A 144,179-nucleotide genomic window follows, 5' to 3' on the forward strand; every position below is an offset into this window, starting at 1 on the left:
CATGGGCTCCTTCCTGCACACAATACATGGACCAGGTGGTCATTTAGCACATCCTGCCACGTGGCTTCCTCCCCTTTCCTCTCTTCCTTTCTCCTCCTTCTCCTTCTTCTCCTCTCTCTTCCCTTATTTATTTATTTATTTATTTATTTATTTATTTATTTACTTAGGTTTTAAATAATTATAGATTGCAGGTAACTATAAAATGTATAGAGAGGTTTCACATGCCCTTTATCTCACATAACGATAGTGTGACATTAAAACCAGGAAATTGACATCAGTATCATCCATAAGGCTTTTTCAGATTTCATCAGTTATACCTTTATTCGTGTGTGTGTGTGTGTGTGTGTGTGTGCGTAGTTCTCTGCCATCGTGTCTATGTGTAGACTCATGTAACCAGCCATCACCACAGTCAGAATGAAGAACTGTTCGGGCTCCCTGGGTGCCCCCCTCTTATAGCTACATCCTTTGCCCCAATCTCTAATCCTGGCAAGCACTGCTCTCTTCTCCATCTCCATTATTTTGTTATTTCAGGAATGTTACATGAATTGAAGCATACTTTCTGTGATGACCTGAGATTGACTTCCTTGAGATACATCAAGTTGTTGTGTGCATCGATACTTGATTCTTTCTTCTTGCTGAGTAGCATTCCATATACATACTTTGTTTAAGCATTCACCTATTTAAAGACAACTGGATCATTTCCAGTTTTGTGCCTTTACAAGTAGATCTGCTATAAATATTTGTGCACAGGTTTTTGTGTAAATGTAAATTCCTCATTTCTCTGTGACAATGGCCAATGAGTCCAATTGCTGGATTTTTTGATAATTGCTAGCCCACTTTTTAAGAAATTGCCAAAATGTTTCTCAGAGTGGCTGCACCATTTTATATCATGTGCAATGAATGAGTGATCCAGTGGTTCATTGTTTGTGCCAGGGTTTGATGTCATCACTATCTTTTTATTTAGACGTTCTGATAGGTGATAGGTATGTAGTGATGCCTCATTGTGGTTTTAATTTGCATCACCCTCATAGCTAATAATGTTGAATCCAGCTGTTTCTCTTTAACTTTATCAAATAATTGAGTCTGTTTATAAATTGTGATAACCTCAGTCAGCCGCTCTGACCCTTCCCTCCCCAAGAACCTTTATTTTATGTAGGACCCTTTGCCTATGGGATGAGGGAGGCGGGATGTTCCCAAATTCCTCCTCAGTGTGTGGACGTGAGTCCCTCTCTGAGTCAGGCTCTCAGATGAGCCCAGCCAGGGAGGAAGAAGGACACAGCCAAGGCAACTTGGCAAGTGTGTGAGTGTTCACAGCTGAGCCTCGAGTGAGCAAAGGATCCGTCTGTGAATGTGAAGTGACCCCAGGCATGGAGATGACAGCTGGGACATGAGCGCCATGCTTCACAAGATCATGGATGTTGATCTGTTTCTCGTCCTGTATCTTTACATCTCTCCCTCTCTTCTTTCCTCTTTTTCAGTCTCTCTGATGTCCCTGTCCCATTTTTTCCTTCTATTCTTGGTAAATGGCAAACATTTACAACCCAACTAAAACACCACCAGGATAAGCCTTGTGTTTGCTCTTTGGACAATATTCAATAAATTATAGTGAGCTGCAAATGTCACTGGATTGGGAACTGTAAGTGCTTTGCCTATAAGTATTTAAGCAAAGACCCACAGCTGATGCAGTGGCGAGGTAAGCCCCAAGGATAAGCCCCTTTTAATGTAGGGTGAGCTGGTTTTCCACAGATATCGCTGCATTAAGTTGGTAACGGACACTGTGCATGGTGACAGGGCTGGGCTTCCTTGCTTGTCCAAAACCGTTTCTTCCGAATGCGCCTGTCTCCTGCTTTCTCTAAAAATAGATCAGTTCAAGCCCATTATTAAATAAAATAAAATAAAACCTGCCAAAAGATTGAACTGTAAAACTATCATGCTCATCTCTGGAGACCAAACTTGGACTATGAAATTCACTTCATTTGTGATTTTGGGAACCTGAACCACCCACTGAGATTCTTTTATGTAAAATGTGGGGACGAGAATCAATTGCACCTACTGGCTCCCTTTAAAACGTTATCACGAACATGCAGTGTCTATCCTCCAGGAAGGGTGACAATCACCTCTTCTTACACAGCCAGCTTAGCATCATCCTTCTGGTGGGATTGTGGAGTATGCCCGTCCTCCAAGACCTTAACCCAGAGGTGAAAAGGAGACATTCGTTTGCATTTCTTATTCTCAGTAGAAGAGCTCCTGCTCTCCAAGTGGCATAGGAAATATTGTTTATGCTCTTTAGGAAAGAGGCAAAATGCACAATGGATCAGGATTCCTTGAGCGTTTGGAGGTAGCGCCTTTATGAGCACACCTGCCTCAGCACAGAGCCCCTCTTAGGAGCAGGGCCAGCTCCTGAACACACCCTATTTCCAGCAGACCCCCCTTCAGACAACTTACTGCTTCTCCATTGTAATTCAGTTCAGTTTTTTTGGTTGTTGTTCACTTTTGCAGATGTTTTTCCTGCCCAATGGCCCTTCTTAAGGCTCTGCATAGCTCCTCCTGTTAACCAATTTGTTAAAAAAAAAAAAAAAGAAACAAACAAAAAACATAGGCCAACAACTGATTGGTACACAGCAAACATATTTACAATTAACGGAATTGTGGCAACGAACAAACACGCATAGTTTGGAATCTTTTTCCTTATGCCCCACACACCCCAGTGTCTACTTGTCCAAGTGCTCTAGAGCTCCCTCTCTGCTTCGGTGGTTGTCCAGAGCCACATCTGGAACGTGGTGGAAGGAAGGCCGTCCGGCGTTGGGCTTGGAGGCGGAACCAAGAGTGTAGACACGGGGAGCTCAGAAATAGGCCTCCCTAATTCAAGATACACTTTTCCTCTTAATTATTTTACTTTTCACCAAGGCAGGATTTGAAGATAGGTTTTGTTGTTTTTAATGATCCCAATTATTCCCTCCGTGCGGGCACCCAGGACTCCCACGGCCCTGCACTGGGAGAGCATTTTTTTTTTTTTTTTTTTTTTTAGATTTTATTTATTTATTTGACAGAGAGAGACATAGCGAGAGCAGGAACACAAGCAGGGGGAGTGGAAGAGGGAGAAGCAGGCTTCCTGCGGAGCAGGGAGCCCGATGTGGGACTCGATCCCAGGACCCTGGGATCATGACCTGAGCCGAAGGCAGACGCTTAACGACTGAGCCACCCAGGCAACCTGGGAGAGCATTTTTGTTTCCAGTGCAGAAGTGGGGTTTTTTGGCACTTATGTGACAGAAGGCCGCCTGGCCACCCAGGCCACAGGGCAGGGATCTGATGACATCCACTGCAAGGCAGAAGTTTTGGTGATAACCCAGATGGGGCATCAATGTAAATGTTAACATATGCAATCAGCAATTGAAAAAGAAAATGATTCAATGAATGTACCAGCCTGGAGAGAAGAAAGGGCAGGCAGGGGCGCATGAGTCATTCTGTGGGTGGCCCAGGTCCTGGAGACAAATTCTGGCAAAGGAGGGTGTGACAGTTGGCTTTCATTCTGGATGGAAGAGAAGGGGCGTTATCGGCTTTGTTACGTGAGAGTGATGGGGACTCTATGCATCCAAGTGATGTCGCGGGGAGCTGTATCTCAGATTGGGGACCAGGAAGCAGGCAGTCAGGCCTTTATGTCCTCTTGGGTCGGCCAAGGAGGCCGGCTGCCTGCGAGGGACCGGGACGCCAGAGGGGGATTATGTATGCCGGCTTCCCTCTCCCCTGTAAGTCTTGTTGGAATGTTGTCTTTCTGTGCCGGGTTCTAGTTTGAAATGGAGACTCCGATATTCTGGAAGCGACTGGTGGGACCCTGGTGAGCCCGTGTCAAGTCAAGAGTCCCCTGTGCTTGGGAAGGGCTCCTGGAAGGACCTGCCTGAGGGACTAGCTTGGTGAGGCCTGAATGTTTTCCTGGGGCAGCTGTTGGTTTCTTAAAATTCCTCATGGAAGAGAGGAGCCATTTTATTATTTTTATTTTTTATTTTATTTTGTTTTAAGATTTTATTTATTTATTTGAGAGAGAATGAGATAGAGAGAGCATGAGAGGGAAGAGGGTCAGAGGGAGAAGCAGACTCCCTGCTGAGCAGGGAGCCCGATGCGGGACTCGATCCCGGGACTCCAGGATCATGACCTGAGCCGAAGGCAGTCGCTTAACCAACTGAGCCACCCAGGCGCCCGAGAGGAGCCATTTTAAAAGATAGAGACAGAACCTGTTTTCTTAGACTCTCCTCTACCTTCCACAGTCGAGTCCCCGTCCCAAGCGAGGGCGTGGCTTCCGGCTCCTCCCCTTCTGGCCGGTCACCTGGGACGTGCCAAGCATCCTCTTGGATTTCAGCAGGAAAACACATTGGTGTGTCCTCCTGGTCCAGATGTTTTAGGCCTAAACGCACGAACACCCCAGGGGAGGGGTTTTGTAAATTAAAAGCACATCTGGTAGATGATATTGTTATTATTACAGGCCTCAGGAACTGGAGAGTCAGCTTGCACTCCGAAGAAAACCTCGTGGACACACGATTCTGCTTCTATCTCGGTTCTCAAAGCTCGCCAATGGATTTCCTAGGGAAGGGAGACAGTCAGGTTTCTCTTAGTGATGGCACATGGCATCACAGTGATTTGTCACCAAATTCCAAGTGTAAGTGCAGACACAGGATTCACCTTCCCTCACCCACAAGTGGTAGCAGGGGGATGGCCATTTAAAAAGTCAAAGATAACGGGTGTGGTTTAGGTCGAGGGGGAGCCCCACTGCTCCACTCAGAGGGCCGGCACTTTATGTGCAAAAACGCATACTGGGGATTTCATTGACTTCTATCTGTCACTGGTGGCAGGTTGTTGGCTACCTCCAACAATAGTGAGCTTTCAGATGGGGGGGAAGAACAGTCATCTTCAGCTCTCAGACAACCCACTGAAAATGCTACCCACCCAGTAAGGAAGTATGGGGACATGGCCTGAAGATCAGTGCACATCAATGGGTCAGTATTTCCTGTGCCAGGATGCAGTTGGGAAGAAGGCAGACAAGCCCAGGTGGTCAATGAACAAGTAGGGTCAAGGAGATCAGGGAACATCCAGGAGAGACCTGGAGGTGGGGGCCTGTGATGCATGTTTATTCACTCAACAGTTACTGAGAGTCTGTGATGGGCCATATTAAGCCCTAGGGTTACAGCAATGAACAAGATCCAAATGCCCTCTGCATCATAAGAGCATATATACTACTATGTATTCAGATATTAATCATGTAATGTCATGAGCCATTCTATAATTTTGGTAAATTATACTATAAATGTCAGTGAAAGTTCACCGTGGTCCTTCACTGTGTCCTGATCTACAGCTTTAGGGGAGTTTTCACCACTGATGGGCACTTCTTCCTGGCTGAGCAGTCAAATCTTGCCCAAATATAGTCAGGGTAGGCTAATTTCTGATCATCGATAACCCCAGATCTCAGCAGCTTCAAACAATACATGTTTGTTGCAATTGAATATTGGCTGGTAGAGTGGAGAAGGCTGCTCAGTGCCAGCTTCAGGTTCCAGAACATTCTATCCTGCGGCTCTGCATACTCCACTAGCTGCATGGAGAAGGCAAAACATGGAGATGCTGCATAGAGGTGGGTGCCACTCACCACCATCACCCCACCCATTCCATTGGCCCATCTAGTGACATGTCTCCACTGAGAAGTAACTGGAATTGGAAAATGGGGCTAGTGTGTGCCTAAGAGGATGAAGGAACATGGCCATTGGTGAGCTTTCTGGCCACCCTGTGCCCTTGGCACCTCTCTTTTCTTTCTTTTTTTTTTTTTTTTTTTTGTTAAGATTTTGTTTATTTGAGAGAGAGAAAGAGAGCACAAGCAGGGGAGGGGCAGAGGGAGAGGGGAAAGCAGACTCCCCTCTGAGCAGGGAGCCTGATGGAGGACTCGAACCCAGGACCCTGGGATCATGACCTGAGCTGAAATCAAAGAGTCCGATGCTTAACCAACCGAACCACCCAGATGCCCCAGGCACCTCTCTTTTTAATAGTGTGTGTTGCTAGGATGGCCTAGTTGACAACTGTGCCATTTATTGTTGGTTTGTTAACCCAGAAACACTCATACCTGTGTCTAAAAGTCAACTATACTCTACTTTGTCTCCTTCAAAAAATTAGCAGGTTATTATTTTCTAAGGAGTAGCCTTACCCTTATAGTTTACTGGAGTTATAAGTTAGATAGCATTATTTTTTTTTATTTTAATTTTTTGGTCAATGGCTAAAGCATGCTCAGAGGAAAAATAGTAAGAGTTTCTAAACAAAAATATCATGTGCCATGGTGCTGGGATGCCTGCCTATAGGGTTATTTTGAGACTCAAATGAAGTAACACAGGTGAAATAAGATAGGATGTACATTGTAGGTGCTCTGTAAACATTACGTATATATATATTTTTTAAAGATTTTATTTATTCATTTGAGAGAGAATGAGATAGAGCATGAGATGGGGGAGGGACAGAGGGAGAAGCAGACTCCCTGCCGAGCAGGGAGCCCGATGCGGGACTCGATCCTGGAACTCCAGGATCATGACCTGAGCCGAAGGCAGTCACTTAACCAACTGAGCCACCCAGGCGCCCATCATTACGTATATTTTTGATAATTTCGTAGGAACTTTCACAGACGGGTGCTTAAGGAAAACACATCAGCAAGCCAACCTAACTGGAATCGAAAATCGTCCACGTTCTTCTATTTCATTAGCGGCAGGGGCTAAAAGAGATGTTCTGAGTTATAGGATGCTGATACAAGCCTGACAATTGACAATTACCCAGCACGTGTTTTCCTGACTCTGCTGTAGGATTTGCTGGGGCCCTGCGTGCGGAGATGAGAAGACACCATCTTAGCCCACTCCGGGGTTTTGCGAGGGCAGGTGCTTCTGAGGGGCTTTCCCCGAGGCCCCTGAAGTGGCCCGTGAGAACAGTGGTGCCTGGGCATCTCTCCCCACGCGCTGTCCAACTGCACTGTGCAATGCTAATTTTTTCATTCACTCAGTATTGGTGGAGACATCATCCTGAGCACAGCAGTGCTTCTGGAATTTCCCGGTTTGTTTTGGAATTTTAAATCTCTTCCTCTGTGGACAAGAGCAAGCTTAGAGATACTAATAATGAGACCTCCCAGGGCTGGTGCGAGGTCAAACTTGACATGGTGGGTAGAAGTCCTCCCGTGAACAGCAGAGCAGCCTACGTAAGCCGTGACTGTCAGCGTTGTAGAACAAGTCATTCTGAGGCATCCTTTTCATTAATGTCATCTTCAGTCAAAACACAAACAAATAAATATAAAATGTTTTCCCACAGTCAAATGGGTGGTGGTGCTGGGGGGCAAACATTCCTGCTGTTACGATGTTAAGACACTTGCCAGTCTTTTTCCAGTCCTTTCTAGAACTTTCTAATATCTAGATGTTTTTGCTGCTTTGGGGCTTAAAAAATTGATGTCCCTGTTGATCCTGACCACACATACTGCCTGATGGATGACTTTAATTATTAATGAATTGTTTGTGTCCGCTGATTAGACCCTGAACTATTTATTTTTAAACTCTGCAATTGTTTTAGTTAGAAAATCAGGGGAAGGGAGTATTTGGAAATGAAGTACAGAGTTATGACAATTATAAGGCTATATCTCAGAAAGACAGATGAAACAAGAAAGAGAGAAGTATAAAAATAGTTAAGAACAAAGCTTACTGAATTCCAAACACCTAAGGCAAGTCTGTCTTTAATTTTTGAACCATCTAATTAATGTTTTTCTACTCTCCACCTTGAGCTTTTTACAAGCAGAGCAGGATTCCATATCTAAGGAGGTGGTAATCCAATGAGTATTTTGCAGAGTGCAATGCATTGTTTAAGGGAGTAAACAGGATGGTGGTGCATACATCAGAGTGCCAAATTTCTTCTCCATTCCAGAGGGAAAGATAGTTTTTCCTTACCCATTTGCCCTTAAATTTTTGATTGAGTGATATTTGCTTCAATTCAGGATACCTTATGGACAACGAAGGCAGAGGCAGATTATTCCACAGGCTTCTTAGGATCAATACATTCTGCTAATACCAACCATTATTCGGCTATCCCTTAGGGACATGATGCCCTGCCTCCTGAAAACGGTCCCTCATCCTGATGGTCATCTGCTAAGGCCAGAAGCAGATACCCTGCACCAGCAGCCCTTGACCTCTCCTTGGGGGGAGAGCTGCTGATGACCTTGAGGGAGAAGGGCTGCTGCAGAAGGCTAGACTAGCTCACAAGCCACAAATGCCTCATGGGTGCGTTCTTGGTGTGTATTTCCTTTGACATATTTGTGTTTTCCTAACCCTCATTAACAGCAATGCTCCTGAGCTCTCCCTTGCAAGCTCTAAATTTAGAAAGGAAAGAAGGAAGGAAGGAAGGAAGGAAGGAAGGAAGGAAGGAAGGAAGGAAGGAAGGAAGGAAAGAAATGAAAGAAAAGAAAAGAAAAAAAGAAAGGAAGAAAGAAAGAAAAGAAAAAAAGAAAGAAAGAAAGAAAGAAAGAAAGAAAGAAAGAAAGAAAGAAAGAAAGAAAGAAAGAAAAAGAAAAAGAAGAAAGAAATGGAGAAAGAAAGGAGGAAAAGAAAGAAAGAGAAGCAGAAAATGTTAACTCCGAATACTGAGTGACTCACCTATCCTCCCACCCACCCTCCCATGGAAAGATCTGGGGCCTGGATCCTGAGAGTGGCAGCCCTGAAGCCCATCCCAGCCGTGCCCAAAGTGACAGCAGCATCTTCAAGGCAAGTGGCAGATCTGGGCAGGGGGTGGGGAGAGGAAGCTGCCAGCCTTCTTTGCAATTCAGATGGTAATGTTCTCCTGGGCTTGTTTACCATCTGCTGGGCACTCAGACATTTCTCTATTTGGTCATTAATTAATGTCCTAACTATCAAGCCACACCAAACGTGCAGAACTGCATTTTCTGAGGCACTTGTTTACAAAGTCGGTGCAACTGCATTTCCCTCAAACAGCTAAGCCTTTTTACTATTTGAGAATGGCCTGTTCTGCTGCAGGTTTGATTTTCCTAAGACAAATTTTTACGTCATAAACTCACTTCATTTAATTGCTCAGAGGTTAGTCAAAGGAATAACATCTGAATGTTTATTTTCAGTGTTTTCCCTAAAAAGTGACATTCGATCTAGAGGAGCACAATGGTCTCTTTATTTCTTTAACAACCTGGTGATTATAGTTGAGGCTTAGGGCATAAAGACACATGCCCTTAGGCTTTCTCCTGTCTTTCCAAGTCAGAGACTGAGTTGCCATCTTGGTCTCATCCCCTGAAAAGTTGGTTGGTCAAGACTTGCATGTGCTCTGTTTAAACTCACCATGTGATGAGTCTCAAAGCATCTCTGTATTTCAATTTCTCTCTTTGAAATGGAATTGGGGTAAGTGGCCTCTGAGGATCCTTCCTGCCAAAGATCATCAAGATTATCAATGAGATGATGATGCTGGGGAGTAGTGGGGAGCTTTAGCAGGAAATGGGATGAAATGAGGTTATGAGGGTGGGGCCCTCATGGATGGGATTAGTGCCCTTTTAAGAGTCAGGAGAGAGTTTGCTTCCTCTCTTTTTCTCTTTGCCACGTGAAAACACAGCAAGAAGATAGTGGTCTGCAAACCAGGAAGAGGCTCTCACCAGACACCGACCATGCTGTACCCTGATCTTGGACTTCCAACTTCTAGAACTGTAAGAAGTTCTGTGGTTTACAGCCACCCAGTCTGTGGTTCTTTGTTATGGAAGCCTGAACGGACTAAGACTGCATGAATCAATGAAATCAAAGATGTCCGAGAGGCTGGGCCTTGCGCTGGCCAGAGAAGAGACAGGAGGCTGGTCTCTGTAGATGCCTGCAAGACCACTCTGCTCTCTTGGTGGGACTGTCTAGCCTACCAATGAGCAGAGTCAAATGATCAGCCCATAATATGATTACGGAATGAGCCGGTAGCTTCCCAGGCCATTTGGGTGCTATCCCAGGAAACTATCCAGTGGAATCTTTTGGCCAATGGGACTAGAAGTACCCAGGCATTCTTGTTTCATTAAGCTTAAAACCACCAGGCTCTTTGTGAGGGCATTTGTGTAGGGTGCTGGCCCAAAAGGAAGCAACTACTTCAAAGAGTGTTTCCTGTAATTCAGGAGGTAACATTTTCCTGCCTCCATTTCTTTGATTTGGAAAAGTTAGACAATCCAGTGAATTGTGTTATTGTGGATTCAGTGTTTTTACATTCCACAGAGGAACGGGCTTTCTTATACTAGTGGACAACCTTCAAATCAGAAAGGGCAGCCAGCTAGGAGTTTGGGTGAGAAAGTATGGAGTGACTTTTCCAGGTCCCTACCATCCTGGGACTGGATGACCCGATGTCCTATTGCTGTGGGAGGGGTGCTGGGTCCTCCTGGTCCTCCAAGCTCTGTGCTTTCAGAAATGCCTCCGGGAGGGCCTAGACTGCCATTGTCCTTGATGTCACAGTGAGCATGGGCAGGGATGTCATGGGACCCCACAGGTGGGTGTCCTCACCAAGTGGGAGGAGGAAGGGCAGCCGGAGTTCCAAAGAAGAGACCCAGTTGTGACCGGGCCCTCTTCCAATGGGAAGGCTGGTTTCTGAGGGGTCTTCTCAGACGGTAGCTGCAGGACATGAGGCTAAGTGGCCTGACAGGTGGAGAGGACACAGGCAGACCAGGCTTCTGGAGCAGCAGTGAGCCTGACACCTGGCAGGTTCAATCCCATGTGGGGATGGCAGGGTGATGGTGAGCCTGGGACTGGGGCCGGGCCCAGAGGAGATGGGGCTTGACTTTAGCAGGCAGAAAAGCCACCAGATAAAATGTCAGTTTGCTTTTCCATTCTTCCCCTTACGACTTTTCATCACTTCACGCACCATTCTGTCAATCTATCACCTTAAAACATGGGCCAAGTCACTCCTTTGGGAGAACATCCCCAGGGGAGCCCAGCTGCAGCTACTGTTGGGGTGAGCTCCCCACATCCCTCATGAGGGCTCAGCAAGGGAAGAACAACCCAGGGCCCCATGCATGGCATCCTTGCACGCAGCCCAGGGAATGCTTTAGGATTCTCACTACCCGTTGAGACAGCAGATGAGAGTGACATGCCGAGGTGTAGAACAACAATCCGCCTAAACTGTTCTGAGCAGGAACACCTGTATTCACCCTTTTGGGAAATTCTGTGCTCTAGGCAGCGCTTTCTACAGGGTGTCACCCTCCGTGTGTGTGTGTACCCTACCCCCCAACTCCCTCCAAGCTGGCAGTCAGGCAGAAACATGAACTCCTCTATTGTCACTGACTCCACTAATTAAACCTGACACACACGTGCAAACAACAACCCCGCCCCCACCGCAAGCAAATGCTAAAAAGAAAACAATACCTCAAAATATTTCCTCCTGGACAGCCTTTGACCTCCATGTAGGCAAACCTTGGGGAGAAGTACCTATCATTAATGGCTTAAATCTATCAAAACACCTTCTTGATTGATAAACATGCCGGGTTTATATTATGATTACTGCCTACAATTTTCTGTCACTGTTAATTTATTTGAAAGTCTTAACCTGGTAGGGTATGACACCAGCAGTATTTTATAATGAGAACTGTGGAAATAAATCATCCCCTCCAAATAGTACAAAGAAAGCAATACCCAACCATTCAGCACCCAGGTGCCGGGATCCAAAAAGGCTCAACGAGCAAACAGACAGACAGATGCACCCACTGGGATGAACATCCCTGGATCTGAGCCCTTTTGAAAAGCTGTAAGTGTAACTGGGACTCCTGTAGGTTTTCAACCGAGTTGGGTGGCAGAGTGCGAACTTCTCTCTTCATTTGGGCAAAACCAAACCAAACCAAACTAAACCAAACACCTAAGCAGTGAGGTGCGGTCTCTGGTCTGCATGTGGCGTTGCCAGCACCTGAACTTGGAGCCCAAACCCCAGAAGAAACGCTGGGAGGTCACTGTGCTTCTCCCAGACAGAGGCGGAGGCGGGCGGGCGGGTGGATCTGGAGGGCGACGCGCTGCTGGGCGGCTGGGGGAGCGCCCCTGGGCGGTGGGACGCGGAGGTGGCTGGGAGCTGCAGGTCCCCTGTCCCCCAGCCCGCTGGCGCCCCTGAGCGGATCCCCTGCAGGGCAGGTGCAGCCGCCCTGTCTGGGCGCCACACCGCCTCCAGTAGGTCCCTCTTCAGTAGTTGGGGGACATCCAGACAATATTGAAACCTTCCCAAATGAACTTCGCATAGAGACATTTTCATTCGCTGCCTCCCTCCTCATGCATATTAACGAATGGTATGCGCGGCCTCATTTAATTCACTGATTTTACATTCGGATCACTTTCTCTTTTACAGCTATTTTTACCGGGCTTCATTAATCTTTGTTGAATACAATGGCATACATCTTTAATGCGGCCACTGTCAAGTCATATTTCAGCAAGAGCTGCAAACTGAATGACAGGGAGCAATATTAATAAATTTAACATAGACTGTATCAATTTTTAACAGAACGAATGTGGAAAGCTAAATGTATTATTTTTCGTTTAAATCATAGGGTTTATCAGCGGTTAAGTAGCAATGATTTCGCGGAAACTTGTGACGCGCCATACAAATAGATTTACATCTCATTAATAAGTAAATTAGGCAAATGCCTTTCAAGTTCAGACAAGTACATAAGTGTGATCTCCATATTAAAGGAGTAGTCTTTGATAAACCACGGAGGAATTGTGGCGGCCAAGGATGTGCCATGTTGCCAGGCCTGGCTCCTGGTCTGCAGGCCCACCTTTAATTACGCTCCTTCATTACTAAAGAGCTAAGTGTCTCTCCAGTTAAGATTCTATAAATGAACAGCATGCTGGCACCTCCCAAATCATTTCTGCAGGCACCATGAAAAGGTGGGAACAGTTAGGAACAAAAACGAATTATCACCTGTTCTTTCTCTTTCCCTGCCCTGTAATAACGTGGATATATTGACACTGATTCACCTGAAATCTCTAAAAGAAATGATCCATTAAGGATGCTATTTTGTTTAAGGAAGTCAAGGGGAGGGAGCATAGGAAGAGGAGGGAAAAAAAAAAAAAACCCAAACAAACAACTCTGATTTTTTTTTTTAATTTCTCTTCATAAATCCCCACAGAGATAATTTGCTGTAAAATGTAAACCCAGTGAGAACTTGCCTGTCTGTGTTAAATAAAAAGTTACGGTTGGCAGGAGGCATGTTTTTGCAGTAGCTTTAGCGATTATAGGAAATTACATGCAAAGCCAGAGTTCTGATCCTAAGTTAATTTATAATTGGAAAAAACTTATTAATTAGCTATGTCGCTCTAATTAAGAATTAGAAGAGTGTGTGCTAGGACATCAGTCAGTAGCCAACTGACAGGAGTTTCTGAAAGCCCAGAAGAGACAGCTGCTCAGCCTTGCCCACCATCTCCTGCCTCTTCCGGGAGCCTGGCATGCACAGATGCACGCCTGTCCTGTGTCGCGGAGCTCCAGGAAAGGGCCAGAGCATCCTGAAGCCTGGCCACCCGACAGCCAAGGGTCTGGTGGGGCACGGCGCCCTGCCCAGCGTCCACGTGGCACCAGAAACTTCTAGACACACACACACACACACACACACACACACACACACCCCCCTACCTCTGAGCCTGTCCCATCATTTTTTTCACCTTGTTTCTATTTTTGTCTCCAAACTGGCTTTTCTTCCTCTGCATTTTCTTTTAAAGCACCTTTTTTATTGTTTTCTCTCTACCCAACGGTAGATACAAAAAAGGATTAAAATATTTAAGTACTTGTAAAGGTCAGACATTTTCTAAAAATACACATTTAATTAAAACCGAAATTTTAGAATCTTTAATCCCGGGGCCTCCCCGTGTTGCCTGGCGCTTCTTCCCGTGGATTTTGCATCTTAAGTTGCAAACCCGGGACTGTAAAATGACTTTCTGTTCTGATTAGTTATTAAGACAGAAAATGAAATAAGAGCATACACAACAGGATGAAAGCTACTGTCTAAGTTAATTGTTCTCTGCAAAAAAACGAAACAAAACAAAAATACGTGATTAATTTTTTTTTTTTTTTTTTACCCAACCTAAGCCTTTCCCATCTGTAAGGGTCATTTTCCACGCGCAGGTTTGCTTTCAATTAGGACAGAACAAAAGCTCAAGTGGGCATTGGAGGGAATTCCGTTTTCTTATTTGAATACCCAAAAAGATGTCCCCCAGATAATGATGTTAAAAAAAAAATCTCTGCATTAGCACATTTCTACCATTCTAATGCATTTGCTGGCAAAATACAAGATTCCTGATACACTGATCTTATGAGGTTAATGATCTTTTGTTGTCTGCTCTAAGCCTATTATTCATTTTAAATTAGAGGCAAAGTGGTGTGTTTAAAAGTAATTCAAATGGGAAGTAGTCTTTCTTTAAAATAAGGGGCTTTAATCCCTTTTCACAATCATTAGCCTGTACTTAGTTAAAAGAACTAGGTTGTGTAGGATAAGGAACAGCTTGCTAGATATTTTGGGTGTTGCTTCTAATGAAACTCCAGGGGCAAAGTCGAAGGAGCCCCCTGCTTCCTGAGTCCCTCCTAGCACTCCGTTAACTCCGTGGGTGTTCAACAGAACTGGGAAGTTACCCATGAGGCTGTGTGCTGAGGATGAAGTCTGGGACCGATCTTGCAGAATTTGCTACCAGTTTCAGTAAAGATCACCCAATTTTAGAAGGGGCTGGAAATCTAAAGTTAAGCTCAAAGATTGTGGAGTTTATCAGGAGAAGATTAAAATCTATGAGACGTCTGGCTTTTCTAGTTTACACCCAGGTGAGGAGGGTTCAAGAAAGCACATGTAAGCAGGTGGTCACCTGCATGAGAAACTGCATGCTCTCCGGGAACTTGGCACACGGTCTGCGGTTAGGAGGACAACTGCCCGAGGCGGGCCTCTCCTGAGGCTCATCCTCCACCCATCACCTGGGACCTCTCCTCTGACACCTCAGCAGACTTCCCGGTCTGGATCTGCTAGGTGAACTTGCAATCGCACCATAAAGTGCAGCTCAGCATGTCAGTCCGCAGAGACGCAGGCCTCCGACACCTGCCAGTCACACTGCTCTGGGCACCAAGCAAGCATTTGGAGAGGCCCATCCTCCACTGTGCCAGGGAGAACTTGGTTTCTACATCCTAAGGATCTAGCATGAGGCCTGGCACATAGTAGGTGTTTTATGTATCAGTGAATGAACGATGGGAGAGCAGAAGGCGATGGGACAGCTGACACAGAATTTGAACTACGTCTTTCTATACCTACCCAGCCCCTCTGAATCACCTCCTGCCTCCCCATTCTGCCTTCTCTGGAGAGGGAGAGGCCCCCCTGCTTCCCTTAACTGCTAGCTGTTTGGGCAGGGCCTCCCACGTACGTTCGAGGAACTCGATTTCTTTTGAGTAGATGGGGATCTTTTAGCTCAGATGGCTCTGAGGAAGGAGCTGACTCTTTGGGGGTTCTCATGACCTCATCTGCATGCAGAGGAAGCTTCCGGGGGCCCTTCGCCACCCACAGCCTGCCAGGGCTCCCCACTAGAGCCCGACTGTTTGCCGTCACGACTATTTCCTTACATTGGGTAGGATGTGTTAACCCAGTACAACAAGTTCAGAAAAGGAAAAATAAAACAAAACATGTAACTGTTAGGAGAGGGGGAGCACATTTTTCATTATTTGCCAAAAAAAAAAAACCAACAAAAAAGACAGTTCACTTGGAAAATTTAAGAATTTAAAAGAAGTACTATATTTATATTAGATAATATATAAATTAGATAATCATATATAAAAATATAAATATATAAATTAGATAATATATAAATTAGTATATAACTTAGATAATATTACATAATGTATATTAGAAATAATGTTTCCAGAAGGTCTCAATATTGTAAAGATGACAATTCTCTTCAGATTATTTTTATGCTAAACATCATCCTCATAAAATTCCAGCCGGACTTTTTTGTGGGGTAGGTTTTAAACATGGATAAAATGAGTTCTAAGTTTAATGTAAAAGATAAACATGCAAAATAGTCAGAATGCTTCTGAAAAACCAACATAAAGTGTGAGGAAGAGGGGCTCCTGGGTGGCTCAGTCGTTAAGCGTCTGCCTTCGGCTCAGGTCATGATCTCAGGGTCCTGGGATCAAGCCCCACATCGGGCTCCCTGCTCAGTGGCGAGTCTGCTTCTCCCTCTCCCACTCCCCCCTGCTTGTGTTCCCTCTCTCGCTGTGTCTCTCTCTGTCAATAAATAAAATCTAAAAAAAAAAAAAAAAAAAAAGAGTGAGGAAGAGCCAATTGCACCATATAGCAGACAAACCGTGGAATTAACACAGTACGGTAATGGTGCAGATACAAAGAGATCAGAGAAGCAGAAGAAAGAATAAAAAAATTACCCAAGTATGCATGGCACTTCAGTATGTGCTTTAAGGTGGCACTTTAAATCTATGTGAAAAATAAATTGTTTTGTAAATGCTGATGGGACCTCTAAGTAGGCACTTGCAGGGTGGGGATAGGGGGACACAGACTGAGGTCCAAATATGGCTTTCAAAAGGATGAGAGGCTCCCTTTTACAGAATCATCATTTTATTATTTTGAAAGTTTCTCACACTTGTGCTATGACTGTTGATTCCAAAGATGGTGCTTGTAAATTTGCGTTTGTGAATTTTCAAGCAGATGGCAGTAAAGAGTCCTGGTTGAAACACAAGCTATTGTATTATGACGATTTTCCAGGATATGAAATTCAAGCGCCTAGCTCTGACGTGTTATGATACGTATCTACATTCTGCTTAAGACTTAGGGAGTAAGATCAGGCTCAGTTACTGAACTACCTAGAGACATCGAGCATGACCAGAGCCTCTACCCAACCAGGGCCTTGTCTCTGATGTACGCATCCACGGGCATCTTTTCAAAAAGTAAATACAATAAATAAATGAAATAAAACTTACGGTAAAAAACAGCGACAACAAACCTATTATCCTCAGTGTCCTGGCTAAGAATTTGAGCATTTCATGCTATAGTTTATATCCTTTGCTGGTTATTTAATTTATCAGAGTAATATTGCTGAGTTTCCAACTTAAACTACAAGTGTTTCAGTATGTCATGAATCGGTATATAATTACTAATATTTATTTCTATTAATAATTTATTTTGTAAAAAATTAATTTGTGCTGGGCGCCTGGGTGGCTCAGTTGGTTAAGCGACTGCTTTCGGCTCAGGTCATGATCCCAGGGTCCTGGGATCGAGTCCCGCATCGGGCTCCCTGCTCTGTGGGGAGCCTGCTTCTCCCTCTCCCACTCCCCCTGCTTGTGTTCCCTCTCTCGCTGTGTCTCTCTCTGTCAAATAAATAAATAAAATCTTTAAAAAAAATTAATTTGTGCTGATGATTACTATTAAGAAATAATAGTATATTAACTTATTTTTGTCCTTTATATTATTTGCACAAGGGCACCCTATTGACTAGAAGCATCCTATTCCTCATAATATACACCAAAACTAAGTCCAGACATATTATAGCTTTAACATAAAAAAATAAGGAAATAGAGGATATAAGTATATGACCTTGAGAAGGGAGGGTCTTCTAACCTTAATTCAAAGGGTAAAATAATTAAAAAAAAAAAGATGGACAGATGTAATGAGGAAAAATAATGTATTTTTATAAATACTTTTTATAACTATAAGATTTAAGTATGCAAGCAAAAATTAAAGCAAAAATAAAGTAAAAACAAAACGAAACAACAAAAAACAGAAGCAAAGATCTATGAAGACAATGCAAACCCAGGACAGGCTAGGAAATGCGTGTTCCAGAGAGTGCAGAGCTGGGGCAGCATCCTCACCAAGTGAAAGCTTCCTGCAAATCAGTTCAAGAAGCCTAACACTTGGGTACAAAATGGTCAAAGAAATGCGCGTGGAATTAAGCAAATGGGAAGATGATGACAGTCACTTGTCATCAGAAAATGGAAATTAACGTGAGATGTCATTTTGGCTATTAGGATGAAAGATATAGTCAAAATATGCACAACTGAAATATGCAAAACCGAGAAGAAGCAAACTAAATCCAAATAAAATGCAATGTTGAATATAGGAGGAAATGGGTCTGGTCAACGGTCAGGAAGAAAGAAACTCATACAAATCCTGTGAAGGAAATCATCACAAAGAAAGTGATACAAACTTTGATATTGTTAATGCTCTTTACTTTTGTTTTTCAGTGACCAAAATAAGGACGTTAATGGAAGATAAAAGCAGTTTTTTTCTGAGTTGTTTATAAAAGGAAAACTATTTTAAACAACTGAGACTTCATATTGTGGAGAACTGGTTGATGCAGGTATTGAAATGAGGATTTGATCCATAGTTAATAGTATACAACCTCATCTTGTACTATTTTGTATTTTCATACACACGCAAACGTATAAACACCGCAGTCTCTCACACCAAAAATTAACAGTGGGTTTCTGCATCTCTGAATGGTTTAATAAGGAGCGTGCCTTTCTTTTATGACCAGGATAAGCATGAAGCTGTCTTTGAAGAAAACATTTTTGTTCAGATTAAAATAACTTATCATTCTGAGCAACGGAAAAGTAGTGGTGCTCAGCAGCCCTGTTAGAGGTCCGGGCAACAAATCAGGATCAAGACGCGAGGATGTCTCTGTGCATCCACGAAGCAAGTGTGTGTTTGGTTTGGTCAGGATCTTGTGTAGCAGCCATGCAAGGCACAGCGACCGTGGAGGGGGAGAAGGGTGCTCAGTCCAAGGGAGAGGCCCCCCTGCCCCGGCTGATGGTGAGTATGTGGGAGCCCTTCCTGTGTGCATTCCTCCAGGTCTGCCCTTGCTGCATCTGCACACGGAGATTGCCAGTTCAGAAACCCCCTCCCTCCCATGCCTTCACCACCACGAGCCCATGCTGACAAGTCCATCCCCGCTCTCTGTGCTGTGTTTCTGGCTGGCTTGTGAGCAGACAAGGGACAAAGCTGTCGAGAAGTGGGAACTTGGAGGCTGATGACAGGAAAGGAGTTAGTCTCCCCAGGACAGTTTCAGGTCTGCTTGGCTGAGCTTGTTTTAAATGCAGGTCCCTGGACCCTACCTCAGTGTGCTGAATCTGGCTCTATGCGGAAGCTGGGCCATCTCCCTTCTCTTGAAAATTCCCAGGTGGTTCATGTCCAGGGGTGAGCAGACAAGGCAGTGGCTGCTGTTGGATCTGCACGATGACAGTCTTCTCACTAAAAGCATATCATGGCGGGGGGGGGGGGGGGTCCAACATGCAGGAGGGACTAGAGCAGATCCCAGGCCCTTGGGCTTCCCTTGAACCCACACCACCTTGAACCCCTGCACATTGGAGCTCATGTTTTGTAGCCATTTAAAGCCCTACACACCTGGAAGCCAGGCAAGGGCCAGTCGGCATAGACCACCTGAAAAGGCTGAGAAACCTGAAAACAGATATATAGATATACATGATTTTCTTTCTGCATCTTTTCATTATTTCACTGGCTGTGGTGATAACTTCTTTTTACTATTTATGTATTTTATTTACTTATTTATTTTAGAAAGAGAGAGCGAGCAAACGGGGAGGGGCAGAAGCAGAGGGAGAGAAAGAATCTCAAGCAGGATCCACGCTCATGTGGAGCCTGACTCAGGGCTCGATCCCACGGCCCTAAGACCATGACCCCAGCGGAAATCAGGAGTCCGATGCTCAACCTACAGAGCCACCCATGTGCCCCAATAACTTTTTTTTTTAATTTGAAAGAAAAATTTAAATAAGAATGTATAAATTAACCTTGATGGATATTGCAGACTGTGATAACACAGAAAATGCTTACAGTCTATGTGGTGAAAAACTTTGAATTAAAATGTGTTTCTGTAGCTTGAGTGTGGCCGTTTAAACAAGGCATCTGATTTGGGGCATGTACAGAATAGACAGGTGCAGTGATGAAGAGAGTGTGAGTCCAGTGTAGGAGCTCAGGGCAGCCCCACTATGAGAGTGCATTCTAAGTGGCTACACTGAGGGCTTATGTCTTGGTTTCTGGGTGAGAAAATGAGAAAGCTCTGGAACAGCAGGAGCCCTCGGGGATGACATACTGAAGGAAGAGTATCCAAGGGGTGTGAATCCTGAGTAGAGCTTAGAGGTAAAGTCTGTTGGTGGGCGGCCACCAGAAGATTCCTTCAGGGGCTAGAATGGAACCCAGGCTGGGGAGTCCTGTGTGGTCACAGGAGTGTGAGCCTGACCCCAAAGACAAGGGAGCCATTGGCCTTTGTTCCTGTGGATATCCCTGGAAGTTGAGCCTGGAGAACCATGAGTCCCACCACTGGAGAAGCCTGGTAGGTTTTTGAGTCAGGTTTAAACTCAATCCTGCCCACGCCTGAAGACAAAATAAGGGTTGAAAACAAAGGCAGGAAGTGCCATTTTCGGTTGTCTTGGTGGTCAAGGTGAGGGTGAGAGTTCCTTGAAGGAAGGGTGTCTTTTAAGTGATGCATTCTCAAATTTCTACAGCCAAGCACATGCTCAGGAAGTTTTGTTGGGGTAAATCCTTGGTGAGCTTAAGGCTGTAGCCCCCACTGCCCCCACCTAGACATTTTAACTGATATTTATAAGGGCTGTCTGGAATTCTTCTTCCACTCTGATGATTTAAATCTGCATTCCTTGCAGTGGAGAGAACTTGATTATGAAGGACAGAGGCCATGCCTTCAATACTCCCATTTCTCAAGGGCCTGATTCCCTGATGCAATCTCTGCTGCAGAGCTGAAACACAGCAAATATTTTTTGAGGCCATAATTAATGAAAGCTCTTCCCAAGATGCGGGTTCCCCCGTCCACAACGCGGCTCAGAGAATGGACATAGAAACCCCGGCATTCTAGCTACTTGGCGTGGATTGAACCAATCTACAAAGTTCTATAAATGCTCTCTGAATTGTACACCAAATCTTTGTCAAAGTCCTTCAGAAGAGATATTAGTACTGCTAACTCATTTCTTTTCTTTAACGTAGGGCCAACAAAATCTTTGTAAAGGGCCAGCGAGTAAATATTTTAGGTCCTGGGAAATCTCTGTTGGAACAACTCAACACTGCCATCCTAACGGGAAAACCACCACAGACAATACATAAATGGACATGGTATTCCAGTCAACCTTGATTTATGGGCACTGAAATTTCAATTTTGTAGGATTTTCACAGAACACAAAAATATTCTTCCTTTTTGGCTTTATATTTTTAACCATTTAAAAATGTGAAGCCCGCTCTTAGCTCATGGCCTGCAAAAAAAAGAGGTGGCAGGACCAGATCTGGTCCGCGGGCCATAACCTTGTCAACCCCTGCTTTAAAAGATGAACCCGAGAGACCCACATCAACAGCCACGGTACAAGCTCGCTCGTCTGAGAGATTTTCTCTTCTCCAAGTGGCGCAGTCACTGGGCTCTTGTTGCAGGAATTAAACGAGTGAGTTTTCCCAAACCAAACCCATTGTCTCCACATCGAAGTCCACCCCTGCATGATACCAGCGTGTTTGGGATTTTGTCCCCTCGGCGACACTTTCCCTTCCTACATTCCCGGGTCACCCTTGGCTCCTCCAGACACACACAGGTGGCCAGGCTGTGGGAGAGGCCCGCTCACACCTGTGACCGTGGGGCACACGCAGAGCCCGAGCCCCGGAAAATGGCTTCCCTCTTTTAATTCCTGAGAAAGAGCAAACTTTCTCTGCGCTTCTTTTTAAAAATGCAACAATGTAAAGGTCACAGAGGAGGAGATGAAACTCGGAGTTGTAATAAGGGAGGAGAAATAAAAAATAATGACAGAAATAAATTGTCATAAGAGGGGATACAGTTATGATTTATTGTGATATTCTACAAATTTGGAGGTGATTAAAAGCCACCTAAAATTCACATTAACAAGTCACATAAAAATGGAATTAAACTAGTGGGCATAATGTGGCAGGATATAAAGAAAAATCATGACAGAAATAAATTGACAGAAGAATGATACTATTCAAGTTTTGCTCTGTCGGGCCGCCCTGACAGGAGCCTAGTATTTTAATTTCAGAGTTGTGGTTGAGTTTTTGGAGTTCATTAAAGGCCCACATTAAGAATCTCATAAAAGTGAGAAGAAATTAGTGACCATAATGTGGCAGAGGAAATAAAGAAACAATAATGACAGAAATAAATTGACAGAAGAATGATACACTTAATGTTTCGCTCTGACACCCTCTATTAATAGGCCTCTGCAAGCTGGAACAAATGTCATTCATATTTTAGCCAAAGTATACCACTAATTAGGCCAGCTCTCTGCACTGGAATTAGACTTGAGATCCCTCACCTTTAGAGTGGAATCATTTGAATTCTAAAGAAAAGAGCTGGTGACAGAAAAAAAAACTTTCTACTTGGGCTTTTCTAATGAGATAAAATTCCCCCTTCTCCCCATTTCGCGGCTATAATTGCTGATTATGTTGTTACATAGCGGCGGCTCCCGGCTCTCTCCTCCCATCATTATGATATAGTCTGGCAGATCAGGAGGCTTCACACGCGGACTGGAGTGGTTTGAGTCTAATTTAGCGCTCATTTAGGCCGCAGGTACCACACAAGGTAAACACTGTATTGTTATAATTAATTACCCCTTAGGCCTCGCCAGGCCATCTCTGTTTCAGCTGACCCTTATAATAATAAGGCTTCCGGGCATATTGTATTTCTTTTGACAGATTAATTAGAAATTCAGCTGTGGAGGTACAAAGCAACGCGGTCATGAATATTTAAATGGCCTGACACAAAAAATCATGAAAGGCTGCTGAACTACATGACGGACAGGGGATATTAGGCAAGTGACTCTAATCAATAATCTCTTGATCTCTTACATATTAATACACTGCCTGCTGTTATTAAGCTCCGTAATAAGGAAGGGGAGAGAAAGTTAGTGTAGCTCTGCTGTAGGCCTCGGCGAGGCCCCCAGTGATTACGCTAACTGACTGAGAAAATGCACAGAGGACCGGGGCCTCAGCCTCTTCAATCTAATCCAATCTTAAGGAATGGCAGCTCTGAGTAGCACCGACTGGATAATTATTGGCGCTGACAAGGTGAGGGCGTCTGCAGGCAAATGAGCTCGGAAGCAGGCGAAGTCCCCAGACCACCCAGCGCAGGGCACGCGGAACACCAGCCCGCGTGCCATGCGCCTTGTAGGGGCTCCAGCCGGGGGCCTGCGGGGACCCGAGCCCTGCCAAGGCCCGGGCGAGGGGCAGCGGCCGTCCAGGGCCGGGGCTCGCTGTGCCTGTTGTCGGGGCCACTCCAACACCAAGTCACGAGACTCACTCGGGCTCCCTTTGCTGTCTCTTCCGCCACCAGGGCCGCTGAGTGAATTAAGTAGCAGAGGCAGCCGAATATCATCTAAATTCATTAACGGGAGCCAGTCCTCCCAGCCCACGGCGGCTGCTCGCTCGGCCACTCAGGATGCCCCCGACGGCCCACGTGGGCCCGACGCCATCGCCCCGAGTCCCCAGCCCCGCTGCTAACGAACCCACAGACCCAGGCGACCCGCCCAGACGTTCTTGCAAAGAACAGGGACCGCAGAAGCCAAGGTCATCGGAAGCGGCCTGCCCTGGGCCCTCCCTGCCCAGGTCTGCAGACGGGGGCTCGTTGGCGAGGGGCCCCGTCTGCATCTCAGCAAAGGGCCAAGCACGGCTTTTCTCATTTAGGTTCTTTGCAGACATGAAACACTTCTTTCCCACCTGGAAGGGCAGCCCCCACCTGCCTAGACCAAGCCCAGTGATGGCAGACTTGGCGAGGAGCTTGAGTCCTAGGCTTCCTCCCAGGGAGGCCTGGGGCTGGCTGTGGTGGTGGGAGCTGGGGAAGGCGGGCTGGACCAGGATGAGAGCGTGGGGGACTGGGTGGGTGGCCGCCAGTGGGGGGAGAGTGGGGAGAGGCGGAGGAAGGGGACGTTAGTGGCCTGTGTCACCACGGTTTGGGAGGCCAGGTTCTGAGCTGTGGAAGTAGCCTAGAAATATGTTTCAAAGAATAGGGGCAGCTCAGACTCCTGTTGGTTCCTTCCTGGTGAAGTCAGTCTTTCCAGAAAGCCCAACTCTCCTGAGAGTGACTTTTGTTTGCATGATTTTTTGTTTCGTTTAACTGTTTTTAGTGGAAATAAAACAAAATAAAAAAAAAAACGTTCATGCCTGTGTCAACACGGTGCAGAACAAAAAGGGCAAGAAAAAAACCAACCAGTGAAATTCAGCTGAAACGGTAATCCTGAGCTGTCCTGGGGCCCTCAGGCCTTGGAGTCTGTGGACACCTGGAGAGAGCATTTGCCCAGCGCTAACACCCACCCAGGATCGTGCTGGCCCAGGTGACAGGAGCGTCCTTCCCTGACTGTGGCCTCCTGTATCTAGAGTCGCCTCCTCTTCTCCTGCCTCTGTCCTCTGGTGGCTCCCGGGCCAGCAGGGAATGGACGCTATCAGGAAGTGCTCTGGAATCGGGGACCAGGGTCCCCCAGCGCACGTTGTCTAGGTTCTGGTCAGGGGTCCAATTCTAATCTCTCAGAAGACACAACACACAAGGAGGGACACGAGAACTGCCTGAGTCGCAGCGTGGCTAAGTGACTCCTCCGCACCGCACCAGATTCCGCACAACTCTTGACCTCGATGGGCCTGCATTTCCCCGCCTGCATCTGCCATCAAAGTGTGCCATGGACACAAAAGGATACAACCCATTTCCAGGCGCCTTGTCACGTAAAACGCTGCTGCTTGCTCCCTTACCAGCTATTCTGGCTGAGGACCCGCATCCATCCCGGAGGCATGCTCAGAGTTTCCATGTAGCCACTTACTCCGCTGGACCTCATCCGTTCTTAGCTGGCCTTGTGTTTGATCTCCCCCCTACCCTGCTCCACTGCGCATTCTGTGCCCTCACCCTGTCTGCATCACCCCCAGGGGGCCCGGAACTCCTCCAGGCCAAGGGTTCGGGGCTGCGCACGGCACGGCAGGTAGGGGCTGCTGCCCATGCACGGATAGGGGCAAGTCTCACAATCTTCACCTTCATCGAGGGACTTGCTAGAACAGCCTAGCTCTGGGCTGGAGCTCAAAAAGGGAGTAGATAATTAAGAGTAAAGAAAAACAACCCCAGGGTGACTGCCAAACTAACCACTTAAGTACAAAACTTAGAAGTATTGTACTACGGCTAATGATTGTAATAATAATTATGGCAATGATGACAGCGATCATTTTGACCCTAGCTGTTTGGTTTATGAAAACATCTCTAAGAGGTCTAGTTCTGGGAACGAATTCCTGCACCTCCATCTCTTAATTGCCAAATCATAATGAATTGCAAGCCAAGAAGCAGATTCATTGCAAATTGTATAAAAGATTTGGGGCCAAAATGAAGCTGTTAAAAACCACATCTGTAAAAATGGTGTAATTATTATGGGTGGGTAAAAGTCTGGCAAGGATTATTTTCTTAAATAAGGCGTAAAGGAGAACAGATGTGCTGTAACTGACACTTTCTTTTTTTTTTTGCAGTTTCATGATTTATGAGAAAAGAACAAAAATGGATCTGATTTATCAGGTTATCCTATTTATTACAGTGCAGCTAGGGCTATAGAAAACCCTTTTGTCTCATTTCCATCCCCTGGAAAAGGAAAGCAGTCCGAGGGAACCAGGTGAATTTGCTTTCTGGCAAAGTTGGCCCTGCCAGGGAAAGAGAAAGGCCAGTGGGATGGGGAGGGAAGGAGCCACAGTGGACTGGGGAGGTCTGCAGGAGATGCACTGACGGGAGGGAGGTGATAACAAACGGAGTAGAAAACCCCACAGGCTAAGGAACACCGGCAAGGTCCAGATGGAATGGGAGAAGTGGCCAAAAGAAAAAGACAGGCAGTTTAAGTCTGGAAATAATTACGGTTCAGTGAAGACAATTGAATTCCGTATTACCTTGGTCAGTGTCTGCAGTTGTGGAGGTATTTGGGTTGAGTTTACGTTTTGGAGCTTAGCAACATAAATTTGTTGTCACTGAACTATTAAATACAACGGACGCATGTTGGCAAAGAGGTTCTGGAGAGGCATGGAAGTTATTAAAGGAAATAATTGCCTAAATGGGCCCACTGCACGATTTTAATATCCCATGACAACACTCAATTGTCAAATTCAGCTAGAGTGTCCGGGATGCTACTAACATTAAGCCAGAAATTCCTAGATTTATTTATTTATTTATTTTTTCCAGCCAGGAATAGGAAATGCCAGTAAGCTCTGAAAATCTAAGCAAGAAATAAGCTGGGAAGAAGAAAGGATGGTCCACCATTTTATGAGACTTCTGCCATTAAATCGATAACAAATGTCTTTCACCTACCCTCGATAAAGAGGCAATGTGGGATTTTAATTGGACTTTTGGCTTTTCTTCATTTGATTTAAACCAAGGTAGAATTTCAAACAATAACACTAGAACACCTGGTTAACACGTTAGATGATATGCACAGTTGTAAATTGTGGTTTTAATAGTTGCTCACTGGGGGATTTAAAAGGGTCTCATTGTTCTGTTTGGCAGATATTAAAAAAAAAAAATCACCAACTACGGGGATTTAAAAGCCACACACGTGATTTCAATGCAACTCAGGTCATGAAATTTAATCATTTGACCCGGCTTGTGGCCAGTTTGCACAGGGCGACTCGTGGCCACATGACAGACTTCTCCAGTTTTTCCAAAGTTGTATCCCACTGGAAGATTAAAGAAATGCGGTAATTTCGTATTTCTAAGATGACTGGCAGAGGCTTAGGAACAAGCATCGAGATGCAGCGGGGTGCATAGGTACTCACACCGGTTGAGCCTACGCACCCCCTTTGCACGCTGCTGGATGCTCCGGCCGGGGAGGTCTCTTCTCCCTCTTTGTTGAAAAATACATGAAAGTTGCCCCAAGGCATGATGGGGTCCACTCGGGTTGCCTGTGGGTTTCCCTTTCCGCCAGCCCCTTTCCTCATCAGCAGGGGGCTGGCCCTGCCTGGAAGCCTAAGTGGGGTTACCCATATTTTAAAGTGATAGTTTCCCAAATGCCTGCAGGACTTCTGCCCTTCCTCCCAGCTGTGGCTCCCACCTTGCCGCCGGCTCCAGAGACCCGACCCTCAGAGGCCACAGATACAAAACAAAGACGAGGGTCTCCTTGCTTCCCTCTGGCTGCCACCAGGGACTTGGAGGGAACCGCTCACAGAGATGCCCTGGCGGAGGTGGCCGCCCACCGCCTCCCCTCAGCAGCTCGGTCCACCACAGGCTGTCAAGGCCCAGCTCGGGGGTGGGGGTTTGGATGGGTCCTGTGCCCGGTCCCTGTGTCCCAGGCCCAAAAGGACATCCCAAGGAGGGGTGGATAAAGGGACAGAGAGGGCCTTCAAAGAGGTGGGGCACCTGGACACCACTTCCTTCAAACCTGTTATTTTAGGACAAGCAAGATGAAGCCCGGGACACTGAAGTGTAATCCAGCAGGGGCGGGGTGGGTGGGTTCTGGGGCAGAGCCCTGGTGTCTTGCACTCTCCCTGCCCTGCATCCTGCGCACGGAGGCCACAACCTGCCACCTAGTCCCTGCTGCTGTCCTGCAGGCCACAGGCAGTCAGGCCCAGGGACAGGTTCTGACTTCCAGGCTTTCCTTCTGGAAGCTTCTCTGGACCCGCCCCTGTCTTCTAGAAAAAGGCCTGGGTGAACAAGGAAAGTGTCCTACTAAACAGGGGGGCATTAAGAGGTGAGCCTCATACACAGTAGGTGCCCCATTTCTCATATAAAGTAGGTGCCCATTCCTCACACGCAGTGGGTGCTTGTTCCTCACACACAGTAGGTGTCTTATTTTTTTACACATGGTAGGTGCCCTATTCCTCACACACAGTAGGTTTCCTATTTCTCACACACAGTAGGTGCCCTATTTCTCATACACAGTGGGTGCCCATTTCTCATATCCAATAGGTGCCTGTTCTTTACACACAGTGGGTGCCTATTCCGCACACACAGTAGGTGCCCATTTCTCATACACAGTGGGTACCCATTCCTCACGCATCATGAGTGCTTGTTCCTCACACACAGTGGGTGTCCCATTTCTCACACACAGTGGGTGCCTGTTCCTCACACACGGTGAGTGCCCATTCCTCACACACAGTGGGTGCCCTATTTCTCACACACAGTGGGTGCCTGTTCCTTACACACGGTGAGTGCCCATTCCTCATACACAGTGGGTGTCCCATTGCTCACACACAGTGGGTGCCCGTTCCTCACACACGGTGGGTGCCCTATTTCTCACACACAGTGGGTGCCTGTCTCTCACAACAGCAGTGCCTGACGCTTGCTGAACCAATCTCTCTGAGCTCTCTGTCCTGTGCCCTGTCGGAGTCTGTGTTTGTGGCGTCTTTCTGCTTCACAGGAGAACATGACCAGTGAGCTTGCCAGAAGGTCAACACATTCTGTCATATCCTGCTCATATCTTTCGGCATGAAAGAGCAAGGCAGTCAGACTAGAAGGGCAACTCGTTGTGTGAGAAGTATTTTCGGGGTGAGGCTTTCTCAAGAAAGCCCTAATTGTTGATGAACTGGTGGCCAAAATCGACGTGACTTCCATAATCCCAGCAGGGAAGGTGAGCACACCGTGTGGCCTCTGTTTGCTATTCTTCATGGGTTCCAGGGAGTCACGTGTCTGCCACTATGTGTCCCCATCTGGGCTCTCTTGTACGGGGAGATGTTGAGGCTCTTCAATCCTGTCAGCTCAAACCAAAGGGAGCCATGGCTGGTCATTTCACCTCCAGAGAGTGAAATACGTATTTTGTGGATTGGGTTTTTAAATCCTTACTGTTTTTACCTTAGATTCGACTATGGGGATCTGAAGTTTTAATAGTGGCATTGGATGGACAAGGTTTCCCTTTGTTTAGTGAGTGGCAGTCTTAAGAAATTCCTTGAAAATACCAATGCCCAAAGTCAAGACTCCCCCATTACCAAGTTGGGTGGCCTCAGACACTTTCTTTGCTCTGAGCCTCAGTTTCCTTATCTGCAAAATGGGATAATAATATACCTTTCACATGGTTGGTGAAGATCCCATGAGATTCATCTGGGAAGGAGCCCGGCATGGTTCTTCCCAGCCTGAGAGCCCAGTACATCCTCCCCTGCCCTCGGGCACAACCTGTGGGCAGATAGCAAATAGACAACAAAGATGGTACGCAGCAATGGCAAGGATTTTCTAGCCTCTCTTTTGGGCAGATGGATTTCTCAGAGTCATTCAGAACTAAACTTAGCACCTAAATATCCTTTAGGTTCAAAAGACATCTAATGGATGAGGCATTAGCAGCCTTGATTTCTTCCAAGACCCAGTTTCTGGTTGGTGTTAGCTACAATGAGCCATGTTCCTGGCTGAAGGGTTTCGAAAACCAATGTCTCGTTGTTTTTCTCCATAAAGTAGAACATCTGGTTGTTTGGGGAAAGTCCATCTGGGAGACGTACTGGTGGACGTTTTCAGTGTTCACCCAGCTGTTGGGTGTAATGCTGACATTGGCCCAGCCACTGGTCCCAGAGATCCAGGCTCAGTAGCTGTCTTCAGCATAGGGTTTGTGAGTCAACAAAAGTCACTGGATGTTTGTGGTAACGAGGGACCAGCCAGAGCCAAGGCCTGTGGGGTGGAAAACGGGGAGCATTTATGGAGTAGTTGGGAGCTCAACTTGGCCAAACCCCACAGTCAGAAACGTCCCTGTGGAGGAGGGCAGGCAGGAGCAGGAGACACGGTGGGCATGAGGGGGAGCTCAGCCACGGAGATTTTATCTGGCAGACAGGAGTGCTCCAGTGAAGGCTTAGTAGGGTGGCATGCTGCAAAGAAAGCCGTGACGCAGAGGAACACGGTGGCATCTCTTCAGAGATGGCCCACGCAGCCCATGGCTGGGCCTGTGGTGACTCAGGCTGTACGTGGCGTGGCAGGCAGCCAACTGCCCTGGAAGGGAACTGGGCCCTCGTCGCTGAGTCTCTAGGCCAGAGCACAGCAAACCAGCAGAGTGGGTCACCCACTGTGTCCCCGTTCCTGACTGGAAAGAGGATTCTGGTTTTCCTAGGACAGTCCCTTGGCAAAGTCCTGTCTTATCTCAGGAAAGGAACAGGAAAGCACTCCGGTGGATTCCGGGTGTCTGGGAGTGAGCTGCAGCCAACGCCCCGGGGGTTAACTTGGTCAAAATTCCTTAGGGCAGCACTTCATGAGGGTCACATGAAGCAGGTCAGGGAGAAAATACAGGTCAGCGCCAGGCAGGAAAAAGCCCACACACATCTGAGTAAGACCCTTGCCGAGTTTCGTGCAGAAGAAACTGTGGACACCACACACTGTGAACCAAAGGACCTCAGGGGGCCCTGAGAGTCTGTGCATGTGTGTGCCCTGGCTTGTGCACATGTGTGTGCATCTGTATGTGTGCAGTCACACGTGCCCATGTGTACGTGCACATGTGTATCTGCTCATACATGTGCGCACACGTGTGTGTACGTTTACTTATTTTACAGCTTTCATTGACATGTCGTGTGAGACGTGTTGCTCAGCTCCAGGCCAGATTAACAGTGACAGAGGAATCACGAATGTCACTCAGAATAATTCGTGGCTCTGCTATTTTCATTCCAACCTTAAATTTTCTATGTTAACATTCACTAAGAGCGTCTGCATTCTCTCGCTACTCCCTCCTAACTGCCCACTTGTCTGGTAGGCATCCAGGTATCCCGTAGACATCCGGCTGTCTAGTAGGCACCCAGCTGCCCAGTAGGCAACCAGGTGTCCAGTAGGCACCCAGCTGTCCAGTAGGCATCCAGATGTCCAGTAGGCATCCAGATGTCCAGTAGGCAACCAGGTGTCCAGTAGGCATCCAAATGTACAGTAGGCAACCAGGTTTCCATTAGGCATCCAGGTGTCCAGTAGGCACCCAGGTGCCCAGTAGACACCCAGGTGTCCAGTAGGCAACCAGGTGTCCAGTAGGCATCCAGGTGTCCAGTAGGCAACCAGGTGTCCAGTAGGCATCCAGGTGTCCAGTAGGTACTCAGGTGTCCAGTAGGCATCCAGGTGTCCAGTAGGCAACCAGGTGTCCAGTAGGCATCCAGGTGTCCAGTAGGCAACCAGGTGTCCAGTAGGCATCCAGATGTCCAGTAGGCATCCAGATGTCCAGTAGGCACCCAGGTGCCCAGTAGGCATCCAGGTGTCCAGTAGGCAACCAGGTGTCCAGTAGGCACCCAGGTGCCCAGTAGGCAACCAGGTGTCCAGTAGGCCCCCAGGTGTCCAGTAGGCATCCAGGTGTCCAGTAGGCATCCAGGTGTCCAGTAGGCACCCGGCTGTCCAGTAAGCACCCAGGTGTCCAGTAGGCACCTGGCTGTCCAGTAAGCACCCAGGCGTCCAGTAGGCACCCAGGCGTCCAGTAGGCACCCAGCTGTCCAGTAAGCACCCAGGTATCTAGTAGGCATCCAGGTGCCAGTAGGTTTCCAGATGTCCAGTAGGCACCCGGCTGTCCAGTATGCACCCAGCTGTCTAGTAGGCACCCAGCTGTCTAGTAGGCATCCAGGTGTCCAGGAAGCACCCAGGTGTCCCGTAGGCATCTAGGTGCCAGTGGGCCACCAGGTATCCAGTAGCATCCAGATGTCTAGTAGGCCTCTAGCTGAATTCTGATACCTCCAACCTGCTCCCCTGGTCTCCTTCTCTCCAAACCCCATGGCCCAGGACGCAGTCTTGGAGTGGTCCTCACATTCCCGTGGAGCCACATCTCAGTTCTCCATCCCCCAAATGTCCCAGACCTGGCCCTGTCTCTCCGTTCTGCAGCTGCAGCCCTTGGTCAGGTCACCACTACCTCTGGGCGGTCCTCCTGCTTCTGCTCTGCCCCCAGCACCAGGCTCCTCCCAAGGTGATTTTCTAATGATGATCGCTTCCCAGGGAGCACATGAGCATGGTCCTTAATTCATGAATTTCCAGAGTTTCTCTCCACTGTCAGAATCAGATGCCCATCTCACCATGACCAGCCCCTGCCTGCCACCCTTCCCGGCCTCACCTGCAAGCCAAGGTCACTTCTGCTCCAGCTCTTTGTCCTGAGTTTTCCTGCCCCTGAATTACCCTTCTGTCACCTTTGCCAGCCTGGTTCCTTCAGCTCAGGGAAGATGGGCCCTTCCAGACAGCCATGCATGCCCATCCTCATCTGTAGGTAATATGTTCTTCCACAGGACTCAGCTGTCGGACACTGCATTGTTGGTCTGGTTTTGCACCCACAGGTAGAACGCAAGCTCCATTCAGGCAAGCCATGGTTGGGTTACCTCCCTAGTGCACAGAGCAGCGTAGGCATGGCCGATACTCAGCGAGTAGTTGATGAAGGGATATAGGAGAGAATGAGCCATCCTGTGGGGTCAGTGGGACCAGGTAACTGAGGCCCAGGGAGGGCCAGCACCTTGCCCATGGCCACCTGGCTTCCCTGTGGCAGAGCCCAGACATCAGTCAGTTCTTTGACTTCTGAGCCAGCATTTCATTTGACAGTACTATGCACAGTGTGGGCACCGAGGATTCTAGATTGTTCCTCCTACCGGCAGCGTTCAACTCTTAGGGCAGGAAGCCAGTTGGCTTCAGAGGCTGTGCGAGAGTGTCTCCCTGCCTCCGCCTCCCCCCACCCCTGCTGTATTTCTGGCCACCCCTCCAGAGTCCTACTCCTTCCAGTAGCTGCAAAATTCACCTCAACTCTCCACAGGGAAGCACACAAGGCAGTGTCTTTAGTTTGGAGTTTCAAAATACTTGTTTTTCACATCATGTTGTAAACCTGCATACAACCAAATATCATACTGTTTTCTGGACAATTCAGCAGAGATTCTGTCTTTATCTATCCCGTGGTTATTTCCATGCAGATCTTTTGGACAAGAGCACTACACCTCACCTGCCCTGTTTTATTCCTCTCGTCTCCCTTGTAGCAGAAGAATGGCTTTTAGCCCTGCAAGGAAAATCTGCAATTTCCCCAACGCAGCACAATGGGGCGGCTGCGAGAGGATCGCCCGAGGTGCTAGTTCTCGGTGCATCTGTTCTAGAACTGAGCGAGGTGTGTCGGCACAACTCACTTCAAGGCAGTTAATGAATTACAGCCGCATCATTACCTCTGCATGTTGGTTTTAAACACATATTTATTCTTCTCTGGCTCAACGGTTACTCTCCAGAGCAGATCGGGGCTGCTGACTGCGTCTCTGCTCTTTCTCCTTCTCTCTCCTTCTTCTCCTACCTTACACCCCCTCCTTCTCTCGTTTTATCTTCTTCGCCTGCTTGTCCTCGTCCTCCTTCTCCCCCTCCTTCCATCCTTTGAATAATATCTTTATTTTCATGTGGCTGTGCCTTCTCACCGGGACAGAGAAAGCAGGGCGGTTCCTAACGGGCAGGAAGGGCTTCTTTAGCATCCGAACGCTCCAGGTCTGTGTAGACACAGATGCCCATCGTAGCTGGGGCACCACCTGTGAGTTGCGTTTTCCCTCCTTTTCTTTCCAGTCTTCTCCAGGGTGGGCAGGGTGAGAAAGCAGGAGAGTGTGATTTCCTCGGACACCTGCCTCCCCTTCCTCCCTGGTTGCTGCCTTTGGATGCAGTGAGTGCGAGAGGAAACGGAAGGCACCCGAGTTACTGTACTGTACAAGGGAATTTAATTAAGAATATACACATTAGAATTTCAGTGGGATTGCCTATTTAATGTTACTTTATTAAGCCTTCTATCAAACCCTTTTTTATGTATATCAGTTGATATACAATTAATCTGTTCTCTTGTGAGAAAAAAAATAGCACCTCAGGTGGATGAACAGTGTCAGATGATCGTAATTATAAGCAGCTGTTCACCTGCAGCACCTCTGGCCTACATGGGGGATGCTGTGAGCTATCACCCCTCGCAACGGTCCACCTCATTAGACTTGACCTTCCCAGCTGGGGATTCCATTTGTGTTTTTTTAATGGGTTTGTATACCGCAAACCACAACACCTTGTGAAGACGGAGTCTTTGTAGCTGTAACAAAAGAGAGCATGCGAGTTTACAAAAAAGCCGCCGCCGCTGCCGACTGGCAGGGTACCGCCGCAATGCAGGTAACTTTTCAGCCACTGGCTGGGGAAAGGCCTGCCACCCCGTGTCCCAGCTGAGATAAATGCCTTTCCTTGGCTTTGAAGCGCTCTGCCCGGCGCAGCCACCGGCAGTAAAAAGTAATTGCTGAGTCCGGATTGCGCCATGGAGCACGGTGACAGTCTGCTCGCAGCCCGAGCGCCCCAGCCCTGGCAGCGGAGGCCCTAGACTCGGGGCTCCGCGCCCCTGGCAGGTGCCCGCGCGAGCTCGTCGCCGCAGATCCACCGCAGGGCATGTGCGCGCAGGCCCTGGATGCGGGTGCAGGCGCCGAGGCGAGGTGGGGGAGTCTTGGAGGGAACATCTCTGGTTTTCTTTTTTCCTTTCCATTGATGTTTGTAATAAACTCACTCTCATACAATTAGCCTCGATTGTTTTTATATCTTCGGAGGCAATAATATAGGCAGCCTGGGGAATACGGCAGTAATCCGTATACCTGTGTTCATTTACCCAAATCACTATGGTTACAGCGAGGGCAAACTGTTTACTGTGAGGATCCGCGCGCCTCTTTCCAGCTACTAATGACCTTTCTGTTCCTCCAATAACATCAACAAACCGGGAGGCTGCCCACACCATTAAAGCCAATTGCCTCTCAAGTTACTGAGGGACTGGAAGGCTCTCTCATTTATTTTCTCTCATCTGATGTAACTCACATGCCACTTTCTTGTCTTTAAAGAAGGGGAAAAACTGTGGATTATTGATTTGCTTCTGAACAGAAGACCAACCTAAAAGCCCCGATGAATTGTCACTCATTATTGAAATTACTGAACACTAATTAAACTGGCAGCTCAAATCCCAGCAGGCCACACTCATCTGAAGCTGAAATTCAGACACTTGGGCAGTGGAAGAGACACAGCGTTAGCAACCACCGGGATTGTAATAAGCTTTGCATTAATTTTTGCTTCTTAAAGGCGCATGGTCCTGTTTGCAACGGCCCAATTGTGTGGCCGAAGCCCCTTTCCTGTTTTTACATTTTTTTTTTTTTTAACAGGAACTGGTGATTCAGGTCTGTCTTAGAATTTCATAGGACAACTCGTCTCTGTTCCCTGGTGAGGAGAGAGCATGTGGCCTGAGACGCCTTCGGAGAGAGCAACCTGACGCAACAGGAAGACGAGTCTAGCTAGCACAGGGCAGGCTGGAAATTCAGATGGCTCCAGGAGAAGAAACTGAGTCACACTGGCTAGAGAGCGACAAAGCAGGCTTCCCGGGAAATGAATAATGCCAAACAGCATTTCCAATTCATCAAGTCTGATTTACTTTCTAAAATATGCCTTGGCCTATTTTCAGGGCTGCACAAACTCCACATAAATTATGCATGTTCATGGCTAATCCACCTCCTTTGGCTGTGCCTAAGTAGTAGCCCCTCGTTTGCTCAGCGTCAGAGGGGGCTGGTTCTGGGGAAGGGGCTGGTCCAAGGCTGAAACGGAGAGCTAATGTCTTAGAGTCACGGGAAAAAGCAGAGCTAATGCGCCTCCAGAAGCCTCCTGTGCAAGGCCACAGCTTGCTCGAGAAAGAGATGGTGGATGATGGTCTCTTGGCCAGGCGTACTCAGACAAGGTTGTCTTGTTTGGACTGTTTCTTTCTTAAGAGATTTTTTTTTTTTTTTTTTTTTTTTTTTTTTTTTGAGGAGCAGAACTATGCGAAGTACACGGCGGTTTTATTTGTAAGGGCCAACAGTTGGAAACAACCCAACTGTCCATCAACAGGTGCATGGAAAACAGACTGGTATGCACACAAGGGAACACCACTTAGCAATAAAAGGGAGTGAACTATTGAAATATACAATAGAACGGTTGGAGCCTGCATTCACACTATAGTATGAATTCATGTTATCAGATTGCTTTCCTCCAAAGTCATGAAGGAATGTGGATTTTAATAAGTATGCAGAACACAGAGCTGAAGAAGCTTTGGGAGGCAGACAGGGGCATGTCCAGAGAGGGCCCTGGCCGGGGGGGTGGGGGTCCCTAAGGGAGGAGGTGACCCAGGCCGTGTAAGCCTTAGGTGACAACTGTAAGTACAGAACCATTTTAAAAACATGTGCTGCTTGGGAAACTTAAAACTGAATTCCCTACTCTTTGTCTAAAGCTGTTAGCACCAGTCCCCACGGTTCTCATGGTATATAGTGTAGGCCCGGGACTCACACGGGTCCATATCCATGATGAGAAAGGAGCTCATCGGGCGCCTGGGTGGCTCAGTTGGTTAAGCGACTGCCTTCGGCTCAGGTCATGATCCTGGAGTCCAGGGATCGAGTCCCGCGTCGGGCTCCCTGCTCAACAGGGAGTCTGCTTCTCCCTCTCCCGCTCCTCCCTCTTGTGCTCTCTCTCTCTCTCTCAAATAAATAAATAAAATCTTAAAAAAAAAAAAAGAAAGAAAGGAGCTCATCATGGGGGCTGATCATCGGCCCAGGAGCCTAAGGTGGAATACTCTGTGATCTTGGAGGCACCGTGTTGTCAGGCAGCCGACCACCTGCTCCCTCTGAGCTTCAGTGTCTCTGACACCAATAAACCACGCAGGGGCAAGTCTCCGCAAACCCTCAGGTGGAGTGCCTACTCCCAGTGCTGTGGAAAACAGTCCTTTGGCAGGGTTGATGTTTTACTCCCACTGGGGCAAACTGCTCAGAGAATGAAGAAATCAGGCCGTGGTTCCAGGCTGGGACCCTGGGGGCCATACTTTGGGAGTCCGCTGTCCAACCTTGAGAATGTCACATAAACCCTTTACTCCTCTGTGTCCTCGTCTATAGATTTCTGATAATTATGTCACCCTAAGGATTAAATGACATAATCTATATAAAACCATTAGCATAGTACCGGGCATGTGAGGAGTGCTCAGTAAAAACTCTGGGTTTTGACCCCTGACCCTGGGATTTTTCTCTGTGGTGCTGATGGCTTGCACCAATTATATGTATGTTTTGCTCAGCACCTTGGCAGTACTCTCTCCAGGCTACCTGGCAAGAGTCACAAGAGTCAGTCAAGTTGCTGCATATGCCCCACGCACTTTCTACCAGTGAGCGATGGGATCCCTGTGTCTCCTCACAAAACCTCTACATCCTTATCTCTTTACTCATCTGTTCCATTAGGAGCATGCTAGAGACTAAGGCATGTCTCTTTTAAGAACCTCCATGCCCAGCTCTGTGCATTCCATTCCTGTTCAACATTTTTCAAATAAGTGTCATTGTTAGTTCACAGGCCATCCCATCCCATTGCCTGAGACAGCTTGCAAAATTCTGCTGCCGAAATGATGTTGATAATGAATCCGCATCTCCAGAGCTGCCCTGGCCACCCTGAGTACCACTCACCTGTTGTGAGCGACACACACACAGCTCATTTAATCCTCAAACATCGGCTCTATTAATTATTATAATTTCATTGACATGCAGCACAAGGAAGCCAAGTTATTTGACCAAGGTCACACGTCAGTGGTTGGGGAAGCAAAACAAACAAGACAATAGGTCAAAGAGGAAACAAATTTTGAACAGCAGAATGGAGCCAAACGAAAGTAAGGTAAACAGATCTTGTCCTTCACGGCCACCAGAGTTAGCTCATGACTAAAAGTCTGTTTTTCCTGAGTCCAAAGCAATAAGGAGAATATGATCAATTACGATATTCACCTTGACCGTAAAATGCAGAGATACTGGTTTTTTGGGAGAAGGGCAGATTTTTGTTGTGATGAATGTCAGGATCCCCAACCACATCCATACTGATTTCCAGTGTAATAGGCTGATGCTCTAATAGGGACAGTATGGGCTTGTGGGTGTCTCAGAGCCAAAGAATAAACAAAGCAAAGAAGAATACCCAGTTATACTTAATGCTATTTCTCTTCTTTATTTAAAGAATATTACATCTTTCAAGTCAGACATTTTGTCTTCACATCCACTATTACTTCCAAGTGACAGTAATATTTTATATGGGTCTCCCACAAAGCATGTTCAAAATGGATCACATTGTTGCTTGTTCACTCAGTCTGCATGTATTCTGAATCATTTTCCCCTTACTGGATATAGAGTAGTATCTTTTGGTCCAGTATCTTAGTGATAAACCTTAAAATTTAAATACACATTCCAGCAAAGATTAAATTTGAATGGAAAAGAACCTTAACACCCCCCCCTTTTTTTTTCTCCCAAACCTTCCCCTAACTTCCGCAGCATTGCCTCGAAGTTTGTTTTGAGCCTATTGATATATATTGGTCTTAGTCATCTGTGGCCACCATAACAAAATAACACATACTGGGCATCTTAAACCAGCCCAGTTTCTTTTCTCAGCGTTCTAGAGGCTAGATGTCCAGGGAGAGCTCTTTTCCTGACTTGCAGACAGCCACTTTCTCACTGTGTTCTCATTTGGGGAGAGAGAGAGGGAGAGATGGGGTTTGAGAGAAGGAGAGAGACGGTGAGAGAGAGAAGGAGAAAGGGAAGGAGAAAGGGGGCTCTCTGGTGTCTCTTCTTAAAAGAACACTAATGGTATCAGATGAGGTCTCTGCCCTTACGACCTCCTTTAAGCTAATTACTTCCTTAGAGGACTCATCTCCAAATATAGGTACACTGGGGGTTCTGGCTTCAATGTATAGATTGGGGGAGCGGCACATGAACATTCATTCCACAGCATGTGCCTGGAAGTTGATACCTTTATTATTGTGTCATTATTATTATTCTTTTATAATGTTCGTTTCTGTCTTTTTTCCCAAAATTTATTTACCTACTTATTTTTTGCTGTTTGCCAAATTTCATTACTTGTTAGGTATTCCTAAATTTCATTACTTGCTCTGTGATGTTTTGTTCTGTTCTGTTTTGATCTTCTCTTGCAATGCATCCCTAAGTATTTTTCATCAGGGACCTGCCTTTCTGATTTCTTGTCTGTCTGAAAAATATCCCTATTTGAGCTTCAATATTGAATGGTAAGTGGAATGAATACAGAATTTTAGGTCCACAATTATTTTCCTTCAGTATCTTGAAGATGTTCTTTTATTGTCTCCTGATCTGTTGAAGCTGATGAGAAGTCAGCTCTAAGTTGGACTATTTTGTACCTACTCTGCTTTCCGTGACTCATGGTTAATTAGTTGTTTTTCTTTGGTGACTCATTAACTATGTAGTCATCTCTTGAGTTCTTCCATAATTCTACTTTTCATCCCCACAATTTTTAATTGTTCTTATTTTCCATAACCGTCTTCTTGTTTTATAACCACCTAGTCTTTTTTAGTCACTACTTGTTATCATTTCATATATATTAATCTGCTCTTTATATCATAGAGGCTTTCATAATGGCTTATATTGAAATTCCTCTACATTTGCTCTCTTCTCTCTCGTTAGTGGAGTCTGTTGACTCAGTCATGACACTGGATTCATGCACTTGTAGCTCAGGTTGGGGAAATCATCTTCCAGGTGTTTTTCTTTCCAGCTCTGAGCTATGACAACATCCCTATAGAATGGATCGGGCACCTTTTTACCCACATCCTGTCCCCTTGATTCCCCTGCTACTCCAGTCACTGTTGAAGCAGCCAGCCATCCTCAACTTCTGCAGGGCCATGTCTTGCTTTCTGTCCCCTTGCATGGAGCACCTGTGCAAACTCACCTGTCTTTCCTGACACAGGAACCAAGCAGCAAGTGTGAGGGGGTTAACACTCCATGGGGCAAAGCCTGACTAACTGGGCGTGAGAGGCAATGCATAAATGCTACCTTCTTCTTTTCCACAGGCAACAAATTCTAAGGTATGTTTTTTCATGACTCCTCGTGTCCAGGATTGAGCCCCTTTTGTTCACATCAGGGACGAGCTCAATGACACATCTTGGTGACGACTTTCTGAGCTCAGTAAGCAGATTTTTGTCCTGGGAAAGCAGATCACCTATCCCAGGTGCAAGGGGTGGGGCCTGGTGTGGCCACCTCCTTGGTGTTCAGAACCCCTTCAGCTGTGTTTCTGGACATTACCTGCAGATCCCGAAATCCTAACCTCCCATTCAGTCCAGTTCTGAAGCACAGGGTGGCAAGAATCTGATCCGCTAATACATCCTGAGAACAGTTTATTGGGAAACACCTTCCAAGAGGCAGAACAATCTTCCAGCATATGATTACGGTAAAGAATTGTGGCTCTGATTTTCCTTTGAGTGTCCGTTACTGCTAAGGCTCAGTTTAAATTTTATAATTTACACATTTTGTTAGATTTTATCATTTACACATTTCTTCTCATACCCAATACCATTTCACCCTCAAAGCTTCCCTGGAATGTAGACATTCTAGTGATGATTCCCACTGTAGAGAAGAGACTCCGAGGCTCAGAGACATTCCCAGGTTCCCCTGCTGGTGGCGGGTCATCCTGGCCATCTCCCTTCCCTGGAGGTGTTTTCCTCTCTCACTCTCCGGTGAGAACGTGTCTGATCTCTGCATCCAGACCTCCACTGGGGCAGGCACGTGATGTGGGTCCTGCCACAGGGAGGACACAGTCTGGCTGGGAAGAAGGGACTTACCTGGATAGAAAGTACTACAAGTCTACTGGAACTACAAGGCAAGCGTGAATGACCTCCTGTGATCTACATCCCAGAGAACTCTCCGAATGTCTGGGGGCTCACAGCAGAGGTGGCCTTGGGAAGTGTCTATGGTCTGTCTTCGGAGTCGGTTCCAACAGGTCCCTAAGCCCTCAAAGGGATTTTATGGCATTGCCTCTTCTTACTTCTTAAATGAGAGAGATCGTGTGGGAACAAACATGCTGAACGGGGGGCAAGACCATAGGGCAGGGCTTGCTGTTAAGTGAGCAGAGATGGGCACAGAACAGACCCAGAAAGAGATTTTTAAAGACAGAGTTTAAGAATTAAGATAAAATGCAGCTCCAGCGGCTGTTCTGAGCAGCGTTGTTGGGAGCCTGGAGAGGCAGTTATTTAAGGACTTGAGAGAGACTAAAGGCTTAGGTCTAATCTCGGAGCTGCGCTCAGACTCCCAGCACGCTCAGCTCTGTGGGCCATGGACGTGAGCTGGGGCGCAGGGCAGGCCGCCATCCAGGCTGCAAGCTCGGGACTGGTGGGGATCCAGCTGTGCTGAACCTCACAGCCCTGCTGACGGGCTGCCCCCTTCTCAGAGTAGGACTGGGTGATTGAAAAGAGCCTTGGGGACACTCAGTTATCCCCACTGGTTGCCACTTGGAGCCTCTGCCCAGGACTGGGGCTGGGTGAGATTTAAGAAACCAAATATAAGGCAGGAGTAATCCCTTGAGCCCAAAGTCCCTTGCATGGCATCTGCTTGTTCTAAAACACCTCATGGCCACCCTCTCTTTAGTGTGAGTGCAAAGCGTGGGCTTGAAAGATGGAATAGCCTTTCAGAGAGAGAATCTGCGAACCATTCTGGAAAAAAGAGAGGAAATAGATTCTTACAGGTCCCAAGAGAACTGAAGATTATAAAAAGGAGCACTAAAGTTTTCCCAGGGCTCCTTAGTGAGTGGGGCACCCTGACCCTACAGATGGCAGAGAAAAATACCCAGAGGCTTGGTCAGATTATGGGCTTTCACTGGTGTTGCTGAATTGCTAAAGGGAGGACCATTCTTCACGCATCTGCCACCTCCAGGCCAGGGTTCTTCAACCTTCTGCTGGAGGAGGTTGAAGGGGAATGGGTAAGGGGACTCTGGAGCCCACAAAAGAATAATAACAGACAATTCCAACCTGCGTGGTCCTTAGGCAGCCCAGGTGTGGGCTGTCTGTAACCTGTGTGCCCTGCAAACGCAGCGGCAGGGAGGGCCCCATCCAGCCGGCTTGGTCCTCATGGCACCTCGGCTGGGGGCACAGGTGGCCTCTCACTCATCGAGACGATGACTTATGCCCCCACTTCCAGGAGAGGCTGAGGGACGGGCCTAACTACCTGCCCCTTTACATCATAGGAGCCTCCCTGGCATCTTCACCCTTGTGCCATTCTCTAGCAAATTCTAACTTCTGCTCCTATCTGCACCTGTTCTCACCCTGATCTTTATTAGGACAAAAGTCTGAATTGGGGAGAAAATCAATTACTTTTCCATTAGGACATGCATATGCACCAGATATCTTGGCAATGTCTGCGGGATATGTTTAAATAATTAGAACTACAGATTTTGACTCTGAAAGCTTTGTTCTCTAAGACATGGACAGATGGGGATTTTAAAAGAACCTTGGCTACCCAGGAGGGGAAGGATGAAAGGGGGGCAATCGGAGGGGTAGACGAACCATGAGAGACGATGGACTCTGAAAAACAAACAGGGTTCTAGAGGGGAGGGGGGTGAGAGGATGGGTTAGCCTGGTGGTGGGTATTGAGGAGGGCACGTTCTGCATGGAGCACTGGGTGTTATGCACAAACAATGAATCATGGAACACTACATCTAAAACTAATGATGTAATGTATGGGGATTAACATAAGAATAAAAAAAAAAAAGAACCTTGGCTACCAGGCACCCAGGTGGATTTGGGGCCCATTCTTTATTATGGATGATGCTCCTTTGCTCTGGCTACCGCCTCCTGGAAGGCAGGGTGCTGGAGTCTCCCATGAAAGACCTTGGGACAGCTGGGAGACTGGTCACTTGTGAGGAGCTCCTCAGGGGGCTGGAGCCTCCAGGGGGCAAATTCAGATGAGGACCTAGGGGAACTCTAGTTCTGTTCTTTCACTTCTACCTATAACAGCAAGAGAGAAGCCACCACATTTCCCGGCAGCTGGGCCTGGGGAGGCCTGAGGACTTTGGGCCTGAGCCCTTCTTTTTACCCATCCTTCAGGTCAGTGCTGAGTGAGGTGCAGATTGAACCAGAAAACAGACAGCTCATGACCAGCACTGTCCAGTGAAAAGGGGATGTGAGTCCATCTATGCAATTTTACATTTTTTAGTGGCAACAGTGTAAAAGCAAAAAGAAAAAGGTAGAATTGATTTATTTTACTTAATTCAATGTGGACTAAATATTATGTCAACAGCTAATCAATATAAAATCATAAATGAGATATTTTAATTTTTTTTCACAACTGAAGTCTCTGGAATCTGGTGTGCATTTTATTTATTCTTATTTTTTTAAAGATTTTATTTATTTATTTGAGAGAAAGAGAATGAGAGAGCGAGCACAAGCAGGGGGAGCAGTGGAGGGAAAGGGAGCTGCAGGATCCCCACTGAGCAGGGAGCCCGATGCGGGACTCGATCCCAGGACCTGGGGATCATGACCCGAGCCAGAGGCAGACACTTCACTGACTGAGCCCCCCAGGTGCCCCTGGTGCGCATTTTATATGGAGAGCACATCTCAGTACGACTAGCTTCAGCTCTGGTGTCCTGTAGAATCTAGGGCTAGGGGCTGCCACCTTGGGCTGGACAGCTCCAGATGATGCTCTTGTTATAATGCTCCACGCATGGCAGCATTCTCCCTGGGGCTTCCCCTGGACTCGACTCTTCCAGACAGTCCTGCTCATGGTTGTTGTCTGGCCAAATACACTGGAGAAAGCACATCCATCCCCCACAGATCACTGATGCACACTTGCATGTTGTAGCCAAATGCTTTCTGAGTTTATTAGGCTACAAAATCCTTTTATCACAAAACACCTGATCATGTACTGCACAGAATGAATGCTCTGGAGCGCACTTTAGGACTCTGGGCTTGCGGGGAGGAAAGCAAGTAGACTCTGAGTGAATGTGCTGTTGTTTGTGTCAGGGTTTTACTCTCCACTCCCGCAACAGAGCCCTGACTTACTCATTCCTTCAACAAGGGTTAACTGGGAATTCCCAACGGGCCACGTGCTGGGACAAAGAGATGGTCCCCAGACAGAGTCCCTGCCCTCAGGGAGCCTCTGGTCTGGTCAGGGAGAAGGCAGCCATGAGTATGTGGTAAAATAATAATATGTGCATGAAGAAGGATTTAGAGATTTCCGGAGGTGGGTGGGGTTGCTTAATTATACGGGGGATCAGGACCGGCCCTCCTGTGCAAGCATCACTGAGATAGCTTGAAGAAAGGTGTGAGGATGGGAGGGAGGGCGCAGTCTGGGGAAAAGGCACTTGGGAAGAAAGCATAGCAGGTGTAAAGGCCCAGAGGTGGGAGCGTGCTTAGTGGGTGGACACGTTTGGCAAGGCTCATGGACCATTCCTGATGCCACAAATCACTACCCCCAGGAGCACCTTAGGCTCTGGGCCCCCTCTACGCATCTCCGGGTCTCCAATTTCCCAGAGAAAGCAATCTAAGTACTTCAAATCCAAACCAGAACCCCAGGACTATTAGAAACTCCGCACTGAAGAGAACCCGGGTGTACCATCTCCTCTGTTGCATGTTCTCGTGCTTCTGCCTATGATTTTGGTTCCCTCTCTGCAGCATTCTGTTTTGCACTGGAAAATATCTTTTGTTGTCCTCATTTTTGTGTTTTCCTGATTACATATTATATAGTTATTGTATAAATTAATGTATGTAATTTATTTCAGATATAAATGATCTATGTTCACACTTGGAATTTACTTTGTGTCAAGCCCCGCCAGTCTTGACTTTATAGACGATTTTGATTTTTTAATCAAATTTTTATTTTGATATTTTTATTTATTTTTGCATGAATTTTGATTTCTTAAAGAATTGCATGAAATATCATTTACCTTGACTCCTGTTTGGGCTGCCTCCTTCAACTGTGCAAGCAAGGTGAGTGTCTCACCCCTCTCACTCTGAGTCTGGCTCACTTCTAAGAGTTTTTCTGATTTTGATTCACTTAATCAGGTTGGGCACCAGCCCCTGGGGAGGATTTGGTTAAGGCACAAAGTGGGGCCTGGGCACTCTGCCCCCAACTTACTGTGCCATCTGTGTGCCCATCCCTGCCCCTCTCCATGCCCCACATTTCTCATTTGCACCAGGAGTGTGGCCACAAGCAATTATTTCTAATTGTCCCTGGGGATTCTGCTGGGGTTGTCTTTCCAAGGTCACCTTGAGTCAGGGATGCTGAGGCCGGTACCCCAACTGCACTCCTACCAGAGAAGACCTACCCTTGTCTGGGTTTCATATTGACTTTCTACCTAAGATGTTGGGTTTTAAGTAAAGGTTCTGCTGGCAATCATGATGATGATGATGGTGGTGATGTTGATGATGGTGGTGATGATGTTGGTGGTGATGGTGGTGGTGATGTTGATGATGTTGATGATGACGGTGGGAGATGGTGGTGGTGATGATGGTGATGTTGATGATGGTGGTCATGCTGAAAGGGATATAGGAAACATCGTGTCCTGTGGGTTTTCATCTGTCTCTTATAAATACATGGCTTTGTCGTCAAGTAGGATATGCAGGTGTACTTACAATCTCAACAATTTTACTACTTCACAATAAGAAATATGCAATGCCCTTTAAGAGAGTGACTATCAGAAGAGACAATATAAATAAATATAACATCAGTTATAAATCAGGGTGAATTTAGAATTTAATCTTTCTTTCCTTCCTTCCTTCCTTCCTTCCTTCCTTCCTTCCTTCCTTCCTTCCTTCCTTCCTTCCTTCCTTCCTTCCTTCCTTCCCTCCTCTCTCTCTCTGAAATCTCAGTGTCTAACAGCACCGAAGTTGGAAACCGGGGGCTGAATGACCGGGGGGGCAGGAGGACGTGTCCCCAAGGAGACAGGCGTCTGTAGCAAAGGCCGAGCAGTGACTGTGAAGGGCTCAGTGCGCCCGAAGCGGGGACTGTGCCAACCAGGGAACAAGCAGTGTTTCACCTCTGGCCACACTCGGCACCCGGGCTCCCTCTGATTAGAGGTGTCAGGCTACCTCCTATGCACCCTCGTGCCTCATCGGGCACATTTAAATGAAACCAAATGTTGATGGGGGTTCCCTTCTCCCAATGATTGATGGAGAGCCTGTACCCAGAGGGTAACAGCAAGCTGACAGGATACAGTGGTGGCCCTTGGGTACGAGCAGGGGGGAGTGTGGCGTGGGGACCCCAGCCCTCCGGGAAGAGCTGACAAGTGCTGGTTCCGAGATGCTCATGTGTGGAGGAGGCCTGATCGGCACTTTGCAGAGAAGGTTGGCCCTCGGGGAGCGCCGGGGCTTGTCAGCGGCTGGGGAACAGGCAGAGGGGCAGGCTAGAAAGCGGGCCCCCGAGTCAGGGCCTTTCAGGGCTCGCATGAACAATCCCACACATGGCAGGGAGTCTTGTGTTCCTCTCCCGCAGAGAAAGCTCAGGCCCTAAAACCTCATCCTACCCCCCACCCTCCCCTCATGCAAAATATCCCCCTGAGGAAGGGCAAGGATATGCTGCTCACTGTCTTGGGAGGAAGCACGTTAACTCTTTGTCATGTTTCCAGCCAGTGACAGGACTGCAAGGTTATGGGGGAAGAAGTGAGCTCCAGAATCAGACCCCTGGCTCCCTTGGTCGTTTGCTGTGTGACTCTGAGCTAGTCACTGAACCTCTCTGGAGATGAGCAGAATGTCCACCTCAGCAGGTGTGCCCCGTGTTCAAAGCAGAGCTGGCTTCACGGGCATCAGGCCTGCACGCTCGCCCAGGGCTGTGCACTTACAAAGCTTGATTCTCTGCTCTCAGGCTCTTAAACTCTTAGTAATTTTTGAACCAGAGGCCCTGCGTTGTTACCTTGCACCAGGCCCCACACGTTAGAGAGCTGGTCCCAGTTAAAAGAGGGAATGAATGCAAATGCGGTGCATGCGCCTGGGCTGGCGTGGGCGGCCACAGTCCCTCACGGAACGTTCCTGTGATTATCTCGTGGTGAGGCGCCCAGCTGTCAGGGGCCAGTACCCTTGTGTGTGCAGGAGAGCTCAGGCACTGAGGCCGTTCTGGGAGAGGTCAGTGGGTCCCGCCTCTGTCACCGAATGGGGAACAGCGCCCTTCATCCTAACAAGCCAGAATGGCATCCAGCCATACTTCTGAGAACTGGAAAGAGTCTTAGGAGATTGGCAGAGTGTGTTTGCATGGTTTTTAAATATAGATGCTCTTGGGGCGCCTGGGTGGCTCAGTTGGTTAAGCGACTGCCTTCGGCTCAGGTCATGATCCTGGAGTCCCTGGATCGAGTCCCGCATCGGGCTTCCTGCTTGGCAGGGAGTCTGCTTCTCCCTCTGACCCTCCCCCCTCTCATGTGTTTTCTCTCAAATAAATAAATAAAAATCTTTAAAAAAAAAGGGGGGGGGGCGCCTGAGTGGCTCAGTCGGTTAAGCGACTGCCTTCGGCTCAGGTCATGATCCTGGAGTCCCTGGATCGAGTCCCGCATCGGGCTTCCTGCTTGGCAGGGAGTCTGCTTCTCCCTCTGACCCTCCCCCCTCTCATGTGTTTTCTCTCAAATAAATAAATAAAAATCTTTAAAAAAAAAGGGGGGGGGCGCCTGAGTGGCTCAGTCGGTTAAGCGACTGCCTTCGGCTCAGGTCATGATCCTGGAGTCCCGGGATCGAGTCCCGCATCGGACTCCCTGCTCAGCAGGGAGTCTGCTTCTCCCTCTGACCCTCCCCCTTCTCTTGATCTCTCTCTCTCTCTCATTCTCTCTCTCAAATAAATAAATAAAATCTTAAAAAAATATATATAGATGCTCTTAGCAGGAGCGTGGGAGTAATCAACTGCTGTTCTTGTCTAGTGGAGGCCGAACAAGAGTATATCGCTTCTATCAAACATTCTAAAAACAGGACCAGGGCAAGTGCTGATGCAGACTCCCCAAGAAAGCCATCTTTTCCGGGAGGTCCTGCCATCACCGCCTGTGGGCCACAGCTGTCTGCAGGGTGCTTTCATGCACTTTGGGAAAGGCACTCTCTCCGGGTAGTGCTCCCCTGCACCAGCCACTCAACTGGGGAGCAGGTGCAGGACAGATTTCAACCTGCAGCATCCCAGTGTCCACACCCTGAGTGGAGCCTCCTCGGGCCAGCTCCCCACCTCTGAGCAGGGCAGCGGGGAGGCTGAACCAGGACAAATTGCCATTTGCAGTGACAGAGAGCCCCAGGCCCTCAGGACCCAGAGTTGGCCCTGGGCTTCCCTGCTCCCAGGTGGAGGATGTGGTGGCCCTGCTCTAGCTGGGACACTGCTGGCCTGGTAGCTGCTTCGGGGCATGGAACGCAAGCCCCATGCATGAGTGAGCAGTGGGAGGCTGCCCATCACCAGGCCCAGGTAAATATGCTGGTGCCTTCTTGGCTCCTGGTTGGAGAATTTGGATGCACCCCAGCCAGACCCTTTTGGTCACACCAGATAAGTGGGTGTCACTTCGAACACCTGCCACAGTGCAAGTTCTCTCCTTGTCTCGGTGGGTGGGGGTGGGTGGGACTTCCCCAGTTCCAAGCCTACCTCTCAGGGCAAGCGCGTACGGTGCCAGAAGGTGCCCATCCAGTCACCACGGTCAGGGCGCAAGATGCAGTATTAACCAGTCTTGCTTATAATGCATCACAGGCGCCGAGAGAGGGGAGCACCAGCTCCGCCGGACTCGGCTCCAGCTGGTCGCTCACCTGGCCTTACTTTAAGGCACCGCTCAGGATTCTAATTTGCACCTCTCGGGTTTAGAGAGTTGCTTGTGGGGAGAAGTGTTGGCTCTGGTGTCCAGGCCCGAACACCAAGTAGCATTTCACTTCTGACTGGAAAGAAATCTTAGGGATTTCTAAGCTGTGCTTTCTGAATTTGCACCTGGGAGGTTTGCAGTGGGTGCTTTCTCTCGGCTGGGATGTGGATTTTTCCACCTCATCTTTTGCAAACAGAGCAGGATCTGTGAGCTGAATCCCAAGAAAGCGAGGCTGGGGTCAGGGACGGCGGCCCCAGCAGCAGCCTCAGGTCCCTGCAGCTATTACGCCTGCCCGGCTGTCAGCTCTCTCTGCCCCTCCTGAGCTTCTGTTTTTCATAATAACGTGGAGTGAAGAGCCTGCCGAAGTCACCGGGGGTTTTGCTAGAGGAGCTGGACCTTCTGTGACCATTAAGCCTCGGTTGGCAGCCTGATTGGGTGATCCTCTCGAACCCGGAGACTTCGGGGGAATTAGGTGACCGATGGGGGCAGGCCAGCTTCTAGCAGGTAACAAGGGGACTGAAAGATAAGATGCTTTCTCCGGGAAAAGTCCCCACAAACAACAGATAAAGGTTTAAATTGTGCTGAGGGTCCAATAAGGGTTCCGAGAGCATAAATGAAGATGGAGCCCTTCATCCTAACAAGAAGATAGTGTTGATGGGCAGGAGAAGGCTCTGGCAGCTGGGCCGTGGCGGGCAGCATGGAGCGGGGCACCTCTCTCAGCTCCCCGTGCCCACTTCTCCCCACCCAGCCGGAGGAGGGAGGACCGGCGGCCAGGGGACCAGGGTTGTGCGGTCGGGGGAGGCATTTCTGCACACCCCAGAGCCCTCCCTGCTTCTTCCTCTTGTGTCTGGCCCTTGACAAAGAAAACCCAGGAAAGAAAGGCTGCAGAGTCTGGAAATTTGGGAAAGGGCTCCAGGGACCGGCCAAACGAGGGTTCAGACTCTGAAAAGTGAGATTAGCACTAAGGGAATACGAGTCTATTTCAAGCCTAGAAAAAATAAACCATTAGAGAGAGAGAAAAAAATATCCCAGAATGGGGAGAGAACAGGACCCTTCAGAGGAGACGTGGTGAAGGGTGGATGAGACAAAGCAGGGAGAGACAGGGACTGGGAGGAGCAATGGGACCTGGAGCGCCCACCTCACCTCTATCACCTCCCTACATGGAGGCGTTCCCCCCACTTCTGGTGAGGCTTCCCTTCACTCTTCTGCACTCAATAGACTCCTCTTCAAGAGGAGAACACACAAACCAGAAAACATTTCCTTTTTTCCTTACCAGGGGACCCAGTGTTGTGATATATGGGTTTTGATAACATGTATGAACTGAGCCTCTAGAAAAAGGTGTAATCTACCTTTCATGTTAAATTTGACAAAAAGCCGATGTCCTACATCCCCCCGAAATCAGGAACCACGGCCTGCGGAGAGAGCACAGTTCTAAGAAATGCAAAAGGTACCCTCTTAAAAGTGTTTCTTCCAGCAAAATGGAACCACCAAAGTATCCGCTTTGCCACGCCAGAGAGTGTCCCTCTGGCTCGCTTTGGCAGAAGTCCACTTTTATTCCAGTTGTTGACTTTCAGGCTTTGCTGTGTTCTGAAAATCAACAAACACCACGCCAGGAAGCATGCGCCTCATTTTATCAAATGGTACCCGGCTTGGTAATGGCCTCCCCAGATAATTCGAGCTGATCTGTGGTGATGACCAGGGGGACGGCAATGATTGTCATGTTAGTAAAAAAAATCAAAACAATCATGTTACGTCAGTTCTACCATTAAAAGACTTGCTTCTCTGCAAATTTTTGCGCTCAGTAATTAATACTCTGGGGCTTGTGGTTTCCAAGTCGGTTCTCGAGGCACAGAGATGCCACTCACCTGATAATTATTTCAGGAAACCATGCACGAATGAATGTGATTGACAAATGCAGCATTGCTGTAATTGCCTCAAGCAGAGTCGGTGAGAAAAGGAGAAAGAAAGAGGAGAGTTAACTAGTTGTGTGCTTACCTATCAGATGGGAAGTGCCACGGCAGAGAGAACCTGGTTGTTGCAAGACACCTGACTGTTGTACTAATCACACAGCAAGATCGGGGCTGGCAGATTGCATCAGGCAAGGTCCTGCCTCATGTCCTAAATGTAACAGTGGCCGGGGCGGGGTGTCTTCGAGGAGATGCAAATCTCCCAAGGCTGCTACAGCAGGTGCTGCAAAAGAGCCCCCTCCTCTCCGATCACAGCCAGTGACTAGCTTATGCCCCCAAACCGAGAGCTTCTGGAAACCCTTTCAATGCTTCATTCTAAAGAACCCTAATTATAGAAGTTGGTTCTGTTCTGTAGGTCGCAAGTATCTTTAATGCTTGGGCAGGATTTTGCTCCTCTGTGGGCTTTTGTCTCTTCCTTGTTCGGCAAGCATTCGGCACTGATAACGTATCTCTTTTCTGTTCCACTTGCTGCCCCTCTCACTGGGGGGGACGGGTGCTGCACCCACAGCTCTGCATTTGGGGTTGAAAGAATGGATTCAGCACAGGCGTAGACCTCTGTTTGTTGCTGCAGGTTTCACGACTATGCAAGCCCAGACGCTGCATCTTTACGATACGGCATTGCCCAGAATGGTGTTACACTGGATAATCTCTCACACTTCACATTCATTCTCTTCTGTGGATTCCCAGTTTTCAACACAATGCCAGGCATGTAGGAGACGTTCAGTGAAAAGTCATTGGGGTGATCCAAATCTTAGTGTGGGCAAATCCTACTCTTGAGAGGCTCAGAGTGAGAGTGGCATTGAAGGGACCATTCCACAATGGAGGAGCAACATGTCCGGGGGTTAAGAACATGGCCTTCAGGTCGAGCAAGCCCACCTGGGACCCTGGCTGCCAGCCAGTAGAGATGAGGCATTGCCCGGCTCCAGAGTCGCCGCCAGAGAACCGAGGGTTGTGCAAAGAGACAGCCTTGCCAGGGGACCTCTCAACCTCAGCATTCACATCCATAAAATAGGGATGATCTTGTCTTGTACATGTGACTAAATGCGATAATGTTTTTTATAGTATTCAGCAGGGTACTTGACATTCAAGAGCCGTGTCCTAAATGGGAGCAAAAAGGAAAAGCAAGCTTTGGTATATACAGTATATATACAGTGAGATAAAATAACCAAGCTCAGCTTCTGACTTGGTCTATGACTTGGCCTGTGACTTTGCTAACAGCTTAATCCCTCTGAGTCATAGTACATTGTTCTGCATATGGTTTAGCATGCTTTGGAAAGTAGAAAATAAAAGCAGTAGAGTTGATGGTGGAATTGATTTTCCTCAGTGCCAAAGTGTCCCTGCTCCTGATTCTCATGGAGAAGGAAACGAGTCTCATCTGTAAATTGACCACAAGACATACCCACTGTTACTATGTCAGTCTGTTTCCTTCTATTTTTTTTTACCCAGATGTAACTTTTAGCCTGTGTTTTCACTTAGTATTTTAATTAATTAATTAATTAATTTATTTATTTATTTATTTTTAGAAAGGGAGAGTGGAGAGATGGGCGGGGGCAGAGGGAGAGAGAGAATCTCCAAGCAGATTCCAAGCTGAGCACGGATCACAACACAGGCTCAACCTCACGACCCCAGGATCATGGCCTGAGCAGAAATCAGGAGTTGGAAGCTTAACCAACTAAGCCATCCAGGCGCCCCTTCACTTAAATACCCAACTAATATTGCCTTGTCTGGACCACATTCACTCTCAATGAAAATAGAGGTAATTTCCTTTGTCCTGATGAGCATCTTGCTGCATAAAGCATGTTCTGTACTTGAAGTTTTTTCCCTTACGTCCTTATATCTTTCCTTATGTCCTGAGTTGAGCAGTGTAAATACTTCAAGGCTCTTGGAACTCACTGCCAAGCCGCACCCCCAAAGGTTGTGGAATTTTGCACCTTTACCAGCCACCTTCGAAGGGGGCTCGCCTCACGGTCCCCACACCAGCACTGCATATCATCACTAGGATGTTGCTAACATCATGGGTGGAAGATTATATCTTAGAATTTGTTTACATTTTTTTTGATATCTAGTTGAAGCTGAGCATTTTTTTTCTCCTGCTTATTAGTTATCTGAGTTTTCTCTTTAGTGAATTATTTATGTTCTTTGCCCATTTATCTAGTGGAATATTCAGGTTTTCTTACTGATTTGTAAGAGCCTTTTGCATATTAAGGTTAACCCTTGGTCATATTTACTGCAATTATTTTCATCCAATTTGTTATTGGACTTTTAATTAAAGATAATTTTATGTATTTATTTTTCAAACTAGCCCAGGGTAGCACGCATCTCCACAACAGGGATAGGAATTTTCCAGCGGAAAAGTGAGACTCAGTGCAGGGGGCTCACCCCGTTGGAGGCTGGTGGCTGTGGGTTTTGAGAGCAGGGTATCTCCAGATAATTCCTTCAGTCCTCCGCCTGCCTTTGGCCTCTGCGTATGCAAACATCATGAGTGCTTCCTCCTGTTGGAACTGGTGTGGGGTTGCCAAGTGACTGTTTTGTTTGTTTTTCCCTCCTAACATAAATAATTTGGCATGGTTTCCATACAAACATTTATCGTTTCTTCCAAGTTATTAGCATACAAACTCAGGGGCATTTCTGACTATGTCAGGGGTGTGAGGAATCGACCGCAAAATAATTAGGAGCCTCGCACGCCGACGGCGGCCTATGCTCGCTCAGGAAAGCAGGTTCTGCCCTGGCCGTGCTTTGGTGGCTGTGGCCACGGGAAAAGCTGAATTATATATTCCTATTAGTTGCTGGGCTCTTTTCGTCTCTCACTCATCTACAGCTCTCAGATGAATACCATCTGGCCTCAGTCATTTATTACAATTTAATTTCTCAATTTGTTTCATCACTCCTTTCTTGATATTTCTATCAGCAAAAAAGAGGCCTCTTCCGCTGGCCCCTGTCACCTCGATGGGGGTACGCTGGACAGAGGGACAACCAAGAGCAGGGACAGAGGCTCCTTGCTGTCTGGGGTGCGACAGAGCACTGGGCCCCCAACCGGGGGTTCTCCTTCTGCAGAAAGCCCTGACCAGTGCCACGGTGCTGGCGGGCAGCTGGGTCTGTGCAGAATGGCAGGAAAGAGTGGGCAGGATATGTTAGATATGTTGCGAGCACAACTATCTTTCCTGTAGATAGTGTTTCTTGGAGTTTTCCTCTCTGGGCCCTTCTTGTTTCTGTGATATATTTAAGGAAGTCGTGAATCTGGGTCTAACCATGCACAAAGCCAACATACCTCACTAAAAAGTGAAAATTCTCATCACTCCTCTTGATGTTTCCTTTTCCCTGCAATGACAAAACTAGACTCTCTTTGGATGATGGAAGGTGGCATGTTCCTATAAACATCCAGGGAAGAAGCATCACGGAGAGAAACGATGAGACAGGCCATCTGGGTGTTTTGACAAGCCATTCTCTGCCAATGAGTGACATCTTGGGCCCTTTGGTGTCCAGACTCATCTTGACGAGCACATGGCTGACCAGCCTTGAGATCCACCTCCCAGCTGGGCATGGGTCTCTTCTGTTCTGCCATCGCAGACAAATTCATCACTAAAGCTTAAAATGACCAAAAACCAGCAGTGAATTTTGTCCTTCGATACACCAAAAAGTTATTTTAAAGGCACATGTATGCTCACTGGGTGGTTTAAAACATTTGCAGGATGGTCTCATGGACAGTGGTTGCAGCTCGGACCTTGCCACATTCTACTCTTCCAAGGATCAAGACACCTGGCGGCCGTCCCCTGGCTCAGCTCACTGATCTGCTGAGGGCAGTGGCAGTATGTGCCCTTGTGGGTTGACGGGGTCCAGTTGCGTGAGGAAGGTACATAGCAGGGGAAGTGCAGGCCGGATCAGAGACAAAAGGTAGAGGGACACACCTGACACTCTGGAGGTAAAGCTCAGGTAAGATGGAGGTCCTGACCCCACCACCTCCCAGGGCCTGCAGGGCATTGCCGGCCGGCGGATTGCCGGTCCTCTGATTCTCCCACTGCCCAGAGCAGGTGACCGGGGCCAGAGTTCCTCCCCCACAGAACGGGACATGGGGCCCAGGGTGTCCCGGCTCCTTTTCCATCCTGCTAGGCTGAATTAGGCACTGTCCCAAGGGTGTGCATTCTAAGTCTCAGGCATTCTTCCTCCTCCGGACTGCTGACCAGTCCTCAGAAACAGGAGCCGTGGAGGCCTCTGGGAAGACCTTTCCATCCCAGAAGTGGGAGGCAGGTGTGAGGGCTGACACAGGGTGAGGATGGGTCCTGCAAACGGGGCTTTCCCTCTTCTGCTTAGCACCTGGGAGCAGGGGGTGTGTGCATGCACGTGTGTGCGTGCATGCTCATGTCGGAGGAGGGCGGAAAGCTCCGGGTGGCTTTGTGTTTCTCCTCTTCCTCATCCCCATACTTTCCTCCCCTGTTCCTCCCAGAGAGAAGGTGACAACCAGGCAGGGAGAGAGTGAACTGAAGGCCAGAGCCGGGCTGGAAGGGCCCAGAAAGCTCTAGCCTCAGTAGCTGGCATTGATAGGCTCTTACCCGTGCCCAGCCACATAGCCCTCAAAGCCTTCAGGTAGGATAAGGCCCAGAAGGGTGTCAACGGGGTCTCTGTGGCCTCACCTCGACTCAGGTGTCCAGGGCCAAGAACATCTATGATTCACTCACACCCTCAATAAATAGGGCTTGATCCCTCTCTAGGCACCTCACTCTGCTCCCTGCCTCTGCACTTGGGTGGGGTGGAGAGAGAGGCATGAAAGAAGGGACCCAGCATGGGTGGGAGAGTGTGTGCACGTGTGTGAGCACGCAAGCTTATTGCACGGCGGTAGGAGCATATGCGTGTGTATACGCATGTGTGAAATGTGAGTTTGTATGCATGATGGTAGGGATGTGTGGGCGTATGAGTGTGAACATGCAAGTTGTATGCATGACGGTGTGAGCACGTGCGTGTGGCCGTGTGCGGGGACATGAGTGTGCGCATGTGTGGGACCCAATGTGCATGTCCGTGTACAGACAGAAGTTTTGAGCTTCAAGGGTGTTTTCAGGAAACAAGGTCCGAGGATGAAGAAGGGCCACAGGGGAGGTAAACAGCCCTCGAGACACGGGCCACTCCAGGGCCAGGGAGGGGGCAGTGAGTGAGGAGGATTCGCCAGGAGAAGGCTACTCGGAGGATCACAGAGACTCATTTGGGGTGTTGGGGGCCCTGCTCTCTGCCTGCACATGGCTCAGCAAAAGCTGGGGTTCAGGGGCAGCTGGAAAGAACAGCCTTTCTGGTCGCCAGCCACGCTGCTGGATCCTTGCCCTTCCGCACGTCTGTCCGTCTGTCCGTCTGTCCCCAGAGCTGGCCACTGCAGCTTGCCTACCCGCTGTGCCTCCAGAAAAAAAGCTTGTGACATTCTGGAAGATCTAGGCCAGGAGATGAACTGTATTTAAACACAATGCACATTGTTTTCAGTTGTTTGTGTTGTTTTTTTTTCCTGCTGGGGATGATAATTTTGTTTTAAATGTGAGAGCCATTCTCTTTGTGGAATTCAGCAGAGGTTTATGACGAGGCTTCTCCAGAGAGTGCAACCAAGGAGCCCAGCTCAAAGGGAGGCATGAGCTTGATGCAGAATGCAGATCCTATCTGTGGGATTCTCTGGTCAAAGAGAGGAAAATGACTATCTAAACAGTATGAGAAACACATCTGCACATATTCCTCTTAACTTTGTCCATGACGCACTTGTTTATGAAATGAGAATCTTTCTCCAAATTAAGTCACGGTGTATACTCCGTAAGTGTGAGTTTCCTTGCTTTGCAGAATCACTCATTCCTTAAATGTCCATTTAAACCCAGCTGGAAAGCAGGGGGCAGAAGTTTTTATCTAGAAGCAAATTTCTGGGTTCTCAGTAATTCCTGAGAGAATTACTAAGAAAAGGAGTTTCCAGCTAGAAGCATCAACCTCCACTCCCCCTGGGGGGGTGGGGGCTGTGTGGAGTGCTGGAAGGGGTGGGGCTCTGGACCCTGACCTCTGACCTGACCTCAAACCTGGAGTCTGGCACTGAGTCTACACTGCAGAACCATGGAGGCATGGCTGCCTTGTCGGCCCGAGGTCCTCAGGATTTGAGGGATCACAGGCCCATTTATGATTCTGATCAAAGCAAGCTGCCTTCCTCAGGGGAAATTCGTATCCACACAAAGCATCACACACAGAACCGTGGTGACTGGGCCAGACTTGGCTGAGTTCTGCAGAGGGCACGGAGTCCCTTATGGAGACCCCACCCCGGATGCCAGCGGGAAGAGTCCGCTCACCCAGGGTGGGAAGGCGGGCGTGGATGGCACCTTCGCTGAGCCGGTTCTAGCCAGTCTCTCTCTCATTTCTGCTGTACCTCAAGCCAGACAAAACCACTGGAGCCCAAGTGTGCTGGCAGAGGTGTGCATACTTGCTCGCGCAGACACACGCACCCCACGCGCACACACGCACCCCACGCCCTACACGTGGGGCCACAGGCGCCTGGAAACTACCCTTGGCTTTAGATGTAATCACCCGAGTTTAGAGAGTGACAGCTTTATTGTTCAATAAAACAAGTTAATTGATGCAACTGTCTTCACTAGTGGACAGGAGGTTTGCTATATTTATCTGAGAAACAGGAGGAGATTGCACACTAATGGGAGAGGAAGGGGTCCGTGGAAGCAGATCCGAAGCTGCTGTGTGCGTGGGGCAGGGAAGGCCGCCTTTGACGTTTTTTCCTTGCGAGTCTTCCGCTCTGGCAACTAAAGGGCAAAAAAGACATTTAAGATAATCGCGTCAGAAGGGGATGTTTCACGGAGGCTCTTTAAAAATCCTTATGTGGAGGAGAGCCCGACTGTCTCTTTCTGCTCCCCCCACCTTCTCTGTCTCCCCACCCTGTACCCTTTGCAAACAGACAGGCTGCATGCAGCCTCTGGGGTGGAGGGAGAGGTGCCCAGAGCATTGTGATGAGGCAGAGGGTGGAGTGATTTAATTGTCTGGTTCCTTCTGTGCTGGAGAATATCAAACAGATGAGGAGGATAAAACAGGGAGCTCAATAATTAATTTTCATGTTCCTCGCTAGTGGGGCTGTGGCAGGCCATGTGCCGTGATTACAGGGATATGCTGGATTGTGAAGTTTCACTCATTAGCTACGTGTTGTATGAAAATACCTGTGTTTTCAAAAGGCAGAGTGACAAGAATGGAAAACTCCAGCTATTAAAAATATCCTGGTGTCAGGGACTTTTGTGAGAGAACAAAAACTCTCTGATTCCCTCAGATAAATAATGAAACGCGTGGTTGTTGAGAGGTGAACGGTCAAAACTTCCCTGTTGACTAAAACACAAGGTTGACTTAAAAGATTTTCAGAAGTTGTTCAAGGAGCCGGGCAGCAGGCTGGGGTGTTTTGCCTTCTAATGGAGCATAGGGGTCTCCCCGGATTCCCGCCGCCGCTGCCTGCCAAGTCCACAGCTCCAAGGGTGGACGCGGGGTGGGCATGGGCCCTGTCGGCCCCACGTGGGACACAGAGCGCTCGTGAGTTGTCGGGGGATGCAGTCCCAGGCTCTGAGTTTATCCAAGGGTGGGTATTAAGATTTAAATTGATTCCGAATTAACTGTGCGGTTCTCCATCCCAGTCGGTGGACGGCGGGCCATCAGCAGCCTCGCGGCCCCGGGGAAAACCTGCTGGGGGCACTGCCACCCAGGCTTCGGATCCAAACCTGGGTAACATGATTTTTAGCACAAATTGTTCAATCATTCAAACACAAAAACATTTCAAGGTAATTTCTGTAAATCCCCATTGTGATCTAATTTCTTATTAAGCAGAATAAAGCTGTTTGGCATTGCAATTAATCAGTTTGGGGCTCCACGGAGCATTTGCTGCAGGGAGCTTCCTTTTTACTTATTTATTTATTTTTTTATTTTTAAAGGAGCATGGGAGTGATGCTCCTTGGGTTTATGGCCTGTGTGTCTTGTCTGCACACAGACCTATGCACTCGCCTGTCCACACACGCACGTGGGCAGGCCGCTCGGCCGGGCCCGGCAAAGATGATCTCAGAAAGTTTTATTGCCACCACATTCTTTTCTGTATGTGTACAGTAACCACTGCCAGGAAAATTAGTAAATTTGCATGTTACTGAAAAAAAAAATCAGAGGTTAAAACATTGTGCCAATGATAGAATTACCCAGTGTCTAGATATTAGACAGATCATAAATCATGTTTGTGCATGTTTTTTTTCACTTTGTAAATCTCTCCTCCAAAAAAACAAGTCCCTCGTGAAAGTGGGGGGAGCCATGCCTGAGAAAGGGACATGGGGACAGAGGAGGGGTGCGCGGGATCTGGCGTTCTTACTTCCGAGAGCCTCGCACGAACAATGGCCATTCATCAGGAGCCCCGCAGTTGTGAGAGGCGTGCACTCGGACCCCTGAACGTTCCCCGGCAAATGTTACTCCTTTCAAAGATTTGGATCTAATTTCTAGTTGCGACTGATCAATAGGCAATTTATGAATGACCGATATCATTCTCGGGGGCTTCGACCGACAGCACTGGGTAAATACTCATTCACCGGTAATCACAGCTGCGGGAGACAGCCCACAGTTAGTAATTTAAGAGGCAAAGCAAAGCATGTGTTTTTATTTAACAAGAAAGATCTCAGGGCAGGAGGGTTATTATTTTAGAAGCAGAAATGACTGTCTTTTGAGCAGAATAAATGGGGGGGGGTCATAATTCTCTAATCTGACCTAATTTTAACAAAGGAAAATGATCAGTTAAAACGTCCCAGAGATAATACAAATTAGACTGGGTCAACAGTAGGTCAAATAGATAGGGTGCTAAAACATCCTTTTTACTACTTTGTAGCATTTTATGCTAATTCAGTTCTCTCCTCTGTGATAAACAAAGCAAGTGGAAAGTGGCTAGCATCACGCAGTGATGGGTCCCTGAGCTACAATTTAATACAAATCTAGTAATTCCATTGTACAACATATCTAGTTCATTTAGGAACCACATATACTAAAGGCGTGCAGGATTAGATTGCTCGCCCCACATACAGGTGCTTTTCCTTTAAAGCTCCAAAAACAAATACGGTTTTAGTGGATAAGCCTTACGTGGAATTGCGCGGGACCTACGTTTTAATAGGCATTGTGTTGTCATGAGAGAGAAGTCCTAAACTCCTAAGTGCTGGGGGGATTGCAGGCACGGACCACAGCATGCGGAGCTGCGGAGGGCACAGAGCACTGACATCTAACGCGGGAGGATCTGCGGTCACTGCCATTCCATATATTCTCCCTGGGACTCTGCAGGAAGGAAGCGGAGGGTGGAGGGGAGCTCTGCATCCCTCCTGACTCAGGGTGAGCGTCATAAAAAGACTCAGCCAGGAGAAGTAACTTCACTCCTTCCATGCTCCATCAACCCATTAGGAAAATTTCCTCTCCTCCACACTGAAAATGAAACCCCATGCCCTGCAAAAGTTGAATTACCTATGTATATGATTTCTCTCCTCCTAAGAGAGGGTTTTGCTCACTGCCATTCATCACTGGGTCAGACAGAAGGAAAGGGGGCTGGGGAGTGGGAGAATTAAGTGAGCCCGTTAAAGCTATGGTGCACCCACCAGCTTCACTGGGATTAACCCACCTGCCTTGCACCTGATTGACAGGCCCGGGGTGACTTAGGCCCTGGGGGAAGCAGAGTCCTTTGTTCATGTGACCTGTTAGTGTCTTTTGGTGGGGAGACTTGGCTCCTTGGCTATGAAGAAAAGGAAGATAAACTGGCAAAAGCCTCCAGATGAAAAAAAAAAAATGCATTCAGGCCTGGAATAGGAAGTAAAGATAAAATTGGTGGTGGTTTGAATCCCTAAAGGTGTGACATTCGCATCTGATTAAACTCGCCATCAGAGACCATATCTACATGCACAACTGCTTCTTCAATTTTGATGAAATTGACTCAATCCCATCCAAAGAAAACGGCCTATTCGCAGGCCTGATGAAAACTCTGGCAGACTCTCTGAAGCCCCTTGGGATCGCCGAGTAGGCTTCTGCACGGGAAAGGTATAGTATCTTTAATTCCACATTTTGGCAAATGCAGTAATGATTTTTGCAGACTTACCGGTTCTCATCCTATCCAGACATGGCTTTGTTCTAACCACCCGGTGAGAGTTCTTTCTGGATGCGAGGAGATCTGTCTCCTTTACTCTACTTCACACTTACTCTGTGAAAATCACCTGAGATCAAGCAGCGTTATTGTTGAGGAACATTAACTGTGCCCTATGTGTTCCCTACTGGACATATAAAAAGGTGCTATGTGTGTCGTCTGCCCTCAGGAGTATACGGTCTGGGTGGAGTGATGGGGCCAAGGGCCGGTTCCAATGTCGGGTGCTGAGGGCATCTTCTGAGAACGGACTAAGTGAGAGATGCGGAGGGATGGCCAGGGTGCCCAGCTGAGTAGACAGACAAGCCTTATGGACTAAGAACTGCTTAGGCCTTTATCAGGCACATTAATCAGGGGCTTGCCCTGTGCCAGACCTGCCCCAAGCACTGGGTAGTCCTAACCCACAGCCACACAGAAGGTAAAGCTGTTGTTACTTGGAGAAGAGGAGACTGTGCCTCAGTTTCCTTACATGTCTGTAAGGGTCAGTGAATTTCTCCAGGTGATGAGACAAGCAGCATGGGTCTAAGCCCCAGCTGTCTGGCTCCAGAGCCCACACCTCTGCCCCTGCTCCCTACTCGATTAGTGGAAACAGCAATAGAAGGTGCAAGAGGGGGAGGGAGAGGGGTTCCCTAGAGAGGAGGTAAAGCATTATAAGGGAGGTAAGAAGAGGCTTCTCACCACTGGAGGTGGTTCTTGTAGGGCATCATGGGACATAATGTACGAGTCAGTAGAGAGGTCGGGGTTAAAAGTTAGAGCGTGGAGAAGCTTGGACCTTACTTGTAGGCGGTAGAGAGACGTTGAACATTTTCATCAGGCTGAGGTATTTGAGTGGTGTCTGAGGCCAGGTATCCCAGAGACAGTGCGGACGGTAGGAATGAATGGAGCCACGGGCAATGTGAAATCAACAGCACAGCCCAGGAGGGGCTGAGGGGCTGGCTGGGACCGGCGAGGACTCAGCTAAAGGCAGAGTTTCCCTGGGCAGGAGGCCAGGCCACAGGGGGAGCCCGGATGCACCTGCGGGGAGGGTAGGGCGGGAGGAGCCACCTGGAAATGTGCCCCGTAGTGCTGGACAGGGGGTCCCTGGAAAGACAAGTTGCCTTGGAGTCCCGCTGATGCTGAGACGGGGCCTCCAAGGGAGCCTGTCCTATCCTCCATCTCCACATGGGAGACACCGTCTGTGTCTCTCATAACAGATGCACTTTGGCTCCTTCGGGAAACCAGCAGGCATTTGAACTGCTACTTTTTTCAGTTATCCCACTAGACTAGGAGAAGATCTTTTAAGGGTGGTATAACCTTGCCTGTTCTCATCAGGATTATTTCTTTATTTCATTAAAACTCATGAATTCCACTTAAGAATTCCATGAAATCTTCTACTAAAATTATCTATAATTTTAATCACAAAATAATTCTTCTGTAACTTTAACTTCTGAGAGAAAGGGGGGAAAAAGCATATAACATCATTTTTTTGTCAAGTGTTCCCAGAATAACTGCACTGGGGTTTTCATTAGTTTACTAACTAGGAAAATCTTTGTCAGATTACCCTCCTTACCACCCTGCCTGTGGGACCTCTGTCTAAAAATCCCTATTACTTTTCATGGTTTTATAGCTTTTTGGTATAAATGGTCACCTGATTAATTAGCTATAAAACTACACAGGAAAGTATAAAACAGACGCCCAAGTACACCTTGTATGTAATGTATTATTCATCCCACCCAATGCAACAGTGTATTTGCGGGAGTCTTTGTGCTGAATATCTCCGGCAAAGTGTTGCTTAGCGATGCATTTGGTTGCAATATGGACAACACAAAATAGATACTGAACGCTGTTTTTCAATATTTCTTTTTGGCTAAATGAAGAAATAAAGACAATATGATGAAGCCAGATGTCCCTGACTGGAGAGCTCTCGAGTGAGCTTCCAGCATCCCATCCTGGGAAAGGACAAAGCGATCAGCTGATGATTTGAGAAGGGGCTGACATCATGTTCTTTTGCTTCTGCCAGCAAAGCCCAGGATTCTCTCTGTGCATTGTCTAATTCAGTGGCATGTTCACAGAATTAAGAAAGATGCTCGAGTCTGAGAAAATCCAGAAGTATTCAGCAGGTACCTCTCAAGTGTCAGGACTTTGGCAAAATTCTAGGTGTTAAGCAAAGGACGAGGTGACGCAGGCAGTCCTATTCCCGAGGGCCCACAGCGGGGGTGGGTTGGAAGGATAACGGGTACAACAGGGACTGGATTTGTCCCCTGTGATGCCTCATCAGGCTTTGGGAACACGGCAGGGTGGCAAGCCCATTCTCCACTGTGTCCCTGGGACATGGCGGGAGCAAGAAGCCCACTCTCCCAGAGTCCTACAGCCTACAAGCGTGCTTTTCTAGCTGAGAAGCACCCGCCAGGCACCAGCAGGGTAGGAATTCAGAGGCACAAAGGCCTCACTTCGGGGAAATATGAGCATCTTTCAGGTCTGCTCGTGACTGAAGAAAGGCATGAATGGATTGAGCAAATACCGTTTCTGCTCCAGTCTCTCTCCGTGGTCCCCTGTCCCCCTTCCCTGCCATAGGGGATGGCTTCGCCTTGAAGGCCATCTTGCCTCCAGAAATAATCTTCAGAAGTTTGCTTTAATGGAAGGATTTTTTAAAAGGCAACTCGCACATTTTCTTCCACTGACACTCTGGGGAAAATGGAGCCTGCCCGGCCACCTGTTGGAATGCAGCCCAGAAAGACGGCTGAGAGTCGATATCAAATCAATGGTGTCACATAGTGATGCATGGGAAGGGACTGTATCTCTCTCCTGAAAATCCATTTTGAGAGAAGGGCAACATGGAGTCGTTTATGACACCAAGATGATGGGCTAGCTGGTTAGTGAGTCGGCTTGCAACCTGCCTTCCTGCTTGACGCGGAGGGAGCAGCCCGGGTGGATCCTTAGTGAGAGAGCAGCTCGGATGTGCACCGACAACCGGATGCTCCAGCCACATTAACACATCAACCAAAGGCTTGGCCATTTTCAGGTAGGAGTGACTGCTCGCTCAGGCCCCTGTGAGGAAACTCAATTCCTGGTCTGACTGTGACTTTGTTCTTCTGCTGCAGGGGCTTGTGATGGTCTCCACCACGGAACCCTGCTAACTCCTCCTGTAATCTGTCCCATCTATACAGGAAGGCTGGTCACAGTCTGGTTCTCTGTCCAAGTCCCCAGGCGCTAAATCTTGTAGTTAGCTCACAAATGCAGTTCAAAAGCTCTACTTAATGATACACCCAAGAGGAGTAGCTTCATAAATGCCTAAAACCTGGAAGGTATGTACTTCTCAAAACAGAATGGAAACAAAGACATCATTTACTTTAGATTGGCCATTTAGCTAGGATCTCAGCATCTCTCAGATGCATTTGCATGAATGTGATGATAGTGCACTGTGGTTTTGTGTTTTGCCCCACAAATTTGCTAGTTTTATTGTAAAACACCCCATGCAGCCCTCCAAGGCTACATGGGAACAGCCAAGGGCTGGCGCCATGGTTTCTCCTCGGAGCCCTCTGAGGGCTGAGACCAAGACCACGCTTCTCCATAAATATTAGATGAATGAATGATGATACAGTTCTGTCACGGTTGAGTAATAGTTGAGTAAATCTGTAAATCTTGCAGTTTACGAAGTGCCTCGGAAATATCTCATTTAATCTTGTCACAAAACCTATGGTGCTAGTATTCCTAGGATATTTGACCCAGAGAGGTTAAATGACTTCTCCAAGGCTACACAGCAAGCAATATTGTCAGAACACAGGCATTCCTTGTGATTCTTTGGGTCACAGAGCACTACCTGTCTCCTGCTCCTGCCGAAATAGTTTTACTCTTAGAAATGCAAAGCTCTGCATGGTATTTAGGTTCTAGAATTCATTTCTTTGATGAGAGTTATTTCCAAATTATAAAGTTCGCATATAAAATAATTTACACGGTGGATTTGGGTTCCTCAGATGCAAGTACTGAGTTCTATATTCCTGCTGATCATTCACAGTCCACCAAGTCCTCTCCCTGGTCCTCAGGCAGTGTTGGGACCAGCATCAGGTGACCTCCATCTGGTGGACAGAGGCACGTGCATGGAGGCGCGTGCATGGAGGCGCATGCATGGAGGTGCGTGCATGGAGGCGGCATGCTGCCTCCCCCTCTCTGGGCTCTGGGGATCTCTGGCTGACCACTGAACTGCCTGGGGAGCCAAATTCAGGGTGAGCCAGGCTAGTGAAATAGAATCTTCTAATCACACAGTCTCTGGTGGCGTCTAATTCAGGTGGATAGCTTATAGTGTGATACAATATGCCTGCCATTGACCCTGCCCCAGACCTCTCCATGAGCCAGTTCATGTGCGTGCAACGCTTCTGAAGTTTGCATGGCTTCCTACATTTTATTGCCTTCACCTGTTCTAGGCCAAACAAGGTGTGGTGTAGAACTCAGGCTCCTAGAAAAATTTCCCCTGAGGGACACCAGCCACCTCCCTGGGCATCCTCTCTTCCTCCCAAACGCTGATACCCACCCCTGCTCCCGGCCCTGCAGGAGCCAATGAGACGGACCAGAGGACTTTTGAGCAGGACTCCCTGCCAGCGTGCCTCTGCCTTGGTGGCCCTGTCTAACACAGCTGAAGACACCTGCTCGCATGAGCTGACACTCCAAATTAGGGAGCTCTGCTAACGTGAAGCGGAGACACCACGGACACTGACAAAGGAGAAAGGCGAGCAGGAGATCCACGGACGCAGCCCCTCCTCCTCCCTTCAGCTTTGTGGGTTCCCAATTTGGGGTTCCAGCAGCAGAACTGCTCTTGTCATGTGACAGTTGAGGACCTGAGACAGACTCTGGCACTTCTCATTTCAGTGCTAAAAGCTCAGAGAAGAAACAGCTGCTCCTGTCGCGACAAATAATGTATAATAATGGCTCTTTGCACTCATAGAGAGCTTTTATTTCCAAAGCATTTAAGAAACATTAACTAATTAACAAGTTTCTTGAAGTCTCTGGGTCTCTGTCTCTCTATAGAAACTCCATGTACACAGAGCAGTTTCTTCAACTGTGGAGAAAGGGAGCATCCCTAGTACAATCATTTGTTGGGTCCATAAAATTAAATTAATGTGCATTTGAAATTGCAAAATCTGAGAGATAGGAAACCAGTTCTCCTTTTTTTTTTTTTAAATCAAACTTACTGGATTAGTGAATGAAACCTAAGTGAGCGACCAATATGGTGTGTAGTGGGACAAGAAAAGGCAGAGAGCCCCTGAAGATTCCCTCTTAGAATTATAATAACCAAATCAAAATCTCCTTCCTTCTCCTTCTCCCCCTCCTCTTCCTCCTCCTCCTCCTTCTCCTTCTTTCTCCTTCTCCTTCTCCTTCTCCTCCTCCTCCTCCTCCGCCTTCTTCTTCTTTTTCTTTAACAGAGATGGTAGACTCTGGAATTATAGCAGCAAGTTGCAAAATGGTGTGCAAAACAGAAGCCCCATGCCAGTGCACCAGGAGAAACTTTATGTAAGTCGCAGCGTATGTGGTCCGTATGCTCGCTTAAGATTCACTGTCTTCTGTTCAAAAACATTCGGAACAAAATCCATTGAGCCAAACATTTCCAGATAAAAAAAAAGATAATGAAAATGTTTGTTGACAGTTTTCAAGTCTTCTGATTTTCCCGCTTCCTGCCTACCCAGTACACTTTGCATGAGGAGCTTCAAGGAGCAGAATGCTTCCTCTCTTCTACTTTTGCTTTGAAGAAAAGCCCTCACTAACTCTCAAACTATCTCAAAAAAAAAAAAAAAGTTTTCCCACTTTACTGTGTTTTGATGAAGTGAATTCCACCTCTGTGACACAGGTAACAAGAGGTCTTAGGGGAAGTTGCAGGAAAAGGGCCCCATCTTGGGCTCTTTGTGAGTCAGAAACTACTTCATTGGTGATAGGTCTTCTTCCAGGGAAAGGGATGATCCTGAAGCATAAACACCAGGCAGGATGTCAGGCCTGCCAGTGAAGACACTGAGCATCCTGCTGGATGTGCCTCCAGCCCCATCAGGCCTTGCCCCAGGGATACAGCTTTGATACTGGTGGGGGAGGCCAGCATGCTGTCATTCCCTCTACTCAGCAGAGTTTGCACTTCCAGCCTCCCAACAGCAACCATGAGTGGGTGAGCTAAATTGCAGTGGACATTTCTGAATCCCCATCACCACCTTCCAGTGCCCCAGAGAGAAGAGAGTGATTTGCTAATGGAAAAAAGCATGGCAAAATCCATCACTTGCTTTAACTTCTTCATTCACCTCATCACCTTAAAAGCACTCAGAATTTGTTCTGCAAGCCTGGGGACCTCGCAATGACTGCAGAGAATGTTCATGGCTGGAAATGACCACCTCTTTAGGACTGAGGCCCCAAGTCACCCTAGATGCTGGTGGACTTTAAAACCATGGGAGGGAAGGGGCTGTATCTTCAGTGATCAAGTTCAATGCAATGTTTCGCAAAGTCAATAGAAAAGCTACATAAGGATCCAGACTATATCCCTTCTTGTGCTTGTAGTCTCATGGGAAAAAGTAGATGAGACAGAGCTGGAAGTAAGTTGGAACAAAAACCAAGTGCCTGGACTCCAGCTTCCATTATGGCAACTACTAAACATGTGATCTTGGGTAAGTCCTTGAACATTCTAAATAAAATTGTTTCATTTATTAAAAAATGAAAGAAACAAAACAAATAAAATGAAGTCTTAGCTAGTGTAATAAAGCAAGAAAAAGAATTAAAAGGCTTATAGTTTGGAAAAAAGGAAATAAAACTGTCCTTATTTTAGGATAACATGGTCTATGTAGAAAACCCTGTAAAATCCACAGAGAAACAGCTTTTTTAAAATTTTTATTTATTTTTTTTAAGATTTTATTTATTTATTTGACAGTGACACAGCAAGAGAGGGAACGCAAGCAGTGGGAGTAGGAGGGGGAGAAGCAGGTCTCCCACCGAGCAAGGAGCCCGATGTGGGGCTCCATCCCAGGAACCTGGGATCATGACCTGAGCCGAAGGCAGATGCTTAACGACTGAGCCACAGAGGTGCCCCAGAAAAACAGCTTTTAAAACTAATTGGTAAGTTTAGCAAGGTCACAGGATTCAAGGTTAATGCTTAAAAATTAATTATATTTCTTGGGTGCCTGGGTGGCTCAGTCGGTTAAGTGTCTGACTTCTGGTTCTGGCTCAGGTCATGATCTCATGGATCATGAGATTGAGCCCTGCATTGGGCTTCATGCTCAGTGGGGAGTCTGCTTGAAGAATCTCTCCCTCTGTCCCTTCCTCCCTTTCTCTCTCTCAAATAAATAAATTAATCTTTAAAAAAATTAATTATATTTCTATATACTAGCAATCAATCATTGGAGACCAATATTTAAAAAAAAAGTTTACAATAAGCTCCAAAAAGTGAAATATTTAGGTGTAAATTTAACAAAACATGTAGAGAGGTTCTAGTGTCAAAAACTATAAAACACTGATGAATGAAATTAATAAGTGGACAGAAACACAACATTCATGGCGAGAGACTCAGGATAGTTAATATCTCAATTTTTCACAAACTGATCTGTAGATTTAGCACACTTCCAAGAACACCCTGATAGGATCTTTTGTAGATATTGGCAAGATGGTTATAAAATGCACAAGGAGAGACAAAGGAACTAGAGAAGCCAAAACAATTTTGAAAAAGAAAAAAATAAAATTAAAGGGCTCACACTGCCTTATTTTAAGACTTGATATAAAACTATGGTACTCAAAACAGTGATACTTGTGAAATCACACATACATTGATCAATGGAACTGAATAGAGAGTCCAGAAATAAAGCCACCAAAATATAGACAATTGATTTTGTAAAGACTTTATTGTCTTAAGGGAGTTTTAGGTTTACAACAAAATTGAAAGAGAAGTACAGAGATTTCCTATGGGCTCCCTGCCCCCCACCCGACATGCATAGCTTTTCCCATTATCCGTGTTACTCATTCAAGTGGTACAGTTTTTACCAAGGATGAATCTGCAATAATACATTATAATCACCCAAGTCCAAAGTTTGCCTTGGGATTCATTTTCAGTGTCATATATTCTATGGGTTTGGACATTTGTAGTGACATATATGTATATGGACATGTAGTGACATATACTCATCATTGCAGTCATTATAATATTATACATTATAACATCATGCATTCACTGTCTTAAAAATCCTCTGTGCTCTACCTATTATTCATCCCTTCCTCTCCCCAAATTCTTGGCAACCACTGATCTTTCTACTGACTCCATAGTTTTGCCTTTTCCAGAATGTCATATAGTTGGAATCATACAGGAAGTAGCTTTTACAAATTGACTTCCTTAACTTAGTAATATGCATTTCAGTTTCCTTCATGTCTTTTCATGGCTTGATAGTTCATTTATTTTTAGCATTGAATAATATTCCATTGTCTGGAGGTACAGTTTGTATATCCATTCACCTACTGAAGGACATCTTGGTTTCTTTCAAGTTTGGACAATTTTGAATAAAGCAGCGATAAACATCCACATGCAGTCTTTTGTATGATTGAAATTTTCAACCTGTGGGTAAATATCTAGGAGTGTGATTGCTGAATTATGTGGTCAAAAATATATATATTACTAGGAAACCACCAAACTGTCTTCCAAAGTAGCTATAACAGTTTTAATTGCCACCAGCGATGAATGAGAGTTCCTGTTGCTCCTCATCCTCATCAACATTTGGAGTTCTTCATGTTCTGGATTTTGACCATTCTAATAGGTGTGCTAGTGATATCTCAGTGTTGTTTTAATGTTCATTTCCCTAATGACAGATGATGTGGAGCATATTTTCACATTCTTATTTGTCATTTGTGTATCTTCTTTGGTGAGGTATATGTTAAGGGCTTTTGCCCATTTTTGTATTGGTTGTTTTCTTATTGCTCGGTTTTAAGACTTATTTGTGTATTTTGGATAACTTCTTTATCAGATGTGTCTTTAGCAAATACCTTCTCCCAGTCTGTAGCTTGTCTTCTTATTCTCTTGACATTGTGTTTCATAGAGCAGAAGCTTTGCACTTTAGTGAAGTCCAGCTTATCAATTATTTCTTCCATGGAATGTGTCTTTGGTGTTGTATCTAAAAAGACATCACCATGCCCAAGGTCATCTAGGTTTTCTCCTGTGTTATATTCTAAGATATTTATGGTTTTGCATTCTACATTTAGGCCTTTGATCCATTTTGAGTTAATTTTTGTGAAGGGCATAAAGTCTACATTCTTTTTTTTTTTTTTTTTTGCATGTGAATGTCCAGTTGTTCCAGCAGCATCTGTTGAAAAGACTTTCTCCATTGTATTGCCTCTTGTCCTTTGTCAAAGATAAGTTGACTATATTTGTGTTGGCCTGTTTTGGGCTCTCTGTTTTGTTCCATTGACCTATTTGTCTATTCTTTTGCCAATGCCACACTGTTTTGATTACCATAGATTTACAGTAAGTCTTCAAGTAGAGTAGTGTCAGTTCTCAACTGTGCTCTTCTTCAATATTGTATCGGCCATTCTGGGTCTTTTGCCTCACCCTATACACTTGAAAATCAGTTTGCCGATATTTACAAAATAACTTGCTGTGATTTTGATTGGGATTGTACTGGATCTTTACATCAAGTTGGGAAGAACTGACATCTTGACAATATTGAGTCTTTCTACCCATGAATGTGGAATATATATCCATTTATTTAGCTCTTCTTTGATTTCATTCATCAGTTTTGTGGATTCACTTACGTTGTTCTTGTACATGTTTTGTTAGATTTATCTGTAAATATTTTAGTTTTGGTGTGCCAGTGTAAATGGTATTGTGTTTTTAATTTCAATTCTACTTGTGCATTGATAATATATAGAAGAGTAACTGCCTTTTTTATATTAACTTTATATCTAGTAGCTTTTCTCTAATTGCTTATTAGTTCCATTTTAAATCAGTTCTTTCAAATTTTCTACATAGATGACCATGTCATTTGCAAACAAAGGTGGTTTTCTTTTCCTTCCTTCCTTCCTTCCTTCCTTCCTTCCTTCCTTCCTTCCTTCCTTCCTTCCTTCCTTCCTTCCCTTCTTTCCTCCCTCCCTCCCCCTCTTTCTTTCCTTTCTTTCTTTCCTTTCTTTCTTTCTTTCTTTCTTTCTTTCTTTCTTTCTTTCTTTCTTTCTTTCTTTCTTTCTCTTTCTTTCTTCTTTCTTTCATATCTGTGTACATTTTATTTCCTTCTCTTACTGATTGCATTAAGTAAAGACATCTAGTCTGGTGTTGAAAAGGAGTGGCGAGGGGCATCTGGGTGCTTAGTTGGTTAAGCGTCTGACTCTTGAATTCAGCTCAAGTCATGATCTCAGGGTCATGAGGTCGAGCCCTGTATTGGGCTCGGTGCTCAACAGGGTGTTTTTTTGAGGATTCTCTCTCCCTCTGCCCCTCTCCTCACTCTCTCTCTCTTAAAAAAAAAATAAATGAATCTTAAAAAAAAAAAAAGAAAAGAAAGAAAGAGTAGTGAGAGTGGACATTCTTGCATTGTACCTGACCTTAGTGGGAAAGCTTTGAGTTTCTCAACATTAAGTACTATGTTAGCTGTAGAGTTTTGTTGAGAGTCTTTATCAAATTGAGAAAGTTCCCCTCTATTCCTAGTTTACCAGAATTTTTATATGAATAGGTGTGAATTTTGTCAAATGCTTTTTCTGCATCTATTGATATGACCATGCAATTTTTCTTTTTTAGTTTGTTGATGTGTTGGATTACATTGATTTTGATTGCTGAACCAGCCTTGCATACCTGGGAAAATCCCAATAATTGATGGTGTTTAATTTTTATATACTTTTTTGATTGTGATTTGTCAGTATTTTGTTGAGATGTTTTGCATCAATATTCATGAGAGAAATTGGCCTGTAGTTTTTTTTTTTTTTCTTATACTATCTTTATCTGGTTTTGGTATTAAGGTAATGCTGGCTTCACAGAATGAGTTAGGAAATATTCCCTCTGCTTCTATCCTCTAGAAGAGATTGTAGAGAATTGGTATAATTTCTTCCTTAACTGTGTTATGGAGTTCACCAGTGAACCCATCTGGGAAGTCAATTGATTTTTGACCAAGGTACAATGGCAATTCAATGAAAAAAAAAAAAAAGGTAGTTTTTCTGTAGCTGTGCATTCATATGCAAAAATATTAATTTTAACACATATCCTATACATTATACAAAAGCTAACTCAAAATAGATCACAGCTCTAAATATAAAGCGTGAAACCATAAGACTTTTAGAGTAAAACATTGGGAAAATATTCATGACTTTAGGTTAGGCAAAGAATTTTCAGATACAACTCAAAGAAGAGAGTTAAAAGACAAGACACAGGCTGGAGAAAATACTTGCAAATTAGATATCTGAAAAAGGAGTTGTATGAGAATACATAAAGAATGCTCAAAGCTTAATGGTAAGGAAACAAGCTACCCAATTTTACAAAAGGGCACACGATTTGAAAAGACACTTTACCAAGGAAGAGATAAATGACAAATGAGCCCATGAAAAGATATTCAACATCACTAGACAACAGAAATATGCAAATAAAACTCACAATACCTATTAGAATGGCAAAAATAAATAAACAAAAACACAAAAACTTTGACAATGCCAAGTGCTGGTGTGATAATAGAACAACCAGCACTCTCATGCATTGCTGGTACAAATGCACAACATTGAGCCCCTCTGGAAAGGTCTGACAGTTTCTTATAAACATGTACTTACCATATGACCCAGCGATCCCAATCTTGATGTTTATGCAAGAGAAAGGAAAACATATGTTTACTTGTAAACCTATATGTGAACGTCTGCAGTGGTTTTATTCCTAATCATTGAAACTGGAACCAGCACAAATATCTTCCAAGGGATGAATGCTCGAAGGCACTCTGGTACATCCACTCCATGGAATACTACTCAGCAATAAAAAGCCATCAACTATGGATGCATCCCACATGGATGAATCTCAAAGGCATTGTGCTGGCTCTAAGAGATACCTCTCCAAAGGTTGATATTGTATGATTCCACTTATATGACATTCTCACAAAAGCTGGAATACATGGGTAGAGAGCATATTGATGGGCTTTTGGAGGATTTGATTACAAAGGGGCAACACAAACGGGTTTTGGGAGGTGATGGAGTTTTTGTGCATCCTGATTGTGTTGGTGGATACATTAACCTGCATATATGTTAAAACTCATGAAGTCATACACTAACGCCTCTCCGTTAACTTTGCTCTATGTTAATTTAAATATTTTTAGGTGAAATAAATAATGATTATATGCTTTACCTATCTTATTCATGGATTTATTAATATTTTAAAGCCCCAATAAAGGGAAAATGTTGGTATAAAATTAAGCATCTTTGTAAGTTCCAATATTTAAGGTGTTCAAGAAACTGTTCAGAATCTAAGCCCCCTGCTTCAGTATAAGTAGGAACACAATTTCTTCAGACTCGGAGCCAGCATTTGTCTCGTGTAGTTCGATGCACCAGAAGCGGAGACGTCCACGATCTGACTTTCCTGTCCGGACTCTTGCTCACTTTAGAGGGTAGTAGAACATTTTTATGGGCTGGACTATGTCCCCCCAAATTCATATGTTAAATTCTTAACCCTCAATGCCCCAGAACGTGACTGTATTTGGTCTTTAAAATGGTAACAAAGTTACATGAGTGTGGGTCCTCATCCAATATGACTGAGGTCCTCATAAGAAGTATGGACACAGATGTATATGGGGAAGACCATGTGAAGACATGGCCAGAGGACGGCCATCCACCAGCCCAGCACAGAGGCCTCAGACCCTGCTGATACCTTGATATTGGGCTTATAGCCATGAGGATTGTGTTGTTTGAGCTCTCAGTCTGTGGGATTTTGTTGCAGCAGCGGATCATTCCAGGCGGCCAGGTGAGTGACGCTCCAGTTCCCCACAGAGTCCCACACCTCATGTGAGGCACAAACGGGTTAATTAAAACATCGATTGTAAAATCAGATCAGGCCTCCACTGTCTGCTTAAAAGTTGCATCTCTAGATTTTACATGAATTTTTAATTTTAGGTGACTAGAAGTGACAGTGGAGGAGATCATTTGTGTAATTACAGCAACAATCACCGAGGAAGGAGCACCTCTCAAAAGAACGGAAAACATGAACTGGATTTGGTGGCGAGGGAGGCTGGTGGTGGAGTTGCAGGAGCCCCCGGAGCCCCTGGGGTCATTGGGGGACCTGCCGCCTTGCAGAGCAGGAGGGCATTGACTTCCCCTGTTTGAGGGAAAGGGTGCTGTTCATTCTGGGGTACATGCAGCATTTGCTTCAGAAGCACATTTTGCTGGGATTAGAAAAAGAGAAAGAAAGCGCCAGCATGCAGGTATCAGATAACCAGAAGTCAGACAATGAAGGAAGCTAGATCTCAGCCATTGTTCACTCCTCTGAGCTTCCCGTTCAAAGTGATTGTGTCCTCTGCAGCCCGCGCCGCTCCGTTTGGCTCTCCCCGATCAGATATGATATCCAAGGCATTTTGGTGACTATCAGCAGAGTAATTAAGCTGGCAATCTGTCCGTGCAGCAGAAGCCAGGATAAAAAGCTCTACAGTGACTATGTCTGGAAAAGGCAGGAGTGGAAATGTTCGATTTCCACCGCAGAAGGTCGCCTGATGAAGGAGAAGCCACAGAGCCAGAAGGGGTGAGGCAGGCAGATACATTGGGGGGGAAACAGTCCAAGGGCAGGATTCTCCTTACTTCCCCAAAGCTCAAGTGTAGACCTGCCTCCAATTCAAACCACTGCAGAGAAAGGGAAGAAATAATCTGCTGGGGGCTTTTAACACAGAGATAACACCACTGTCGGATACTGATTCCTGGAAAACCGATTCCTGTTAAATATCTAGTTCAAGTTTAAGAGCAAATGTAATGTTTTTATCGTTTATGGGAAGATCACAGCTAATTAGTCTAAGTTAAATAAAGCATAGCCCTTGAAAGTTAAAGACAGTTTTCTTTGCCCTCTGAACGGTTGTCCCCTGCGGGCCCTGAATTGTGCCTCCACGCTGTCATCCGAGAGAAGCGGGTAGCAAGCAGCCCCCAAGCTCCACTTAAAACAATGATTTTTTTTTTTTTTTTTGGAGGGAAAAATAATTCAACAGGTGGAAATAACTAGTGATTTCCTTTGCCAGGTTTTGATGGCTGTAACTTAAATTCAGTTTCGGATGGGAAGGCTTGGGAATCGTCATTCAGATCTTTCTTTCATGTTCTGAATGCTGTTACTAGGACTGACGCTGCCATTTTCAAGGACCCGGATGATTGATTTGGGAACGTGGCCAGGATATCAAGTTTGTTATGGAGATGAGCCCACAGACAAGCAGGACTGCCGGGGCCTGCGGATCTTCCATTTATGAAGGATCGTCCTGAGAACAAAGGGAAGGTTCCCACCTATGCCAAGTGCCTGGAGATTTTCTTTCTTATGATTGCATTTAATTCAAATCTTTCCCTCTGATTTCTCTGATTTACTACCCCTTGAGGGGAAAAGAGAAACACCTTGATGGCTTCTAGAAATGGATGCTCTGCTCGAGAAGTCAAGGCGACAGTGGCAAACAATCAATGGCACCTAAAATAATGTCCCCTCTAACTGAAAGGTCCCTACCTGGGCATGGAGGTTATTGGCTTATTCAAATCCCACTTCCCCTTTGCAAAGAGCCCCTCAGGGCATGACTCTTCTGCATTAAATATTCATTTAAATTGCACATATTTTGGTAATAAGGAGTACTCTAGTATCGAAGTTCTAGACTTGTGCATCCGTGTCCCATGGAGATTCGCAGCTATAGCGTTATCCAGGCAGCATCTGCACACACAGGAGCTGACCTGCACTTGCTCTCCGGACAACCATTTCCGGGAAGAACGACTTATGCAAAAAAGAGCCTTTCTCTTGTGGACTCCCAAGAGAAGGACTCCTGGTGGATGAAACACAGTCACATCAAGAGGAAAAAGAGCCCTGATCATAATTCCAGCCAGACCAACAGCCCAAATGCAAGCTCATTGTGGGCAAGCGCACTTCGGCTCCTTTGCTCTTCTGCCAGGAGTTCAAGAGACCATGAGAGGAAAGCAGCAACTAAGTCTAGATCCTGCTCTAGGGCTGGGCAAGCGCCCTTTGCTGATTCATCCGGGACTTCAGCTGTCCGTCGCTGGCTTGCTAGATCCAGAGACATTTTCTTAAGAAGGGAGACAAAACATTTCGCACAAGGTAGACAAAATGAGGGTTTGAGTGTTAGAGCAGAGAGGAAGACAATGTTGGATGTGAGATACTATGGCATGGGGGTCGGGGGAGAAATTAAGGTGCCATAGGACCAACTGTGACATTGAAGTATTAGAAAGGAAAACAGGATTCTTAGTTAATTATGCTCTGCCCATAATCATTCATAAGGTGAGTGAAGGGATTGCTCTTTTGATAAGAGAGTTTTTAAAGGGTTCTTCTGGAATGAGAGATGCTGACAGATTGAAGGATAGCAAACCCCAGTCTCTAAGAAGGGGGCTAGGGCAATAACCAGCACAGAGACAGCACGTCTGACCCTGGTGTAGGCAAAATCCTAGAGACATTAATAAGAGATGAGATCACAAAACATCTGGAGAAATAAACCAGGACGGCTCGTGAGGGCAAGGGCTGTCCAGGAAATGTGAGGGAGTCCGAGCCAGGAGATGTTGCGGAAGGCAGAGCCCTGAGGGCCCGGCCACATTCTGATCAGCTCTAGTCACCGACACCCTGACACCTCTCCCAAGTGAGACACAGGACAGGCCGGTGAGTGAGACCATCTCATAGGGTCGAAGACTACGTCTGAAAGCAGTTTGCTAGTGATGGCAGGAAGCCCGGCACTCACATGCCCTTCCCCAGAAGGGCTGAGGACAGGATACTGGGCTCGGCCACATGCTTGGGACCCCTGCCCCACAGAAAGATCCAGGCTTTAATAAAACATGTAGAACACTTGCTGAGGAGAGTCGGGGCTCTTCTCCTTTCAGGTGACAGACATCTGAGTCAAATAACTTCTACAAAACATGAACTTCTTAGTTCACGTGGCAGAAAAAGAAACTGGGAGATTGGACAAACTGTGGCAACCAGTGACCCCATGGTGGGGAGAAGAGAGAACGGGTTCCTCTGCACCTCCCTCCATCTCTCTCCTCTCTCCCATCTCCCCCCGCCCACATCTGTTTTTCATCTCTTTTTTGGCTTCCATTTGGCTTGATTCTGCAGACAGACAGACAGACGGACTCCACACAACAGGAAAGCCCGCCAAGAACAGCCTTGAATTCATAGCCTCAGAGCTCAGGCGAGAGACATTCTTCCTGGAGTGCACGTGTATCAGCTGCCACGTGGGCTCTTCACGGTCCCATCTAGTCACATGCCCGCTGCTTAGTCCAACGGCTTTACTCAGAGGTTGGGTCTGTAGTCAGTGGTCCCAAGAGAGCACATGGTTGAGGGGCGAACAACCCATAGAGTGAGGGGGGTGGGCTGAATGTTGAGCCGACACAAAGCTGTCTCTTTCTACAGATGCTGGAGGCATATCAACATTTTGAAAGTGGTTTAGAGTCTTGAATGCTCCACTTTCCCCCATTCATTACTCTCAGTATGAAACAAATCCTGGCTGTATGAATTTAGAGTTTGCTTGGATACTGGCTAAAGGGAAATTCAGTGCAATATCTTTCTTGTTATTTTGAATCACAGTGACATCGCCTATGAATGTGAAGCCCTTTGGGGGTACTGCGGTCCTTAGCGCAAGAGCTGGACTGACGTGGGCATCATCTTAGTTTGTTGTTGAGAAAAAATGGTGCACACTGCACAGAAAGTAAGCTTGTCTACACACTTGGGAGCCCAGAGCCCCGGCAGCCTGAGCTCTATGCCCACCCTCCACTCATTGCTGAAGAAGCACCATTGGCTGACCACACCACCAGCTTTCACAGCTACCGAAGCCAGATGTTCTGAGCTAAGAATAGATGGGGACATTCAGAAAGCAGAGGACGTCATTAAGGACTAAGTATGAAGGTCAGTAGGAAATTTAAGGCAGACACATAGCTGACTCTTCTTGAGTCTTCCTGCTCGCATTCTTGCCACACTCCCCCGCCCCCCAATTCACATTCTCTACTGTAAACTTTTCCCTTGATCCATATGATGTGATCCCGCATCACTGCCACGATAAAATTTTTACAACACCCAGCCTCCTACCAAGTTGCAGTCTCTGCTTTTTCTGCTCTTCCTTTGCAGGCCGTTCTATTGCTTATCATCTCTTCCTTATTCATTGGATGCTCTTCCCTAAGTTTCTACAAAGCCGGTTCTTTGTCCTCATTTGGTTTTAGCTTGAAAGTCGCACCTGTAAGAGAGAACCTTTGGATCCTCCAAACAAAAGGCGCCCCCCACTGAATTCCCTTCAGAGAGTTTTGTATATTTCTCTGTCTCTGCAAATGGCATGGAATGAGAGGCGGGGCTTTGTCTCCTTCATACTCCTCAGCGGTGCCTGAAGAATGGATGTCCTGCAATTAAATGTGGTTGAGGAAATGAATGATGGGTGGGGCCTGTATCCCACAGGACGTGGAGCACAGTGTTGCTACTGAGCACCTGGGAAGCATGGTCTGAACATTCACTGGCTGGGCAATTAGCAAGTCCCACGTGAGGGCTAAAAGATATTTATCCTTTGGGGAAGCAAAAATTGGCATCCACCCCACATCTGGTGAGTGTCACTTAGCTGGAGAACGTGCTCTGCTGGTTCCTCAGATATGCATTTTATTGTTGTTGTTGTTGGCACCTTGTAAGCAGCAGTATACTCTTTCAGAGTTGGGAAGGACATACTTTTTCTTCTTCTTGTTCTTCTTGTTCTTCTTTCTTCTTGTTCTTGTTCTTGTTCTTGTTCTTCTTCTTCTTCTTCTTCCTTCTTCTTCTTGTTCTTCTTGTTCTTGTTCTTCTTTTTCTTGTTGTTGTTGTTGTTGTTGTTGTTGTTGTTGTTGTTGTTCTTCTTCTTCTTCTTCTTCTTCTTCTTCTTCTTCTTCTTCTTCTTCTTCTTCTTCTTCTTCTTCTTCCCCTTCTTCTTCTTCTTCTTCTTCTTCTTCTTCTTCTTCTTCTTCTTCTTCTTCCTTCTTCTCCTAAGGGGTTCTTGAAGCCCTCTAGACACAACCCTTGGACTATTGGTTGAATGAATGGATGAATGAATGAACGAATGAATGAGTGAATGGATGAATGAGTGAATGAATAAGTACTAAGGGTATTGTTCAGAGTAGATGCTCAATAAATTATTTTAACCAAATAAACAACTAACTAAAGATATAAATAGATAATCTTCTTAGATTAGCAGTTAAAAATGCAGTGACCTAAATCAAACATAAGACAGGGAAGACATAACAAAACCTCACATGTTGTTTCTACTTCTTCCACCCACACAAGTAAGCCAGTCTCCCCCACCCCCCTGAGTGCTGGGAGGCTGCAGGAAGCAAGTGGGGAGGCAGGAGCTCCTGTGTTGACAATCGGCATGGATAGTGACAAACAGGCTGGAGTCACCATTGCCCAATGTTCACACAAATAAACCAATCAGACCAAATTTGATTTTTACATAAATTAAATTTAAACAATGGACTTCCCTTGCTTTTCTAATGAAAAGTCTTCAGCCCGAGTGAATTTCTTTCCCCGTTTATTTAGAAGTTATATGGACACAGCCACGGACATAGATAGAATTATGTCATTAAGTCCACTTGATAGGCCAGAGTCAACAGTGTGACCAGGTACGTGGATGCTCACCAAGGTCAGGGTGGTTCTCAACCAGAAATGCTCAGCACGCAGGCATGCGCATGCATGTACCCAGGCTAGCACTCAAGATCTATGGGTCCGGCAGCAAATAACCAGCGTCTGGTGTCTGAGATGGCACCAAAGTCGATGGGGAATGCCCTGGTGGGATCAACACGCAGACTGCAATTAGACCAGCACGGAACTATTAATCACACAGCATACCATGAGGAGGCTGGCTGGCTGAGGTCAAGGTCCCGTAAGTGAGGGTATTAGCCATGGATGTGACACGGGGTGCTTTTCCAACCTGCTCATTAAAGAAGTAATTGGTAGGTCAGGAAATTGCAGACACTCATCTGAATGAGCTAGGAAAGAAGCATGAGGAAAGGGCAAAGTTTTGTCATGTATATAGGAATTCTTTTGCTTTAAATGCCATATTCTTTGTTGCTTGACATATTCACATTATCCCAGAGGCCATTTTAGCTGGTCTCCAGCTGTGAAAAAGACAACATCACATCTGTGGTGTCAGGTGGAGGCAAACACAACAGGAAAAAATTAATTGAAAAATCTTGTTCAGATATTTTGTGAAGAAATTAATAATGCACTTGCTTTGTAGAGAGATGGCCCGTTTTTGTGTCCTGTGAAGATGCTCAATACATATTTGAATACCTTTTAGTTTGAACGTGCTGATAATGCAAGGGCAATTCATAAAGATATAAAAATATAGATATTATTCAGTGGCTTTACTAAAAGGTAAATACACTAGATTTATCAAGGTTTATGTACTAAAATATCTGTACTAACCATACAATGGATTTCTGTTGTTGGTGGTTTTGTATTTTTAATTAATTTAAGTGAAATATTTTCTGACAAACGTTCACGTGACTTGGGCGAGGATGGGTGAATTGGATCCCGGAATCTTATCCTGGGAACTGCGTGCACATCAGATCTTCCCGTGCCTACTGATCTCCATGCACAAATATGCAGGCGCCTTCATTGCCTAACACTCGGCTGGTGTGGGGGAGCCAGAAAAGGCCAGCAGAGGATTCCCCTTGACACAATTAATCGATTTTGCCATCAGATCACGTGAGTATCACATCAATTACTATCAATTTTTTTGTTAACATGACTCAAAACCACTTGTAAGATGCTATTTGCCAGTCTTTTAATTGTATCAGTAAAAATGAATTTCCACCCGATATGGTAATTAAACTAAATATGTGATAATGTATTTGATTAGCAACAGGAAAACATAAGAGATCGGAATGAGAGGACATCAACGAATGCCTTCCCATAGGTCTCTCCCCAGAGGTCCTCCCTTACCCTGCTTTCTGATCTGAGTTTCCTACACTGTCGAGCCCAGAAGCTCAACTCCTGAAATAGGTCCCAAGGGTTGTATTTATGCCCCAGGATGTGATTCCCGTGATGCCCAGGAAAGAAACCCAGCTTCCGACCTTCCCCGAGGTGACTGTGGGGGCTTGGGCAGCCCACTTCTCCATGCCCCTCACCTGCCATGAGGGAAAAATTCCCTTTTCATTCTGCCCTGGCTCAGTCTCCACAATGCTTCTCCTGACTCATGGGGTTGGTCACCCCCTCCATGATGAACCATAGCATTTGCCTTTGAACAAAATGATCCCCCTCTTCCCGGGGAACAGGTGAAGCTGATTCAGCAGGTGGCCAGCGTCAGGAGGAGGTCCGTGTGCCAGCTCTGCTGCAATCCCTGCAAGGCCCTTGGCTTTCCCCAGCCTCACCTGTGCCGTCCAGGAAGTGGAGAAGGTACTCGCCTCTGTCAGTGCTCTGGAGCACGTGATCTGCTACCAGGGTGGAGAAGCACACTGGAAGGCCACACACGAGAAGATACAAGGCTGCTCCATTCCTCATCTCACTGATGATAAATACACTGGCCTGGTTCCATTTCAGATTTCTAGGATGAAGTAAGCACTGATCATATTTGTCATTAAGCTCATAAGGACTCATCTCTATGAGGTATTAACATGAATTGAGGACTAGCCTCCTGCTTGGTAGATTCTTACTGAAGACAAACAGCTGAGGCCATAGGGAAAAAAGGGAACTGAGACTTGCTTTGGTTTCCTTGTCTTAAACTGGATGCAGCTTGGGCATGCTCAGATCAGGGAGTCCTTGGTATCTATTCAAATGCTCCACAATTCCCTCCATATTTAGGGAGAGGATGGCGTGCAGTCAGCCAAGCTGGGTGTGCTTCAGAGAGAAGCCAGAGGGACCAGGAACGTCAAGGGGTTTTTCACGATGGGGTGTAGGTATGAATCTGACAAGGTGCAAGCTGACCCGAGCGTTATCTGGAGCACCTATGCTGGGCTGCAGACAAAGCCCCTGTGACATGGAAGAAATCACCTTCTGGAGGTTGCAAAATCAGATCAGATGAAATAGTTGGTGTCATAAAAAGGCATGTAGCCAAAGGAGGGCTGCATTACAATAGTGTCTTTATGGAAGTGCATGTGACAACCACATGAATATCAAATGAATTCATTATGATCACTGCTATTTCCATGAATACCAAATGAATGTATAATGACTGGACTCTTAAAGTGTTACCAATTTAAAAAAAAATCCTAGAAATAATGGGGAAATTAATCTCATTCCATGCTGAAGAAATCGTATTTTAGAAAAAGTCTTGGAAATACTTAGATGGTTGGCAACCAGGAGTTTCCAGACGTTGCCACAGCTCATTTATTCTCCCAGCTCTGTCCAGAATCTATTTCAATTGCAAAGCATTCTCAGCCGTGCCCCAGCAGAGAAGGTGCCCGAATGTGTTATCTGAATGAGCACACGTTTCCTTCCTTTGGGGAGTTCTTCCCTACTCTGAGGATGCTTGACATTGGAAAGTTTGTCCCACCCCGAAAGCAGAACCCTGATGGAGGCTCCTTCCCAACACACAGAATTGGAGATGCTTTGCCCAGCTCTCCAGGAGAGGGAAAGGTTGGCATGGGTGCCAGGCCTCAACACAGCACAGAGCTGTACCCAGCTACATGACTGTTTTTCTATAAGTCATATTCCCAACAGATTTTAGGAGAAGCTGGCCTGTGCAGAACCAGGGGAGGAGCCCAAGTGGCCCAGGGTAGGACACTGACAAGTGAGTTTGGAGACAGGGCTTCCCCATTTTTGTGGTCCCTGAACACATCCCTTCTCTGGACACTGGGGATGACAGGACCAGCTAGCCGCCCCCTTGGCCCTGTTCACGTCTTTCTGGACCTCCAGGTCAATGAGTAATGGTGACTGAATCCTCAAGAGGGGGCCATTTGGTCTGTGTCTTTGCCAGGGCCCCAGACAGAAGACCTACACTGCCAACCCAGGCCAGAGGAGAAGGCAAACCCAATGTGTATGACTCAAAATCAAATGGATTTCAGGCTAGGGCTGCTTGCTACCTGCTGGGCAGGAAGATATGGCGTCCACTCTAGGCAGGTTGATTGACTTGTTGGAGTGCCTTCCTCAGCTAATTCATTAGCATTCTGCAAATGGCACCGGCAGGGGATGAGGAGAGTGGGGGCGGTTAAACCTGGCACCCCCAGCTTCAGATTCCTCAGTCTGAGATTCGAGGAAAAATACCATCCAACTCCTCAGGGCCATGATGGTAAAGCACGGTCTGTCATGTCCTCTGCTCCTCCTGGCCTCCCAGGCAGGAATGGTCTAGAAAATTTATCACCAGGTCCTGCCCTGGAAAACCAACCTAAAGCAACTTGTCCTAAAATAGTTTTTCAGTTGAAACAAAATAGGGGCTTTCTCTCTTCTCTTCCTTCATTGCTTGTCTGGGTGACCAAGTCAGATATTTCTAGGTCCATGCCAAAGAGTGGGGATGCTGATGGGAGAGGCGGCCATGAGATGGCATCCCAGCCCCTTCCAGTGTGGCAGCTTAATAAAAGGACTTGGGTCCCAGAGCCCAAGAAGGTAGCTGGATGCTGAGTGACTCTAAGCCTTTTTCCTGGCCATTGGGCAGTTGGTACCAACATGTCGGTGTTTGGAAGAAGCTGGAACCTGTAATTGATTTGTACACTATATAGAATGTACAGGGTCATGACGAAGAGAAAGAGTTTGAATGTCCGAGTTCAAATCTGAGTCTCTGACTCCCAATGTGCCTGTGCCTCAGTTTCTCCAGATGTGCCATGAGATGGCTGTCCTGTGTCCCTCAGAGCTCAGTACCTCTAGTAAATGTAGCATCTGGCATCAAGCAAGTGCTCAATAAAATGTATGTAAATTTACCTGTTTATCCCTTTCACAGGTGTGTCTGTATGTGTTTATGTCCATCTTAAAGTATATGTATGTATGTAATTTTAAATGCATGCATGCACATATACATACAGTGTCAATTTTTAATAGCCTTAGGGGTCTGCCTTATCCTCCCATGCAATGCAGCAGCTAAATAGTGTTTCTATTCCATGTAAGGATTTGTAGTGGAGTTGTTTTCTTTGAACCAAAAAATCTTGCACAAGTTTTGTGCTGATGATTCTACTTATATTCCAGTTTGAGTCTCCCCATCCCTGACTCTGATACCTGAATGATTCAGAAGTTCTCAAATGTTTGGCCAGGGCCAGGCAGGATTCACACAAGCGGCATTTTATTTTATTTTATTTTATTTTATTTTATTTTATTTTATTTTATTTTATTTTATTTTATTTTATTTTATTTTATTTTATTTTAAATTCATTTATTTATTTTATGGAGAGAGAAAGAGAGAGAGAGTGAGTGCGTGAGATTGGGGAAGGGGCAAAGGGAGAGGGAGAGAGAGTCTCAAGCAGACTCCCTGCTGAGCACAGCGCCCAATCCCATGACCCCTTGATAATGACCTGAGCTGAAAGCATAAGTCAGATGCTCAACTGACTGAGCCACCGAGGCACTCCACACAAGTGGCATTTTAAACACATGTTGCAGAGCCTTCCCTGGGGGCTTCTGATGCAGGAGGTACAGGCTGGAGCCCAGAGAGGAGCTTTAAAACACCCCAGAAACTGTCAGGTGTGTTCACAGCAGAAGCACTGACTGAGAACCTTTCCTCACCACTGAACTCACCAGGTAGGTGTCAGTCAACTCATTCTCTTGCCCTGTTCCATCTCCACCTGGTAATAATGGGAAATGGGGAGGCCGTGTGGGAGGAGCTGAAAAGACTGGGTCTAGAATTCAAAAGAAGAGAATGTGTCATCATTTTCTACATCTAAACTCATCAGAAGGAAGGAGTAAAATGTAGGCCAACCTACCAGCAACACCAGGGAACAATGCGGGGTTCAGGGACCTCAAGGCACAGCTTGGGACAACTTGGGACACTTTGGATCCTAGGAACCTAACCAGGCACACACCACCCCACTGGGCATTTCCTGGGAAACCTCAGGTCGTGCACACAGCGAACATGTCACTGCAGCCACTGGGGCCTCCCCAGGGCCTCCTGTCCCTGCTCTCCCCCTTGTTGGGTCTGCCTCTCCCAGACCACTCCATGCAGCATATTGTGGTCATGACCCATCACCTCACAACTTTCTTGTCTCCAGAATGCAAAATCCAAAGGAATGGTTCTGCTTTCTCAGGCTGGAGGCACCCGTCCAAGGCTGCAGGTGAGGGCCTGGGAGGTGGATGGGCCCATAAGTCCCTCCAGAATCCCATGGAATGAAGTGGTGGTGGGAGTGAGATGCCAAGTCTCACTTGATACCCATGGACATCAGAGCTCCTGGTTCGGGGACCTTGGACCTCAAACTGAGTCTCACACCATCAGTTGCCCTGCTTCTCAGACCTTCGCGTTCACTGAGTCACACCACCAGCTTTCCTGGAGCTCCAGCTTGCTGACGGCAGATTTGGGACTTGGCCTCCATAACCATGTGAGCCAAGTCCTGTCATAAATCCCCTCTTAGATCTATCTGTGTGTACATGATCTCCTATTGGTTCTGTTTCTCTGGAGAACCCTGACCAATACAAGTAATTCAAAATAAAATGTTTAAAATAAGGGAAGGATCCTGGAGGTTCTCATTTAGTATTTTCAGAATGGTTGCATTTTACCTACTGAAGGGGATGATGTCCATTGACTGATCACAACAGACCTTGAATGGGGCACCCTCAGTCAAAAGCGGTTATTCCATCAGCGGTCAGCATAGGGTCAAGTCAGCTCCTTACGAAGACATGGACACTCTTTCCCCCTCCTGAGGCCCCTGGCTCCTAAACTTATGGCAGAACGGTCCATCATTCCCTGTGAGTCTCGGATGCACCACGGTCTCCCCGGGCCCCAGGCCAGCACACGTTGTTCCTGATATCTGTTCCCACCCTCTTGATCCGGCCAACACTCACTGGGCCTCACTCAGTTTAGACATCATTTCTTCTGAGGAGTCATTCCTGATGCCCCTAATACTGGATGTAGAGCCTGTCACCTGCAGGAGCTGTCATAACGTTTACTTGGTGATCCCCAACTGGATTAATGGCCCAGTGCTGTGCTGGTTCATGCTCTGTGTTGGGTAAATATTTGTTGAGTAAATGAATGAACACCAATAGTGTTTCTTCAGGTCATGGACAAGTAACCTCCTCAAGAGTAATGGTCTTGAGTTCTGCACCTTCTCAAAGTCCCCCAACATGATGTTAAGCACAAACTTGGTTGCTATAGAGTTAATTGCTTGATGGAAGAGCAAGAAAAGAAACTCAAGAAAAAGGTACTTGTATGAAATGCAACCAGCAGATGAGTAAGACAAAGGTAAATCATCACCTTCCCTAAGACAGGAAAACCTGGCAGTGAACTTGGCATTGTTCCATTTATATGCCTAGGGTCAACCACAGGCCTTGCAATGGGCAGGACAGGGCTGGAAGCTGGCTTATATTCTCATGCTCACCCTGGGAGGCCCAAACCTCCGAGGTAATCAAGTTGATATGCATGCCCCTGACTTCACAATGGATCCTTTATCCTTTATCCTTTTACTATTTAACTCTGACACATTTTCCTTCTCCCATAAAATAGATTCCTTTTGATCTGAATGACACCCACCCTGTTACTCAAGGGACAGATGATACCACAAGAATCATACTTGTCCCTGCCTTCAACGAGATCACAGTGTCTGGAGAAAGCAGATTTGTAATAAGAAGTTTCCACAATCAGGCAAGCCAGAGGGAGGTTCATGAGGAGGCTTGGGCAGGACCCGGGGAGCAGGGATGAGCAGTCAGGAGCAGCTCTGCATCAGGATCCAGAAATCCTGAGTTTCTGGGGATGCTCTGTGTCTTGTGTTAATGAAATGTTGTCTTGCACTGAAAGTAAAATATCTAACAGAAGGGTTTGAGGATGTGTTGTAGAATGGTAAAGGCAATCGATAGTCACAGCTGCAGGTCAGAGACCCGCTCTGTGCACCTCATCAGCAGGACCAGCTGAGTAATTTGCAGGGCCCAGGGCAAAATAAGAATGTGGCCCCTTTTTAAAAGAAATTATAAGAATTTCAAGATGGTGACAACAGAGCCTTAGATTTTCCTTCTTAACATGGAACCCAATAAAAGAAACCTCACAGATTGCTTGCCCATGAAGCCAGCCCTGCCCATCAGTCAAAAACTGGACCGGAACCTCACTCCTACTTTGCTGATGGGAGAACCATTCAGCTCACCAGCAGGAAGCGAAAGCACAGGAGGGTACTAGGTTAAAACTCTGCTTGTCTTTTTGACTAGATCCTATCCCCAAAGCCTTTCATCAAAGGATCATTGTCTATTTATGTAGACATGTTCTAGTCAAGTTCCCTTCCAAGAATGAACCATTGGATCCCATGATCTTCATTGGCCACCAAAAGGATTGTCTCTTCTTGGTCTCCTCCCTTAATTGTGGGAGAAAATTAGTGAATTTCCTGAGTAAATTCAATACTTATTCAGGAAAAATCTAAATAAAGGAAAAATTAAAACCCAGAGCAATTAAAAAGATGTAAGATAACCCTCCAACAGGACAATTTGAAAGAGCAATTTTCAAAGTCTGGGAAGGCAGAAACATCTCATTTTTAATATCAGTTATATGTGGGTTTAAATTAAGCCAACATGTAAGGACATTATTTTAGCAATAGCCATCATGAGATGTATAATCAGTAACACAGAATCGAATGCAAAGTCCATCCAGAAAAAGTAATTTAAGTATACATTTTTGAGATGTTTAGAGCAAGTTATAATATTAAAATACTGATTATCTTATTGACAATACTGACCAAAATATGATTTATGCATGGATGGGAATGTTTGTAAACCTGGCTAAATGTCTTATTTGACAACTTTTAATATGAAATGAGAATAAGACAAATCTTTCTAGAAAAAAAAGCCAATGCTGTTTCAATTAAATCATGGAAAAATCTCAGGAGAAGAATCCACATTAACACAACATTATCTCACTTTTGGGGAAAATAAATGGTTAGCGCCAATGCCTATGCATCTGAAATACAAAGCAGGTCAGCGGAAGAGCTCACAGCGCTTCTGTCCCTCACTGGGAGGTGGAGGGGGGGGTTGGTGGAGAGAAGCTGGTGTCTGCCATCTCTTTCAGGAGCATTTCTGAGTTAACTTTTAGGTGAAACCACCAGGCTCGGCGCCCACTTCCCGGCTTTCTGGGCTGAGAGTGGAGGTACCACTGAGGGCTCTATGGGTCTCTAAGAGTTTAGCCTGCCTTCTGGATGATTCCAGAAAAAGTTGTGGGTTCTTCTACTTTGTATTAAGTATGTTCACCTTGTTTTCCATTTCTAGAAAAATGATACATGCTTGGTCCAGTGGAGCAGAAATGACACATTCTAAATTTCATAGGGCAGCCCTGATTTCAGATGGTATCCATGTGATCCCTTAAATCCCTCCTTCACATTTCTTGGCTACAAGCTGCCACCATCGCCTTCTTCTTCTCCTTCTCACCCCTCCTTCTCCTCTCTACCTCCTCTGCTGTTGCAACTGCTTCTCTTTCTTTTCCTCTTCCTCTTCTCCTCCTCCTCCTCCTTCTTCTTCCTCTTCTACTTCTTCCTCCTCTTTTTCTTCTTCCTCTTCCTCTTCTCCTTCTCCTCCTCCTTCTTCTTCTTCTTCCTCCTCTTCTTCTTCTTCTTCGTCCTCCTTTTCTTCTTCCTCTTCCTCTTCTCCTTCTCCTCCTTCTTCTTTTTATTTCATTTTACTTTTATTTCTGGCCCTTTGTGGGGTAGAAGAATTGTGACTGTATCAGAATCTTCAGTTAACCAAAAGTACGTTTTCCTCAACCCCTGAGAAGGGTCACGATGATTGTTGGCTCCTATTGTCTACCTCAAATATCTTGAGGTTTATTAAGTGCACCTTGAATTTTTGTTATTGGACACTGTCCTTAACCAAGATAGCCAGCCCCATGGTGGACTGGGCATGTCCCGGCTGTCCAAACCAGCCATCACCTCTTTTCCTCCTGGCAACATGGAACCTCCTTCCAATGGGTTAACTAGGCCCTGCTTTTGTTGCCTGTCATGACAATAGTCCTACAGGGGCTGTTTCCAGCTCCCATCTCAAGTGACTTCTTATTCACATTATATTAAATTAATATGCACATTATACCAATGAACATTTTATATTTCTTCAATTATAATTCCCTACCCAAATATACTGCTTTAATTGCTGGGAACACCAGTATTAAGTCCAAATCTCTGTTTAACACAGGCTTAGATTTGTTTCCTCTCATCATATAGCCACACCTTTTCACATGTCCTTCCTCAGTGATGGCTGGTGGGACAAGCCACCTGAGACAGCAGAACTAGTCGTTCCTGAGAGAGAAGCCAGAGACCCCTATCCTCAGACCGTGCAGGCTTTAGGGACGAGGGCGGTAGATCGCTGGCTGTTGGTTGTCTTCAGAGAGAAAATAAAGAAACAAAAAATCTCCCTGTAACTGGGAATGAGAAACTGAAGAGACAGACTCCACATGAGACGTGCTGTAGCCCAAACAGTGTGGCCAGAGGCGGCCCGGTGACTGGTGGCCATAGCCAGCTGACCTTTCTCTCTTCCCAGCACCTGGCTCCTTACAGTGAACGGCTTTCTGTTGCTGCCTCCACTACCTGGGATACCTTCGGCCCCTTTTCCACTGGGAAGCTCTTGCTGAACCTTCACGGACCATGCCTGGTGAGCCACCTCCTGCATTCACTCAACATTCCAGTTTGTTCTGCATAGGAGGAACTCAAGGTGACTGATCTATGGCCAAGAGGCTTTACTAAGGCACCAAGAGCCCATGTGGGTGGGCTTTGCCTGGGGAACAAGCCCAGCTTCCCTCAATTGAATGAAGGCAGGAAGAAACAAACAAAAGTAAGAAGGAACAAAAATTAGACCCCTGGACTCCGTCCGGTACCACTCCGAAGCCTCAGGCGACAAACGAGTATACATTTAATGAACGCAGTGAAATCCATAAGGTCGAAGTGTAAACAATAGTTGACTAGTGTCCTATTTTCTTCAATAGCTGAACCCACACTGATGCTCTCCCATGGTACATGCGTTCAACTCTTCTCTATGCACGATTTAAACATTTTCTCACAACTTTCCACATTTTTCCACAGTACCAGAAAGTTGATATAAGGCAAAATCCTACTTTCCCACCACATCTGCAAAGTAGAAAGTGAACACTTACCAGCCAATGAGGCAGAGTTCCAGTTTGAAAAGTGAATTCTGTGCTGCCGAATAGTGTGGGCCTGCACTGCCCATGGGGAGAACACCACTTTTATTACATTTAGGGTCCCACAGAGAGTGGGGCAGATGGTCTGGAAGGGGCAGCTCGGGGAGGGCTGGGGCCCTGGTCTCTGAGGCCGTGTCCCCTTCCTGTAAGACACATGACACCCTCCCCACCACAATCTACCTGAGTTCAGATGTAACAGATTCACTCTGGCCTCCCAACTCATCAGAGTACCTCACGATTTCCTCTTTATTCCCGTCCCATGGACCCACTCCTACACTGCTCACTTTGTTGGAACTTACAGCAAAGACAAATGCTGTCCTTCTTATCTACCCCTGCAGCCCATCAGCCACCAAAAGATGCTTTCGCCTAGTGGAGTAATGACCACAAACCCACCCACAGGCTGCCACTCAGCCACCATCCGAGGGCCTGGCTACCACCCGCACAGCCCACAGGGACAGTGGCCAACCTTTCCAGGGAAGGGTTCACCTGAGAAGTCAGGCCATGGTCCACACAGCTGCGGGGAACAGCTGAGCCCTTAACCTTCACAGCTTCACAGATGCGGGGCTGGTGGCGATGAAAGGCAAGGGGGCAAGTGAATTGGGGAGATCGTCACTCTTGGCCCAATAGCTCAGCATAGGGTTGGGCCAGAAGGACTTGGATGGTTGGCCCTAGGTGACCATGGGGCCATCCAGGATGGGCTTGAGGTGGGAAGCTGGACAGAGGCAGAAAAGCAAAGAAGAAGTCAACGCAAAAACCAGGAGTCTGAGAACTGGGGACAGCCCAGAGGAGGTGTGGTAGAGGATGTGACAGGTCAGAGGTCACGGCCCAGGTGGGTCTCGGGGACAAGGCTGCACCAACGTCCCCTGGGACAGGATTGGTGCCATGCCTTCACTGTAAGACTGCATCTGGCTGCCACTGCTGAGGGCCTGCCCTTGGCCAGGCTCGGTGCTTGGCTCCAGCACTAACAGAGGTGATGACTATACAATCCCCAGGCTCTCCTGCTGGCTGGGTGGACAGTCCTGTGCACAGGTAACCTACTGTAACCTCCTGAGCCATGCGTGCAACCAACAGTTGTCCCGGCCCCGGGGACGTCCGGCCGGAGCTCACACAGCACAGACATGAACACGGGCTTACGAACCAAGTCCAACGAGTAGGTGCCTTAGCTCAGACTGCCCTGACCGAACAGCACAGACAGGCGGCGGAGGCGACTGACGCCTGCCTCTCACCGTTCTGGAAGCTGCAAGTCCAAGACCAGGGTGCCGGCAGACCTGGTGTCTGGGGAGGGCCCTTTCTCTGGCATACAGGAGGTGCCTTCTCGAGGTATGCACACAAGTGCAGAAGAGACGGGGCACCCGGACTTCCTCTGCTCCCGGCGATGCCGACCCCTGCATGGGGCCCCCCTTCATGACCCGATCACCTCCCAAAGGCCCCAGCTCCTCATGTCATCCTATTGGAAACTCGGCTTCAGTACGTGAGTTTTGAAGGGACCCCAACATGTGGTCTATCACAGTGAGCGAATGAATGATACAGGTGAGTTGTGGCGGAGCGAGGAGCAGATCATACGAGGAAGGCGGTGACCCCCCGCGGCCGCCCAGGGTCCGCGTGTCGCAAAATACAGTCCACGTGTGGTTTGCTGCAAGCCAATTACAAACAATTACTACCGAGTGGCGCATTTGACCACATCCTCGTGTTTCTGATCGGTTGCGAGTGAGAGCCGTTTGCTATTATTTTCCCAAGACCCTACAGCCACGTTCACAACAGCCTGAACACCTGACAGGCCTGGAACACGGGGGCGGTCAATGTGATCGGGAACGTGGGAGGGAGAAGAGGAGGCCCCTGCTTGCAACCCCTGGGGCCCGGGCCTGGCTGCGAGGCTGTGGCTAATAGATGTTGCAGTGAGTGAGTGTGTGTGTGTGTGCTGGTCGTGTACATATGAGCATCCATGCGTGTGCACTGGTGTATATATATGGACGTGTATTGGCGTGTATATGTGAGTGAGTACTAGTATGCATGTATGAGTGTGTGCTGGTGTGTAGATATGCGTGTGCGCATGCATCTGTATGTATGTGCACCCACCAAGTAAACCAAGAGAAGCTCCTTGAGTGGGCCTCCCATGTTCTAGACCCTTCTATGATGGGATGTGTGTATGTCTGAGAGCCCTGAATTGAACTCAGATCTCTCCACAAGGGAGAAGTAACGACACAGGAAGCAATAGACTATCTTGAGCTAAAGGGTCAATGGCTAGCGCCTCAGCTCCCCGCTCCACAGAATGGGCCAGTCAGACCCACTGGGAGAGATTCAACCACAGTACATGAGGGAAAAGGCTTTGATGTTAAACGCTTGACCAAAGAAATTCACATAGCTGTACAGAGAAAGATGCCCGCTCACAGTAAAAGACTGAAACCTGTAGGTAAGACTTAGAAGCCGTGGGAGAGCATGGAAGGGACAGTGACAGGACATGCACGAGTGGATGGGGATGCGGTGGGGGTCAGCTGAACCCACCCTGCCCCCTCCTAGCCCACACTGTCCAGCCCACCAGACCCTCTCAGCATGCAGGGGGCCCTCCCGGAACATCCCTGTGGCTAAGCATCTTCACTGACCCACTTTGATGTCCTCGTGGCACGGTCATGATTTCCCCCTCAGGTGCTTTGCAGGCATTTTCCTCCTCACGTAAATGTCAAGAGCATGTTAAGTGCTTCCTTCTGCAGAGCCTCCCAGCAGCAGCCTAACTGGGAATTGGTTCTGGGTACATGCAGTGAGTGCCAGTGAACACACATTAGACCCACCCGGGGCTGGTAGGACCCCGCATCCTGCAGGGTACACGGACTTGGCACCCATACATTGCGGCCCATGTCCTCGCTTCCAGGCCCTGCTCCCCACGGCATTTCCTTGATTTTAAATACAGACTCCATCTCCTCATATTTTAACATTTCAGAAATAAGGATGAAGCTTGCAACCAATGTGTTCACGTAGAGTGAGAGTGTTTCTTTTCCAACCCCAGTAAAAGCTGTTGGAAAGAATGAAATCTTAAAATTGAGGGAATATGATAATATGTGTTTGATAAAGAGATCTTTAGGTTCTGAGAGATGCCTTTGGGAAATAATAAGGAGACTGATGAGCCCCCTAAGAATTTCCCTATCTCCACACCTTGATTCATGCTGTTTCCTCTATTGGAAATGCCAGCACCCCAACCTGCCTGCTTGGCAAAACTGTGTTCTTTTTCATCATTTTTGAAAAGACCTCCCTTTCCCTGGTCCTGACTGACAAAATCCATACTCATCTGCTTACACAACTATCCTGTGACGGACTAGCCCGTTTTGTCCAAGGTGGAAGGTTGTCCCAAGACCCAGAATACTCAGTGTTCTCTTTTTTTACAGCCCTTGTCATATTTGATGACAATTAACAAGTCCTTCATCATCCCTCTCTGTGGGCCAAGCTCTCCTCTAAGGGGTTCACGAACATTAACTTGCTTGATCCTCTTAACGCTTCCAGAAAGATCCTATTACTATGCTCATTTTAAAGGGAAGGAAACTGAGACACAGAGGTTCAAGGAGCTTGCCCAGGGCAACACGGCCTTTAAGTAGTAGCCTGAGTTAGAAAGCAGTCAGAATCCTCTTTTCTACTCTAGCCCCTTCCCCCTTATTGCCCCAAATGGTCTGTGAGCTATGGGGACCAAGGTTTAAGTTCTTCTTGCTTCTAAGTCAACTGTTCTGCTGTTCTGCTGTGCCCTGCCCTGGATTTGGCACCTTGATTCTTTTGGATTCCCCATGCTAAGCAAGGCTTGGCTGCATCGGGCTGTGAACTTTCTATGTGGCAAACCCATTTCCAAGATACTCCACATAAAAGGGCAGGGGTGGCCAGTGGTACCCCCTCAGTACCACCTCTGCTCCAGGGCTGCGACCTAGATGATCCCAGGCCATGTCAAATTCCCAGATTTGGGTTTGATGTTTATCTGATTTTTTTAAGTATGTTTTCCTTTTAGGATTCAGGGAACTCATTAATTTCTTCACTGAGTGTCCTAACTGAGCCTTTTAGAATGGAAATGTTCCCCAGCCACTGAAATGGAAAATGCTCTTCCGATTTTTGTTCTAATTTGCTGAGTGAGATTGGCATAAGGTGGGAAGCCGCGTCCAACGTGCTCACGTGCTGGTGGGGGTTACGGATGGCGGCTTCTATACGCTCTTGGCGGAGAGATGCTGAACTGTAACGGATCACCTTTCACTCGTACAGAGGTTAAGTCCTAGGATTTGTGAGAGGAGATAAACTATGGCAAGTATTCTGAGGGATTTTTCAAACAGACCCGACTGGTGGAACATGGCTGTTCCTTGTCCTCCCCGCCCGGCTAGCAGGGACCCAGACACAGGCTGTGCTCCGTGGTGACACAGGGCGAGATCACACAAGCGAGAAGATGCAACTGTATGCCAAATGTATCCCAATAATTGCAACAGACAGATCATTTGACAGGCTCTGTTCAGACTTCCCCAACAATCCAGCCCACAGTGGTCCATTCTGGAATCCTTTTGGCTTCTCTCTTCTGGAGGCCTCTATTTTTTTCATCCAAAAATTTCCCCTTGGGAAGCAGGGCTGTCTCGGACAATCAAGAGTGGTTAACAACCATAGTAGAAGCTGCCTACAGGTTGACAAGCAAACCGGTGGAAGATCTCGTGTAATCTCTCAGGTAATTTGGTGTCATAGCTTTAATAATTTCTGTGAATGTCTTCATGCAAGCGTTCAAGAGTCCCTTTCGTTTTTGACAAAACACAAAATAAAATAGGACAATTTTAAGATCGATTATGCCACAAAAAAATGCTCCCCTCCTCTGATGTCTGCACTTTTATTGTAATCAAATAGTGTGAGGGGATTAGAAAGGACAACACTAATAGCTGATTTCTGTTTGTTCTAGAGGAAAACACTGATTGTTCGTGTCAGGCTACCTCACTGTGGCCCGCTGCTAGGCTCTGACGTCAGGCGGGCCGCGTCCCTGAACCCGTGGCCCGGCGTGGCGTGAAGGACGCGGCCGAGGGAGAGGCTGCACGGTTATTAATTAGTTTGCCCATCCTAAATGTATTTTAATTAACCTGACAGATTTTTCAAAACTGCAGATGCCTTTTGGCCATTCTTGGACCATGTGAGCACTTCCCCATCCCCCAGCAGCTCAGCTAGACTCACGCAGGTCACCGCATCCTGGCCTATCTTGCGTCCCACCGTGGTGTCCGCCGTGCTCTGCACCCAGCGGGCTGGGGACCGAGGTCTGGAACACTGTTGACCTGTCAGAACCTTCTATCCAGGAGCCAGTCACTTGCAAATTGTTGAGTTGAACCCAGCCCCTCAAACAGTAAGCCAGCGCCCCCAAAACAGGTATACACAACTTTTGGGGAGTCTGTCTTAAACACGCGGCTTAAGGAAAGAAAGATATTTCTTTGACTTTTGGACTTTTTTTAGAACTCACCAAATTAAGACAGCCTCTCCCCTTGATGGAGATTCCCATATTATCCAGAAGCCTCAAGCTTCCTTGAATTCCTGAAATCTCTGACCACAGCAGCACTTGGTGACGATTAAGAGATGCTGCTGGATTTCTGAAAACCTACCACCTACTACGGATGCAGTGAGTGTGTACTCACTCAGGATTGGCCATCCAGCACGGAGTGTGACTCAAAGTTCCTAAAAATCCTCCGTACGAGGGTCCCCTCCTCCTCATCTCCCTCTGTGTTGGTCCAGGCTAAGGTCCATGGTCCAGGCATGAGGCTGCATTAGTGTGGGAGGCTTGGCCAGGAAGGAAGTAGACTTGCTCCGCAGCGTGGAGCCTTAACATTGGCCGGGCGCCGAGCTCAGCAGTGGGGTGGGTCCTGACTGCTCTCATGCTACTAGCCCAACCCAAGTGGTGAGACTTTGCTGCTTCTCTCTTTCTATCTTGGACATAGATCTGGGACCCTTCACTTTAAGATGGATCTATGTTTCAGGCTGTAGGTGCCTTGTGTCATCAGACAGGTCTCTGCTCCCTTCCCCCATGATGCATGAATGAGTACATCATGGACCACATCCCATTCCACATAGAAACCACAAAGCAGACATCAGGTGCCCTTTCCCAAGTGGAGTGCTGGAACCTACCACTCTACCTTATTTAGATTCAAGGGAGAGGTGATAGTCAGAATACGAAGCCCAACCATACTTCCTTCCCTACCCATTCTGAATGCACGGAAAATCCCTGGTCACATTTCCAGTAACCGTTTCCCTCCATGTCGCCCCACACGAGTGGGGGGGTGCCTCTTGGTCACTGGCCCCTCTGTTACTCATTATGCACCACCAACTGCACGAGACTTGGCTTGTGTATTGATATCCACCTTAGAGAAGACTCCAAGTCTCTTACCTTCTCTGATTTCATTTTAGAGATGATATAAGGAAATCTAACACTCTGTATTGCTCCATCTTACACAAAGCAAGACCGTCCTAAAGGATTTAGATACTGGAAAAAAATGTGCATGCTATACTTACTTTCAGAAACACACACAACAGATTTTGAACTCCGTCCAGATTCAGCTCAAGAACCACAGGCCGCAATGTGCTGGCTCATATTTGAAAGCAAGGTGGTCTCTACAAGATTGGCAATTTGAACACAGGCCAAATGCAACAGATCCTAGGAAAAGGAAAAATAGATTAAAATATATACGTGGCACTCAGATTCACTCTTCTGTCCATGAGATTTTTATTCTTAAAAACACACAGGTACACATGTGGGCATTTGCCCCAACCCAGTGGTGTGCTGGGACCTGCTTATGCAGGCTCTCAAGAGCCACTTGTTAAATTTTCAGGACTTGTGTGAGCTGGTTGTCAAACACAGCTGTTTTAAATATTAAGTGATATAAACTTACAATTAAATAAATTATATTTTTAAAAGGTAATTATTTTATTTAAAATAAGTTATTTAAATAGTAAATCCTAAATGAAACGTATTTATTTAAAAGGTATTATTTATGGGTGCCTGGGTGGCTCAGTTGGTTAAGCGACTGCCTTCGGCTCAGGTCATGATCCTGGAGTCCCGGGATCGAGTCCCGCGTCGGGCTCCCTGCTCAGCGGGGAGCCTGCTTCTCCCTCTGACCCTCCCCCCTCTCATGTGCTCTCTGTCTCTCTCATTCTCTCTGTCTCAAATAAATAAATAAAATCTTTAAAAAATAAATAAATAAATAAATAAAATAAAAGGTATTATTCATTTTATTTTAAATTTCCAAAATAAATGACTTTCTAATTATTTTACTACATTTTCCTACTATCTATGGTCTTGAGGTTATTTATGCCGATTTTATCTCTACGGTGTGGTGTGCTATTCGGGGGCAGTATTTACACATGGAAACTGGCAAAAACTTAGAGCAGGGCTTTTCCCTTTCAGAGAGCTGGTTATTGGGCATTTACTGGACACCGCTGCGCCACACCCACAGCTCTACAGTATTTCAATGTGAAGTTGGTCTCTGGGAAGTACTTAAAAACTGTGCTTCTCCACTCCTTTTCCCCATGAAATCTGTTGTCCACATTTCTCAGCTAACATTCCTCCACTCCTGTTTGTGGAAAGTGAGAGTCTCATCTCTCTTTTTTTTTTCCCTTTAAATAGGTTCAGCCACGTACAGAATTATCGCATGTAATGGACTTTGTCTCCATACTGCACTTATTAATATCAGGCAGAGGTCGTGTGTTTCTTGGCAAGGCTCACGTTCCCATGTATAAATCATGATAAAGTAGGTTAGCTCTGGAGATTGGACTGATGTTTTCAATTTGGCCAGGGTAGAAATGCAGTTGGTTTAAACAAGGGCTCTTTTAAAAAACTGAAGTCCAGTTGTACGTAGGGGGCTGAAATCACCTGGATGCATTCACAAACTTTGCAGCCCATGGAAATCAGCCCAGGAACAAAATGTACATGCTGTGCCGGTGAAGGTCCTCCTTCCCAGCAGGTCTGTGTGTGCTCCGTCTTAGGACCAAGTACAAAGCGGAGTTTGCAGTCCCTGTGTGGAACCAGTGAGTGTGAGCTCACACATTGGTGCAAGCCACTCCTGGGAAGGAAAACACATCCACTCTCTGCAATAAAGCTTTCCAGTTTCTCTGATTAGTATTTAAAAGAAGTAACCCGACCTGAAGAAAGGTATACACCTCTAATTCGGAGACTTTTTCACTCCATGTCCCCCAACCATGCGCCCCGGTGTCAGGCAAACATGGCGCCACGGTCCCCGCAGGCCTCCCGTCCCACCCTCAGCTGCCTCCCACCTCTCCCACCGACTCTGCCCCCAGCCCTCCCTCTCCTCTCGCTCCTCTGGGTCACTCACAACTCACTTCTCTGTGTCTCCGTCTGACAGTTTAGGACTCCAAAAATGAAAAAAAAAAACAAAAACAAACTAGAAATAAAAAAGCCAGATCAGGCCTGTCTTCCTACTCCCAGGGGGCGCAGACTGAACAGGGATGATCCTGCCTACAGAACCTCCAGCCTGATCTGATTAGACGCTGTTGTTCCCTGTCAACATTCCCTAGTTTATGTAACTTTATCTCCTCATCTCGGTTTGTCATCATTTATTACTTTTAAATGAATATTTATTGAGGATTTATTATATGCCAGGAAGAAGGGAAAGCATGCACGAAGGTATGTCGAGGGGGGTCTAGGAGGTTTGACATCAGTGAAGGGGGTCCTACGGGAAATGGCTAAAGATAAGGATGAAGGAGGTGGGCAGGTTATCAGGGCATCTTGCTAATATGGTTTGGATTCTTCTTCAGGCAAAGAGAGCTTTTACGTGATTTTAATTCGGGATATATAGGTCTGTGCATACACGCACACATGTATATTTAAGATTAGCAGAAATCACAGCTCAGTGCAGCCTCGCTGTTTTCACCCGGCCGCAGTCTTGTTTGTGCACCTGCTAGGGAAGACGGAGGTTCCAAGTCCCCCTTGCACAGTGTCTCCAGCTCAGGATTTCATTTTACTCAAAGAGCTGATTCAAATTTTCTTTGTCTATATTTGGTTCTGGGTTTAGCTAAACAAAGTTCGTGGACACTTTTCCTGCATCCAACTGCTAGTGTAGCCTATCAATCCGCTTGTTTGTGTGTCATCCTAACAGCGCAGGTGACAGGACCTTGCCTCAGGTATTATGAAAACCGCTAAGTTCAGGCTGTGACGCACAGAAGCCCTTCTCTGTACTGGCCACCCATTCGCAGCAGGCCTGATCAGGTCACCTCCTTCGGCCAATGACAGTGAGCAGAAGTGATGCGCCCTGCCCGATGCTTAACCGACTGAGCCACTTAGGCACCCCTCAATTTTGTTTTTATATCAATGCTGAGAACTCTTTATAAGTTTCCCTTCCCCCAAAAAAGAGGTCAAGATTTGCACACTTTTCTTTCTCTCATTACTCTTTCTTTTATCTCGTATATTTGTTTTTATCAAATTATTGTTCTTTAAAAGATTTATTTATTTATTTGAGAGAGAGAGTGCATGAGCAAGGGGAGGGAGAGAGGGAGAGGCGGAATCTCAAGCAGACTCCGCACTGAGCATGGATCCTGACACGGGGCTCAGTCTCATGACAGGGCTTGATCTGAGCCAAAACTAAGAGTCAGACACTTAACAGACTGAGCCACCCAGGCACCCCTCAAATTTTTTTTTTTCTTTTGCTGGAGTACATCCTTGGGAATCCTTAAGAAAGAGTGGTACACATTTTGAGTGCTTACAAGAGTAAGAATGCATTTATTTTGTCTTTGGTTGTGAACAATAATTTTCTTAATTACTTAATTGAGATAGACATAGAGGGGCGACTGGGTGGCTCAGTCAGTCAGGCATCTGCCTTCAGCTCAGATCATGATCCCAGGATCGAGTCCCTCATCGGGCTCCTTGCTCAGCGGGGAATCTGCTTCTCCCTCTGCCCTGCCCCCCATCCTTGTTTGCTCTCTTTCTCTGTCTCTCGCAAAAACAGGTAAGTATAATCTTAAAAAAAAAAAAAAGATACACATAGAATTCTTAATTCAAAATCATTTTCTTCTCGAAGACACTGCTCCACTGATTTCCTGTGTCCCATGTTGCAAGTTAGAATTCTAATACCGGCCTCATTTAATTTTGTTTTGTTTTGTTTGGCTTGGTAACATTTCTCTGTTTTCTTTCTAAGAGGTTTTATTTTCTTAATATTTTCTCTTCTTCCTGGCATATTAGTTGGGGTCCTGTCAGGAAGCCAGATTCTTTCCTAAGTTTCCAAGTAGGAAGGGCTATAATGCAGCAGACTTAAGGCTCTCAACCCACTGAGCCGGCAGGGACACACAGACCGCCGCGGGTTTTGAGCAGTCTGGATGGTCAGCACTCATGGGAGCTGCTACCCTAGGACCTGGGCTCCTGATGTGAGTGTTGTTTGCTTCTTTTCAGCATTCTCAGCCTGGTCTCTGTGGCATCTCACTGGAACCTGCTGACCACAGATACAAATACAGACCCGAGAACTACAGCCCCCTCAGCACAGGAGAAAGCTGAGAAGAGCCTGACCCATCCTAAGAGTCAAAGACAATTGTCCCACAGGTCTTGTGATTCAGTAATTGCACGATGGCGTCTAAGAGACATGCATCTCGTTTTTGCTACTTAGCACGTGGTAGGGTCGGAGACACCCATCAGTTTCAGAAATTTGCTTGTAATGTTTGCTCATTGACTCTGCACTTTTTTTTCCTACTAGAACTCCTGGTAGACAGACGTTGGGCTTCTAGATCTGGACACATACTTTGTAGCATTTAATTTTTTCCCTCATATCCTTCAGTTCTTCCTCATGTTGCGGTGCATCATGGGACAATCCTTTTACTCACTAATTTTACCCCCAGCCCTGCCTATTCTATTATTCAGCCAAAGTGTTGAGGGTTTTTGTTTTTGTCGTTGGGTTGCATCTTTATTCCTAAAAATCCAATTTTTCTTTTGAATTAACATTTTTTAAGATTTTATTTATTTTAGAGAGAGAGAGCGCATGAGAGTGGGGAAGAACAGAGGGAGAGAGAGAGAGAACCTCAAGCAGACTCCATGCTGAGCGTGGAGCCCAAAGTGGGGCTCAATCTCATGACCCTGACATCATGACCTGACTTGAAATCAAGAGTCAGAGCTTAACCGACTGAGCCATCCAGGCATTTTTAATTTTTATGGATGCATATCTTATAAAATAAGAATAATGAGGAGCCTCAGAAGATAATCTTCAAACCTCTGTTTTCTGTTAATTTTATTTGCTTCGAGTTTTTCAGAGTGTTAGTTTAGTGCCTTTATTTAATATTTGGAATTCAGTTTATTTTGTGTTTGAAATTCTGTTTATTCCTATAGATGGCAGTCTAAATTGATCAATATCAGGGGCTGGGATCTTATTTCTCAGCCCAGGTGAAAATCCTCATTCCTCATGTGGTCAGTGCAGGTTTTGATTACAGCAGCCCGAATTCCTGTGTTTATGCAAAAAACAAACAAAAAGTGCGCCTTGATTTAGGATGCTCAGGTAGTTTGCTTTGTGAGCATGGGGACTTCCCACCCTTCTGACTGGTATCAGTCACCTGGAGCAGTACCCTTGTTCCTCAACCCCCAGACTCGCTCTTCTCTGGAGGCCACGGGTGGGCTGGTATGAAGTACTGTTGTCATGATTCTCCTCTGGACAAACTCAGGAGGAGGTGACTATGAGACCAGGGACTTATTGTAGATGTTCCACACCCCTGAGTTCAATTGCTTAGCGAAGAGCCACGGCCCAGGCCTCCTGCCTTCCTCTGTTGTCCCTGACCAGTGGGGTGATTCCTGAATTCTCCAGGTAAAGCACATTTGTTAGGTGGTCCTAGCTTTACCTCCTGAGGTTGCAGTTTCCATTTCTCTGTTGGATTCTGATGTCTATCTATCTTCTGCTTTATATTTTGCAGAATTTTTTTTTGATACCTTTGTCTGCTGGTGATACTGTTCATAGCTTCCCCACACTGCTTTAAATTTAAGGGTTTTTTTTGTTTGTTTGTTTTGTTTTTTTATGTTTCTTACATCCTAAAACAACAAGAGTGAGATGGGGGTGGGGGGTAAGGATATATTCAGAAAAGCAGAATTAACCAGAAGAGCTCCTCTTTCTTTAATGCTTCTAAAGAACTAATATTCTATGTAAAGCATCATATTTATATATTGCAACTTTAATGACTGGTAAAGTTCAGGTCTGGCCTTCTTCCAAATTGGATGTGGCTTATATTTTCAACACCCATTAAAACCAAGCTAAGATAATGGAACAGAGACTGTCAAGGAAGCAAGGTTGGATTCCTTCAGAAATAAGGATTAAAATTAAATCACTCGGTCAATACGTTTTGCTTTATGTTTTCTAAAGATAAGATGTAAATTGGGTTACTTGGTTTAAATCTGAACATATGCAACTGGAAAATGTTAACAATATCACATTGTAAAACTTTATTTTGACTTCAATCTATGTATGTGCTTTCTTTAACCTACCAAAGGTTGGTTATTTCCTTAACAATAACACCTTGGCTACAGTGGTTAGATGTCAATGCTAATCTGGTCAAGGTTATACCAAATGTGTTAACCTTTTCTATGGCTATATTCAAAACCAAACAATGGCATCCATCTTGCCACTACCTAATTCAGAAAAGGTTCTGAGAGCCTATGGTATGTCTGGTTCTTTGCCAGTCATTTTCAAGTTCTTTTTTTTTTTTTTTTTAAGATTTTATTTATTTGACAGAAAGGGAGAGTACAAGCAGGGGGAGTGGCAGGCAGAGGGAGAGGGGGAAGCAGGCTCCCCGCTGAGCAGAGAGCCAGACCCAGAGCTTGATCCTAGGACCTTACGATCATGACCTGAGCCAAAGGCAGATGCTTAATCAACTGAGCCACCCAGGTGCCCCAACTTTCAAGTTCTATAGCACTTAATAAACCCAACATGCCTATGAGACAAATATCCTTGTGCCCATTTTACTGATAAGGAAAGTGAGGTTTAACTGGTAGCAGAGTTAGGATATGCATTAAGATCTTTTGACACCAGTCATTTGTTCCTTCAAACTAAATTCAGGAAATGGCCTATGTGAGGAAATAAAATACTTTAGACATTTAGTTAAAAGATGTTGATTTTTTATGACTAATAATGATGGCTACTGCCCTTCCCTCAGTAATTCGGCCACCTCCAGGATCCAAAGGAAGTCAAGTTGATTATAAGTGACAAACTATTCTTCTCAGTTAGATTATACTAGCCTTTCCACATCAGCTGCCCCAGTGTTTGGTGGGTAAGAAGCAATTTAGTGAAAACTGTAAGTAGCCACAAAGATCAGATTGAATTGGGGCAGAAGCACTGCTTTAAGTTTACCTGGGCCTATTTCACTCTTGCTAAGCTGTGGGTTGCTGACATTGTCTTGCAGCAAACAGAGGTGAGTTCTCAGACAGTGCTACCCTACCAACACCATTCCTGTTGTTTTCATTAAAAAATGGGCTAGAATTTCCCAGTGGTGAAAGAGTTATCATGGGAAAGAAGTACAAGTTCACAGGCTGAAGCATTTGCTGTGAGCTCCTCAGGGATTTTGCCTTGTGCTTGCCCAGTCTTTTTTAGTATATGTGCTGCCGAAGCGAGCACGTGCTTGCCCAGTCTTAAGAGTATTGGCCAAAGGCTGCACCAAACTCCCACCCCGAGGGCCCCAGGACGGCTGGAGGTCTTTGGCTTTGATATCACTCCCCAGCGTGGCTGGCGGGGCCAACATTGAACCAAAAGGATAGAAATTCAGTTTTATTACCAAATGGAAAACAAAGCAAAAGAACGAAGACAGAAATAAAGCCAAAATATATTCATGATGATAACAACTGTGACCAACTCTAATTTTTCTATTAAAAGATTTGCAGATGAGTAAACACAAATTACACACAGTTCAGCTTTGCTTATACATGCACATCAAAACAAATGATATAGACACTTTTATAGTCAGAAAGTTAAATGTTAACAGAGGAAAAGTAAACGTGGCACTCTTCATAACAGAAAAAGTAGAGTTCAAGGCAGAAATATTTAAACAGGACAAAGACCTATATATCTGATATTGACAAAAACTAAAATAGCCTGAGAAGGAAGATCAGTCATTAATCTTATAAGCATTGGGCAACGTGAATCAAACTATATCAAGGAAAAATTGATTATTAATAAAAGATGAATTTGATACCACAGCCAAAGAAGGAGGCTTGAATCTACTTTCTTTGGCATTGGAAAATCAAATAGACAAAAATAAAAAGTGAGCCTATCCAGGGTTTAATTGACAAAATTAATAAGCTCAATCACACTCAAACACCTGTATATGAATGCATGTCACACTGGAGGTAGCGCTTCATAATTACCCTCTGTGTGTTTGTATGAGTGTATATAAGCACATGCACATGCACACACACATCTTTGCCCTATAAATAAAGACTACTTTCTTCAACTATCCAAAAAATATATACAAGATTATCCACAGCGCAGGCCATACACAAAATCATACAAAAACCCCTAAATAAGCCTTAATAGAAACAGAAATTTCAGGAGTTGGGGTGCCTGGGTGGCTCAGTCCGTTAAGCATCCAACTCTTGATTTGATCTCAGGTCATGATCACAAGGTCCTGGGATTGAGCCCCGCATGGGGATCTACACTCAGCATGGAGTCTGCTTCTCTCTCCCTCGTCCCCCTCTGCCCAGTAAATAAATAAACCTTTACAAAATTCATATGGAAAGCCAAGGGATTATTTTAAAAAAGAACAAGTAAGAATAATTGCTTTCTCAGAGATTAAGCTTATTGTGATGCTTTATTAATTGAGATAGTGGGTAGTGGCAAGTGATACTGAAACAGACCAATAGAATGAAATTAGAAGATCTGAAACTAACATGTACAGATATGGCAATTGATATACAACAAAGATGTAATTGCAAAACAATGAGGAAAAGATGAACTTTCAAAAACAGTGCTGGGAAAATTGGGTATCCCCATTGGAAAAATGAAATTGGGTAACTAACTCACCCTATACCCCAGATTCTATTCAAAAGGAGTTATAGACTTAAACGTGAAAGGCCAATGAACACATGTTTAGAAGACATTGTAAAAACACATCTTTATGACTTCTGAGCAGAAAAAGATATCTTAAACAGGGCACTAAAAGCATCCCAAAAGGAATTTGGCTGATACATTTGAATAAACTCAAAATGAGAACCCCTTTTCAGCAATAGACAACATCAAATGTAGGAAAAGCAAACCACAAAATGGGAGAAGATATTTGCAATCCTTATATCTGTGAGAGGCTCAAACCTGGAAAATATAAAGAATCTCTACAAAACAATACAAGAAGGACAGACAACTCAAGTAGAAATGGGCAGAAGACATGAACAGGCACTTTACAAAGGAGGGGAATGAAACAGCCAATAAACACATGAAAATGTGTTCAGCTTTATTAATTATTGGGGAAATGCAAATGAAAACCACATGAGAGACTATCATACACACCAGAAAAGCCAAAATGAAAAAGATAACCTATACCAGGAAATGGTGAGAATAGAAATCCTTACACTCTGCTGGTGGCTGCATAATTGATTTGACATGCTCAAAAACACTTAGTATTCTCTATCAAAATTAAACATATGCACACACCCTGAGGCATAGCACATAAAGTCTCAGGTATGTGCTCAGGAGAACATATATGCACATATGCCCTGGAAGACACATACAAGAAACTATAGCAGCATTATTCATAAGAGCCTCAAACTGGAAACAATGCAAATTTCCAAACCAAATTTCACATATTAATTCTATAGAATATTATATAGCAATGAACGCGACTGAATTGAAATTACACATAAGAATATGGATGCATTTTAAAAACAAAACATTGAACAAAAATCTAGATATAAAAGAACATAAAAGTCATTTCATAAAGTCCATTTATATATAAGTCCATTTATATAAAGCTCAAAAATGTGCAGAATTACATTAGTGTGTTTTAGAATGCATACTTAGATAGAAGTAATTAATAAAGGCAGGGCTGTGATTGCCCTAAAAGTCAGGGTGGTGTATCTCTGTGGGGAGCAGAGCCTAAGGATCAGGACCAGCCATGCCGGCCCCTCAGATTTCCAATGTTCCATTTTTTGACCTGAGTAGCAGTTATAAGGATATTCATTTTATAGTTTGTTAAGTTCTACATTTTTGTTTTATGCACTTTTTAATATGTGTGTTATATTTGATAATAAAAGTGTCTTAAGAATGAGAATTTTTAGGGGTGCCTGGGTGGCTCATTCGTTAAGTGTCTGCCTTCGGCTCAGGTCATGATCCCAGGGTCCTGGGGTCGAGCCCCGCATCAGGCTCCCTGCTCTGCGGGAGGCCTGCTTCTCCCTCTCCCACTCCCCCTGCTTGTGTCCCCTCTCTCGCTGTGTCTCTCTCTGTCAAATAAATAAATAGAATCTTAAAAAAAAAAAAAAGAATGAAAATTTTTGGAAAAGAATAAATTTGTTTTTTTTTGTTTTTTTTTTTAAAGAAAAAAAGAATGAGAATTTTTAGAAAAGAATAAATTTGTTTTTTGGGTTTTTTTTTATAAAGATTTTATTTATTTATTTGACAGAGAGAGACACAGTGAGAGAGGGGACACAAGCAGGGGGAGTGAGAGAGGGAGAAGCAGGCCTCCCGCAGAGCAGAGAGCCTGATGCGGGGCTCGACCCCAGGACCCTGGGATCATGACCTGAGCTGAAGGCAGACACTTAACGACTGAGCCACCCAGGTGCCCCAAGAATAAATTTGTTACAATGAGAATAACGAGCAGGCTTTTGCCCTTCCATTTATGAATGTGCATAATAATCTGCAATCATGAAACCAGTGTCCCAAGAACAGATGGACCTGTCCACAGGGCAGAACGCGTCACTCTGCAGCGGCCCCTAAGATGCATGAGCACTTAAGATGTGAAAAGGAGTCTTTTCAATCCACGGAGAGATGGGTTGGTTATTTAATAAATGGTACCAGCACAACTGTCTGCCTAAGTAGAAAAAATATTGAATTAAATACTCCTCTCACATCACATACTAAAACAAACATCAGATGAAATGGTAAGTTAACTATAAAAATCAAATAATATATGATATGATTTGACCTTTGGGTGTATGGGGGCACTCTAATTTAAAAAGCAAAGGAAAAAATATATAGTAAGAACATCAATAAAATAAACATTTATTATTTTAAATCTTCTGATGTCAAAAACTTCCAATGCGAAAAATTAAAAAGCGTGTCTCAAAGGAGGAAAACAATATCTCAAACCACTATCATGCACAAGGATTAATATCCTTAATACACAAAAGTGCACATGTTAATAAAAAAAGTACAAAGACTCACAGATATAGCAAGAGTATTTACAAAATATAAATACAAACAGTGACTTTTAAAAAGTTCAAACTTGGGCACCTGGGTGGCTCAGTCGTTAAGCGTCTGCCTTCGGCCCAGGTCACGATCCCAGGGTCTTGGGATCGAGCCCCACATCGGGCTCCCTGCTCGGCAAGAAGCCTGCTTCTCCCTCTCCCATTCTCCCTGCTTGTGTTCCTGCTCTCGCTCTCTCTCTCTCTGTCAAATAAATAAATAAAATCTTTAAAAAAAAAAAAAGTTCAAACTTGTGAGTAAGTGCATAATTAAGGTTAGAATAAGAAGATACAATCTGTCACCTAGCAAATCAACAGGAATTTTAAAATGCTTATTTTTAAGTACTGGCAAGGGTGCCATTGGGGAGAATCCTCATCAGGCTGACGACATGTCCATCGAGGAAAGCGATTTGCCAATGAGTATCAAGAACCAGAAATCCATTCTCGCTGTGTTATTTGTGATAGCAATATTGGAATAGCCTAGGGGCCAGCACTAAGGGAGTAAACTCTGGTTCACCCCCCATGGCCCACACGCAACCCCCTGAATCCCATTTATAAAGAGATTCTAATACCGTGGGAAAACCCTGGTTAAGAGGAACCAGGACAGGGGCGCCTGGGTGGCTCAGTCGTTAAGCGTCTGCTTTCGGCTCAGGTCATGATCCCAGGATCCTGGGATCAAGCCCCGCGTCGGGCTCCCTGCTCCGTGGGAAGCCTGCTTCTCCCTCTCCCACTCCCCCTGCTTGTGTTCCCTCTCTCTCTGTGTCTCTATCAAATAAATAAATAAAATCTTAAAAAAAAAAAAAAGAGGAACAACCAGGACAGCTTCAGGTTTTGGGGAGCTGAAGAATACACAGCCTGTGTGGTTCCTTCTAGATAGGGGAAGAAAATCAGCAGTAGGGAAAGGAGACCTACAAAGGTCATGGGGCGTGAGATTAAGCTATGTTTGCTTCATCCAACCCCATCTCTGAATATTAAATTATGAAGCTTTTAAAGAACAACACAAAAATATGTGTGCAATAAAGGGACTGATATAAAGGTGAAAAATTTTAACTTTGGGTTTTGGGGTCATGGTCGATCCAGCATTTTTAAAACATCAAAGCACGTTGTAAGTGAGGATGAAGAAGGAAATGGGGAATTCTGGGCAGAGGAGAGGATGAGCCAAGGCATGGAGAGTGGGCTTGCTGGGGAGAGGCAGTGGCCCAGGCCTCGGGGGTGTCTGTGGTAGGAAGCCCAGGGCTCGCTGGGAAGTGGGGGGGCAGAGTCAGTGGGAGCCTCCCCAACCCACAGGAAATGCACATTAAGGATCTTTGAAACCTGGAAATGGCCTGCTTCCCCAATTCACTTGCTATGTGGCTTTTCTTCCATCACTAGAGATCTGGGGCTCTTTTAAAGTAAAAACTTGGAATCATCTGTGCAGCTCAGTCTGTTAAGCCTCTGACTCTTGATTTCGGCTCAGGTCATGATCTCAGGGTCATGAGATCGAGCCCCTCGTGGGGCTCGTGCTGGGCGTGGAACCTGCTTAAAAGTCTCTCTCTCCCTCTCCCTCTGCCCCTCCCCCCAATCCCACGCCAACTCTCTAAAAAAAAAAAAATTAAAGTAAAAACTTAGTGGAGTGTTTGCACAGTAAGGACTTGGTCATCAGTAGCACCTTATTCCATACGAGTTTGTCAGAATTTCCAACTCCAATCTTCCTTGAGCATAGGGATGTTTTCCAGCCTCACAACTCAATAGGACCAGGTGGTCCCTTGGGGAAAGTATTTTTGAAGGGGTCAAGAGAGGAAAAATTCCAGATCCTGTAGGATCAGCCAGTGAGATGTGGGTGGGATTTCAAGTGGGGAAGAGGTTCTGAGCAGAAGGGCCCGAGAACACGGGGGGCTGGGGGCTGGGGAAGGGAGACCCTCATGACAGCACGGCGAACACTCCACCACGGCCCGGAGTTTCTGGGGGGGAGCATCTGATCTTCCCCTTCTATCCAGGTGCTCGGGTCCTAATCCCACCCGTGCAGAAAGGCTCTCCCGGAGGAGGAGGAGGAGGAAGGGGATGAAAGCACAGCACATCAAAGAGCCGAGCAAGCAGAGAAGGCGATGTGCCATCCGGGCGAGGCGACATGCATATTCCAATTGACTATGTGATCGAGTTACTAATTTACAGATCAGATTATGTCAAGATTTGTGCCAGCCAATTTATGCATGGAGCAAAGGTATAGGGAGAACAGGGAGGTTTCTCAGCAAAGTAGCTCTTGCTTGGGGAGCCACGGAGTCCACCCTGTTCTTACCTGTAACGCTAAGGGACCATAGGGTTTTCTGTAAGGTTCTTTCCATTGTAAAATTCTAAAAATCATCAAAGAAGCATTTGGCAAGTACCCATCCCCCTTCTCTTCAGGGCCCGTTTGTGGGCACGTGAGATGCCCACAGGAGGCTTAGGAAAATAGGAAGAGGATGCAGAGGAGGAATCATTTCCAGGGAGATAAATCTTCCTCGCCATCACTAACCCCAAAGAAATCTAATTATTTTTACTCCACCATAGCCTTTACTATTCAAAAGGTAAAATAGGGAAAAATTAATTTTATTAGCAAAATTTATTAGATTAATATGACTGAGAGCTCCCCATAAAATGTTAGCATTAAATATTAAAATATATTAATAAAATACTAGATTATTAAAGCCTAATATTTAATATAATGCATTAATTGGGGAAATTGTGTCAGTTTAAATATAAAAGAGAAAAGTGAAGGCAATAGTGACCTTTGCAAAGCAGGACGACCCCCGGCCACAAGCTTGAGACTCCGCTCAGTGGAAATCAAAGCAGGGTCTCTGCCCACGCCCCCCCAGGGCAGCAGTTATTGCAAGAGCTGGAGGAAGTCAGTACGGGATGGTGAGACCCCGGGGACTCATCCGACCATGCAGAGCCCTCACCACCCAGGCCTGAGGAGAGGGGTGGGGAGGGAAGGGGAGACATGGCTGGAGGGCTGAGGGCTTTGGCGGTGGAGCAAGGCCTCAGGAGAGGCAGACAGGGTGCAGTCCCTGCCCAGCCCACAGCCACTCAGAGAGACGAAGGAGAATCAACACCTTGACCTCCCTCCCCTCTCTTCCGTTTCCTCCTCTCCCCTCTGCCCTCTTCTGCTGGCCCCTCCTGTTGGCCTCACCAGTGAAAGCTGAGGGCAAGGGGGGGAGCCTGGAAGATGCAGGCCCAGGGTGCCAGGCTCCAGGGCACCGTGCGGCGGGCAGTGGGGAGGGCAAGGGCAGCAGAAGGGAACCCACCTGCTCTGGCCATCCCCGCCTCCCTTGCAGGCACACCCCCAACCCTGCTCATCTGTTGATAATGTGGCAACCATCTTGCTCTTGTCACTGTTACCTGCAAATGACCTCTGTCAGAGTTATGGGCAGCTGGAGGGACTGCAATGTGTTCATAAACGTCCAGAAAACAGGACCAGCCTCTAGTGGGTCAGCCTCAGGGTTGCCGCTGGCTTCCCTGGTAGTCGCTAACCTGCCTGAGCCACTGCACTGGCCACTGGCTTCTGGCCACCCTGTCGTCCCATGGAAACCAGGAGATGGCTCAGTGCTCTGCAGAGGGAGAAGGGCAAAGATGCTTCTTGGTGCCGTCGTTGCCACCAATGACCGGGGCCTCAGGCAAAGTCCTTCCTCCTGGGTCCTGGGTGACCACATCTGAAAAGTAGAGGCCAAGCCTGGCGACGCCTGAGGCCTCTTCTACTGTCTGTCCTTCTTTGCATGATGTGTGCACAGAATGCTACATTTCCACACAGACACACCTGTGTGCGTGAGCACACGTGGACCTGTCTTCGCTATGGGCGTACCTCGGGTGCATTCACAGTCAAGGGCAATCTTGCTGGCCACCCTCAGCCCAGGGGCATGGGGCCATGTTTAGAGACACGTTTGATTGTCCTGACTCTGGGCAATCCTACTGGCATCTAGTGGATAGAGACTGGAGATGTCACTAATCATCCCACGATGCACAAGACAGTACCCACCACAGAATTACTCAACCCCCAAATGTCAATAGTTGTAAGGCTGGGGTTCCCTGAGTTCCTAATGGAAATGTGTTGGACTTACGTTTCCCTCAAAACTGGAGTGATAGAATTTTAAAATTAAAAATTAGGATTAATGGTTTAGCAAGTGTATGAGTCTGCTAGAGCTTCATAACAAAGCACTTCGGGCTGGGGACTTAAGCAACAGAAAGTAATTTTTTCTCCAGCTCTGGAGGCTAGACATCTGAGCTCAAAGGATCAGCTGGGTTGGTTTCTCTTAAGGCCTCTCTCCTTGGCTTGCAGATGGCTGCCTTCTGTGTGTGTGTCCTCATCTCCTCTTCTTATAAGGACACCTGTCAGATTGGATTAGGACCCACTCCAAAGACCTCTTTTGCCTTCATTACCTCTTTAAGAGTCTTATCATTAAACACAGTCACGTTCTGAGGTGCTACTGGGGGTCGGGGGCTTCAGCATATACCTTCCAGGGGTGGGGGGGCATAGCGCAGTCCATAACAGCAGGTGACATTGGCAGACCCAAGAAGACGGGTTGAAACTCACCAGGGGACGTGACTGCAGGGACAGCCCAGCCAACATCCACGATGGGACCAGACGTGGACACACGGCTACGGTGCCTAGAAAAGTGCCAGGCAGAGGGCGTCTCATAAATGCTTGTCCACCAGAGAATAGCGCACCCCGACATTCCTCCACCCTGAGGAAGTTCTCTACCTAAGATGCCCTCTGTATTTTCTATATGTCTGTGCATCTTTCCTTGGGAGATCCCGTGAGATGAGAAATGCTTACAAACGTGTACGTTCACAAAAGGCTCATCTGGACAATCACTCCCTAACCCCTCAAGTCTTCTGGAAACACAATTAATTTATGGCATTGTTTCTCACCAGAAACATGCCCATAGCAGGACGGGCGATGCCCATCTGCTGGCTCTGTGCAGTTGAGGTGCAAAACTGAATTTACTCAACTCCACCAAATGAAAGACTTTAGAATGAAGAAAAGAAATAATCCGTGAATTCTAAATGTATTAAGTATAAAAATTTGCCACGATTTTTAAAAAAATACATATTTTAAGAGATGCATTCAAATACTATGCTTTGTTCTTTTAAGATATATTAAAATGTGGAGTGATTGAACCAATATTTGAGATTACATCCAAAGTATTGTTATGATTTTAATAACAAAACAAAGAATCACACACCTTGAAGGCTGTGTCACTCACACACGTTGTGTTCTAGCCTAAATATCACAGTTAGTTTTTAACCGTTTGCCTTTGGTACACAAAACCAATAATATATGTCTTAATGCTGCCAACCCAGCATTTATGGCAGATGTAAAAAAATTCTATTTAAATTAGAAATACTAAAATTAATATTTATTGACTCCGTGTTTCATTATCATTAGAAATTAGTTTGTTCTTGGCTAAACAGTTTATAGCAAGATATAAATATGTTCCATTGACCTATTAACTGGCCCAATATATTATGGGGTTATTGACAGCAACAGTAAAATTTACTAACAGCTATTAAACCTTTTAACATACTTGATACGCCTCTGTCCCTGTAATTCCCGGGAATTAGGTGTGGTTTTTTTCTTTTTTAGGATAATCTGCTGCTGATATTAAATTCTCCCAAGATTTTAATATGTTGTCTAAGTTTATGGCTCATAAAATAAACCTAGAGCTTACAAAAATTTACATGACAATATTATTTTTTTTTAAAAAGGGCATGTAAATTTTAGTACAGTAAGAATGATGATATAAACCACTGGAACACATAAAAAAAAGTTCCCCGAACTGTATTAAAAGAGTATTTGGAGTCTTATTTCAACACACAAAGCCAACAGACTGGCGTTGGTAGGCCAGCGTGCATGGAGGACCGAGGACCATGACTGAGGCCCGGTTTGGCTCAGACAAATCCACATCCACCAGAACCAAAGCTGGCGTCCAGACTGGGCATCCAGGTGTGCACCAGGGTCCAGCGTGGCTCATCAGATGCTTTCCCGCATTGCCCAGTGCTGTCCAGCAGACCGTTCTCCCCATCAAAGCCTGGATGGAGCAAGGGTAGACCCGGGCCGCTCTGCCATGGGTCTCCTCCAGACACAGGTCACAGTGGGCTGTTGGACAGCCAAGTCTGTTTGGAGCCAGAACGTCAGCCTCTTTGGCCTCCGTCCACCATGTCTCTGGGTAGCCACAGGTGGAGACATCTTCCCGGGCCTCCGGCCAGCAAAAGCTTCACAAAGTCCAGGTATTGCTGTTGCCCCTGCAAAGCCACACCCCAGGCCCCTCTGGTTCTGCACTTCCATCTTCAGGTGGATGCTACTGTCCCAGGACTGCCATAACCAAGTACTGGACAGTTTAAAACAGCAGTTTAGTCTCTCGTGCTTTGGAGGCCAGAGTTCGGAAATCCAAGTGTCGGCAGGGCCACGCCTCCTCTGAGGGCTCTAGGGTCAGAATCCTCCCGCGTGTTGTCCAGCCTGGCTTTCTTGGCAGTGGCTGGGTCACTCTAATCTCTGCAGTCCCCTGCATATCACCTCTTCTGTTGGTGTTCAGTCTCCCCCTGCCTTTCCTCTCCCACTTGTTCCTGGATTTAAAGCCCGCCCAGATAATTCAGGATAATTGTAATGGTTAATTTTCTATGTCACCTTGGCTTGGCCACTATCCCTAGATACTTGATTGAACATAAGTCTAGATCACTGCCAAGTGATTTTCTAGATGAGATTAACCTTTTAATCAGTAGACTTGGAATAAAGCAGAATACCCTCCATATTATGGGTGGGCCTCACCCAATCAGTTATAAAAGACTGAGGTCCCTGGAGGAGGACAAAACTCTGCCAGCAGAAGGCCTTCAGACTCCAGCTGCAGCATCAGCTCCTCTCTGGGTCTCCAGCCTGCAGCTTCCCCTACCGATTTTGGATTTGTCGGCCTCGATTGCGTGAGCCAAGGTCTTAAAATAAATCTCTCTCTTTAGATACACATACATACCCTACTGGTTCTGTTTTTCTGGACAACTCTGATAAATACAATGATCTTATGAATCTCAGGATCCTGAACTTAATTACATCTGCAAAGATCCCGTTTCCAAGTAAGAATATTTGCGGGTCCCAGGGACGTGGATGTGGGTGTATGTTGTCAGGGGCCACCATTCAACCCACCACAAAATGAGATGCACAAATGTAGTAGGGAGTGAGGCCAGGGAGAATCACAGGAACCTCCCCGGTCATCCAAGAAAGATGTTTCTATGTGCCTTATTTGATATCCATGACACCCAGGAACCCTGGGGCTTGTGAAGGTGTCACAGCTGAACAGAGGACCCACACCAGTGGTGTGCAATCCTGATTTCTACAGTGATTCTGGGGAAGTCAGTCCAAAGGGAGCCACCTAGCCAGCCAGCATCCAGGCAAAAGCCTGAGCCTCACTTCTGGAAGGGCTTTGCTGTCCAGAGTGTTTAAAACAGTAACGGCCTCTGCCAGGGCTGGATTCGGTCCCTCGGGGATGACTCCGAGCACAGGGCAGCACTGGGTTCAGTCAAGCTGAGCCAGCTGGTTGCTGCCCGGATTGTGCTTCTGGCAGGAAAGGGGCCTGCACTCAGGTCCAGTGCACAGTCAGACATCTGCTGGATCAGCGAGCAACACCGATCAAGTGCGGAAGAGTGAAGTGGGTGGAGAATATGGTCAAGTGCACAGCGAGTCCCTCCAATGCCCCTGGCTATGCACAGATGCTGCGGACACAGGGGGCAAAGTCAGGCCCTGGGGCAAAAGAGCTGAAAATCGGGCTGGAGAAGCCAAGTTACAATATACAACACTTACATAGTTCATGGATCACGTGTATCTGTGTGAAATATACACGTAAAGTGAAGTATATGCGTAGATGCTATTTGTACGTGGTGTTTTAAAACGTTTTATGTAGGGCGCCTGGGTGGCTCAGTTGGTTGAGCGACTGCCTTCGGCTCAGGTCATGATCCTGGAGTCCCGGGATCGAGTCCCGCATCGGGCTCCCTGCTCAGCGGGGGGTCTGCTTCTCCCTCTGACCCTCTTCCCTCGTGCTGTCTCTCATTCTCTCTCTCAAATAAATAAATAAAATCTTAAAAAAAAATAAAAAAAATAAAAAGTTAAATGTATGGTGGACAGAATATCGGCCCCCAAAGACAACAGACCCTAATCCCTGGAACCTGTGAAGGTTTCCTTAAATGCAGAGTTTGTAGATGTGACTCAATGAAGGGTCTTGAGATGCAGAGATGCACTGGGATGTCTGGGTGGGCCCTGGACATCATCACAGAAGTCTTATCAGGACGGAGGCCGAGGGAGACCTGACCCAGGCAGCGGTGAATGGCCCTGTGACCCAAGGGGCACAGACCGGAGCCACGGAAGGCCAGCAGCCACTGGAAGCTGGAAGGAGCCGGGACGGATTCCCACCCTGAGCTTCCCGAGGAAGCACGGCCCTGCCTGCGTCTTGATTTTGACCCAGTGATACTGATTTTGGACTTGTGGCCTCCAGCACTGCGAGCGAGTGAATTTCTGTTGTGTGAAGTGAGCCAGTTTGTGGTGAGTTTCTGCGGCAGCCGCTGCATAACGTGGGGACAGGTGATAGGATCAAACTTCTCAGGCCTCGTGATCAGGACCGTCCTGCCCAGGCTAGGGGATGATCAATGCGACCCATGAGGCTCTCCTGCCTCCCAACTCCAGGGACCCTTGAGCCCACCGTGAATGGTGTCTCCCATGGACACAGTATCTGAGGGACTCTGGCCGGCTTCCTGGAGGCGGTGACATTTGGGCCTTAATTTTGATCCCATGGACTCTTCTCCTGGCTTTTGTCTTTCTTGGCAATGGTCTTGGCATAGGTTTATCTCTGAGACTTTTATGCCTCGAATCTAAAAGCTACTTTGATTTAGGTCGTGAGTATCTTCGATTTTGCTTCAAGCATCCTGCTGTTTTTAGTTAGTTAGTTTTTTCCCTTTGGCTGTCAGAGTGGAGCCTCCAGAATGCACTTTTCTGTGGCACGTACATTTAAACATAGTATAGGAGTGCTGGCTGCATCATCCTGGCACCGGAACTCTCCAGAGTCAAGCACTCCCCGATGATACTGGGGCAGAGGCTTGTCCCTGACAACAGGAGAGCAAAACCGGGTCCTCGCCAATTTGGGTCCCTCCTAACGCTTTGCGTTAAGGTCCTCCCTTAAGTCAGATTGATTTAAATGAATAGAACTAGCTCCATCTTTCTGCATAAGCCAGTCCAGCTCGCTACAGATTGTGGCCAACTTCCCCAGAATTGGACTTGGACTTTTAATTATTAATGCCTCAACCCTAAGCCATTCTCTGGTCAAAACACAAAGCAAGGCAAACCAAAACAGCACAAAACAAAAACAAAAAATATACATATTTTAAAAATTCCCAGCTGGGAATCAGTCAGATTCCCAGTAGGAAACAGATGGCACACTTAAATGAGAATAATTCAAGGAGAGCTTATTTGAAAAGGATCTAATTACAAGGGTGTGTTGGGGGCCTGGAATCCATGAGGGATAATACAAGAGCCCCCCAACCCCTATTGCCCAAAGGGACCAGGAGGGGAAGCAGGGCCAGATCTGGGAAGGAGGGAGGATAGGTCAGGGCAGATCTTAGTTCGAGGGAGCAGGGAGTCCTGTCGGAGGACACATCCAGCCTGAGGAGCCTGTGGGGAGACTCTCCTATGGGTTCTAACCACCTTCCCATCTCCTGGCTGGGTGTCCTGATTGGCTGAACCCACGGGCCAGAGCCCACCACAGTAACCCCAGACTGAGAACAAGAGTCAGAAGGATGAGGGGAAGACCCTGAACACGTGCTCTAACCAGTGTTGTTCATTTCTGCCTCATCTCCCCAAAATCATATTTAGTTACTTGGAGGCAGAAATTAGCATGAAAAAAAGGCAATAGTGACAAGGAAAAGAGGAGGAAGGACATATTTTTGGTAGGAAACGAGGTAAATTCTGTAATTCACCCCAGATTTCAGATGGAGCTTCAGAGGAGCCATTGCCAAAAGGAAAACACAGTAATTTCTGTACCTTTCCTTTAAAAAGAGCCAGAACATCCTTTGCTTTTTCACGAAGAGCCTTTAAAAGAAGACATTACACAAAAAAGTTATCAATGTCAGTAACCACCGGTTGCCATGAACTCAAAGTGGAACCCTTCAGTGTGTCTTGTCTTGGATAAACAAAGGCTGTTCAGGGACACTGAGACATAGCTCAGCACAGTCAAAATACACAACTTTTTCTTGGGCTCCTGGAACCTTTGGTAGAATTTACATGGAGGACAAGCTAATGACCGCATCACGGTGTTTTCCTTATCAGATATCATCTCATTCTTATTGTGTTTATTAGGTTTTATTAGTCAAGCTTCTTTAGAGGAACAGAACCAACGGGATGCACATATAAAGAGAAAGAGATTTATTATAAGGAATTGGCTTACATGGTTCGGAAGGCTGGTAAGTCCAAATCTGCAGTGCGAGCCAGCAGGCTGGAAGTCCAGGAGAGCTGATGGTGCAGCTGCAGGCTGGAGGGCATCCACTGGAAAATTTCCTCTTTTTCGCTCAGGAAGGTCAGTCTTTTTGTTCTAGCCAGGCCTTTAACTGATTAGATGAGGCCCACTACCTGATGGAGGGCAATCTGCTTTACTAAAAGTTCTCTGAATTACACGTTAATCTCATCCAAAAACACCCTCTGAGTTGATACACACAGTTAATCATTACAGAGGGAGAGCAGATGTTTCCAGTGTGTCCCATGATGGCAATCTATGGCGCTGCTCTTCTGTGCTGCTGTGGGAATTCACACCAATCCATATCCTTTGAAAACCAGAAGTAGAAATGGTGAGGTTGGCAAACTAAAATGAAATCTAAGTAACATGCTATCATCAGCCCTTTTAACCCAGAGGTGGCCTGCAACCATCCCTAACTCTGATCACTGCCACGTTGAGTTCCTGGGGCAGAATTCCATTTAGCCAACAGTTTGAACAAATGCACTAGAGCCTGGGTCACATGCAAATCTTCCCATGATCCTTAAGTCATAGCAACAGGACCAAAGAAACAGAAAGTCAAATAGATTTCCAGAAGAATTGTTAGTGGAGTCACCAACTCAGACAATTCACAATCCAACACATAGTCACGAAGGTAGCAACATAGATAGATGAATTTCGGGTATTGTCCACTTTATTCACTGGATCAGCTACTTGATGTAAAGCTTGTAGTTTATCAAAAGCAATTCTGAAGCCATTAAAATATGCAGCTGCAATATTTCTACAGCCTGATGGAGACCATGAAACAGGATGGTTTTCATCAAAGTTGGCCTTGAATTCTCCTGGAGATTATAACGTTAGAACCTGACTCATCTCTCTCCGCTCTGGAGGACTCCAAAGAGCCTCAGGCCTTGAGTTCTGGGCAGAGGAAGATGAGGTCCACACAGCCCCAAGCCGATAAACTTGTAGAGGGTTTCTCGGTGAATGGTGGTTATGGAGAGTCAATCGGAATGTCTCAGGCCAAGAGATGATGAATTCCAAACACCTTTGCTCTTTGCCTATTTTTGCGGTGGCTACTCTTTGCTCCCCCAACCAGAACTCAGAGGAGTGCCAACAAGTCCCTCAGCAGAGGGGCACTGACTGGCATCCTGTAATACGCAGTTTGTAGAGAATGAAAGCAGCTTTGGTTTCCTTTTGTATAAGCGCACCCAGTTACCGATGTGACACTGTGGTTTCCTCGCTCGGCTTTGAAATATAGTAAACTCACAAAGCTACTGTCGAGTTCAGAACAAACACAGGGGGTATGTTTAGTTATTTGTTTTTGTAGTAAAATAAAATATTTATTATCCGCAGACACCTACTGTGAACAGAGGGGGAGGCCACTGTGTTTTATCTCGCCTGTGTCATGTTTGACTTCCATTAGGGATGGATTATAGACCTGTGGGTTTTCATGAATTCAGAAAGTCCACTTTGAACACTGATTTCAAAGCCTACAGGGGGTGTGAGAATGCAAGAACACAGCTTTGGAGGAAGGAACCTGTTGCATCTCGCAAGCACCTTGTGTTTGATAAGGCAGATTGGAGGTTCCCTGCGAGACAGAGGCCAGGATGCTTCTCCCTTAATAAGACGACTTTAAAGCAAGCTTTCCTATTGTTTCCGCCACACTTTGCTCAAGGTGTGCACAATTAATTCAGTCTTGGAGTCCTGAGAAAATCACCATTGTATCAGTCGGCTTTGCCTTCTTGGTCTCTCTAACTCATCACAGGGAATTGGAAAGTAAGCTAAATCATCAAGGGGCTGCTGTCTTAACGCCTCCACGCCGGCCAGGCTGGCTCTGCACACGTGTGTACATGCAGGCGCCAGTACCTGCACTTTAGATCTTTGAACCTACAAGAGAAGGGGACCAAAATGAAGAGGATGACCACCTTTGACACCCATCTAGAGTCCCATCACAACTAGACCCAATTCTGAGCAGCCACTTAAAAATACTTCGGCAGACTGGAGTTCCTCTGTGGGAGGGTGTGCTGGATGGGAGAGGATGGAAAAGCTGAAGGAACCCACATTTTTCCTGAGAAGGAAAGAGTAGGGATATATCCAGCTGATGACCTCAAGAATGTGGAAGTCTGTCTCAGGGAAGAAAGTCTGAATTTATTCTGTACTGTCAGGGAGGCTAAATGCAAGGGTCATGGTCAGGATTTCATGGAATTGGGTTTTGGGTCTTCAGAGGGAAAGTCTTATCTATCAGCCTACTCAGAATCCTGAGAGCTATTTATCATGGCAGGTGTCTGGCAGAGATGGGGGAATTCCTCGGTGGACAAGATGTAGAGGGTGAGAGGACTGGATTAACAATCAGGGACAACTGTAGGACTATAAAGTTCCCTGGCCCAACCACTGAGAAGCCATCTCCAGGGCAAAACTGATAATATGCAAATACACAAAGGGACTTGTCTGTCTGCCTCCATCTTCCAAGAATATCCAGGGACACTTTAGTCCCTGCCTGAACTAACATTGAGCAGCACAGAAAGATTGTCCTTTTCTTTTTTATGTCCTACTGAGATGTCTATGTCCTGATTCACTCACACCTAGAGACTACTGCAATAGTCCTAGCACAAGCACTCCCTTCATGCCTGGGGATTAAGACCCAAAGAGTGTGACTGAGATCAGACAATTTTGTTTTTCCTAAGTGACACAAACCACCCAAATGACAGTATGGACCTAATTCAAGTTATTTTCCATAATGTCTTTTTAAGGATAAACACCAGAGGAAGAGTAATATAGAGAATATTCAACTGGGAACCAGGGAACCTGGGGAGAGGGGGAGGCTCTGGCTTAGGCTCAGCATTGAAAGTTATTCAAGCAAACTTTTGGGTTTGCCAAAGTAACACATTGTGCTTGTGTTTGCCTTTTTAATTCTTCAATCCCTCAGACTCGAATGGTGGCTCTCATTTTTTGATCAGGCATTCAACAAATGCTAACTGAGCATAAGCAAGACAGAAGAGTTCTCAGTTCTTCCATATTAAATATGACAAGTCATGTGTGAGTGTGGCTAAGTCTCCACGGGTACTGCCACATGGAGTCAGCTGCCTGTGCTCTAAGGAGTCTCTGGGTTCTTGACACCTTACTCTTCCATGCTGAGCTACCCACCTTTCCCCCTGACCATCCACCTGCCCTGAAAGCGATCAGCAATTCCATTTCAATGCATCCACTTTCTAGCTGCCCCTTGGGTATTGACCACACATGAGGCCCCAGTGCCTGTGCCTACATCATAGCAGGGTATTAGGCTGTGTCCCCAGCACAGCCTACAGGTGACTTTGATGTGCCCAAACGGTGACTCATGAGTCAGTCAACTCTCCATGAGCTTCATGAGAGATTTGCTTCTGGCTTCCAATCTTATGGAATCCCTCCAGATGCTGTGGATTCCTACCAGCCAGGTTTCTAGCAGACATGGGCTCTGGAGCAGGAATCTCTGATGTGGATTAATTATTGACTCCCTGAACAGGGAATTCCAATATCTTTGATTTCCAGGAGTGATTTGTGTGTGGCTTCCAACCAAGCTGCAGTGAGCTGATGGGAAGAAGTGAGCTTGTCACGAAGAGTGATTATACGATGGGTCAGTGAGTCAGCACGTTACCTAGGCCCACTGCGCTGCCGACTTCACTGATAGCTGGACACCATGTCCTGAGAAGAGCTGAAGAAGCACACCTGCTCAGAACTAGTTAGGACAACCACAGCCATTCGGGAACCTTCACACTTAGCCCTCAGAACCCCTAGGCCAACTTCTGAGAGGCCTGATACTTGGGAAGCGGAGGCATTTCCTGGAGAGTGAAAGGAGAGAGTCATGGCTTATCTCTGGGGATGAGACCCATCCACCCTCAAGGTCTTTGCTGGCTGTCCAAAGCCACATGGAAGCAATTTGGGAACCAGGTGACTGATTTCTTCCCTTTTACTTTTCTTTGCTTCTTCCCCCCTTCCCTTTGGCTCTCTTTCCAAAAGTTACTATGAAAACCTATTGGGTTTGGCATGGAAGCTTCTCACTGAAGGCTTAATTCTGCTTTCAGAGCAGAAGCAGTGATCATTCAGTGGCTGTGTGTCTGTCAGGTTCACAGACAGACACACAGAATTGATGCTCATCCAGACAGCAATTAGAAAAGAGCCCCAACTGTGCCAAAACCCTGATAGTCCACTTGTATGTACTGGACAGAGCTGTGATGCCATTGCTAGAAAGTTGGAATCCCTGTTTTTTCTTACTCATGCATCAAATAAATGTTTTAGCACATGCGGTAAGAGTATCTTAGAATGTTTTAAAAAGTATTTGGGGGATTTTTTTTTTCTTAAGGTAAATGCTATAAAAATGGCATTCTTTCTGTGTTTGCTATAACACCTATGTCCCTGCAACATTAAGTTCATGAATCAAGCTCAGAAATTTCTGGAAATTAAGAGTCAAGTTTCCCATAGCAAACCTCCCTTGTTCCATTGTACACATTTATTATGGTTCTGTTATGACCTGATTCCATAATAATAGACCATAAGGCGCAACTTGGCTGCCTAATCTCTTCTCTAAAATGGCTAACACATGAAGAGATCACACCTAATAGCATCCCACCTCGCTCAGACACACTGAGCATCAGGATGTCTACCCCAGGAGCAGAGACTTAAAACCTGAACTTTTTCACTTTTCATACCTTCACCCCCAAAAGTATGAGCACCTCTACTTCCTTAGACTGAGCTGTGGGTAAATCCCCCATCCTGGCCTGGTCTGCCTCGCATGACTGGTGTGAAAAACAGCCTGACCATGAAGATCTTTCCACATGCGCCAAATGCACCATTGAAGACTGAGTCTACACCAGCATCCCATCCCTTCCCTGGACACAGCTGCTCCAATGAATGGTAGTTTCAGCTGGGTGTGCAGGACACAGAGAAGCACATCACAACATTTTATAGACCCACAGGGACCCCAGGGAGTCCACAGAATCTCAATAGGAACAAGGTGCATCCTCCTGGAGTGTCTGCCTTAAAAGGATCCTTGGAGAAAAATCATCTTATATTAAAACAAACATAAAGACATTATGTTGCCAAATATAAAATGTGCATGAAGCTTCATGACATGATGCAAGATTTCGTTCTCAAGGAATGGTTCCTGAGCTCATGGGGTAAGGCCAGGCAGGGCTCTAGTCTCTTCACAGCTACCGTGTATCAAGTGCCCACTCCGTGCTGGGCACTGACTTACAAGGTTTACTGTCTTTGTTAAATATTCACGAGACCCTTAAAAGGAAATACTTTGTTCTGCTCCCATTTTAAAAGTGACGAAATTGAGGCACAGCCACTTTAAGCACCTTGCCCGAGGTCCCTCAGCTAGAATGGGACAGAGCCAGGCAGGTGCTCTTGCTCTCATGTCTGGCTGCCAACCTTGAGCTACACCGACTTCAACTTCAGAGAACATCACACTTGTTTTTGTTTTGGTTGTAATCAGTCCCAGATTTCACCAGGACTGTTGACCCTGTTGACCTTAACTTCTTCACCAAACTGCTTGGCAGGGGGCCGTCTTGTCTTCCTCATGCTGCCATGCACTGCTCTCTTACCCCAGCAAATGCCTCCCTGTGTGGGGGAAAGCTGATGCTTTCTGACGACTCTGAGTCTTGGTCCTGCTGCTCACCTCCCCACTTGGCAGATGCCTATCCTGGGCATCCATCTCGTCCTGCTCCTCTGATCTGTCAGAGTTAGGGCCTTTGAAAGCACTGATATGGGCACAGGATCCACTTCTCTATGGCATCAGCTATCCCCCTGGCCCTGTGATCTGCTCCCGGGCCTGCCTCTGGCCCTGGGCCCTGAGCTCTTTGGAAGAACAAGTGTACTTTATCAATGTTGCATCTTTTGCTCCCGACACCACATGCAGGGCTCAGTGCGTATAGAACGAATGAATGAACAAATGAAGCTTAAGCACATCATTCCCTTGAAGTTTCATTTTGAAATATTGAGAAATAATAAGAATGTGAATGCAGGCATTACTTGTAGCCACTCCAGCATGGGGACACCAAATGCCCTTGTTTAGGGGAGCGGAGGAGTGGTTTGGTTTGTGTCTTAGTACATTGCATGACCCAGGGGTCCTGAGGCAGCTAGGTCTTAGTGGATTTAAAAGTAAATAGAGAGTGGCAGTTCTCAGATGGGCACACGGGTGTCTGTCCAGGAAGCCATAACCCTTGGTGCACCTGTCATAGATGCTGTGGATGCCCACCCAAATCCCCCATCCCCCAGCTCACGGCTTGCCACTGCCCCAGTTTCCACGAACCCCAGGGATGCATACCTCCATTCCCTCCTCAGCCACAACCAATGACTGGCTGATCTGGTGGTATGAAGACCAGGTGTCTTGTAAGGGGTGTGATGCACACTCCATAGCTCCCTTCAACCTCCCACTCCCATTTCAGGCCACGACCAGACTTTAGCAGAGGCCACATCCTTCCTCAGCTCATTCCTTTTTTCCTAGCTTGCTTGCCATGCTCCTGTTAAAGTGTTTCCCGAAGCTCATTCCCTCAATTAGCAATGAGCACACAAATCCCTGACTCAGACTTTGCTTTGGGAACCTGACCTAAGGCAGAAGCCAAACGAGGGAGCCCTTCAGGTCTGGCATGTTATAACGAGGCTACGAAATGCGGAGGCTTCCTTTCGCCAGCAAAAATCTACCTGCTGAAAAGAACCCGTGTTTCAGAGATGTGATACAAGTTGAAAAACATAAGAAAGGAAATGTTACATTCACTGAATATTTCCATAAAGATCCAGGTGGCCAGAACACGGATCACAGACACTGTATAGTTTTCTCAGGCTGCATTACAAAACTGCCCCAACCGGGTAGCATAAAACAATAGAAACATATTCTCTTGAAGTTCCAGCGCCAGAAGCATGAAATCAAGATATTGGCAGAGTTCATTCCTTTGGGAGGCTCTTTTGGAGAACCTGCTCCATGAGGCTTCCCAGGTCCTGGTGGTGCCAGCAAATCTCGCTGCTCCCAGATTTGAAAAAGGATCGCCCAGTGTCCACCTATCTTCAGGCTTCTGGTGGCCTTCCCTCTGCCTGTCTCTTGGTCTTCCTCTCTTCTTACGAGAATGCCTGTTGCTGGGATTAGGACTCACCCTAAATCAAGTGTAATATCTCATTTCAAGATCCTTAGTTACATCTGCCAAGACCCTTTATTCTAATAAGGTCTCGTTCACAGGCTTTGGGTGGATAGACCTTTTCCTGAGGGCTGGCATAGTTCAACCCACTCCACATACTTTTGTAATCTTGGGTCCTTTGCCAAGATCCCCCCCCCCCCAAAAAAAAAAGAGTCAACGTACTATCAGCAATGAGGCTTTCTTCCTTCTATTCCACCCCGGGTCCTCCTGGACAGCATGCTGCTTCCAGAGCCACTGGTAACAAACTGTTCTCCACGGTCACCAGCCAAACGTAATGAAGGGCTGGGCACCCAAAGTCAAGCAGCTATAAAGCAGAAAACCCCTGGGAATCCTTCCTGACAGCAGACAACATGCAATTTGAAATCTCAGAACTTTTTTTTTAAGATTTTATTTATTTATTTGACAGAGAGAGACATAGCAAGAGGGGGAACACAAGCAGGGGGAGGGGGAGAGGGAGAAGCAGGCTCCCCGCAGAGCAGGGAGCCCGATGCGGGGCTCGATCCCAGGACCCTGGGATCATGACCTGAGCCGAAGGCAGACTCTTAACGACTGAGCCACCCAGGTGCCCCGAAATCTCAGAACTTTTGAATGCCTAAGAATTTGGCCCTGAGTTTATTCCTAAAACTCTATAGTCAAGACAGATTTACATGAAATTGTTAGAGATTAAAAAAAAAAAAAAAACTCAACATGATGCCTGGTATATTCAGCTTATCGCTCATTCTCTCTTTGCCTTTCACTTTTTCGATCCGTCAATCACGTGTGACTCTCGTCTGAAGTCATGACTTACCTTTCAAGCCTCTGGAGCAGGCATCACACATGTGACTCAGAGAGCATCCTTAAGAACTTAGTGTCAACATGCAAAAGACATTTTATCTCTGAGTCGTCCCTGGAGTCCCCGTGTGGCACCATCCAGGCCACCAACAGTCCTAGCTGGTCTCTCTTTACATCTCCTGCTCCTAGAAAGTTCTCCGTCCACTCACCGAGGAAATCCACGGTTTGTGGTGATGGGATGCTGGAGCACCTCAGAAAAGGCAAAGCCTCCTGGCCAGTGGACAATGGACATATTAGAGCGATTACAGTGATTCATTTTCTGGGTCCGGCAGCATCATCCATTTCGGAAGGCTGTCAGGGAGCATTAGGAAATCACTATGGCCCAAGTGAGTCAGTGCAGAAGCTCAGCAGGAAATGCACAGGGGTGATGACCAAGCTGCAAAGAGTCGGATCCAGCACTGCTGGGATGTTATGAACAGACAGGGAGATGTGACCCATCCCAGTGCCATCAACATTCGGAGCTTCTAGCATGCTGTTAGTCATGAAGGAAAGTGTCTACAGCGTAGTGCTTGTACTTTAAAAATAGTCTCTCTTGTTTGATTAATTTGGTCAATAAGAAGCCAACTGAGAGGAGTGTGATGATTTGTTTCAAAATCGAATGATTTTACATGCAAAACCTGGAATTATGGCTGCTGATTATGATATTATCATTAATACGATTATTTTTAATTAAGGATTTTTATTAGACCTCGTCAACTGAGGTGATAGGTGTGCCGTGAGATAGATCTGCTCCCCGATGTAAAAGGCCTTCATTAGGACAAATCCAAGCAAAAATTACCCACTTTCACTATGCTATGGGAAATGCACGGCCATTCCCCGAAGAGAAAGGGCTTTAATTCTGGTAGAGTTTTTTTCCTAAAACTCACCAATGTCCCAGTTTCTAACCTGAGGACCTGAGGGATTAGACCAGACGCCTAGAGTCTGGGTGCCATGTTCTGAGGGATGACCTAGACTTTTGAATCCCTTTGAATGTGCTGGGTGTGGACTCAGAAGTATGGAGTAGTCTTGGGAATGGCTACACTCCTGTCTGTTGTTGTCAGAGAGGCCCCATGGCATCCAGCGCCCTGTGCCTTTAGGGGTGACTCATCACTGGGGGTGGTAGGCACCCTCTCTGTCACAGATGGAGGGCTGTTTGCAGCAGATCATCTGGAGCTGAAACTGCCTCACCGAGCAACATAAAACTCACTTTAATTAACGTCAATATATTTCTTTACGTCCACAGCCTCTTGGAGGAGCTAACGCAAAACAAACCAAAGGGAGGAAAAAAAAAAATCTCAATTGTTTGGGGGATTTTAAGAGAATTCTTTAATATCAGATTAAGCCCATTTTGATTGTAAATCTATTTTCAGCTCAACATTACCAAAGAATATTACAAGAAAACTCTGTTTTATGAAGTTATTATGATTTAAACCGTTCTCTCTCTGCTCTTTCTCTCTGACTCTCTCTCGCACACATTCATCCTCTAGAGGATCTAAAAATAAGCCTGAAGCTATACATGTCACTGCTCCAGGTTTATCCCACAGACTAAGGAGTTTTTCACAAAATACCTTTATTATTTTCTAGGGCTCTGCTGCCGTATCAGCAGCGCCTGTTTGAGACCTGAGCCGTAGGGGAGACGGGGCTGCTCCCGGACAGAATCGCCGTCCTCCTCATTCCCATCACCGTCACAACCGGGGGTTTCTACACATTTTGGAGGTCTGCGATGACCTACTTTTTTTTTTTTTTTTTAAGATTTTATTTATTTATTTGAGACAGAGAGAATGAGACAGAGCGAGTACATGAGAGGGGGGAGGGTCAGAGGGAGAAGCAAGCTCCTCGCCGAGCAGGGAGCCCGATGCAGGACTCGATCCCGGGACTCCAGGATCATGACCTGAGCCGAAGGCAGTCGCTTAACCAACTGAGCCACCCAGGCGCCCTGCGATGACCTACTTTTCATAGTCCTTTTTGCCCCCACGGGATTTCCACACGCAGGATCTGCGGTGCGTGCCCGTGTTAGCAATGTATAGCACACTCTGCCACCGTTTCTCGAGCCCCGAGAGCAGCACGAGGGCCCACGCAAGGTGTTTTTTCTGGGCTCAGCCGGGGTCTGCATGCATTTTGGAAAAGCGACTTAGGAGTGTGCAGGGTTTGTGAACACTGCATTCCACACAGGACTGCTCGGCTTCCAGCTTCAGAGACACGGGTTTCCAGGTCTGTTCTGGGGACCACTCGGGAACGTGGAGAGGAGTGGAAGCCAGTTGGCAGCTGCGATTCGTGCCCCAGGCCTGTCTTCGGCGTCCGCGGGTTTGCCGGCAGAGAAAGCACAAGGCAGGGCATGGAAAATGTGTTTTCAGTGATGGCCCGGACCCAGAGATTCCAAGGAACAGACCCCCTCCGACCGCAGCCAGTGCCTGGGGGACTCCTCAGAAAAAACTACAGTGTGTCAACTTTTGTGAATCCACACCTCATGGCCGATCGTAACAAATGGAAGCGAAAGATATTTTAACAGTTGTTAGGACGGATGTGCTCCTACATCAACTCAGTACGTAGAAAATTAACTTATGAAAAAAGTAAATTTTATTTTATTTTATTTTATATCTTTAAAGATTTTATTTATTTATTTGACAGAGAGAGACACAGTGAGAGAGGGAACCCAAGCAGGGGGAATGGGAGAGGGAGATGCAGGCTTCCCACCGAGCAGGGAGCCCGATGCGGGGCTCGATCCCAGGACCCTGGGACCATGACCTGAGCCAAAGGCAGACGCTTAACGACTGAGCCACCTAGGTGCCCCGAAAAAAGTAAATTTTAAAACAAAACAATTTCCATCTGAAAGCTTAGCTCTGTTGTTTTTGTTTTTTTGGTTTTTTTAAGTAAACTCTACACCCAAAGTGGGGCTCAAACTCATGACCCTGAGATCAAGAAGCACATGCTCTATGGACTGAGCCCGCTAGATGCCCCTTTGCTCTGGTTCTGGTGACATTTTGAGGTGTCCCCTGAAACAGGCAACCTCAAGAAGTATCATTCAGATGTTCCCACAGCTTAATAGCTCACTGGGTAAATCTCTAGCTGAGCTCCAGCCCAGCCAACTATATTGTCATCATTCCATCTTTCCTAATTATCCCAAGAATAACACTCACTGAGCCCTGTTATGTGCCAGGCACAGTGCAAGTTGCTCGATAGCCCATGGCCCATGTAAGCAGTGGTTGATCCTGTGGATCTGTCTTATAATTGTACGATCTTCTCACAAGAATAAATATTACCACGTTAAATACGTATATTAATTTTGAAATATGCCATTGGTTTATTAAAGTCATCGTAGAATACAGATACTGTAGTTTTATGGTCTCCATTTTACAGATGAGGCAAACCGAGGCAGAGAGACAAAGGCACTTGCTCAGGGGGGCATAGCTCGTCAGTGGCAGAAAATGGCATTAAAGCCAGTTCTCCTTCACACAGGAGTTTGGCTTTGATGCTTTTCTCCTTGTGAGTAGGTTTGAGAAAAGCAGGGCTGATTCATGTTCCCTGAAGGTCCCTGAGGGCATGGTGGGGGTGTTGGAGGAGATGGAGGAGACACCTGACCCAGGACCAGAGGGGCCTGGCATTTCAGTTCGATTTCCTCTGTCTGCTGCCTTTTACTCTCTCCTCCTGAGTTCCCCCATTTTATTCTCTTTTCCTCTTCTCCTTGAGCCCTGATACGATGACCGCAGGTTTGTGGGGCACGAGTCAGCTGCACAAGGAGCTACGCTCCTGCAGCCCTTGTTGGCATTCCTGTGAGCTACAGTGACAGTGGGGGTCCGTGTCAGCGACATCATGTGGCCCGATACTAATTGAATGGGAAGGCTTTGTCGGATGATTCATGGCACGTTAGAAAAGCCACCTCATCTGCATTATTTTATACCCATATAAATAGTCATAAGTGAGTGAACCTTGGGACTTAGCTAGTGTGGGAAAGTGATTGCTTTATGGAAAAGGAATCTTCTTTCCAAGCCCTCTCAATTTCCTAATGATCCAGCTTCCAGGATCCCTTTGAAGACCGTTTTGTTGGAAGGTAAAATGCTCACAAAGATGAGCACTATCCTTCAAAGCTGTGCAGTGCACAAACATGGCATCCAGGTTTCTGGCTGAGCACCGAGCTGGCAGGACCCACTGGGGCCACGGGCTCCCGGCCAGGGTGCCGTTCACCCTCCCAGATGTCACACCTCGGAGGCCCAGCTTTTCTGGGTGGCATGCAGGCTTGCTTGCCCTTTGCTTTATGAATCTTTGCAGGAGGTCAAGGTGGGGTCTGGCATCTTGAATCTGAAGTTAAGTAAGGATTACTCCTGGAAAGAAAGCGGAGCAAGGAAGCATGAGTGAAGACCAGATTTTCTAAAGCAAGGTGCTCCATGAAGCCAAGTCCTGGGGACTGCAATGACCCTCCTCTAGGCCAGGTCTGTTCTCACTTGTCCACGATCAGGAGTCATCCTGAGTGAGCCTGACAGCTAAAGCTTTGGGCCAGGCTTCATAGGGCTTCTGGCTATGGGATAAAGACATGAAAATATGTGATTTTTTCCCCCAGGAGAAACCACGTTACGTCTATGAAACATAATCCCCTCCCCCCTACACCCCCTCCCACACCTCTGCTCCCACGTCCTCTAGCCCACCGGGACCCACCCTCCATCCTACAGAGCAGAGCTGACACGTTTATGGGTGGGGTTTTACTGGGGTATGTGCAACTGCCCATCAAAGGCCCTCCTACACCCTGGGAGCCACCTCCTCATCTCCACCATCCATGGAACACAGAGGATGCTGGGGCCGGGGGCGGGCTATGGGAACCAGGGCCACCTGCACCCACACATCTACTCTAAGCTCTTCTGATATTTTGCTTCACCTACCGAGGAAAAGAAGCCTAGAATGAGAATTTGGGGGAGAGTCATAATAACTGGGAAGGTCTCCTCTGAAGGTTGCCAGCAGCCTGTGGAAGAGTTTCCTACCAGTGTTTCTCACTGAGGTTTTGGCGTACAGCACGGGAGTGACTCGGTGCACCCCCCCCACCACCCAGTTATAGCAGGGGACACCGTTCCTGGTGTCTCATTTTACTGAGGGAACTGAACCTTTAAATTATATTGCATGGTTGTGTTGTGGGAAAATTCCAGATTTCCAGAGCTATAGTTAATGTTCTGGTGTGTTTTTACACTGGAGAAATGTTCAAAATAAAATGCAGGCCATGTCCGGCATAGAGACTATGCCAACAAAATAAAAAAGCCGTCTTTCAGTCCATATACAAGAAAATCAGTCCTGCTCCTGGTTTGTAGCAGAAACGATCGTTCCAACAGCCACAAGTGGTAGAGTTACATTGTCCAGAAACAGGAAGAATGAGAAGGCAAGGAGGCCGGCCCTGCACCTCCCCGGGGGGATGTGGGTGCGGTGGTGATCCCCAGCCCAATCCAGTGCTCCAGGAATGTCTAGATCAGAAAGCATATAAGGTGAGGCTTTGCCTATGTACAAGTGGGTAAGTGTACAGTCGGAGTAGATGAATACAGACATACACGGCATGGTTTGGCTACAGACAGACGCAGATACAGATAAAGACAAGTACAGGTAGAAATGCTAGGCACATAGATGTACAGATACATAAACGGAGATACAGTACAGGAAGGAAGGGAGTCACACGGCAAGCTGTGGGTCCGGAGGTGAACGATGTTCATCCCACACATATGTGCCCCTTGCGCGCAAACTCTGGAAGCTTCAGAAATGAAAGACAGGCTCTCTGCTTCCAAAAAGGCCCCCGTCTAGTTATCGAGAGGCCTTCGATACAAGGTGATGATCACTGGGGTAGAAGTGACCAGGTCACGCCAGGAGAACCCCGGGGAGGGGCCCCTAACTCATCCTGGGGCAGAGGCACGGAGGCGGGGAGGCGGGGAGCCAGGCACCGTGTGGCTGCGCTCGGGAGCAAGCAGGGGCATGCAGGAACGGAGCCCAGCAGTTGGAGCAGAGCAGAGCGGCCCGGGGGGGAGCGGGGGGCGTCTGCCTGCCATTTCCGGCCTCTGTGGGTGCGCACGTGTGTGTGTGGGGGGGTGCACATACAGTACACAAGGGTTACACGCCATGTTAGTTGATGGAAGTTTTCACAGTTCTCAGAGACTCACTTTCAAGGGTGGTCTGACCCACAGGCCCTCAGTAGCCCCTCAAGGCCAATGTCACCTGCGAGGTCTGGGAGAGAGGGAGGCAGAAACGGCCTCCATCTTGAGATGCTTGTGGTCTCCCCCAGGGCTGAGGATCCCTGTGCCACGTTGGGGGAAGAGACCCGTGTGAAACGATATGGCCAGGACACTGGGAGAGAGCACCTCAAGAAATCTGGGGCCACGCCTGGTGGACTCGCGTGCCCTCCCTTGTGAGAGGACAGGGACTTTATAGTGCCTGGTGGGGAGGAGGTTGATATCGCAAGCTCCGAAGGTTCCAGAAACCTGAGAAAGCATGTAAGGTCAGGGGCGAAGGATGGATGAGGGGCGAACCCTGCAGCCACATTACAGATCAGCCCGGAAAGAGCCGCAGGAGAGCGGCCCCCAGCTTCCTATTGAGGAGGTTCATGGAGGCACTTCCACTAGAAACCATTGCCTACTGCGGTGTGATCTTCATGTGGGAGCCCCTGGGGTGAGGGTGGGCATGGTCTGAGACCTTCAAATGGAACTGGGAGACGGGACAGGCCACCCCAAGCATGGCTCCCAAGAAAGGACCTCCAGGCAATCCTTAAGTCAACTTTGTCCCTTCCTGTGACCCAGTGGGAGCTGTGGGGGCCCTGCATCCTCCTCGCCTGGACCCCTCATTTCCCCGGAGGCCTGGTGGCCATGGAAGCAGGGAGCCCACACCTGCTTTGTCCATTAAGGAAGCACATTCCAGAACATCATCGCCACTGAGGATTTTGAAAGCCCAGTGCAGAAACTTCTTGGCAAGACTTTGAGCCCATCACTCATCCAACTCTCTGGGATCTAAGAAGGCAACCTGTGCTTTCCCCCTCAGCAGAGCCAGCATGTCCCAGAGGCCTATGAATGAGGCGCTTTATACTGCTGTACTCACTATCAGACCCATTCCAGGGATCCTGCTCCAGACAATGGAGTGTGGCAAGCAGGCTGACCACGCCTGCCACAGAGCATGGCCGTGATCTTCCTGGGCTGACCCACATCTACGCCTGAAAACCAAACTGAACCTGGAGCTCATGCCAATAAAAGAAAAACTCCCCAGCTTCTACATGATCTCTTCCTACCCCCTTTGCTGATCTGAATCAGTTGTCCTGTTTTTCGAAGCATCCTGTGATGTAGCGCTCTCTCAAGCTTTTGTTTAAATCTCATTTTTGTGGCCAGGGCATTACCTTGAGTGCAAATCCAGGGCACATTTGGCTATTGAAGGCTCCTAGTTCACAGTGCTGCAGAACAGAAAAGCACGGATTTCTGCCATCACTGAAATAACCATTTATATAGTGAGGAGACTTAGCAGGTAACAAACCTGAGTTTCAAAAAGGAACCCTCAGAATCATATCTGTCGGCTTCTGCATCAAATCCTCATCAACAGGGCCTCCCACCTAGGGATATAACGAGCTCGCCGTGGTAATTATAGCCGTGTACGTGGATTCCTAATCCTCTGGCGACTGCAAAGAAGGAAAATTAAAGAGAGAGAGATGAGAGGAACGACAAGGGACAGTTCCTTTCTAAATAACACTTAATAAGAAACAAAACATCCAGGTAGCAGCCGGATGAATGGTGTGGCCGGGGCCACCTGCCACGGCTCCCCGCACACCCCCGTCCTTCAGGCCCGTCCTCCACAGCCAAGCCCGCCGCCTCCCGTCTTTCCACACCTCGTGATGGCACCAGCTTTTATCTCTCGCTAATAACTCCTGACACACTGCTGGCAAACTTTTCCAAGCGAAACCTTGGGTTGTTCCAGGTCACGCTCATGCAAGGTGACAGGTGGGGCGCATTTGCATCAGAAACCTACGGGGGCTGTGACAGGGCACATCCCACTGGACGGCATGCTGGGGTCCTTGGGGCTGCTGCAGGGGGCTCCTGGCTCTGCAGACCCCCCCCCCCCCCCCCTGCCGAGGGTGTGTTTCCTCTCTCCTGGGAGTTTGACACATCCCCTTCCGCTGGCCACTGGTAGAAGGTTCTGGACCACTATCCAGAACAACCATTCATGGAAAAGATGGCTGGCTCAAGGTGGCTTCCCATTCTTTGTGCCAGCATCAGTCAGAAGGTCCTAAAAACAGGTTGGTGTGTGGAGAATGAATTCCCTCTTGACAAGAATGCAGGTCTGTTCAGTCTGGGCATCAAGAAAGCTGCTCAGGTCTCCTGCCTCTGCCGGGAAACAGAGCAAAGGTGTGGCAGACGTGAACAGGGCTGTCCACAGATCCCACGGCTCCGGGGCTGTGGTCCAGATAGAGGGCTTTCCAGCAATAGCACTTGGCCACCATAGTTCCTGTTATGATTTTTTGTTTTTATTAGAAATTGCATATATTTAAGATGTACCACATGACGATTTGATAAATATATACATAGTGAAAAGATTACTACAGTCAACCTAATTCACTTCCCCTCCTCACAGGGTTACTTTTCTTTTTTTTTTTTTTTTTAAAGATTTTATTTATTTATTCATGAGAGACAGAGAGAGAGAGAGAAGCAGAGGGAGAAGCAGGCTCCCAAGGAGCAGGGAGCCCGATGCGGGACTCGATCCCAGGACTCCGGGATCATGACCTGAGCCGAAGGCAGACGACCAACCATCTGAGCCACCCAGGCACCCCAACACATGGTTACTTTTCTTGTGTGTGTGGTGAGGGCCCCTGAAGACTACTCTCTCGGCAAATGTCCAGATTCAGCGCCCCATGATTAACAATAGTCACCTTGCTGTACATTAGAGCCCCAGAAACTGCAACTTCCTGCCCATTGACCAATGTCTCCCCGTTGCCCCATCTCCCTGACCCTGGCCACCACCATTCTCCTCTTTGCTTCTATATGATTCGACTTTTTCCTTCCACACATAAGTGAGATCATGCAGTTCTTTTCTTTCTGTGTCTGGCTTATTCCCCTCAGGATGATGTCCTCCAGCTTCATTCATGTTGTTCAAAATGGCAGGGTTTCCTTCTTTTTAAAGACCAAGTGGTATTCCACTGTGTCCATGCACCTCGATCCCTTGATCCACCATCCACCAACACGCACTGAAGTTGTGAGCGATGCTGCAGTGAACATGGGAGCACAGATATGTCTTCAGGTTCCCTTCCCTTTTGGGTTCCCTTCCTGTTAAATGTAGAGGTGTGTTCCCGAAGAACATACACTGGAGTCCTAAACCCCAGTACCTCAGAACACCATTTCACTTGGAAATCGATTCTTAATAGAAGAGAGCAGGTTAAAATGAGGTCATTAGGGTGGACCCTAATCCAATGTGATTGCTGCTCTTATTGAAAGAGGGGATGTGGACACAGAGAAGACAGTGTGGAGACACAGGGAGGACACTATGGAAAGATAGAGGAACAGAGTAATGTATCCAAGAGCCAAGAGACACCTGGGGCCACAAACGGCCGGGAGAGAGGCCTGAAACCATGCTTCCCACGACCTTCTGAGGGAGCGTGGCCCTGTGATACCTCAGGACTCTGGCTTCCAGAACTGTGGAACAGAGCGTTTCTGTTGTTCTGGGCCACCCGGGCTGTGGTTGTTTGCTAGGCAGTCACAGGGGACAATACACATCCTGTCCCCACAGCTCTTACCCACCCAGAGCCCTTCCTCAAGCTCAAAGAGGGTGCTGCCCGGTTCCTGTCCCCACTCCTACGGGGCTGGGCTCACAACCTTCCGAAGAGCATCCCTAGCTACCAGCGCTCCAGTGTGCAGATGTGCAGGAAGGAGCTTCCTCGGGGCATGGTTCTACCTCCTGTGCTCGGCCATAAACAGGAGGAAACAGCACTTTACATCCCACATCCTTGAACTCAGCTGGGGCCGCCGCCGGTAATCAGGCAATGAAGCCCAGTCTTTTCCGATTTGGAGCTCGGCTGATATCCCATGACCTATGGGAAATGAGTTGATGGTTTCAATCAGATGATAACCATGTTGGGTCAGTCCCCATCACGGGGCTGCAGGAGGCCAGCCAGGCTCCCATGTTTGTCTAAGCCCATCACGGAGTGTCAGTTCCAATGAGCGGCCTTGCCACTGCTTAGAAGACCATTACCTGGGAATGCAAACCAAGGAGGGCGAACCTCACAGCCTGTGATCCCATGGTGGCCAGAGCCAGCCTGACTCTGCTGTTTCCCACGAAACAGGCCTTGTGGGACCTCCTGGTTGATGAGGTGGCTGACAGGCAAGTGGTCTGGCGCTGTGTTCAGTGTTTGCTGGGAGGGAAAGGACATTCCCTTCCCTGGGCTCTGGGGCTAGAACACACCAGGGGTCGAGGACAGGCAGGCTTCTCTTTCAGCCTGCGTCTCAGGGCTACTCTTTGGTTAAAAGCAAATACATTTTCTCAAGCGGCACAGCGTCCAGGTTCTGGGGGGAAAGAGAGATGAACTCCTCCAGGAAATGCTCCTATATCCCCTCACAGCTCACCCTCTCTGATTTCAGGAAACTGGGTGCTCCTGCTCACAAAGGAGCTTACTGAACAACACACACACACACACACACACACATACAGGTCAATTGATTATATACATACTCTTAACCCAATCAATATTGTCTGAAAACTTGGGGCATCTGGGTGGTGCAGTTGGTAGAGGGTCCGACTCTTGGTTTTGGCTCAGGTCATGATCTCAGGGTTATGATCTCAGCGTCGTAATCTCAGGGTCATGGGATGGAATCTCATATCAGGCTCCCCACTCAGCATGGAGTCTGCTTGAGTTTCCTTCTCCCTCTCCCTCTGCTCCTCCCTCTGGCTCGCTCTCTTGCTCTCTCTCTCTCTCTCCAAAATAAATAAATAAATCTTAAAAAAATATTTTCTGAAACTTGAAATACCTAACAATTGCTGACTTGTTCAGATTTTGTGGATTAAACACAATTAGTTTTGCTCTTTCTTAACCATCTGGATAGTTTGACTAAGTGAAGACTTCATGCAGGTCTGTCCACATGGAAGTGTTTCATGGAAGATCCCATTATTTAATATTATAAACTCACTCCCATTCGTGCCAACCTCAGAGCCCGCTTCTTGGACTGGATTGTCCTAACACTGTTTGAGAGCATAACTACCCCCCAACTTTGTCTTCATGCCAAGTCACTCCACACCAGAAGTGGTAAGATGGCAAAGCACTGAGTCCCTGGAGGAGGCACATCCCATGGCATGTTCTGCAGCTCATCTCATTTGGGCTGAGATAATAATAGTGACTCATAATAACAGTGAAGGAGGACAATTCCCCCATCTCTCACAAAGAACAGACACCAGTGGCCTTTAATCGATCTACTGGGGTACTCCAGTAACTCTCTGAAGAGGGCCTGCTGGTCAGCTGCATGGCCCCGAGGTCTCTACCAGGTCTTAGGATGCTCATGCATCTTCACACAGGACCTGGGGAGATAATGAGCAATTATCCTGGTGAAGAGAGTCAAACCAGGTTTACCGAGGCTGTAAGACCCAATCTCTGGCCAAGCTCTGGAGAAAGCCTGCATCTCATGCCCAATACCTGCTCCACCCCCGACCCCTGTCACCTCCCCCAGACTCTCCTACTCTGGCAGAACAGGCATGGGTTTGCTCCCAACTAAACACATAGTTACAATTCTTAGGATATGCATTCAAGATGGCAGACTAGGATCTGGCCTCAGGAGGCACAGCCAAGCCAAGTGTAACCCTGGGTGCCCTTCCCAAAACAACAGCTGGACTAGCTGAGACCACGGCACCCTGACAGCAAGTCTTGGAGGCTCGCTGTCTGTCCATGCTGGATCTGGGCACCCAGATCTGCCCAGCACATGGTTGGCATTCGGCAGATATTTGTTGATGAACACAATGAGCAAGAGCCAGCTAGGCTCTCTCCCAGGGCCAAGAAAGTCCAAGAGAAATGCCAAAATAGCCATGCAGAGAGTGGAGTGTGTGCCCCGGGGATCTCAGCCCAGACCAGCTGGTGAAGCTGAGTGACACAGCGAGTCCGACACTCTCTGGGGCCACCAAGCTGCTGGCTGCCACACAAAATCTGGGGAATAGCCAGCTGAGACCTGAGGAATACAGGAGTTCACTGGGCATGAAGGTGAGAAAATGTTCCCTAGCAGAGGCAGCTGCTGGTGCTAACGGGCAAACTCAGGAGATGAAGCCAGCGGGGAGCACCTGAGGGCGGGAGAGGGGTGTTGTGCGGGCCAGGGCGGGGCAATGAGCGGTGAGTGGGGGGGAAATGGCAGGGTCAGGGAGGAGGGCCCGAGGCAAACTCGCAGCTAAGGAAGAGCAGGGCAAGCCACCAAGGCTCCTAGGGAGGAGCGTCGGGCGTGTGAGCCGGGCGGCTACTCCGGCTGCCCTGGGGAGAAATCAGTAGGAAGACCTTGGAACAAAGGTTCGGGGAAAACCAGAGAGCAGAGTGGAGGGAACAATGGATTTCCCAATACCCAGGGATGGCACAGCCTTATCTGGAACAGCCCAGGACCCTTGGCCATACACTCGGAGCAACCGCTTTGGTGCTCTCTCAGGGCACTCACGACCCTGAGCAGTTTTGGAGTGTCCTTGTCATCCAAACCATGGGACAGGGCACTGAAGCCATCCCGTCATTCCAGCCAGGCTATATTCCTGCAGGCCTAAAATCTCACCTCAGACTTAGCCAACCATGCACGCTTGGGTAAGGCACCGAAATCCTCACGGTATTTCTTCCTGACATTTAGAAACATTTAAGGAATGGGGATTTAGCACCAGCCTGTATGGCACTCTCCCTGAATTATACCATCAGGCAATTAAACCCACGGTCACCTCCAGATGCTCATCAAGAAGGCTCCAGGGGCCTCTGCCTGCCCGAGGTGGAGCAGAGGGAGAAAGAGGAGCTCAGAAGGGAGACGAGTCAATGGTGATGCACAACGTGGCCGGGCACCTTGGTAGATGTATGCTTAAGCATCTCAATACGTGGAGCGTCTTAAAACAGAAATGGATACATTTTGAAGGAGTAAAACAGGAGGAGTAAATTTTGGATACATTTTGAAGGAGTAAAGCAGGATACAGACACTTAGACTCAATAATAATATTTTCAAAGGTACAAAGGGTGTTCTTTTTTTTTTTTTTCTTTCTAAGCAGGCTTTTCTGAAATGTATTCCACAGCCCTTTTCTGTTACCCTCTTTGGCACACACAGGTATGAGAAACCCGATTCCCACACTGTTCCTGTCTGTTTGGGAAGGGAGAACAAGCTGCGTTTTCCCAGGCGAATAGGAACGTAAATTCAGCTGAAACAGTGTGTCATTAATCAGATCCCAGGTCTGGAGAAATGATACCAGACTGGGATCCCCATATTAAATGCATCAACTTACGAATGATTCATTTATTTATTGGAAAAAAAAAACCCACAAAAATGGTGGCAGAGAGCCAGTTATTTTTCATCCAACTCCTGCTTGGATTTTATGATTGAAAAAGGGAATAATTTAACAGAACAGGTATATGCAGGGTGTACAACCCATGCACTTCCTGTCATGCAAATGGGTGTCTGACAGAGGAGACACGAGGGGGTGCCAGAAGGCACTTCCACATTTGGAGCGTGGAGGCACATAAATCTGAGCGAGAGGGAAAGCTCAAGCTCCATAAAGCTTGCCCGGCTCTCAGTATAAGGCTATGAAATAGAGCTATGCTTATAACCACATCAGATCGGATAATGAACCGATACTTTGTCATGAGGCATCATGCGAAACCTCAGCTGGCCCTCTGGCGTGAGGGTTTGTCCGCGTGACACTCACCGGGTGGGAAAGAGACGATAGTCAAAACAGCATCCCGATACTTCTCCCAACAGTAATCGGACAGTTGCGAAACGTACATAGAAGCTCCTTCTGGAGTCCAAGGCCAATGAGCCCAAGGACCTTCTTGCTCCATTAAAAAGACAATTTTATCTGTGAAATAATGGGAACTGCCAGACTTGAGTATGGAAATGGACTCTTTTACGTATTTCATTTTGCGCAGAAATATGTTTTAAATGAAATACTACCTGACAGATAAATTACTTGGCTTTGTGCATACAACAGATTGATTTAGTGTTCCCAGCAGCCCAGATGGCTGGCAACAACTCTGGAGGTGCTGAAACATCTTAGCACATGAAGGCAATTTCTGCACTAACACCAAACATTTGCTGAATGACCCTGGCGTGTTATCTTTCTCTTTTAACCGGAGATTCAAATGGGCTGAGGTAGCCCACGCCTCCCTTCAAGCAAAAGGACGGTGATATGTCCCTTCACCATGGCTTCATAGTGACCCAAATGGAAATGTTTGCACTGAGATCCAGAGCGATCGAAAGGCCCCTCCTTGTGCCTTCCGACAGACACACTACCAATTTGTGTTTTGTAATTGTGACCTTTGTCATCTCTAATTTTAAATAATAATGTGAAGTGGACAGCTGGAAATTTAGCTAGCTGATCTCCTAATTCCCAAGAACAAAAAAGTGCCGGCCCTAGAGGAGCCTCTCCAGGCGTGTATAGAGGGAAATTAAGAGTCATTGCTGTAAACATATGTTCTACAGAAGCAGCGTCTTAATAATAATAATGAGGGCTCGGTGTCTAGACCATGGGACCATCCTACAGGTGAACCTATTTCATAGTGAGAAACTCGTGGTACTAAATGACTTGGATAGGGGCCAAAACAGATCTGCGTAATGCCAAGTGTTGCCTGGAGGAAACCATCCAAGAAACAAAACAAAGAATGGCGTTCTACCATTGAACCAAACCTTCGGAGGACAGCAAAGTGATCAAGGCACCTGCGTAGCTGCGCCCGTGAGGCTCTGCGGCTGGCGCTCCCGCTTGCAGGGCGAAATCAGCCAGGCACAACCCGGGGCATGTCTGTAAGATCCCAGAGTGCCTGGGCGGAGGGCACCGGACCCATGTCCAGGACCTGAAGTCACCCTCGAAGCTCAAAATTTGACAAATAAAATAAAAATTAAGTCTTGTGCACAGATCTCTCTCAATCACTGTGCATGCACGTACCCGTGTGGGTTTTGTTTACACCTTACAAGGAAACCGGATGATATGAGCTAAAACTATAAAGAAGCCCTCAGAGGACATGCTCACGATAAATTATTCTGATGAACTTGTATCAACTTGAGGGCACGTTCTTATAGTTTAGGATGGATCAATACAACTAAACTTCTCATTCTATTACTAAGAACCAATCATCAGATTCACAGCCTTCTGGAAATACTTTGGAGAAGAAAAGCAAACAAAGGGCACTTCAAACACTTTGAATGTTTTGCAATCAATTGCCATGGGAGAAATATTTGTGACAATAAAGTACTTCTCTTTTCTTATCACAGTGTTTTTAATAGTGAGTTAAGACTGGAAGGTCTTTCATGATGGATGGCGCAATTAGTTAAATTGATTTGAAATTTCTAAGTAGATAGGCGTTCAGCTATTCCTGCGTTAAGTCCAGCTTAAGTTGGAGGGAAACTGCATCTATATCTATAGTTTTATATACAAATTTAAATAAAGATCTTAGTAATATATAGTCATATATAAATAACAGATATACATGCAGAAAGGATATGAAATCATATTATATAACTATATAAAATATTTATATAAAATATTTATATTTTATATCTTATATATATAAGTCTCCAAAAGGCTGTACCCAAGGGCACCCATTCTATCACCTTCAAATATCAAGGTCTACTAGATGCACTGCTGATGGTAACGGATGGCATTAACACAGCTGTTTCTCAGGACAGTACACTCCAGAGCTTTTCTTAGGGTTCAGGAAGGAGAGCCAGGAACCCTCAGCTTGCAGCATGTCAACAGCCCACAGCAGATGGCCAGGAAGAAACATTTGCAATCAGTGCTCCTGGAGGTGATAGGGGAGTTGCCCCAAGCAAAATCGTGCCTCGTAGATGAGACTTGTCAGTGCCTGGCCTGCAGCAGCACAAGACAGAGTGGGCAAAGTCACCACTGTAGCTAATCCGAGAGCTTGAGCACTCACAAACCCACGTTCCTTAGGCCACTGCCCCGAACACAAGGACACAGTGTAAGGAGGAGGATTTCCTCCTGGAGCTGCCCACAATCCCGGGCCCCTCACCGCCATCAGTCTGTGCACCTAGATCTGCAATGTGAATGTTTACCAACAAATTCCAGAGTTAAGATCCAAGAAGGTGGCTCTACTAGCCTCCCAAGGAGGTATGGGGCAAAAAGCCAAGGGGACTCTATCTTCCTGCTTTGTGGAAATACCAAATCCGGCTTCTTCTTATCTGGGGATGAGTTAAACACTGTGTGAGCCTGATGAAAATTCTCTCAAAATAAAAGTAGGATAATGTGGCTCCTGAGGCTGGAGAGGATACTTTTGAAAGAGGGTTTTTAGAAGAAATATAATCCAAGAACAAAACGCAAAATTTAAGTAAGAATCAAGCAGGAAAATGAAGGAACTGAATTAAAAGATAAATAAAACAAATATATATTGTGATAAACACCAATAAATGGTGTCCAAATGGTCCATTAAAGAGATCAGTGTTGCTATATGCAGCTGAGACATAGACTTATTGACTACTTGGAAAATTCCGTGATGAAAAAACACGAACATGTTCAAGAGTTCTATAAAGTGGTTGGTAATTAAATCTATATACAAAACATATAGTTTCTTTATATAAGACTGAAAATATAATGAAAACAAAGCCCATTCATTAGATCTGTGGCAGTATCCATACTAACAGCAAATATAATACACTGGCCTCAAAGGAAGTCACACAAAAAGTTTAGAAATACACAGGGATATAATGTATGATGAACTTGTCATTTTTAAATCAGTGGCTACAGGATGATAATTTTTAAAATGCTGGTACAATTCCTTTATTATTTAAGGAAAAAAATAATCTTGCCTCATGGCATAGACTATACTACCTATTAGGTGAAAAGATAAAATAAAATTACACAAGAACTTAAATACAATGTCAATTACTATTTATCTGATCTTAAAACAAGGAAGTCTTTCTCAGCAAGACACAAAGAAAGGAACCATAAAAAAAAAAAAAAGACAGGTTTAAAACTACATTTAATAGTATAAAGACACATTGTAAACAAAATAAAATGTCCACTACATTCTGGGCAGTTTGTAACTATCACATTAGAAAAAGTTAATATGTTTACTATGTAAAGATTTCTTGCAAACCAATACAAGAAAAGATGAACAACCCAATGGACAAATGAACAATTCACAAAATAAGAAATACAGGTAGTCAATAAAATGTTATAAATGTGTAACTTCACTGTTAAGTGAAGGAAGTGGGGATTAAAATGAGAATCTATAGTGTTTTATTTAATCAGTGGTCCCTATTTTTGATGAAGACAATTTCTTTGAAGATTTGGTGGAAGGAGGCATTTTCACGGATTGTCAGCAGAAGTCTTATTGGTCTTATTGTTATACCAGTTTGGGGGGCAATTTGCTAATACAATGTAAAAGGGAGGTACACACTCTTTAACAAAGGAATTCTACTTCTAGGTTCTCCAAATTGTATAAGATGTTCAGCAAAGTTTTATTTTTAACAGCAATCCTGGGAAACAATATGAATGTCCCACAATACTGAACTAGTTAAACTGGTAATGGTATGTCCAAAGGACAGAATATACTCCTTAGTACTGAAAATCATCTCCCCCAAGAATATTTAGTAACAAGGGAAACCAATCTATTAGAAGAGGTACACACAATCTTAGCCCAGTTTGATCCATACGTGCAAAAGGAAACACTCCCACGTATGACTGTTCATCTTGGCTTTTTTCCGAGTCTTTGGATTTTTCCCAATTTTTGAACAAAGAACATGTTTTGCTCTCATAGCCAGAAGGCTTAAGTAAGTTAAATGCTTCAGATAAATAAATACCATTAATTACACCATACTAAACTCTTTCTTCTACTGCAAGGACCAAAATTCAAAACAAGTAAGTGGGCTTTGGAAGTGGCAAACCAAGTGCAAACATTGTGCCGTTCCTTTCTGTGCACTTGGGCAAATCGTAGACTCTCTGCAAGCTTACACTTGATGAAGAGCCTTAAAATGTAACCATTCATTAGAGTATAAATTCAGTTCATACATATTCACTACCTAGAAAAAGGTTATTATTTCATTAGTTTCTCATGCCACCATGATAAACGGCCAGAGGACCACCACTTAGACAACCCTGGATGGTCAGGAGACCATGCTGTGAGAAATCCTGTTCCAATGACAAATTGGCTTCATGGGTTTCGTTTGGGGTCCATCACTTGGAACTTACCAAAGGGTGCACGGAGCTTGGAGCAAATTCAGGTGAAGCACGTTGACAGGTACAGCCACTCCCCGTCAAATGCTACCACGTCCTGCCAGAAGGAAGAGAATGCATCTGTATCTGTACATTAAGAAGGGTCTTTGCAGAGCTGGATAGATACTAAATGTATCAGAGCTTCATCACCC

The sequence above is a fragment of the Mirounga angustirostris genome, unplaced genomic scaffold, assembly GCF_029215605.1.
Source record: "Mirounga angustirostris isolate CCGP_5_RB_7025 unplaced genomic scaffold, mMirAng1.0.hap1 SCAF_6, whole genome shotgun sequence".
In the NCBI taxonomy this organism is placed as follows: Eukaryota; Metazoa; Chordata; class Mammalia; order Carnivora; family Phocidae; genus Mirounga; species Mirounga angustirostris.